The sequence below is a fragment of the Mustela erminea genome, chromosome 12, assembly GCF_009829155.1.
Source record: "Mustela erminea isolate mMusErm1 chromosome 12, mMusErm1.Pri, whole genome shotgun sequence".
Taxonomy (NCBI): Eukaryota; Metazoa; Chordata; class Mammalia; order Carnivora; family Mustelidae; genus Mustela; species Mustela erminea.
The window spans coordinates 47,622,176-47,737,621 of NC_045625.1; the positions used below are offsets into that span (position 1 = coordinate 47,622,176).

The window sequence follows — 115,446 nt, forward strand, 5'->3', positions numbered from 1 at the left end:
TCCTGCTCCTATCTCCTCTCTGCTCCTGCCACTGTGACATCACTGCAGTGGGGACATTCCCTCAGGTCAACAATAGTCACCAGGAGAAAAAAAACAACAAGGCTTCTTCTAAGCGAGTTTCGAAAAACCTGGAAGTTTCACACAACTTGTGTTCTTCTTTGTGGGTAAGAAGTAAAAGGGCCAGACAGAAACCACAAAGGAAAAGGAAGCAGCTGTGTGAATGGGCAGGAGAGGCTCCTAAGGAGGGAGGGGGGAGGGGAGCTCACAGGAGGTTTCTCCACTGGGGAGAGGGAAACTCTGTGATTGGAGAGTGAAAGGATGGGATCTCGAGGGCGTGGAGGAAGGGGACATGTGCTGTACCAGAACACATCGAGTATGCGGACATAGGCACAGTGTATATGTATACATAATACATTATTGTGTATCTAATTACAGTCAATGGATAGTCACCTGTTTCTAAGGGGTTTTTAATTTTTTTTCACAATGATATTTTGGAGGATGATCATTATTACAACAGCTCTAAGAATATTTCCACCTCACTTTACATCTGGGGAAACTGAGCTGCAGAGAGCTCCAGTGAGGTTCTCATGATCAAACAAGGAGATGGAAGCAGAATTCCAGCTGCAGGGCACAGTCCTATAGCCCGTGGGATAAATTCCTGCCTGAGATTCCTCTTGGAAAATTCTAAATCTTCCCTTCTGCCACACTTCCTGGAGAACATTCTTCCCTGGTGGTGTCCCACCTGCACTGGCTGCCCCATCGCTGTGCCCTTGACAGGCTCCCCTTCTCCTTCTCAGCCTTAAATGTCAAAGATCCTCTGAAGCTTTAGGGCATCTTTTCATACCACTCTCATGTCAGATGGAAGGAGTTTCAGCACCGTGCCTCGATTTCCAAATACGGAAGACACATTGCGATTTAATGTCTCCAGGACATGCATTGTTGGAGAGTCCAGACTCACCTCTGCATCTCCAGTGGGAAGTGTGCTGTCCCCTCTTCCTGACATTCCTCCTGCAGTCTCCTGGTCACAGATCCCTTTGGCCTCTAGCACTGTGGAGACGTAGCCTCAGACTATTCTAGAGTGATTGCTTTCCCCCTCCCTCTGCTCTTCACAGAGGGTGACTAGTGGAGATTCTAAAGGTACAACTCAAAAAACTGTGGGCTCCACCAACTAGGGAGGCCTGGACATTGTAGCTGTCCAGTGGAAGCACACAGAGCCTCGAGCCAGGCTTCCGTAATAGTTCAAGTTCCTAACAGTGCCTTCTCCTGGCTAGTGTGATTGAGAGCTCCTTTCTCTCCTGGTACCAGTGCTGAGACTGGCCCTGGGACCTCAGCTGTTAGTGGATCTGAGAAGAGTTGTTGTTTTCTGTCTTCTTGCATTTGGGAGTTGTTGGTTTGTCTTGTTGCTGCAGCTGTGACGGTAGGAACAACGTTCCAACAGGTTCTGTGTTGATCCAGAAACCAGAGGATCCTGCAATATGTGAACACGTGAACAAATTCAGCTAACTCTGTCCTGAGGACGGAGGCCCTTAGGGACAGTCCTGCCAAAGAGACCTTTTACCCAAAATGTTGAGTAACTTAACTCAACATATTGTATGGCTGAAGCAGAGAGAGGAGGATTTAGAAAGATGGAACTCATGGCTATGTGACTTAGTGTTGTAGGTCAAGAATATCATTTCCAGGTGCCTTTCCTGCTTTCTTCCTTTTATTCATTTCCCTTTCCTTATGTCCTCATTTGAAGAGGAAGATTTGGGTTGGCTGATTTTGACTCAGACTCCTTCCAAGGTAGTCACTCTGTTTCTTCTGTCTCAGATGGAGATGTATTTTCTGGTAGCACATCTTCAAGGCCAGGGCAGGGCCCTCAAATCCATGGGAGGCTCCCCCACTCCCATCGCAGGTACCACGCAGGTTTCCAGTGTTCTGGCTGCCCCAGCAGGGATGGGTTCAGGTGAGGAAGAGTGTGAAGCTCTGCAGCAGCATCTCGTGGAGGACAGACTTGGCATGGACCTCCTGGAACTGGCAGCCACCCACCCTGTCCCAGTGGAGGTGTCCCTGGTTCAGGAGAAGGGACTGATGCTCCTCCCATGTTCAGAAGCAGTGGGTTCCCCTGTGAAGCTTCCCGGGGCCAGGAGGCAGCTCACAGCCCAGAGCTGAGATGCTGCCACGGGGATCCAGGAGGAGCCCAGCCGAGGGGGTGGGCGCTGCACCTGTGGGCTTCTGATGGCCTGGGGCAACAGTGGACGGTGCCCTGTCCCCTCATTCATCTTCAGTTCTTTCTATTCATGAGTCTTCAATAGGACAGCGTGTTTTCATTTGAAGAATGTTCCGATACACTTTTCATACCTTTTCATTTTTGTTTGCTTTTCTTTAGATATGCTTTACATGGCTTAGAAGACATTAGAAGGCATCCCCCATTTCAATTATTTTTTTATTTTTTCATGGAAGTTTAATTAGCCCAAAGAACATAAATCTCTCAGATGTATACTCTATCTATAGTCACTAGCTTCTGTTCTGTTCCTCGCCTTTCCTCTGTCACCAGTATGGTTTCCTGGTGAGTAATTCAGTCAAAACAGCCGATCCCCTTGGTCACAACCCTTCTACTTCCTGGCTTCATGGACCCTTTCCTTACACCCTTTGCTATGACACAACTCCTTGAAGACTATCTCGGCTTTGAAATAGACTCTTATCCAATATTCACTCTAATACTACTGCCTGAGGGACACTCCACCTTTGTTTGCAGTGTGGCTCTTTTCTCCCTCAACCAGGGGAGGTTTGAGGCACCATTCTCATTCTACGCTCTTTTGCCAGGCAACCACTTCCCTTCCTGGGTTTTCTGTGAATGGAATGGCTTGTAATGGCTGGATCAAGGATCCATATTGTTTCTTTTGATTTGTTTATTTTGTTTTGTTTAAAGATTTTATTTATTTATATGACACGAGAGAGAGAGACAGTGAACACAATCAGGGACAGTGTGAGAGGGAGAAGCAGACTCCCAGCTGAACACGGAGCTTGAGGCAGGGCTTGATCCGGGACCCCGGCATCCTGACCTGAGCCTAAGGCAGACACTTAATCTACTGAGCCACTCGGGTGACCCTGAACGATCCATTTGCTAAAGAATATTTGCACTTGGGTGTCTACCGTGTGATATGGAATGTATCTGGTGCTTTTCATTTTATTTCCTGACATGTCTGCTTCCTTTTCTACTTACAAAATTCATGTTTTCCCTTCTTCTCACTCTTCCCTTTAACATAACTGATATTACTTCACTACAATTGTTGTCCCAAGGTTAGTTTTTGTACAAAATCCAAGATACAGACACAGCATTGGACTTGAGAAGTCTGCCTTTCCCGTGACGACAGCATGCAAAGTGACTTCCAGGAAGTCGATGCGATTACTTCTAATGTGAAAACAAAGTAAAGAGTGAGAGAGTGGTACAGTCCATTCTTTCATCAGGTTGTAATCAGACTAGTTTCCTGCTTCAATTAGAAACAAATGCAAGAAGTTTTCTATAGAAACATTTAATGATCAGAAAATAAAGAATTTAATACACGTAAAACATTATACAATTCTCTTAACCACAAAGGGAAGGTACAACTAATATAATACAATAAAAAATAACTAAAATCTTATAAATAGTGAAATAAATAAATAAATAGTTAAATAGGCAGATCCGCATGGTCATCTGAAAGTGACAGGTGTTTGTAACGTTGACTTGCTGTTGCCTAATACTCCTGAACACGTGACAAAGTGATTCAGTTCATGTCATGATGACAGCAGAAATGAGAGTCTTTGACACTACAGGACACATGGGAGTGTGATGGTATTCTTCAGAGAGAACCATTTCGATGTTGAAATGGGTGTCACTTCCCGCTCCTTAGACTCCTTTGCAAGGCTGTTGATGCATACAAGGGTTTCATGATCTCTGCTCGGACCATCTCCCAGGCACAAGGGCTGTATTGCTTCTCTTGCAGATAGAGGGAGATTCTCTGGAAGTAGTTCCTCAGGATGGAGTCCCCATTCATCAGGGGCAGCTCTCCCACCCCCACCTCCTGCAGGGAACAGGCTTCCAGGTGGCCCAGCTGCTCAGAAAGTCCCGAGCACAATTCCTCCAGGAGGGTCGTATTCCAAGGAGCAGGTGAGGACTCTGTGCAGAAGAAGTGGAAGGTCATTTTGGTTCGTCACATGGACGACAGAGAGGACGTAAGCCTTCTGCAGTGACTTGCCGTCAAACGCCTCCTGGGGGAAGCCAAAATCATTTGTGTAGTTGTCACAGGAGCTAGCAGACAGTCTCCTCATTTGTTGCAGGAGCATCAGGGCCCTCCAGTGCAGGTCGTGGTCCTGAGGCAGATCACATCCCAGAGAGCCTAGGGAGTGGCAGCTGAGCACCACCAGGGCCAGCAAGAAGGAGCAGGACAGGGCCATCGGGGATCCTACCGATGCTCTTGGCCTGGCTGGGGTGGGCACGTCTAAGGACCCTGTGGCTCTAGCTCCTCTGAACATCTTCTCTTGTGCGTGAGGCTTAAGTAGGGGACATAGGAGTTTTCAATTTCTGTACGTTTCCCTTACTTTCTACTTCTCTTTTTGATTTCCTTTCTACACTTTCTACTTGGGTTGGAGCATGAGTTTCTCAACCATGTATTATTTTCTTTAAGTATTATCTTTGCCTCCAGAATCTTTTTGGATTTTTTTCTTAATTGCAACTATGAAGAAAACTTAATAGCAGGGAGACACAGTATGTATCGTTATATATTGTATTTTTGTCTGTGCTTTAAGAAAAAAAAAGTGTAACGTTTTTCCAATTCAGGGTCCAGAATGACTAAAAATTTTAAGCTAATAGTTATATTTTAAAGCTATTGATGCTCATGTATACAAGTAAATTTGATGAGTGACTTATAATTTCTGTACATGTATACAGTGAAGTCTATGGAGTACATATGCAAATTAACAATTTCAAATTGGACATAATGAATTCGGTGTACCTGAACATTTACAATCAATCCAGATTGCTAAATGCAAGTGAAAACTGGAATGATTACTTAACATGTGTTTTTTAGTGCACTGAATTTGAATGTTGCCTCATATGACTCATATGACAAAATTATTATTTCAAGATCTTTATTTATTTATTTATTAAGATTTATTATTTATTTATTAAGATTTTTATTCTATTTATTTATTTATTTATTTGACAGAGAGAAAGATACAGAGAGAGTACAAGTAGACAGAGCAACGGGCAGACAGTGAGGGAGAAGCAGGCTCCCAACGAGCAGGGAGCCTGATGCAAGGCTCCATCCCAGCACCCTGGGATCATGACCTGAGCTGAAAGTGGCCGCCCAACTGACTGAGACCCCCAGGCACCAAGACAACTTCATCTTTAACTTCACCTGCTACTACGTACTCTGGAAGGTATTGTCAAAATGGGTTTTTCTGTTTAATACTAGATAATTACTGAGGTGTTGAATGAGTTTTGTAGAGCTAAATCATAAAATTTAATGTATTTGTGTTTTCATTTCCAAAGCCTGCATCACAACAGGCCTCAGATTTCAGCAATGGCCACAAGACACCACTGGCAGCTCACCAGTAAGAAAGATCACCTGTCCAGGTAAGACTCTGAGACCCAGGAAACGATGGAGAAAAACTCCTCCAAACCTAAAGGATTCCTGTTATTCCTAGGTTTGTCACACTGACCTTATAGTTTGTGTCCTCCAAGAATTCTGTGCCATTGCTTCTTATGTAATATCCAAGAAAACCAATGAAAGACAATATATACCAAGGTTTTGTTAGAGCGCTCCAAGGCATTGCAAGTGCCCCCAGCAGGAAGCCTGGTTCTTGTCTGGGAAGAGAAGGTGTCAAGGTTCTAATTCCAGATGACGGGATTTTTCCAGCAGCACCTCACTGACAAGGTAGTTATCATATCTACTAAGCTCTTTCATCTGCAGTGACTGAGTGTCCTCCACCTGGGCTCTCCTGGGCTCACTCCTGAGGACAGGCTCACCATGACCTGAGGACTCTAGATTCCCCTACTGTGCAGGGGCTGGTTTCCTTGTTAGCAAAAAACTTAATGGCCCTACATCCTTGCCCTTGCCCTTGCCCCTGGAGTGTTTGTGTCCGGGACCCTCTCAGTGCTCACCTCCTCCTCTCCTGACCAGGTATCAAAGGTGTCAACAGCACCCAGATGCTGAGGGTCCTCTTTAGTTTTCTCCAAGTAGAGGAAAGACCAATTATAAATCTTTCACCTTGAATAAGGGAATACGTTTATTGTGCCATCACAGCTCCTAATTTTATTTTTTTTTCATTGTTTTAAAGTAAGCTCCACCCACATGTTTTTTTAAAACTAAGAGCAACGTGGGGCTTGAACCCAAAGTCTGACATAGAGCCCTGAACTTAGAGTAAGATTCATATCCTCAACCAACTGAGCCACCCAGGATCTCCCATCGTTCAAATTTTCCTGAAACTAGGGAACACTTGTTACGTCCAAAATTTCTGAGCTGAGCACAGGGATTTCACTCACTGGGTCTCTCAGGAGAATCTTCCAGCACAGAAACTGAAGACTTTCACTAGCTCATTCAGACTGTGTGTGTCCAGTAGGCAGCTTCATCCTGGCCATCTGTCTGGTGCTCAGAATGCGGGGGAGGGGGAGGTCCAGGCTATGGTGTCAGGGACAAACCACCTTGTTGCCTTTCCTTATTCACGGTGTTGCATTTTCAACTTAAGTAACAACAACAAAGAGAATTTGATTTACTTAATATTCCCACATGCTTTACTGGACATACTCTCACTTGCTGGTCCTGATCATGTTCTATGTCATCACGAGGATCACACAGAGGGAAGGAAGAGGAGGGCCAAGGGGCTGCCCCAGGTTTCTCTTTCATTTTTAAAACATCAGTTTTTCTGTTTCTCATGTCACCTTTCCTCGAAAGCAAAACATGACAGCTGTGTGTGGGGGAGGGGGGAAGACACCTGTTCTGTCTGAGTGTGACAAAAGTGAAAGAGTGGCCTGTCCACTGAGAAAATGGCAGAATGTACGTCAGCAAAGTGATGCAGAAACACTGGGGATGAGCAGCTCTGGCAAACAGGAAGAATGAAGGCTGTACTGAGTTATTGCAAGTCAGGAAAGTGACTGCCTCAGCCAGAGGATCCCACAAGACCAACTCTTGGGTCCCCATGAGGCCCTCAGCTCTACAAGACGAGCCACCTCATTTTCCTTTCATTCAATCCACATGTACTTGGCTCTGAGGAGAGATGAGTCACATCAGCTCTGAAGTGATTGGTGACCTGGACTCAGCTGCTCACCCTCTCTGGAAGGAGACAGTATCCTTGCCCTGCTTGAGAGCTCTACCTACCTGATAAACCACTCAGACCTGGAAAAGGTTGCCTGAGAAATCCAATATGAAGACGAGGGGAACTGAAAGATCCTACATGATTCTGCTCTGCACCTGGATTAGAATAATGATGATATTTTAAATCACAACACTAAAGCTGCTTGCATTCTAGTCCTCCTAAGATCCTTGAAACCATTACCTCTGTCTTCTCAATAACCCCATTGGGATTCCGCTTAGTTCTGCAGCTGTTTGGAGAGAAACAGAAACCCAGTGTTAGAATTATTCAGATTGAACCAATATCGAAGGTAGAACACAAAGGAGTAGTGAGATAATGGCTGGTCTGGAAGCAGCTGTTAAAAGATGTGAAGAAAAGAAATGGACAGAGGGTTCAAGAAGCAGGGGAGGCCATGGCGTGAATTCAGTCAGGTGGAGAGGAAGAGAGATCAAGGATTCTAGATCGCACTGTAGATACCAAAGACTTGTTGACTGTGGTTGTGTATGGCAACAGGGGGTGTGGGTGGAGTCAAATGCATGAGTGACTGAAGTTTCTAAGACAAGTTGTCAGGATCCCTTTTAAATACTCATGAGAGTGGGGAGGAGTCAAGATGGCAGAGAAGTAACAGGCTGAGATGACATTAGGTAGCAGGAGATCAGCTAGATAGTCTATGAAATCATTCCGAACAGCTACACTCTAACAGAAGATTGAAGAGAAGAAGAACAAAAATTCTAGAAACAGAAAATCGACCACTTTCTGAAAGGTGGGACCTGTGGAGAAGTGAATCCAAAGTGATGGGAAGATAGACCGCGGGGGGATGGTCTGGCTCCCCGCAAGCAGTGGAGCAATGGAGCACAATATCAGAACTTTTAAAAGGCTGTTCCACTAAGGGACATCACTCCAAAGGGTAATCTGGGGTGAAGCCCATGTGGGAATAGCGTGGTCTCACGTCCTGCGGGGTCACAGAAGGGTCGAGGTTGTTTGAGTGTCACAGAGCTCCCAGGTATTAGAACGAGGAAGCCAGTAACAGAGACTGAGCTGAGGAATGAGCTCTCAACTCAGAGTTACCTTAAGCTGTGATATGTGGCATAGGCAGGACCCTGCTCTGTGAGCAGGGACTCCACAAGATCCTGGAAGACCCCCCTGAAGAACGCAGGGTTCTGCTGGGTTTGGAGACTCCGGGCAGGGCTGTGTGCCAGAGATGCTCGGTCGCAGGCTAGGGGGAGGGAGCTCAAAGTGAGGCTAGGCCAGGGAGATGGGAGTAATTGAGGACTTTTCTCCAAGGGTGCACTGAGGAGTGGGGTCCCGAGCTCTCGGCTCCTCTGGGCCAGAGATTGGGAGGCCATCATTTTCAAGCCATCCTCCAGAACTCTATGGAAAGCATTCAGGGAACAAAAGCTCCAAAGGGGAACCTCAGTGGATTACTTAGCCGAGCCCCTTGTAAGGGCGGTGCAATTCCGCCTTGGGCAAACACACTTGAGAATCACTACAACAGGCCCCTCCCCCAGAAGATCAGCAAGAAATTCAGCCAAGATCAAGTTCACGTACCAAGGAGAACAGCAGAATTCCAGAGGAGCAAGCAAAGCAAGGAATTCGTGGCTTTCTCCCCATGAGTCTTTAGTCTTGTAAAGTTAATTAAGTTTATTTAATTTTATTTTTTTCTTAAGCTAAAATTTTTGTAACCATTACTCTCTCCTCTTTTAACTTTTTAACTAGTTTATCTTAACAATACCTTCATTTTAAAAATCTTTTTGGAAACTTCATCATTATACTCCTATTTTATCCTTCGTTGTATCTATCCTTATTGTTTGTATACACTTAAGGTTTTATCTTTTAAAAAATGTTGGGGTAGAACTTCTTCTAATAGCTCAAAATAAACCCTAAATCTAGCACAGGTCTTTGTTCCAGTCTCTAGCCTGAGCAAATTCTTTCTACTTATCATATCAACTCCTTTTTTAGAAATTTTTTTTAAAAATTTTCATCTTTATAGTTCTATTCGATCACTTCATTGTGTTTACCCTTATTGTGTGTTTGTGTGTGTGTGTATTTTTTTCATTCTTTAAAATTTTGGGAGATAGTTTCTTTTAAGAGACTAAAATACTCCCGAATTAACTAGGTGACTCTATTCTAGTCACCAATCTAATATATATATATATATATATATATATATATATATATATATATATGTGTGTATATATATATATACTTATTTTTAATATTTTTTCTTTATTTAATTTTTTTCTCTGAACTTTTTTTACCCTATTTCTTCCCCCCATGATGTGGGTCTCTTCCTATTTGGTTAGAGCACATTTTCCTGAGGTCCTTGCCATCCTTTTAGTATTTTATTTGCCCCTTCCTATATTCTTATCTGGATAAAAGGAAAGGTGGAAAATTCACTGAAAAAAAAAATAACAAGAGGCAGTACCAAAGCCTAGGGACCTAATCAATACAGACATTGGTAATATGTCAGCTCTAGAGTTCAAAATAATGATTGTCAAGGTGCCAACTGGGCTCAAAAAAGGCATGGAAGATATTAGAGAAACCCTGTCTGGAGAAATAAAAGACCTTTCTGGAGAAATAAAAGAACTAAAATCTAACCAAGTTGAAATTTTAAAAGCTATTAATGAGGTACAATCAAAATAGAGGCTCCTACTGGTAGGATAAATGAGGCAGAAGAGAGAATTAGTGATATAGAACCAAATGACAGAGAAGAAAGAAGCTGAGCAAAAGAGAGACAAACAACGACTGGACCACGAGGGGAGAATTCGAGAGATAAGTGATACCATAAGACAAAACAACATTAGAATACTTGGGACTCCAGAAGGAGAAGAAAGAGAGAGGGGAGCAGAAGGCATATTGGAGAGAATTATTGTAGAGAATTTCCCTAATATGGCAAAGGGTACAAGCACCAAATCCAGGAGGCATGGAGAAGCCCCCTCAAAATCAATAAGAACAGGTCCACACCCCATCAGCTAATAGTAAAATTTACAAGTCTTAGTGACAAAGAGAAAATCCTGAAAGCAGCAAGGGACAGGAAGTCTGTAACATACAATGGTAAAAATATTAGATTGGCAACAGACTTATCCACAGAGACCTGGCAGGCCAGAAAGAACTGGTGTGATATATTCAGAGCACTCAATGAGAATAACGTGCAGCCAAGAATACTATATCCATGTAGGCTATCATTGAAAATAGAAGGAGAGATAAAAAGCTTCCAGGACAAACAAAAACGAATACAATTTGTAAACATCAAAACAACTCTACAAGAAATAGTGAAAGGGGTCCTCGAAACAAAGAGTCAGCCCAAAAGTAGTAGACTAGAAAGGAACAGAGACAATATACACTAAGAATCCCTCTACAGGCAATACAGTGGCACTAAATTCATATCTCTCAATAGTTACCCTGAATGTAAATGGGCAAAATGCCCCAAGCAAAATACACAGGGCATCAGAAAGGATAAAAAAACAAAACCCATCAATATGCTGTCAACAAGAAACTCATTTGAGACCCAAGGACACCTCTAGATTTAAAGTGAGGGGGTGGAAAATAATTTACCATGCTAATGGACATCAAAAGAAAGCTGGGGTGGCAATCCTTATATCAGATCAATTTCAAGCCAAAGACTATAATCAGAGATAAGGAAGAACACTATATCATACTCAAAGTGTCTGTCCAAGAAGAAGATTTAACGAGTGTTAAGTATCTATGCCCCTAACATGGGAGCAGCCAATTATATAAATCAATTGATAACAAAATCAAACAAACACATCGACAAAAGTACAATAATAGTAAGGGACTCAACACTCCCGTCACTGAAATGGACAGATCATCCAAGCAAAAGATCAACAAGGAAATAAAGGCCTTGAGTGACACACTGGACAAGAGAGACATAACAGATAGATTCAGAACACTCCATTGCAAAGCAACAGAATGCACGTTCTTCTCCAATGCACCTGAAACGTTCTCCAGAATAGATCACATCCTGGGTTGTAAATCAGGTCTCAACCGGTATCAAAGGATTGGGGTCATTCCCTGCACACATTCAAACCACAATGCTCTGAAGCTAGAACTCCATCACAAGATGTAATTTGGAAAGAACCCAAATACTTGGAGACTAAAGAGCATCCTTCTAGAGAATGAATGGGTCAACCAGAAATTAAAGAAGAATTGAAAAAATTTATGGAAACAAATGATAATAAAAACACAACAGTTCAAAATCTGTGCGACAGAGCAAAGGCAATCCTGAGAGGAAAATATATAGCGATACAAGCCTTTCTCAAGAAACAAGAAAGGTCTCACATACACGACCTAACCCTACACGTAAAGGAGCTGGAGAAAGAACGACAAGAAAAACCTAAACCCAGCAGGAGAAGAGGAGTAATAAATATCAGAGCAGAAATCAATGAAATAGAAACCAAAAAATCAATAGAACAAACCAATGAAACTAGGAGCTGGTTCTTTGAAAGAATGAATAAGATTGATAACCCCCTGGCCACACTTATAAAAAGAAAACAAAAAGGACCCAAATAAATAAAATCATGAATTAAAAAGGAGAGATCACAACCAACACAAAAGAAATACAAACAATTATAAGAACATATTATGAGCAAATATATGCCAGTAAATTTGACAATCAGGAAGAAATGGATGCATTTCTAGAGACATATAAACTACCACAACTGACCCAAGAAGAAAGAGAAAACCTAAACAGACCCATAACCAGTAAGGAGATTGAAACAGTCATCAAAAACTCTCCAAAGAAACAAGAGCCCAGGACCAGATGGCTTCCCAGAGGAATTCTACCAAACAGTTAAAGAAGAATTAATTCCTATTCTCATGAAATTGTTCCAAAAAATAGAAATGGAGGGAAAACTTCCAAACTCATTTTATGGGGCCAGCATTACCTTGATCACAAAACCAGACAAGGATCCTATCAGAAAAGAGAATTATAGACCAATATCATTGATGAACGCAGATGCAAAAATTCTCACCAAAATACTATCCAAAAGGATCCAACAGTGCATTAAAAGGATGATTCACCACGACCAAGTGGGATTTATTCCAGGGCTTCAGGGCTGGTTCAATATCTGCAAATCAATCAATGTGATACAATACATTACTAAAAGAAAGAACAAGAACCATATGAGACTCTCAATAGATGCTGAAAAAGCATTGGACGAAGTACAGCACCCTTTCCTGTTCAAAACTCTTCAAACTGTAGGGACAGAGGTTACATACCTAAATATCATCAAAGTCCACCATGAAAAATCCACTGCAAACATTCTCAGTGGAGAAAAACTGAGAGTTTTTCCACTAAGGTCAGAGAACATGGCAGGGATGTCTATTACCACTACTGCTATTGAACATAGTAGTAGAAGCCCTAGCCTCAGCAATCAGGCAACAAAAAGAAATTAAAGGCATCCAAATAGCAAAGATGAAGTCAAAACATCACTCTTTGCAGATGATAGGATACTATATGTGGAAAACCCAACAGACACCAGTCCAAATCTGCTAGAAATTGTATAGGAATGCAGTAATGTTGTATTTCTTCACACCAAAACAAGACAGAAGAAAGAGAAATCAAGGAATCAATTCCATTTACAACTGCACCCAAATCCATAAGATACCTAGGAAGAAACCTAACCAGAGCGGCAAAGAATTCATACTCAGAAAAGTATAAAGTACTCATGAAAGAAATTGAGGAAAACACAAAGAAATGGAAAAATGTTCCAAGCTCATGGATTGGATGAACAAATATTGTGGAAATGTCTATGCTACCTAAAGCAATCTACACATATGATGCAATCCCTGTCAAAAGCCCATCCATTTTTTCAAAGAAATGAAACAAAGAATCCTACAATTTATATGGAACCAGAAGAGACCTCGAATAGCCAGAGGAATACTGAACAAGAAAGCCAAAATCGGTGGCATCACAATTCCAGAACTCAAACTCTATTGCAAAGCTGTCATCATCAAGACAGTATGGTACTGGCCCAAAAACAGACACACAGATCCGTGGAACAGAATAGAGAGCCGAGAAACAGACCCTCGATTTTATGGTCAACTAATCTTCGACAAAGCAGGAAAGAATGTCGAATGAAAAAAAGACAGCCTCTTCCACAAATGGTGTTGGGAAAATTGGACAGCCACAAGCAAAGAAATGAAGCTGGACCATTTCCTTACACCACACATGAAAATAGATTAAAATGGATGAAGGACCTCAATGTGAGAAAGGAATCCATCAAAATCCTTGAGGAGAACACAGGCAGCAACCTCTTTGACCTTAGCCGCAGCACCTACTTCCTAGGAACATCACCAAAGGAAAGGGAAGCAAGGGCAAAAAAATGAACTGTTGGGACATCATCAAGATCAAAAGCTTCAGCACAGCAAAGGAAACAGCCAACAAATCCAAAAGACAACTGACAGGATGGGAAAAGATATTTGCAAACTACATATCAGATAAAGGGCTAGTATCCAAAATCTATAAAGAGCTTAGCAAACCCAACACCCAAAGAACAGGTAATCGAATCAAGAAATGGGCAAAGGACATGATCAGGCAATTCCACAAAGAAGACTTCCAGATGGCCAACAGACACATGAAAAAGTGCTCCACATCACTCGGCGTCAGGGAAATACAAATCAAAACCACAATGACATACCAGCTCACACCAGTCAGAATGGCTAAAATTAACAAGTCAGGAAATGACAGATGCGGGGTAGGATGGGGAGAAAGGGGAACCTGCCTACACTGTTGGTGGGAATGCAAGCTGGTGCAACCACCCTGAAAAACAGCATGGAGGTTCCACAAAAAGTTGAAAATAGAGCTGCCGTACACGCCAGCAATTGGACTCCTGGGTATTTACCCTAAAGATAAAATATAGTGATCCGAAGGGGCACGTGCACCCAAATGTTTACAGTAGCAGTGTCCACAAGAGCCAAACTACGGAAAGAACCTAGATGTTATCAACAGATGAATGAATAAAGCAGATGTGGTGTATATATATAAAATAGAATACTATGCAGTCATCAAAAGAAATGAAATCTTGCCATTTGCAATGATGGGATGGAATTAGAGAGATTATGCCCATTGAATGAATTCAATGAGAGAAAGACAATTATCATATAATCTCCCTGATTTGAGGAAGTTGAGAAGCAACATGGGCAGTTTGGGAGTAGGAAAAGAATAAATGAAACAAGATGGGATAGGGAGGGAGACAAACCATTAAAAGACTCTTAATCTCACAAAAGAAACTGAGGGTAGCCGGGGGAAAGGGGGTTAGGGAGACGGAGGTGAGGTTATGGACACTGGGGAGGGTATGTGCTACAGTGAGAGCTGTGAGGTGTGTAAATACAGACCTGTACCCTTGGGGCTAGAATACATTATGTTAATGAAAAAAATAAAAATTAAAAAATTAAATGAGTACTCATGAGACATTAGATTTTTCTGCCAATGAGATAGATGTTTGCAGCTGGCACTAGACTGACCCTTCTCCTTCGAACACGTTGCAGGCTGTTGTCCTGTCAGGGTGACCCACGGTGGGGACACTACCATGGGCCACATCTGCCTAGAAGAATTCTGTGCTCCCAGTGTCCACTTGAACCTTCTCAGTCTCGGGAAGAACACAGAGATACAGTTGACTCAATGCTGCCCTACTGTCCAACTGTTCCACCTCCTGAGGATAAGTGACTAATCCAGTGGACACTTTTCCATTTCTGTTCTCCTTCCAGGTTCCCACACTGCTGCTGACTTTCAACACTTTCATGTTTCCAGACGTCAGTGTGGTTTTCTGAGCAAAGGAATGTCCTACTCCTGGTGTAACAAGAACTTAGGGAGTGCTCCAACACAGGCACAGTTGAGCTCCGGGATTCTTTGCGCAGGAGCCCTGGAATTAGTGTGTTTCTGTGTGGGAACGGATTTCTGGGGGCCTTGAGCTCCACAGCACAGCAATCAGCTGACAGGAGGGTGGAGGGAGGGCAAGTGCACACTCTGGCTTCTGACGCTGCCAGACCTTGGCTGCTTGTGGCCAGTAGTGCAGGGTGAGTCTCCCAGCCTGTCCCTGGACACCCAACCCTGAGCCCTGCCTCCTCTATGTCCCCTGGCAGGCTAAATAGCAATGCCTGGGAATGGAAAGTTGGCAGGGGTCGGGGCGCCTGGCTGGCTCAGTCCTTCAAGCATCTACCTTGAGCTCAGGTCATCATCTCATGGTCCTAGGATAGCGTCCTACATTAGGCTACCTGCTCAGTGGGGAGTGTGCTGCTCCATCTGACCTTCCCTGCTCTCATGCTTTGCCTCTCTGTCTCTCTCAAATAAAGAAATAAAATCTTTTAAAAAATGTTGGCAGGGGTACTCACTCCCCTTGCCCCTGCATTTGGCCTTTGCTGCTTGGTTCTCCAACACTTTCCAGTATTTAATAATCAAGAACATTGGGATTAAAACTGACTATGGCTATAGGGATTATCAGGACAAGTCTTATGCTTTGTCATAGACAGTGTAAGGAAACGGGTTTATGACAGCATTAGAATCTCTGGATGTCCACAAGTAGGCTTTATGTAGCTGGAAGGGACATTCTCAGAAAAGGTCCCATTTTGGTCACCACCCTTGTAGCACTTGGCCACCAGGAGGCGGTCTTCCCGGAGAGGAGCTTCACTAGGCCACCCTTCAACCTGATCCTGCTTTCTGTTTCCTTTCAGCCCCAGCTGCTGTTCCATCATATTGGATGGAAATCCGAGCAAAGCCTCTCAAGCAGGTGCTTCTGCAAAACCTAGAGATTTCAATGCATTTTTTGTTGTCTACTTGCTTTCTTCTGCTGCTCCTTTAAAAAGCTTTAAGCTTAGATGACAGCAGAATAGAAAGCTCTTGTGTGAACAGGCTGAGAGGTCAAGAGAATGAATGCCAAGGGGGCTGTGGGGACTTCTGCCTTGTTGAGGAAGGAACCTGTTAGGACAGGGGAATGTGTTCTGAAATGAGGGTTGGGGGAGGGTAGAGGGCAGTGTGGGTGCCAGAAGGTTAAGGAAATAGCATGTTCTTCTGCACTTCCAACTAGATATTTATTCTCAACTTTCAGATGTTCGTAGAAGCCACCGTCTCATCACTGGTGATAAATAAAAACGTTTCTTGCCAATGGGGGATGAATGGATCAGCCTTTCCTAGAAGTCACAACAGAATTCCAGTTTGGGAGGCGGCTTCCTTTGCAAGTCAGGTACTGAAGTGTAGGACTGCTGTTCCCACGAATTTTGGAGGAGGAGACAAACAATATTCCCATAAATAGCTGCCAGAATTGAGATAAGACGATTGCTACCATATTTATGCCAATCCCTACAGAACATGCACTGCTAGGTTCGTTTCAATGCATGAGTTCAATGAATATTCACGCTCTTCTGTCCTAATTGTTAAACCTGTTTGTACTTCTGAATTACACACAGCTCACTATTGCTCCATGGATTTCCATGATTCATGTATTTTCAGCTCATTCGACCAGTGATTTCTCATTGCTGTAAATATGAGGAGAGAGAATACCTGACCCAGCTTCCCACCCTCATTTTTGAAGAAAATCTGTCAGTCTTTATGTGCAAGAGAATCTCGTGATGTGGCTATCCACCAAACATTGTGGTATTCCGAACATGAGGAAATACTAGCAGTGAGCAACAGAGAAGAATTCTTACATCAAACTCTCTAGAAAAAGCAATGGGATATTATGCCACTTTAGTAAACAGGGTCACAAGGAGGGGTTAAGGAACCTAATTAATGATGCCAAATAATTCCAGGAAACATGATCTTATCCGTGGTAATAGATAATTTGATGAAGGATTGAATGAGTTATCCATTCCTGCCAAGTGAATTCTTAAAGCCGAGCAGCTCGCTGATGTGCAAGGAAGTAAGAACCAAGACACGATAAACCACTGTCAGTAGTTCATTCATGATGAAAAAGAAATACAACACTAACCATATTAACATGATGTGCAGAACATCGAATCCATGAAAAAACTCAGGGAAATAGAAATGACATAAAAGTGCAAACTATGCGCAGAATAACCAACCCCATTATTCCCAGATCCCATGCAATATTCTTCTCTGAGACAGATGCACTGTCTTCTCTTATTCATGCTCCCACTTGCTCCAGGGTCGTTTCTGCTTATGCATTCCACCAAACTGACTCTCAGGAAGGTCAGCAAAGGCTTCTGTGTTTCTGACATCACAGGCAGTTTCAATCCACATCTTCCAGGAATCTGCTGATGGTCTTTGAAACACATTTACTTCCATAAAAACACTCACCAGCATCCTCCCTTACCATGTGCTATGGCCAAGAGTCCACCGTCTCCTTTGTGGCTCTTCTCTCCTGTCCCTTCAATGGTTGAAGAGCCTCAGAATCAAGTTTATGTCTGTTTCTCACATGACACGGTCTCCCTGCGTGACCACCTCTGTTTCTGGCTTTGCCTGCTAGATGTGGACCTCAGCCAAGGTGTTTCTTGTCAACTGCCAGCTCACCTGCCCCCGACACCGGACATACGTGTCTCCATGTCTGCCAGTGACCTGTCGAGGGGTCCACAGCTTTTCTGTGTGCACTTCCTGTGTGCTTATACTTCTCTGCTCATCATCGTCAAAACATTAAATTGGAGGTTTTTAGATCCCATCCCTATAGCAACCATATATATATGTCCCTACAATCAAAGGTGAAGACATCAGGATCTGTATTTTTTATGTCCTATACCCTAAGGTCAACGTGCAAGTTGTCTTAGAGAAAGTGAGTTGTTTCCAGTGTTAATGCAGTGTGACGGTAAATGCATTCTGCTGTCCAGTTTCCAATGGAGTTACACAATCATACCTGGTGTGCCTCCTTGAAAACCCTTTTGTCCTTAAAGTTCCATAAAGAAAGAAAATGATAAACTGATTACATATTAAAAATATATTTTATTATATTCTACTATGTAAAGGTGTACATCATATTATATGAAAAAACTGAATCTTATGGATATTTACATAAATAAATATTTAAATAGATAAATAGGCATATGCAAGGTCATCTGTAAGCAACTACTGCTTGTAGAGTTGACATGCCCTGAAAACACTTGGCAAATTGACTGTGTTCATGTCTTCGCAACCACAGAAATGAGAGTCTCTGAGATGGAGGACTCCAGAATATGTGATGTTATTAGTCAGAGGGAATCATTTCCATGTTGAAACGGGTCTCACTTGCCGCTCCTTAGTCTCTTTCGCAAGGCTGTTGATGCATACAAGGGTTTCATGATCTCTGCTCGGACCATCTCCCAGGCACAAGGGCTGTATTGCTTCTCTTGCAGATAGAGGGAGATTCTCTGGAAGTAGTTCCTCAGGATGGAGTCCCCATTCACCAGGGGCAGCTCTCCCACCCCCGCCTCCTGCAGGGGACAGGCTTCCAGGTGGCCCTGCTGCTCAGAAATTCCCGAGCACAATTCCTCCAGGAGGGTCGTGTTCCAGGGAGCAGGTGAGGCCTCTGTGCAGAAGAGGTGGAAGGTCTTCTGGTTCGTCACATGGATGACAGAGAGGGCTTGAGCCTTCTGCAGCTGCTTGCTGTCGAACACCTCCTGGGGGAAGCCAAAGTCATTTGTGTAGTTGTCACAGGAGCTAGCAGACAGTCTCCTCATTTGTTGCAGAAGCATCAAGGCCCTCCAGTGCAGCAGGCCATGGTCCTGAGGCAGGTCACATCCCAGAGAGCCGAGGGAGTGGCAGCTGAGCACCACCAGGGCCACCAAGAAGGAGCAGGGCAGGGCCATCGGGGATCCTGCAGGTGCTGTTGGCCTGGCTGGGGTGGGCACGTCTGGGACCTGTGGCTCTAGGTTCTCTGAACATCTTCTCTTGTGCGTGTAGCTTAAGTAGGGGACATACGCATTTTCGATTTCTGAACGTTTCCCTTTCTTTCTGCTTCTCTTTTTGATTTCCTTTCTGCACTTTCTCCTTGGGTTTGAGCACGGTTTCCCAACTCCGTATACACATTTTTCATGATTGCCCTTGCCTCCAGAGTCTCCTTTGATGTTTTTAATTGAACTTACAGGAAAGTTAATAGCATGGATACAGTATGTATACAGTTACGTTTTGTACTTATATCTGAGCTTGTACATACAAAAGAAAGTGTGAAGTTTACTCTTTTTATTCTTACCTATGCAGGGTTAAGAATGACTAACAATTTGAAGCTAAAAGTCAAATTTTAAAGCCATTGATGTGTAACGGGTAACTAAATTTGATGAGACCCGCAATTTAAATTCACTTACATAATCTGTCATATATATAATGCACATATGCAAATGAACAATTTCTACAAACATGTAATAATGAATTCAATGTATTTGAATATTTAAAATCATTCCAGTTGTTAACAGCAATTGATACGTAAAATTATTTAGTAGGCAATTGTGTTTAGTGTACTGATTTGTAATGTTGACCTACGTAGGAAAATAATCTTTGACCCCATCTGTGACTAGATAGTCATCAAGTTATTGTTAAAATATTTTTTCCTATTTAGCACTAGATATAATTACTGATGTATTCACTATGGTTTATAGAATTAAATCATAATCGTAACCTATTTATGTTTCAGTCTAAAACATGCACCACATGAAGCTCAGAAGACAGCCAATGGCAGCTCAAGAGTAAGCAAAGACCACCCATCCAAGCATGCCCTTGAGATTCAGGAGAGGTGGAGAGAAAGTCCTCCAATCACAGCAACGTGTCATCCCTATCTCTGCTGCACTCTCTGCAGACATTTCATGTTCCTTCCACAAATTCCTTGTCCATGCTTCTTGTGTGATACCCAAGAAAACCCAGTGACAGAATAAAAATACTAAGGAAGAAGGTTTTGTTAGACTGCTCCAAGATTGAGCTTGGAGAGCCACAGACCATTGTGATATTGAAGACTGGTTCACAGCCCTAAGAACTACCTGTTACACCCTTGGAAGCATTGTAAGAACTCTTCCGTCTGGTGGGGGAATGTTGATTTAAGGGAACACTATGCAAATACAGAACCAGGGAACCTGTGAAAAGTGTTGATATCTTATACTCAGTTTTGCTGTGAAACTCACTGCTCATTTAAAAAGTATGTTTTTCCAGGGACACCTGGGTGGCTCAGTTGGTTAAGCTTATAACTCTCTTGGTTTGGGCTCAGGTCATGATCTCCCAGGTCGTGGGCTCAAGCCCACCTAGAGCTCCACACTCAGCAGGGAGCCTGCTTGAGGATTCTCTCTGTCTGCCACTCTCCCCAAGAATATGCCCTTCTCGATCTCTCCAAAATAAATACATCTTTTTTTTAAATGTATGTTTTCCAAAAATATATAAAAGCTTATTGCATTAACAGGGTTAGTTCTTTCCAGGTAAGATTGGGTTTTTATTCCCCCCATTCTGGAGAAAAATCTGCCAGGGACAGCCTTAGGCAGAGAACACAAGCCAGGTCTCCAGACTTGGTCACAGTCTTAGTCCACCTGGACAGGAGGTGGCACTCTTCCTCAGTAAGTAATTTGACAGGCCACAGATAAAATGATCCTGCTTTCTATTTCGATTTAAGTATAGCAACTGTTGCATCATTGTAACAGGGAAATTCCCTCATAACCAGAAATAGTCACCAGGAGGAAAAGAAGAGAACAAGGCCTCTTCTAGGAGTGTTTCCGAAAGGTCTAGAACTTTCACACAAAGTTGATTTCAGTTTCCGCTTTTGTACTTGGAAGTAAAAGTATCAGACAGATACCCGAAGAGAATTAATTCTTTTCTATTCTATACTTTATTTCCTTGTGACCACTTCCAATCCTGGGCTTTAATTTGATGGAACTGCTTATAAATGGCGGACTCAAATATCTGTTTGCACTCAGATGTCTGCCAGTCAACTGTAGGAGTTATCTACTGCTTTGTTTTTATTTCTGTACATTCTGCTTCCAGAGTCCGCTGAGAGATTTCCATTTTTGCCTTTTCTGATTACACCATTTAACATAACTAAAATTAAATATATGGGATTATTGCTTGGAGGATTTTTTAAAGAACTTATTATTTATTTGAGAGAGGGAGCACAAGCAGGGGGAACAACAGGCAAAGGGAGACGTGGGCTCCTTGCCAAGCAAGGGGTTGGATGGAGGACTCAATCCCAGCACTCTGGGATCATGATCCACATCAAAGGCAGAGCCTTAACCAGCTGAGCCACCAAGGAGTTTGGTTTTTCTACAAAACTCAACAATCAGACCAAGGATTGGACTTGTTCTATTCCCCTCTATCCTGACCACAACATGTACACTGGGTTGGAGAAAGTCTATTTTTACTTAAAATGTGAACAATGTAATAATGAGTAAGTGAGTTGTATAATTCATTTTTCATCAGATGATAATCAGAATTGATACCTCTTACTAAGAAACAGATACAATAGTTGTTCTACAGAAAATTGGATGAAAAACTAAAAAAAAAAAAGGGAATAGGGTTTTTTTTCCTGCTAATCACAAAGTGTTTTAGAGGGCTCAGCAAACTTTCTCTTATCACTTTCTCCTGTACTTGTGGATTGTGAAAGGAGGAAAAAGCCTCTCCATTTCCGCTCTGACAACCTCCCCGGCACAGCAGCTGTGTTTCTTCTCCTTCAGATAGAGATGGATGCTTTGGAAATCCTTCCGGACCACAATCCCCGGACACAGACAGACAGGGTTGTCTTCTTCCCTGGGCTTCCGGTGTCCCAGGCAGCGATGAAGGCTGGAGAGGAGGTCATGGAGGGCGGCGTGGCTCTAGGCAGCCTGGCTGTGGTCTGCGCTGAAGAGGTTGAAGACCTGTGGGAGCATCTGCTGGTGGAAACAGGTGCTTTGTGTCTTCTGGATTTGGGTGATGGTCCGTCTTTCCCAAGGAACTCTGCGGCAAGTGCTGTCCTTCAGGCAGGTGTGAGAGGGGACACTTTTCAGCTGTCTCATAGTATGAGGATGTCGTGCACTCTAGGCTATGGGCTATGGATGCCCAGCGAGGGAGCAGGCAGGGGTGCAGCAGAGCTGGGCTCCTGCCACTAGCCGAGAGAGGTTGGCCATGAAAGAGTTCGGTGATTCTCCAGGAAGCTCGTGGGTGTCATTTTCCTCAGCTGTTAGTGACCCAAGGCTGACTTGGCTGGCAGGCACCACTTCCCTGCGGCTTTCATAGTCCACACAAACCCAGCCTTTCCACCACCATCCTCACTGAGCAGCGTCTGTGGGGCACTTTCACTGGGGACATTTTCAGGAAGGGGTGCATCCTGCACCTTGCAGTTGCTGGGCACGATCCTGAGACTTGCTTTCACGCAGAAACTGCAGCCAGACCATTGTCAGCAAGAATCAGTTTCCTGAAGGGACTTGAGACTTGGAGCGAAAGTGTGTTCAGTGGCCTTTCCAGCTTTGAGGTCGTGTGTGCGCCTGATGCCATGGGCTCAACCGGCTCAGTGTAGGGAGGAGGGCACACAATGGAAAGCTGGGAGGAAGGGAAGATGGAACAATGGGGGTGCAGGGTGATGGAATAAAGGGATGATGAGGGGATAGCAGATGTGGAGATGGGGCAGTGGGGCTTAGGGAAGATAGGATGATGGGACGATGGGACATTGGGGTGACAAGGTGATAGCGCCAGGGATGATGAGGAGACTTGAGGATGGGGCATCTGGAAGATGGGTAGATGGGGTGACAGGTCGAGGGGGTGAATGGACTAAGATAATGGGGATTTGGGACAATGGGGTGTTTTGGGGACCGGGTAACCAGATGTTGAGACAATGGGAGCAATGACATGATGGGGTGGTGGGATGATGGGGTAATGTAGTGACAACATAACGGAGGATGGGGCTACAGGGAGAAAGCACATGGGGACAGGGCCATGGGGCAATGAGAGATGAGGTGATGATGGTCGACAGCATGATGTGGTAACAGGGCAATGAGAGACCAGTTAGCAGGACTCAGCCTGGACTAAAGTGAAGACAGTGGACAGAGCCAGCCACCATCCAGTCTCCTGTGTGTCATCGCTAGAAGTCATGCATCCACATGGCCCTCCCTTGAATTCAAGGCCAATTTGCTGGTGGAATAGCGGGGCAGCCAGTGCATCAAGATTGCAGACTTCAAAGAAGGAACCTGGAGACTGACAGCATCCCAGTCAACTTTGTCCACGTGACATATTTGACAGCACATATTAAATGAAAGTATTGAACATAAAATATCAAAATTTCTCATTTTAAAAATATTCAAGCTTGGGGCACCTGTGTGGCTCAGTGGGTTAAAACCTCTGCCTTCAGCTCAGGTCATGATCCCAGGGTCCTGGGATCAAGCCCATGTCAGGGTCTCTGCTCAGCAGGAAGCCTGCTTCCCTTCCTCTCTCTGCCTGCCTCTCTGTCTACTTGTAATCTCTGTCAAATAAATAAATAAAATCTTTAAAAAATATACTCAAGCTCATGATATTGAGACAATTTCTTCAATGAGGTTGAAGCTTTCTTTTATTTACATCAAAACAATGGACTATAAATTGACTTTTCTACCATTGATGGAAACAAACTCAACAATCTGTAGAAGATTACCTCTTTCCTTTTCACTTGAAAGATCTGTATGTTTGACAATTTCTTGGGTCTCCATGACTATCTTGATTATGTTCTTTTAACTTTTGGGAATTGAAATATCTTTCCTATGACCTCATCTTGACAATATTGTTAGCAAGAAAAGTGTTGTGCACAAGCATCAAGGACATTTAGTAGGTCAGATCGTCTGCACCTGTCCTGCAAACACCACATCTGTCCCCCAATGTGTCATTGTTCCTGTGTGTCCTTTCCACTGAACCAGCCACTCTGCCACAAACTCTCTTATGCTTAACCTTTAAATGTTGAGGTTCTGAATAACCAGATTTAGGTCCTCTTCTCATTGTCCCCTCTACATAGAAGTGACCACATCCACTCCCTTGTGCTCATTTCCAGATGCAGTAAGGAATTTCACATAGGAGGCTAGGTCCAAGATGGTGGAGGTATAGGAGACCTAAATTTCATCCGGTCCCAGAAATTCAGCTAGTTAGCTATCAAACCATTCTGAACACCTAAAACTCAACTGGAGAGAGAAGATAGGAATAGCAAAAACTCTGTGAACAGAAAAACTGCCACTTCTTGGAAGATAGGATGTGTGCAGAAGTGAATCTGAGGCAATATATGGGAAGACAGACTGCAGGGGAGGGAGCCTCCATCAGTCCACTACCACAAGTGGTAGAGCAGAGGACCACAAAATTGGAAGATTTGGGGCACCTGGGTGGTTGACTTGGTGAAGCGTCTTCCTTTGGCCAGGGTCATGGTCTCAGGATCCTGGGATCAAGCTCCACATTGGGCTCCCTGCTTGGTGGGGAACCTGCTTCTCCCTCTCCCTCTATAGTTCCCCCTGTTTGTGCTCTCTCTCTCTCTCACACACACACACACACATACACCCTTTCTCTCAAGTAAATAAAATTAAATTAAAATTTTTTAAAAAAACAAAAATAAAAACATAATTGAAACTTTTAGAAGTCTGTTCTAGTGAAGGGCACACTCTGATGGCTAAGCTGGGGTGGGGGGAACCTTTGCTGAGGGATAGTGGTCTCAGGACCCTTAGGGTCACAGAAAAACTGGGGGTGTCTGAGTGCAATAGAGCTCCCAGGTATTGGAGCAGGGAAGCCAGTTGCAAAGTGAAAGCCCAGATGTGGGCTTTCAGCTCAGGGTTACCATAAACCATTATCTGAGACACAACCATTTAGAGTTGTATGAGCAAGGACTCAAAAAGCAGCAGATCCAGGGAGACTCTGCTTCCACCCTTGGGAAGAGTGACACAGGAGCGGGCCTCAGGAATCTGCTGGGTTTGGAGTCTCCAAATGGGGTGGTGTGCCTATGATAGAAACACTTGGTCACTGGCTGAGGAGTGCAGACAGAAACCAGGCAGATAGGAGTGATTGACTGCTCTTCTCTGAGAGCACACTGAAGAGTGGAGCCCTGAGCTCTTGGCTCTCCCCAGACCAGAGATGGGAGGCCACCATTTTCATTCTACTTTCATCCTCATCCTCTAAAGCTGCACAGAAAGACTTCAGGAAACAAAAGCTATGGATAGCAAACCCAAGCAGACTACTTAGCCTGGCACCTAGCAAAGACAGTGTCACTCCACCTGGGGCAAAGACATTTGATAATCAATGCAACAGGACCCTCCACCAGAAGATCAGCAAGAACATCCAGCCAAGACCAATTTATAGATCAATGAGAACTGCAAAACTCTAGCACTAGGGAATATAGCACATAGAATTCATAGCTTTTCCCCGGGATTCTTTAGTCTTTCAACTTTAATATTTTTAATTTTTTTTTCTTTTCTTTTTTTTAAATTTTTCTTCTTTCCTTTTTCAACCAACTTTTTATCAGTTCCTTTTTAAAAATCTTTTTAAGTATTCATTTTTACAGTCATATTTTATCCCTTAATTGTATTTAACAGTATTTTTTGTATATATATGTTTTTCTTTCTTTAAAATTTGGGGAGGCAATTTCTTCTAACAGACCAAACACACCCAAAAATCTAGTGTATGGCTCTGTTCTATTCAACAACCTGATCATATTCTTTTTTTTTTCTTTTCCCTCTGGTTTCAGGTCTCTTCTGATTTGCTTAGTGTATATTTTTTCTGGGGTCATTGTTATCCTTTTAGTATTTTGTTCTCTCATTCATCTGTTCTTCTCTGGTCAAAAATGACAAAGCAGAAAAACTCACCTCAAGAAAAAGAACAAGAGGCAGCACCAACTGACAGAGACCTAATCATTATGGGCATTAGTAAAATGTTGGAACTGAAGTTCAGAATAATGATTATAAAGATACTAAGTGTGTTTGAAAAAAAGCATGGAAGACACTAAGAATCCCATTGTGAAGAAGTAAAATCTAACCAAGTTGAAATCAAAAAGGCTGTTAATGAGGTGCAATAAAAAATGGAGACTCTAACTGCTAGGATAAATAAGGCAGAGAGAATTAGTGATATATAAGACCAAATGATGAAGTATGAAGAAGCTGAGAAAAAAAGAGATAAAAAACTACTGGATCACAGGGTGGGGCGCGGATCACGAAAGTGTGGTGGAGAATTTAAGAGATAAGTGACACCATAAAGTGAAAAATATTAGAATAATTGGGATCCCAGAAGAAGAAAAAAGGGGGGGGCAGAAGGTTATTGGAGTAAATTATAGTAGAAAACTTCCCTAATTTGGGGAAGGAAACAGGCATCAAAATCCAGGAGGCACAGAGAAACCCCCTCAAAATCAATAAAATAGGTCAGCACCCCAACATCTATTAATAAAACTTACAAATCTCAGAGACAAAGAGAAAACCCAGAAAGCAGCTCACTACAAGAGGTCTGTAAACTACAACAGTAGAAACAATAGATTGGCAGCAGACCCCTATCCACAGAGACCTGCAGGCCAGAAAGAACCAGCATGATATACTTAGGATATTAAACAAGAAAAATATGCAGCCAAGAATACAATATCCAGTTAAGCTGTCATTGAAAATAAGAGTGATACAAAGCTTCCAGGAAAACAGAAACTAAAAGAATTTGCAAACACCAAACCAACCTTACAAGAAATATTGAAAGGAGTCCTCAAAGCAAAGAGAGATCCCAAAAGTAACATAGACCAGAATGGAGCAGAGACAATATACAGTAATAGTCACCTTAATGCAGACAATGGCACTAAATCTGTATCTTTCAGTAATTACCCTGAATGTAAATGGGCTAAATGCCCCCAATCAAAATACACAGGGTATTAGATTGGACAAAAGGCAAGACCCATTGATATGCTGTCTGCAAGAGACTCATTTTAGACCCAGACACCTCCAAATTGAAATTGAGGGGGTGGAATACCATTTATCATGTAAATGGACATCAAAAGAATGCTGGGTGGCAGTCCTCATATCAGACAAATTAGATTTTAAACCAAAGACTATAATAAGAAATGACGAAGGACACTATATCAGACTTAAAGGATCTGTCCAACAAAATCTAACAATTGTAAATATTTATGCCCTTGACATGGGAGTAGCTAATTATATAAGCCAATTAATAATAAAATCAAAGAAACACATCAACAATAATACAATAATAGCAGGGGATTTTAACACCCCCTCACAGAAGTGGACAGATTATCTAAGCAAAAGATCAACAAGCAAATAAGGGCTTTAAATGACACGTTGGACCAGATAGACTTCACAGATATATTCAGAACATTACATCCCCAAACAACAGAATACACATTCTTCTCTAGTGCACATGGAACATTCTCCAAAATAGATCATATCCTGGGTCACAGATCAGGTCTCAACAAGTACCAAAAGATTGAGATCATTCCCTGAATATTTTCAGACTGCAATGCTTTGAAACTGGAACTCAACCATGAGAGGAAGGTGGAAAGAACTCAAACACATGGAGGCTAAAGAGCATCCTACTAAAGAATGAATGAGTCAACCAGGAAATTAAAGAAGAATAAACAATATGTAGAAACAAATGGAAATGAAACATAACTGTTCAAAATCTTTGGGATGCAGCAAAGGCAGTCCTAAGAGAGAAGTATAAAGCAATACAAGCCCTTCTCTAGAAACAAGAAAGGTCTCAAATACACAACCAGCCCTATACCTAAAGGAGCTCGAGGAAGAACAGCAAATAGAGCTTAAGCCCAGCAAGAGAAGAGAAATAATAATCATTAAAGCAGAAATCAGTGAAGTAGAAACCAAAGGAACAGTAGAACAGATCAACAAAACTAGGAGCTGATCCTTTAAAGAATTAATAAGATTGATATACCCCTGGCCAGACTTATTGAAAAGAAAAGAGAAAGAACCCAAATTAATAAAATCATGAATGAAAGAGGAGAGATCATAACCAACACCAAGGAAATATGAACAATTATAAGAACATTTTAGGAGCAACTAACTATATGCCAACAAATTAAACAATCTGGAAGAAATGGATGCATTCCTAGAGACATATACACTACCACAAATGAACCAGGAAGAAATAGAAAACTGGAACAGACCCATAACTAACAAGGAAATTGAAGAAGTCATCAAAAAATCTCCCAAAAACAAGAGCCCAGGGCCACATGGTTTCCCAGGGGAATTCTACCAAACATTTAAAGAAGGATTGCTACCTATTCTTCTGAAGCTTTTTCCAAAAATCAAAATGGAAGAAAAACCTCCAAACTCATTTTATGAGGCCAGCATTACCTTGATCTCAAAACCAGATGAAGACCCCACCAAAAAGGAGAATTAGAGACCAATATCTTTGATGAACATGGATACAAAAATTCTCACCAAAATACTAGCAAATAGGATCCAACAGTATATTAAAAGGATGATTCACCACGACCAAGTGGGATTTATTCCTGGGCTGCAAGGTTGGTTCAACATCCACAAATCAACAAATGTGATACACTACATTAATAAAAGGAAGGACCAGAACTATATGATATTCTCAATAGATGCTGAAAAAGCATTTGACAAGGTATAGCATCCTTTCTTGATCAAAACTCTTCACAGTGGAGGGGCAGAGTGTACCTACTTCAATATCATAAAAGTCATTTATGAGAAAATCACAGTGAATATCATTCTTAATGGAGAAAAAATAAGAATTTTCTCCTAAGGCCAGGAACATGTCAGGGATGTCCATTATCACCATTGCTGTTCCAACGTAGTACTTGAAGTCCAGCCTCAGCAATTGGACAGGAAAAAAAAAAAAAGGCACCCAAATTAGCATAGAAGTCAAATTCTCACTGTTTGCGGATGATGTAATACTGTATGTGGAAAAACCAAAAGACTCCACCCCAAAATTTGTGGAATTCATACAGGAATTCAGTAAAATGGCAGGATATAAAATCAATGCATGGAAATCAGTTGCATTTCCATACAATAAAAATGAGAAAGAAGAAAGAGAAATTACAGAGTTGATCCCATTTACAATTGCACCCAAAATCATAAGATACCTGGGAATAAATTTAACCAAAGAGGCAAAGAATCTTTGTGCAGAAAACTATAGAACACTCATGAAAGAAATTGAGGAAGACACAAAGAAATGGAAAAACATTCCATGTTCATAGACTGAAAGAAAAAAAATATTGTGAAAATGTCTATGGTACCTAAAGAAATTTACACATTCCATGCAAACCCTATCAAAATTCCATCAACCTTTTTCACAGAACCAGAACAAATAATCCTAAAATTTGCATGGAACCAGAAAATACCCCAGATAGCCTGAGGAATGTTGGGGGAAAAAATAAAAAACAAAAAAACAAAGGAGGTAGCATCACAATTCTGGACGTCAAGCTCTATTACAAGCTGGAATCACCAATACAGTATGGTCCTGGCACAAAAACAGACATATAGATCAATGGAATGGAATAGAGCACTCAGAAATGGGCCCTTACCTGTATGGTCAACTAATCATTCAACAAAGAGCAAAGAATATCCAATGGAAAAAAGACTCTCTTCAACAAATGGTGTTGGAAATATTGGCAGCCACATGCAGAAGAATGAAACTGGACCATTTCCTTACATCACACACAAAAATAGACTCAAAATGGATGAAAGACCTCAATGTGAGACAGGAATCATCAAAACCCTTGAGGAGAACACAGGCAGCAACCTCTTCAACCTCAGCTGCAGCAACTTCTTCCTAGAAACATTGCCAAAGGCAAGTGGGTTAAGCAGCTGTCTTCAACTCTGGTCATAATCCCAGATTCTGAGATTGAGCCCCACATCAAGCCCCACATAGAGGCCCACATCAGGCTCCCTGCTCAGCAGACAGCCTGCTTCTCCCTCTCCCTCTGCCTGTTGCTCTGCCTACCTGTACTCTATCTCTTTGTGTCAAATAAATAAAACTTTAAAAAAAAGAAAAAGAAAAAGAAACATTGCCAAAGGCAAGGGAAGCAAGGGCAAAAATGAACTCTTTGGCCTTCATCAAGATAAAAAGGTTTTGCCCAACAAAAGAAACAGTCAACTGAACCAAAAGATAAGTGACAGAATGGGAAAAGATATTTGCAAATGACATATCAGATAAAGGGTTAGTATCCAAAATCTATAAAAAAACTTATCACACTCAACACCCAAAGAATAAATAACCCAGTCAAGAAATAGGCAGAAGACATGAACAGACATTTCTGCAAGGAAAACATCCAAATGGGCAATAGACACATGAAAAAAATGCTCAACATCACTTGGCGTCAGGGAAATACAAATCAAAGGTACAGTGAGATACCACCTCACACCAGTCAGAATGGCTAAAATTAACAAGTCAGTAAAGAACAGGTGTTGGTGAGGATGCAGAGAAAGGGGAACCCTCCTACACTGTTGGTGGGAATGCAAGCTGGTGCAGCCACTCTGGAAAACAGTATGGAGGTTCCTGAAACAGTTGAAAATAGAGCTACCCTATGACCCAGCAATTGCACTACTAAGTATTTACCCTAAAGATACAAATGTAGTGATCTGAAAGGGCACATGCACCCCAATGTTTATAATAGCAATGTCTGCAACAGCCAGACTATGGAAAGAGCCCAGATGTCCATTGATAGATGAATGGATAAAGAAGATAGGATATATGTGTGTGTGTGTGTGTGGTGTGTGTGTGTGTGTATGTATGAACATTATGCAGCTATCAAAAAATGAAATCATGCCATTGGCAAGGAAATGGGTGGAACTAGAGGGTATTAAGCTAACCTAAATAAGTCAATCAGAGAAAGGCGGTTATCATATGATCTCACTGATATACAGAATTTAAGAAACAAGGAAGCAGATCATAGGGGAAGAGAGAAAAAAATTGAAAGAAGACAAAACCAGAGAGGGAGAGAAACCATAAGAGACTCTTAGTCTTAGGGGAAAAAACTGAGAGTTGCTGGGGGGAGGGGAGGTGGGAGGCTGGAGTGACAAGGTGATGGACATTGGGGAAGGGATGTGTTGTAGTGAGTGCTGGGTGTTGTATAGGACTGATGAATCACAGACCTGTACCCTGAAACAAATAAAACATTATATATTAACTTTTTTTTTTAAGGACAGAGCATAAGTTAACAAAATTCAGTGCAGCAGCACTGGGGATGAGCAGCTCTGACAGAGGGTGAGAGTGAAGGCTGTACTGAGTTATCACAAATCAGGAATGTGGCCACCTCAGCCAGAGGCTCACACAAGACCAACTCCTGGGTCCCCATGCAGCTCTCAGCTTTGCAAGACCAGCCACCTGACTTTTCTTTTGTTCAATCCACATGTGCTCAGTTCTGAGGAGAGATGAGAGGAGTCGCACCAACCAGCTCACAAGAGACTGGCGACCAGGACCCCAGCTGCTCACCCTCTCTGGAAGGAAAGAGGATCCTGTGAGTGCTCTATGTAGTCTAGAAATCCACTCAGCCAGGAAAGATGGCCTTGAGAAATCCAATATTAAAACAAAGGGAATCGGACAATCCTAAAAGATTCTAGTCTTCACCTGAATAAGAACAAAGATGATGTTGTTTTATGATGGTAACACCAAAGTCGATTATAAGCCAACTATTCTGAGATCATTGAAATCATTAAATCAATCCTGTCAATATCCCCATTTGGATTATGCTTATTTATGCAGCTGTTTAGAGAGAAATAGAAACCAGAAGGGATGAATTATTCTTATGGTACCAAAGATCCAGGGTCAAACATTAAGGAATTGTGAGATAATGGATTGTCTGGAAGCACCTGTTAAAAGAAGGCTAGAAATGGACAGAGGATTAAGAACCAGGAGAGGCCCCATAGCATGAAATCAGTCAGGAGGGGAAGGTGAGGGATCAAGGATTCCAGATTCCGCTTCAGATGCCACAGGGTTGTTGTCTGTTGTAGTATGACAACTAAGGGTGTGGTTTAAGTCAACTGAGCTGAATTGAAGTTCTTTGGTCTTTTTCAAAGGATGTGTATCTTTTCTTTTTTTTTCTTCAAGTTTTTATTTAAATTCCAGTTAGTCTATGATGCGGGAAACAAAGGCAAAAGAAAAATGAAATTTCCTTACTACCTGTGGCCCATTGACAAGTCCTCCAAACAGGCCAAGTGACATTCTTCTAGGGACTCAGCTGCCTTCCTGTTAATACTTTGCTAAGGGCAAAAGGCAATCTTAGCCCAACCCCCAGCATCCTATAAGTCTATTTTAACAGATAAAATTGCTTTGGAAAATTCTTTTATCTCCACCCCCCCAAGATGTATGTTGTCCATCATTCCCAAAGTGTATGACTCACCGATACACACCTGAAGGGTCTCATGACTGAGTTTCTACTGACCTAAATGACCTTTTACTAACAAGAGATAGCCCCCTCAACATCCTGGAAACTTTGTTTCCAATAGCTGGGAGGCTTGTGGTATCCCTAACTCCTTCATCACTCTAAAGTATATAATTGTCACTCTTTATGACCCCAGTGTATTCTGTCCACAGGTCCTGTCCCTATGCTTTAATAAAACCATGGTTTTGCACAGAAGACATGTCAAGAATTCTCTCTTGGCTCTAGGCTCTGGACCGCAACATCTTTCTTACATGAGCTAACATACAGCACAAGATTCATTTCTGTAGAACTTAATGATTCATCACATACAATACCCAGTGCTCATCACTATAAGTGCCCTCTGTAACCCTCATCCCTATAACTGATCCTCCTGGCCACCTACCCTCCAGTCTCCTTCAGTTTGTTCTCTATAGTTAGAAGCCTACTTTCCAGGTCACAGCTTTCTCTCTTTTTTTTTTAAATGTGTTCATCTGTTTTGTTTCTGAAATTCCATGCATGAGTGAATGAAATCGTAGGGTATTTTTCTTTCTCTGACTTATTTTGCTTAACATAATACTCTCTAGTTCCATGAACTGACTACAGGTTCTAAGTAAAGGTCGAGAAAGTCTATTTCAAAGAGTCACAAGAGAGTAGATTTTTCTCCCAATTGAAATAGATGTTTGTAGCTGACACTGGGTAACCCTCCTCCTTCCAATACCCTGCAGGCTGCTGTCGTGTCAGTGTCACCCATGATGGGGACACTGCTATGGACCATATCTTCCTAGGAGAACTCTGTGCTCCCATCATCCAGTTGAACCTTCTCAGTCTCGGGAAAGACACAGAGATACAGTTGACTTGATGCTGCCCTACTGTCCTACTATTCCACCTCCTGAGGATAAGTCGCTAATCCAGTGGACACTTTCCCATTTCTATTCTCCTTGCAGGTTCCCACACTGCTGCTGACCTTTAACACCTTCACGTTTCCAGATGGGCAGCTGTGGGTCTTTTGAGGAAATGAGCATCCTATGCCCTTGTTAATCAAAACGTAGTGATGTAGGGAAGGTTCAGGTTCAGAGCCAACAGCCAAAAAAGAATTCTTGAGACAACTTTGGTGCAAAAAAAAAAAAATGGTTTTATAAGAACATGGAGACAGGACCTTTGGTCAGAAAGAGCTGCACTGGGATTATAAGGAATAGCTGACTATGTACCTCAGTTGAGGGAGGTAAAGATAAAGGGAAGTTTCCAAAAGGGTGTTCATATGCCAAGGAGGACCCATAGAATCCTGGAAGCCTGGGATTGTCAACTTAAGGTTGTTTTCCCCTCTAGCAAGACACCAACATTAAGGCATTTGGGAGTTTCCTGGGGGCAGTGTTTGTCAATGGGCTGGAGGTTATAGGAAATTTAATTTTATTTACATTTCCTTTTTGTCTTTGTTCCCCACATCAATAGGTACACCCAAAGACTGGCAGAGATGAGCATCTGTGATTGTTTTAGGTTAGACGTGCACACTGAACTCCCTGTATTTAGCATGTTTCTGTGTGGGACTAGACATCTGGGGGCCTTGAGCTCCACACACAGAAATCAGCTGACAGAGAGGGTGGAGGGAGGGCCAGTACGCACTCTGGCTCCTGAAGCTGCCAAACCTTAGCTGCTTGTGGCTGGTACTGCAGGGTGATCTCTCGCAGCCTATCGGTAGGCACCCAATCACCAAGCCCTTCCATCGCCAGCTCACCTGGCAGGTTGACCAGAAGCACTGGGGAAAGGAAAGTTGGCAGGGATGCTCACACCTGTCACCCCTGTCTCTGACCCTGCTGCTCAGCTCTCCAACACTTTCCAGTATTTAATCAATAACACTGGGATTGAATCCAACCTGTGGCTCTAGGGATTTTCAGGACAAGACTTACTCTTTGTCATAGAACAAGGAAACAGGTTAATGACAGCATTAGAATCTCTGGATTTCAACACGTAGTTTTTGTTTTCGTTTTTGTTCTTGTTTGTGTGTGTGTGTGTGTGTGTGTGTGTGTGTGTGTGTGTAGCTCAAAGGACATCCTCAGGAAGAGATCTGATTTCTGCGTAGATCCCAAGCCTGGCCTTCAATCTTGGTCGTCACCCTTGTCGCACTTGGCCACCAGGAGGCGGTCTTCCCGGAGAGGAGCTTCACTAGGCCACCCTTCAACCTGATCCTGCTTCCTGTTTCCTTTCAGCCACAGCTGCTATTCCATCACATTGGATGGAAATTCGAGCAAAGCCTCTCTAGCAGGTGGCTCTGCAAAACCTAGAGATTTCATTTCATTTTTGCCTTCTACTTGCTTTCTTGTGCTGTTGTTTAGGAAACCTTTAAGCTGAGGCCACAACAGAACAGAAAGCTGTTGTGTGAACAGACTCAGAGGTCACAAGTGTAAATGCCAAGGGTGATCTGGGGACTTCTGCTTTGGAGAGGAAGGTAACTGTTAGGACAGGGGAATGTGTTCTGGAATGAGGTGGGGAGGGCAGGGTGGGTGCCAGAAGGTTAAGGAAATAGCATGTTCTTCTGCACTTCCACCTAGATATTTATTCTCCACTCTCAGATGTTCCTAGAAGCCACCATCTCATCACTGGTGATAAATAAAAACCCTTCTTGGCAATGGGGAATGAATTGGTTGGGTTTCTCTAGAATCCACGACAGAATTCTGATTTTAGAGGTTGCCTCCTTTGGAAGCTAGTTTCTGAAGTGTAAGACACCAAGTTTCAAGAATTTTGTAGAAAGAGACAAACAGTATTCTCATAGATAGCTGTCTGAAGAAAAATAAGAGAACACCTACCATATTTTAAGTGGTTTTGATATAGCAAAGATGTTGGGATTCAAAGCCGATGGCCAAGAGAGAATTCTTGAGATGTCTTTGGTGCAAAAAAGTGGTTTTATTAAAGCAAGGGGACAGGACCCATGAGCAGAGAGAGCTGCACTGGGGTCATGAGGAGTGGCTGATTATATACTTTCAAGTTGGGAGGAGGTTACGGATAGCATAAGCCTCTAAGGAATATTGGAAAGAAGGCTTCCAGGACCTTGAGGGGTCCTGGCTGTTGTTGGGAAAAGATCATTTATTACTGTCTATAAAACCTTCGTCGTGAAACCATTCATTGTTGATTGGGGGGTCATATGGTTAGGGGGATGATTTCCAAAGTGTATCTTGGGGGCTGGAGATAAAGGAAGTTTCCAAAGGAATTTTTATCTCTTAAAATAGACTTACAGAATGCTGGGGGTTGGGCTAAGATTGCCTTTTGTCCTTAGCAAAGTTTTATCATGGAGTCAGCTGAGTTCCTAGAGGAATGTCGCTCTACATGTCTGGAGTGCCAACGGGCTGTAGGTAGAAAGGAAATGTAACTTTCCTTTTCCTTTGTTTCCCAAATGAGTTACTCTAGGGAACATGTGATCTTAGTTGCATTTAAAGTTGGGTTAATATTCACCATATTCTGTTATATTTATTAAAACAGGTTTTACTCCTGAAATATACACAACTTGCTCTTACTCCATGGATTTCCATGATTCCTTCCATGATTCGTATTTTCAGCTGATGGTAAGCAATTTTCTCTTCGCCTTAAATATTAAGAGATTTCTTTTGTGAGATTAAAAGTCACTTATGGTTTGTCTCCCTCCCAATCCCATCTTGTTTCATTTATTCTTCTCCTACCCACTTAAGCCCCCATGTTGCATCACCACTTCCTCATATCAGGGAGATCATATGATAGTTGTCTTTCTCTGCTTGACTTATTTGCTGGGGGGAGGGGGTTTGGGAGAAGGGGGTGGGATTATGGACATTGGGGAGGGTATGTGCTTTGGTGAGTGCTGTGAAGTGTGTAAACCTGGTGATTCACAGACCTGTACCCCTGGGGATAGAGTATTATGCCTCCATCAGAAAGGATGAATACCCAACTTTTGTAGCAACATGGACGGGACTGGAAGAGATTATGCTGAGTGAAATAAGTCAAGCAGAGAGAGTCAATTATCATATGGTTTCACTTATTTGTGGAGCATAACAAATAGCATGGAGGACATGGGGACTTAGAGTGGAGAAGGGAGTTGGGGGAAATTGGAAGGGGAGGTGAACCATGAGAGACTATGGACTCTGAAAAACAATCTGAGGGTTTTGAAGGGACGGGCGGTGGGAGGTTGGGGTACCAGGTGGTGGGTATTATAGAGGGCACGGATTGCATGGAGCACGGGGTGTGGTGCAAAAATAATGAATACTGTTATGCTGGAAATAAAAAAAAACAAACAAACAAAAAAAAAGAAAATAAAAAAAAAAAGAGATTTCTTGACCCAGCTACCCACTCAAAGTGTGAAAAAAGCCTGTCAGTCTTTCTGTCCATGATAATTTTGTTATTTTGGAATTCATGGAAGTTTGTGATACCCGTAAAATTAGGGAGAATTCCTGGCAAGTAACATAAAAGAATTCTTATCATAGCAAACTCCCCTAGAAAAAGAAATGCAGTATATAGCTGCTGTAGTAAACTAGTGTCACAATAATGAAAGTTAAGTAGCTTAATTAATAAAACCAATAATTCCAGGAAACATTATTTTATCAGTAGCAATAGACAATTTGATGAAGGATTGAATGAGTTATCTATTCCTAACCTATATAAGGTTATAATAACCAAGACAGGATAACATTATCAATAATGAAGTTATGGTTCAAAAGAAATGCAATATTTAACACATTAACATGATTTGAGAGAACATCAATTCCATAAAATCACTCAGGAAAAAAAATGGCATAACAGGACAAACTATGCACAGAAGAACTAACCCACATTGTTCCCAGATTACATGCTATATTCTTCTCCAAGTCAGACGCACTGACTTCTCTTATTCATGCTCCCACCCGCTCCAGCGTGGTCTCTGCTTATGCATTCCACCAAACGGACTCTCGGGAAGGTCAGCAAAGGCATCTGTGTTTCTGACATCACAGGCAGTTTCAATCCACATCTTCCAGGAATCCGCTGATGGTCTTCGAAGCGCATTTACTTCCTAAAAGACACTCACCAGCATCCTCTCTTACCCTGTGCTGTATGGCCAAGAGTCCACCGTCTTCTTTGTGGCTCTTCTCTCCCCTCCCTTCAATAGTTGAAGAGCCTCAGAATCAAGTTTATGTCTGTTTCTCACATGACACCTTCTCCCTGCATGACCACCTCTGTTTCTGGCTTGCCTGCTAGATATGGACCTCAGCCATGGTGTTTCTTGTCAAATGACAGCTCACCTCCCCCCAACACTGGACATATGTGCCTCTGTGTCTGCCAGTGACCTGTCGAGGGGACCACGGCTTTTCTGTGTGCACTTCCTGTGTGCTTCACCGTCTCTGTTCTAGCAGCAGGTGAGAGAAGTCACATCCTTTCTTTCTTCATTAGAACACTAGGTAAGAGAATTGTTTTTAGATTCCATCCCTATAGCAACTAAAGATACAGACATCAGGATCTGTGTTTATGTCCTATAGCCTAAGGGAAACGTGCAATTTATCTTAGAAGAAGTCTGTTTTTACGTCTGATGTTAAAATAATATCAGGGGTAAATGAATTCTGCCATCCATTCTTCAGTGAAGCTGCACATTTAGACTTAATGTTACTCTTTTATTTTTTTAAGATTTTATTTATTTGACAGAGAGAGAGAGATCACAAGTAGGCAGAGAGAGGGTGAAGCAATCTTCCTGCTGAGCAGAGAACTGGACACAGGGCTTGATCCCAGGACCCTGAGATCATGACCTGAGCCAAATGCAGAGGTGTAACCCACTGAGCCATTCAGGCACCCATAGTGTTACTCTTTTAAAAGAATGCCAGTAGTAAAATTCAATAAAAGATAAAAGTTTATTTTATTATATCCTGCAATGTAAAGGTAAACATCATAGAATATGAAAAAAATTGAATCTTACATATATCTACATAAATAAATATTTAAATAGATAAATAGACATGAGCAAGGTCATCTGTAAGCGACTACTGCTTGTAGACTTGACATGATCTGAAAACACTTGACAAACTGACTGTGTTCGTGTCTTCGCGACAGCAGAAATGAGAGACTCTGACATGGCAGAACTCCGAAAAGAGTGACATTATTAGTTAGTGCAAATCACTTCAATGTTGAAACAGGTCTCAGTTCTTGCTCCTTAATTCCTTTCGCAAGGCTGTTGATGCATACAAGGGTTTCATGATCTCTGCTCGGACCATCTCCCAGGCACAAGGGCTGTATTGCTTCTCTTGCAGATAGAGGGAGATTCTCTGGAAGTAGTTCCTCAGGATGGAGTCCCCATTCACCAGGGGCGTCTCTCCCACCCCCGCCTCCTGCAGGGGACAGGCTTCCAGGTGGCCCTGCTGCTCAGAAATTCCCGAGCACAATTCCTCCAGGAGGGTCGTGTTCCAAGGAGCAGGTGAGGCCTCTGTGCAGAAGAGGTGGAAGGTCTTCTGGTTCGTCACATGGATGACAGAGAGGGCTTGAGCCTTCTGCAGCTGCTTGCCATCGAAGGCCTCCTGGGGGAAGCCAAAGTCGTTTGTATAGTTGTCACAGGAGCTAGCAGACAGTCTCCTCATTTGTCGCAGGAGCATCAGGGCCCTCCAGTGCAGCAGGCCGTGGTCCTGAGGCAGGTCACATCCCAGAGAGCTGAGGGAGTGGCAGCTGAGCACCACCAGGGCCACCAAGAAGGAGCAGGGCAGGGCCATGGGGTATCCTGCAGATGCTGTTGGCCTGGCTGGGGTGGGCAAGTTGGGGAACCGTGGCTCTAGGTTCTCTGAACATCTTGTCTTGTGCGTGTGGTTTAAGTAGGGGACACAGGAGTTTTCAATTTCTGAATGTTTCCCTTACTTTCTACTTCTCTTTTTGCTTTCCTTTCTACACTTTCTCCTGGGTTGTAGAGCGTGGGTTTCTCAACCGTTTCTTTTTCCTATTGCTGCCTCCTGTCACAGTCTTTTGAATATTTATGTATTTGAACCTTCCAACAAAACTTGGTAACATGGATCTACAGTTATACTATATACTACAGTTATAACTATATACTATGTATATAGTTATAGTATGTATGTAGTTATGTATGTATAGCTCTGCTTAATAGATTAGAAAAGAAAGTGTTCATTTTACTCTGTTTATTTAATTCGGTGTTAAGATGGACAAAAATTTCAACTGAGAGCTATAGTTTAAGCTACTTATTCTTTACTGGATATCTAATTATGATGAATGACCTCTAAATTTTTTCTTACTTAAATGGAAATATAAAAGTACAATGCTAATTAAGAATTTGTAGAAAGACATAATAATATCGGTGTCCATAGATATTGATAATCATTCCAAATTGCAAAAAGCCAATGAATTATTCAATTATTTATTGGATTTTTTTTTTGTGTACTGTATTTTAGTATGGCCTCAATTAACTTCTCTTGCGCTAGATACTCATCAAGTTATTCTCATAATATTGAGAATTATTTTGAGAAATAATTAATATAATAATATAATTAATATAATTATATAAATATATAATATAATAATATATACTATATAATATATTATAATAATATAATTATATATAATATATAATATAATAATATTAATATTAAATATAATATAATTAATATAATAATAATAATTCTTTGAGAATTATTGAGAAATATTTTGAGAATAACTCATCAAGTTATTCTCAAAATATTTTTTCTATTTATACCAGATAGAATTCTTGATGCAATGAATAAGTTTTGAATAATTAAATGATTATGTAGAATCTATTTGTATTTCATTTCCAAAGCCCACATCAAAACAAGTTCAAACACCAGCAACGTCCACAAGACAACCCATGGCATGTTGAAGCCTTGTTCTCCCTAGAACTACTTGTTACATTGTGGGAAGCAACTGGACAAGTGTTCCCTCTGGTGGGGGAATGCTGAAATGTGGGAGAGACCTTGAGCTCCAGAGCAAGGCAGATGGGGAATAACTCAGGACTTTCTGCTTGCTTTTACTAGGAACGCATCTGCTCCTTTTAAAAAAAAAAGGGGAGGGGGTATTTTTGTTGAAGTTCATGGCTTATAACACAAGCAGAGTCCATTCATTCCAGGAAAGTTTTTGTTTGTGTTTGCTTGTGTTTCTTTGCTTGCTCTGGGGGAAAATCTCCCACCAGGGGACGGACTTCTACATACAACACGAGCCTGTGTGCACACCTGGTCACTGTGTAGCCCACCTTGCCCCCTCGCTGGCAGCCTCCCCTGTAAGGACTGTGACGGGCCACAGAACAGCAGCCTCCTGCTCCTATCTCCTCTCTGCTCCTGCCACTGTGACATCACTGCAGTGGGGACATTCCCTCAGGTCAACAATAGTCACCAGGAGAAAAGAAAACAACAAGGCTTCTGCTAGGAGAGTTTAGAAACAACCTGGAAATTTCAAACAACTTGTGTTCTTCTTTGTGGCTTTGTAATTGGAAGTAAAAGGGCCAGACAGAAACCACAAAGGAAAAGGAAGCAGCTGTGTGAATGGGCAGGAGAGGCTCCTGAGGGGGGTGCGGGAGGGGAGCTCACAGGAGGTTTCTCCACTGGGGGAGGGAACCTCTGTGATTGGAGAGTGAAAGGATGGGATCTCGGAGGGCGTGGAGGAAGGGGACATGTGCTGTACCAGAACATATGGAGTATGCGGACATAGGCACAGTGTATATGTATACGTATTACATTACTGGGTAACTAATTTCGTTCAGTGGATAGGATACCTGTTGCGAATCGGTATTTTTTATTCACAACGATATTTTGGAGGATCAGGTCTTTGCAGTGAGTCATAGGTAAAAGGCTAAGAGAAGATTACTTTTTGGGGGGAAAACATAAGAATATAATCCCAATCTGTTAAACTCTCACTCAGTGGAAGATACTAGATGCTTTGAAATGTGCCACTTCATAATCACAACAGCTCTAGGAATATTTCCACCTCACTTTACATCTGGGGAAACTGAGCTGCAGAGAGCTCCAGTGAGGTTCTCATGATCAGACAAGGAGATGGAAGCAGAATTCCAGATGCAGGGCACAGTCCTGTAGCCCATGGGATAAATTCCTGCCTGAGGTTCCTCTTGGGAAATTCTGAATCTTCCCTTCTGCCACGCTTCCTGGAGATCATTCTTCCCTGGTGGTGTCCCACCTCCACTGGCTGCCCCATCGCTGTGTCCTTGACAGGCTCCCCTTCTCCTTCTCAGCCTTAAATGTCAAAGATTCTCTGAAGCTTTAGGGCATCTTCTCATTCCACTCTCATGTCAGACGGAAGGACTTTCAGCACCGTGCCTCAATTTCCAAATATGGAAGACACATTGCGATTTAATGTCTCCAGGACATGCATTGTTGGAGAGTCCAGACTCACCTCTGCATCTCCAGCGGGAAGTCAGCTGTCCCCTCTTCCGACTTTCCTCCTGCAGTCTCCTGGTCACAGATCCCTTTGGCCTCTAGCACTGTGAAGGTAGCCTCAGACTATTCTAGAGTGATTGCTTTCCCCCTCCCTCTGGTGGGCAAGCCAGCAGATGTCCCTCTGCTCTTCACAGAGGGTGACTAGTGGAGATTCCGAAGGTACAACTCAAAAATACTGTGGGCTCCACCAACTAGGGAGGCCTGGACATTGTAGCTGTCCAGTGGAAGCACACAGAGCCTCGAGCCAGGCTTCTGTAATAGTTCAAGTTCCTAACAGTGCCTTCTCCTGGCTAGTGTGATTGAGAGCTCCTTTCTCTCCTGGTACCAGCGCTGAGACTGGCCCTGGGACCTCAGCTGTTAGTGGATCTAAGAAGAGTTGTTGTTTTCTGTCTTCTTGCATTTGGGAGTTGTTGGTTTGTCTTGTTGCTGCAGCTGTGACGGTAGGAACAACGTTCCAACAGGTTCTGTGTTGATCCAGAAACCAGAGGATCCTGCAATGTGTGAACACGTGAACAAATTCAGCTAACTCTGTCCTGAGGACGGAGGCCCTTAGGGACAGTCCTGCCAAAGAGACCTTTTACCCAAAATGTTGAGTAACTTAACTCAACATATTGTATGGCTGAAGCAGAGAGAGGAGGATTTAGAAAGATGGAACTCATGGCTATGTGACTTAGTGTTGTAGGTCAAGAATATCATTTCCAGGTGCCTTTCCTGCTTTCTTCCTTTTATTCATTTCCCTTTCCTTATGTCCTCATTTGAAGAGGAAGAGTTGGGTTGCCTGATTTTCACTCAGACTCCTTCCAAGGTAGTCACTCTGTTTCTTCTGTCTCAGATGGAGATGGATTTTCTGGTAGCACATCTTCAAGGCCAGGGCAGGGCCCTCAAATCCATGGGAGGCTCCCCCACTCCCATCGCAGGTACCACGCAGGTTTCCAGTGTTCTGGCTGCCCCAGCAGGGATGGGTTCAGGTGAGGAAGAGTGTGAGCTCAGCAGCAGCATCTCGTGGAGGACAGACTTGGTGTGGACCTCCTGGAACTGGCAGCCACCCACCCTGTCCCAGTAGAGGTGTCCCTGGTTCCGGAGAAGGGACTGATGCTCCTCCTCTGTTCAGAAGCAGTGGGTCCCCCTGAGAAGCTGCCCGGGGCCAGGATGCAGCTCACAGCCCAGAGCTGAGATGCTGCCACGGGGAACGAGTAGGATCCCCACAGAGCGGCTGGGTGCTGCACCTGAGGGCTTCTGATGGCCGGGGGAACAGTGGGCGGTGCCCTGTCCCCTCATTCATCTTCAGTTCTTTCTATTCATGAGTCTTCAATAGGACAGCGTGTTTTCATTTGCAGAATGTTCCGATACACTTTTCATACCTTTTCATTTTTGTTTGCTTCTCTTTAGATATGCTTTACATGGCTTAGAAGACATTAGATAACATCCGCCATTTCAATTATTTTTTCATTTTTTCATGGAAGTTCAATTAGCCCAAGGAAGGTAAATCTCTCAGATGTATACTCTATCTATAGTCACTAGCTTCTGTTCTGTTCCTCGCATTTCCTCTGTCACCAGTATGGTTTCCTGGTGAGTAATTCAGTCAAAACAGCCAGTGCCCTTGGTCACAACCCTTCTACTTCCCGGCTTCATGGACCCTTTCCATGCACCCTTTGCTATGACACAATTCCTTGAAGCCTTTCTTGGCTTTGAAATAGATTCTTATCTAATATTTGCTCTTATACTACTGCCTGAGGGACATTCCACCTTTGTTTGCAGTGTGGCTCTTTTCTCCCTTAACCAGGGGAGGCTTGAGGCACCATATCTCATTCTATGCTCTTTTCCCAGGCAACCTCTTCCCTCACTGGGTTTTCTGTGAATGGAATGGCTTGTAAATGGCAGGATCAAGGATCCATGTTGTTTCTTTTGATTTGTTTATTTTGTTTTGTTTAAAGAAAATTTATTTATTTATATGACACACAGAGAGAGAGACAGTGAACACAATCAGGGACAGTGTGAGAGGGAGAAGCAGACTCCCAGCTGAACACGGAGTTTGAGGCAGGGCTTGATCCGGGACCCTGGCATCCTGACCTGAGCCTAAGGCAGACACTTAATCTACTGAGCCACTCGGGTGACCCTGAATGATCCATTTGCTAAAGAATATTCACACTTCGGTGTCTACTGTGTGATGTGGAATGTATCTGGTGCTTTTCATATTATTTCCTGACATGTCTGCTTCCTTTTCTACTTACAAAATTCATGTTTTCCCTTCTTCTCACTCTTCCCTTTAACATAACTGATATTACACTACAATTGTTGTCCCAAGGTTAGTTTTTGTACAAAATCCAAGACACAGACACAGCATTGGTTTGGGAAGTCTGCCTTTCCCGTGACGACAGCATGCAAAGTGACTTCCAGGAAGTCGTTGCGATTACTTCTAATGTGAAAACAAAGTAATGACTGAGAGAGTGGTACAGTCCATTCTTTCATCAGGTTGTAATAAGACTAGTTTTCTGCTTCAATTAGAAACAAATGCAAGAAAAAAAAATAAAATAAAAAACAACAACAAAAAAAAGAAACAAATGCAAGAAGTTTTCTATAGAAACATTTATTGAACAGAAAATAAAGAATTTAATATACATAAGACATATACAATTCTCTTAACCACAAAGGGAATACAACTAATATAATACAATAAAAAATAACTTAAATCTTATAAATAGTGAAATAAAGAAATAAATAGTTAAATAGGCAGATCAGCATGGTCATCTCAAAGCAACAGGTGTTTGTAACGTTGACTTCATGTTGCCTAATACTCCGGACACATGTGACAAAGTGATTCAGTTCATGTCATGATGACAGCAGAAATGAGAGTCTTTGACACTACAGGACACATGGGAGTGTGATAGTATTCTTCAGAGAGAACCATTTCGATGTTGAAATGGGTGTCACTTCCCACTCCTTAGTCTCCTTTGCAAGGCTGTTGATGCATACAAGGGTTTCATGATCTCTGCTCGGACCATCTCAGAGGCACAAGGACTGTATTGCTTCTCTTGCAGATAGAGGGAGATTCTCTGGAAGTAGTTCCTCAGGATGGAGTCCCCATTCATCAGGGGCAGCTCTCCCACTCCTGCCTCCTGCAGGGGACAGGCTTTCAGGAGGCCCAGGTGCTCAGAAAGTCCTGAGCACAATTCCTCCAAGAGGGTCGTGTTCCAAGGAGCAGGTGAGGCCTCTGTGCACAAGAGGTGGAAGATCTTCTGGTTCGTCACATGGATGACAGAGAGGGTGTGAGCCTTCTGCAGCGCCTTGCCGGTAAACACCTCCTGGGGGAAGCCAAAGTGGTTTGTGTAGTTGTCACAGGAGCTAGCAGACAGTCTCCTCATTTGTCGCAGGAGCGTCAGGGCCCTCCAGTGCAGCAGGCCGTGGTCCTGAGGCAGGTCACAACCCAGAGAGCCAAGGGAGTGGCAGCTGAGCACCACCAGGGCCACCAAGAAGGAGCAGGACAGGGCCATCGGGGATCCTACCGATGCTGTTGGCCTGGCTGGGGTGGGCATGTCTGGGACCTGTGGCTCTAGCTCCTCTGAACATCTTCTCTTTTGTGTAAGGCTTAAGTAGGGGACATAGGAGTTTTCAATTCTGTATGTTTCCCTTATTTTCTAGTTGTCTTTTTGCTTTCCTTTTTACACTTTCTACTTGGATTGGAGCATGGGTTTCTCAACCATGTATTATTTTCTTTAAGTATTATCCTTGCCTCCAGAATCATTTTGGATGTTTTTTTTAATTGCAACTTTGAAGAAAACTTAATAGCAGGGAGACACAGTATATATCGTTATATAGCGTATTTTTGTCTGTGCTTTAATTAAAAAAAAGATTGACCAAAAAAAAAAAAAAAAAGGCGCCTGGGTGGCTCAGTGGGTTAAGCCTCTGCCTTTGGCTCAGGTCATGATCTCAGGGTCCTGGGATCGAGTCCCACATCCGACTCTCTGCTCAGCAGGGAGTCTGCTTCCTCCTCTTCTCTCTCTCCCTACTTCTCTGCCTACTTATGATCTTGCTCTGTCAAATAAATAAATAAAATCTTAAAAAAAAAAAAAGGAGTGACGTTTATCCAAATCAGGGTCGAGAAACCAAAAATTTTAAGCTAATAGTTATATTTTAAAGCTATTGATGCTTATGTATATAAGTAAACTTGATGAGGGACTTATAACTTCTTTACATGTATACAGTGAAGTATATGTAGTACATATGCAAATTAACAATTTCTAAAAGGACATAATGAATTCGGTGTACCTGAACATTTACAATCAATCCAGATTGCTAAATGCAAGTAAAAACTGGAATGATTACTTAATGTGTGTTTTTTAGTTCACTGAATTTGAATGTTGCCTCATATGACAAAATCATTTTTTTTAGATTTTTATTTATTTATTTGACAGAGAGAAAGATACAGAGAGAGTACATGTAGACAGAGCAATGGGCAGACAGTGAGGGAGAAGCAGGCTCCCAACGAATAGGGAGCCTGATGTGAGGCTCCATCCCAGCACCCCGGGATCATGACCTGAGCTGAAAGCGGCCGCCCAACTGACTGAGCTCCCCAGGCACCACGACAACCTCATCTTTAACTTCGCCTGCTCCTACGTACTCTGGAAGGTATTGTCAACATGGTTTTTTCTGTTTAACACTAGATAATTACTGAGGTGTTGAATGAGTTTTGTAGAGCTAAATCATAAAATTTAATGTATTTGTGTTTTCATTTCTAAAGCCTGCATCACAACAAGCCTCAGATTTCAGCAACGGCCACAAGACACCACTGGCACCAGTAAGAAAGATGACCTGTCCACGTAAGTCTCTGAGACCCAGGAAATGATGGAGAGAAACTCCTCCAATCCTAAATGATTCCTGTTATTCCTAGATTTGTCACACTGACCTTACAGACAGTTTGTGTCCTCCAAGAATTCTATGCCATTGCTTCTTATGTAATATTCAAAAAAAAAACCCCAGTGAACGACAATAAATACCAAGGTTTTGTTAGAACCCTCTAAGGCATTGCAAGTGCCCCCAGCAGGAAGCCTGGTTCTTATCTGGGAAGAGGAGGTGTCAAGGTTCTAAATCCAGATGACTGGATTTTCCCAGCAGAACCTCACTGACAAGATAGTTATCACCTCTACTAACCTCATTCCTTTGCAGTGACTGAGTGTCCTCCATCCAGGCTCTCGTGGGCTCACTCCTGAGGACAGGCTCCCCATGTCTGGAGGACTCTAGATTCTGCTACTGTGCAGGGGCTGGTTTCCTCGTTAGCAAAGCACTTCCTGCCCCTAGATCCTTGCCCTTGCCCCTGGAGTCTTTGTACTGGGGACCCTCTCAGTGCTGACCTCCTTCTCTCCTGACCAGAAGAAGGTGTCAACTTCTCAGATGCTGAGGGAAAATGTTTGTTTTCTCCAAGTAGAGGAAAGAATGATTATCATCCTTGCACCTTGAATAACGGAATACATTTATTGTGCCATCCCAGCTCCTAATTTTCCCATTTTTCATTTTTTAAAGTAAGCTCCACACACAGGGTGGACCCTGACATGGGGCTTGAACTCACAGTCTGACATCAAGACCTGAAGTTAGAGTAAGAATCATATCCTCAACCAATTGAGCCACCCAGGATCCCCCATGGTTCAAATTTTCCTGAAACTAGAGAACACTTGTTAGGTTCAAATTTCTCAGCGGAGCACAGGAAGAATTCACTGGGTGTCTCACCAGAAACTTCCATCAAAGAAAGTAATGACTTTCACTAGCTCATTCAGACTCTGTGTTTCCAGTAGGCAGCTTCATCTGGCCATCTGTCTGGTGCTCAGAATGCAGGGGGTGAGGCCCAGGCTATGGTGTCAGGGACACACTTCCTTGTTGCCTTTCCTTATTCATGGTGTTGCATTTTCAACTTAAGTAACAACAACAAAGAGAATGTAAATAACTTAATATTTCCACATACTTTACTGGACATACTCTGACTTGCTGGTCCTGATCATGTTCTATGTCATCGTGAGGATCACACAGAGGGAAGGAAGGAGAGGGCCAAGGGGCTGCCCCGGGTTTCTCTTTCATTTTTAAGACTTCACTTTTTCTGTTTCTCATGTCAACTTTCCTCGAAAGCAAAACATGACAGCTGTGTGTGGGGGAGGGGGAAGACAGCTGTTCTGTCTGAATGTGACAAAAGTGAAAGAGTGGCTTGTCTGCTGAGAAAATGGCAGAGTGTACAGTCAGCCAAATTTGATTAGCAATACTGGGGATGAGCAGCTCCAGCAGACGGGGATAATGAAGGCTGTACTGAATTATTGCAAGTCAGGAAAGTAACTGCCTTGGCCGGAGGATCCCACAAGACCAACTCTTGGGTCCCCATGAGGCCCTCAGCTCTACAAGAGGAGCCACCTCATTTTCCTTTTGTTCAATCCACAGGTACTTGGCTCTGAGGAGAGGTGAGAAGAGTCACACCAACCAGCTCACAAGAGATTGGCGACCAGGACTCAGCTGATCACCCTCTTTGGAAGGAGACAGGATCCTCGCCCTGCCTGAGAGCTCTACCTACCTGTTAAGTCCACTCAGGCCTGGAAAAGGTTGCCTGAGAAATCCAATATGAAGACGAGGGGAACTGAAAGAACCTACATGATTCTGCTCTGCACCTGGATTAGAATAATGATGAGGATCTTTCAAATGACACCACTAAAGCTAACTGCAGTCTAACCCTTCTGAGATCCTTGAAACCATTACCTCTGTCTTCTCATTAACCCCATTTGGATCCCGCTTATTTCTGCAGCTGTTTGGAGAGAAAAAGAAACCTGGATTTAGAATGTTTCAGATCAAACCAATATCCAAGGTGGAACACAAAGGAGTTGTGAGATAACTGCTTGTCTGGAAGCAGCTGTTAAACGATGTGAAGAATAGAGATGGACAGAGGTTTTGAGACCCAGGAGAGGCCATGGCATGAATTCAGTCAGGTGGAGGAGGTGAGGCATCAAGGATTCTAGATCACACTGTAGATGCCAAAGGCTTGTTGACTGTGGCTGTGTATGGCAACAGGAGGTGTGGGAGGAGTCACCTACATGACTTTGGAACTTTGAAGTTCCAAAGACAAGTTCTCAGGATCCCTTTCAAACACTCATGAGAGTGGGGAGGAGTCAAGATGGTGGAGAAGTAGTGGGCTGACTTTACATCAGGTAGCAGGAGATCAGCTAGGTAGTTTATCAAACCAATCTAAACACCTACCAATCCAACAGGAGATTGAAGAGAAGAACAGCAATTCTAGAAACAGAATATTGACCACTTTCTGAAAGGTGGGACCTGCGGAGAAGTGAATCCAATGCAATGGGAAGATAGACCTCATGGGGATGATCTCGCTCCCGGCAAGTAGTGGATCAATGGAGCACAAAATCAGAACTTTCAAAAGTCTGTTCCACTGAGGGACATCACTCCAGATGGTAATCTGGGGTGAAGCCCAGGCGGGGATAGCGTGGTCCCACATGCTTCGGTGTTCAAGAAGGGTCGGGGTTGTTTGAGCGTCACAGAGCTCCCAGGTATTAGAGTCAGGAAGCCGGTTACAGAGACTGAGCTGAGAAATGAGTTCTGAACTCGAAGTTACCTTAAGCTGTGATCCGTGGCATAGGCAGACCCCTTCTCTGTGAGAGCGGACCCTACAAGGTCCTGGGAGATCCCCGGAAGAGCGCAGGGATCTCCTGGGTTTGGAGACTTCAGACGGGGCTGTGTGCCAGAGTCGCTTGGTCACAGGCTGGGGGAGCTCAAAGCGGGGCTATAGGCCAGGGAGATGCAAATGATTGAGCACTTTTCTCCAAGGGTGCACTGAGGAGTAGTGCTCCGAACTCTCAGCTCCTCTGGGCCAGAGATTCGGAGGCCACCATTTTCATGCCATCCTCCAGAACTCTATGGAAAGTGTTCAGGGATCAAAAGCTCCAAAGGGGAACCCCAACGGATTACTTAGCCCGGCCCCTGGTAAGGGCGGTGCAATTCCACCTTGGGCAAACACACTTGAGAATCACTACAACGGGCCCCTCCCCTAGAAGATCAGCAAGAAATTCAGCCAAGACTGAGTTCACTACCAAGAAGAACTGCGGAATTCCAGAGGAGGAGCAAGCAAAGCATGGAATTCATGGCTTTCTCCCCATGATTCTTAGTCTTGTAAAGTTAATTAATTCTTTTGAAATTTATTTTTTTCTTAAGCTAAATCTTTTTTTACCTTTACTCTTTTCTCTTTTAACTTTTAAACCAGTTTATCTCAACAATACCTTACATTAAAAAAAAACTTTTTTGAACCTTCATTATTATAGTCATATTTTATCCTTCATTGTATCTACCTTTATTGTTTGTATACACATACGGATTTTTCTTTTAAAAAATTTTGGGTTACAACTTCTTCTAATAGCTCAAAATATACCCTAAATCTAGCACAGGTCTTTGTTCTACTCTCCAGCCTGAGCAAAGTCTCTTCACTTATCTTATCAAGTCCTTTTTTACAAATTCTTTTTTAAAAGTTTTATCTTTATAGTCATATTCCATACCTACATCATGTTTACTCTTAGTGTGTGTGTGTGTGTGTGTGTATGTGTGTGTGTGTGTGTGTGTGTGTGTGTGTGTATTTTATTCATTCTTTAAAATTTTGGGAGATAGTGTCTTTTAAGAGACTAAAATACTTCCAACATTAAGTGGATGACTCTGTTCTAGTCACCAATCTAATATATATACATATATTTTTCTTTATTTAATTTTTTTTATCTGAACTCTTTGTACCCCATTTCTTCCCCCCATGATTTGTGTTTCTTCTGATTTAGTTAGAGCACATTTTCCTGGGGTCCTTGTCACACTTTTAGTATTTTATTCACTCTTTCATATATTCTTATCTGGATAAAAGGATAAAGTGGGAAAATGCACTGCAAAACAAACAAACAAACAAACAAGAGGCAGTACTGAAGGCTAGGGCCCTAATCAATATGGACTTTCGTAATATGTCAGATCTAGAGTTCAGAATGATGATTGTCAAGGTGACAGCTGGCCTCAAAAAAGACATGGAAGATATTAGAGAAACCCTGTCTGCAGAAATAAAGGCCCTTTCTGAGAAATAAAAGAACTTAAATCTAACCAATTTGAAATGTAAAAAAGCTATTAATGAGGTACAATAAAAACTAGAGGCTCTTACTGCTAGGATAAATGAGTCAGAGGAGAGAATTAGTTATATAGAAGACCAGATGACAGAGAAGAAAGAAGCTGAGCAAAAGAGAGACAAACAATGACTAGACCACAAGGGGAGAATTCGGGAGATAAGTGACACCACAAGATGAAACAACATTAGAATAATTGGTATTCCAGAAGAAGAAGAAAGAGAGAGGGGAGAAGAAGGTATATTGGAGAGAAATATTGTAGAGAATTTCCCTAATATGGCAAAGGGTACAAGCATCAAAATCCCGGAGGCACAGAGAACTTCCCTCAGAATCAATAAGAACAGGTCCACACCCCATCAGCTAATAGTAAAATTTACAAGTCTTAGTGACAAAGAGAAAATCCTGAAAGCAGCAAGGGACAGGAAGTCTGTAACATACAATGGTAAAAATATTAGATTGGCAACAGACTTTTCACAGAGACCTGGCAGGCCAGAAAGAACTGGTGTGATATATTCAGAGCACTCAAGGAGAAGAACATGCAGCCAAGAATGCTATATCCAGCTAGGCTATCATTGAAAATAGAAGGAGAGATAAAAGAAAACTTCCAGGACAAACAAAAAGGAAAACATTTGTAAATACCAAAACAGTTCTACAGGAAATATTGAAAGGGGTCCTCCAAGCAAAGAGAGAGCCCAAAAGTAGTAGACCAGAAAGGAACAGAGACAATATACAGTAAGAGTCACCCTACATGCAATACAGTGGCACTAAATTCATATCTCTCAATAGTTACCCTGAATGTAAATGAGCTAAATGCCCCAAGCAAAAGACAAGGGTATCAGAATGGATTAAAAAAAAAATCAATATGTTGCCTACAAGAAACTCATTTGAGACCCAAAGACACCTCCAGATTTAAAGTGAGGGGGTGGAAAATAATTTACTATGTTAATAGACATCAAAAGAAAACTGGGGTGGCAATCCTTATAACAGATCAATTAGACTTCAAGACAAAGACTCTAATAAGAGATGAGAAAGGACACTATATCATACTCAAAGATCTAACAATTGGATGTATCTATGCCCCTAACATGGGAGCAACCAATTTTATAAATCAATTAATAATAAAATCAAAGAAACACAGCGACAAGAATACAATAATAGTAGGGGTCTTAACACTCCCCCTCACTGAAATGGACAGATCATCCAAGCAAAAGATCAACAAGGAAATAAAGGCCTTAAGTGACACACTGAACCGGAGGGACATAAGAGATATATTCAGAACATTCCATCTCAAAGCAAAAGAAAACACATTCTCCCCCAGTGCACATGGTACATTCTCCAGAATACATCACATCCTGGGTCCTAAATCAGGTCTCAACTGGTATCAAAAGATTGGGATCATTCCCTGGTTACTTTCACACCACAATGCTCTGAAGCTAGAACTCCATCACAAGAAGAAATTCTGAAAGAACCCAAATACATGTAGACTAAAGTGCATCCGTCTTAAGAATGAATGTGTCAACTGGGAAATTAAAAAAGAATTGAAAAAATTAATGGAAACAAATGATGATGAAAACACAATGGTTCAAAATCTGGGGCACACACCAAAGGCAGTCCTGAGAGGAAAATATATAGCGATACAAACCTTTCTCAAGAAACAAGAAAGGTCTCACATACACGACCTAACCCTACACATAAAGGACCTGGAGAAAGAACAACAAGGGAAGCCTAATACAGCAGGAGAAGAGAAGTAATAAAGATCAGAGCAGAAATCAATGAAATAGACACCAAAAAAAAAAAAAAATCAAACAGATCGATGAAACCAGGAGCTGGTTCTTTCAAAGAATGAATAAGATTGATAAACCCCGGGGCCAGACTGATCAAAAAGAAAACAAAAAGGAACCAAATAAATTAAATCACGAATGAAAGAAGAGAACTCACAACCAACATGAAAGAAATACAAACAATTATAAGAACATATTATGAGCAACTATACGCCAGCAGATTTGACAATTTGACAATCTTCCAGTTTTGACAATCTGGAAGAAATGTATACATTCCCAGTGACATATAAACTACCACAACTGCACCAGAAAGAAGGAGAAAACCTGAACAGACCCATAACCAGTAAGGAGATTGAAGCAATCATCAAAAATCTCCAAAAAAACAAAAACCCAGGGCCAGACGGCTTCCCAGGGGAATTCTACAAAACATTTAAAGAAGAACTCATTCCTATTCTCCTGAAACTTCTCCAAAAAATAGAAATGGAAGGAAAACTTCCAAACTCATTTTATGAGGCGAGCATTACCTTGATCCCAAAGCCAGACAAGGATCCCATCAAAAAGAATTATAGACCAATATCCTTGATGAACACAGATGCAAAAATTCTCACCAAAACAATAGCCAATAGGATCCAACAGTACATTAAAAGAATGATTTACCATGACCAAGTGGGATTTAATCCTGAGCTGCAAGGTTGGTTCAACATCCGCAAATCAATCAATGTGATACAATGCATTATGTGATACAATACATTACTAAAAGAAAGAACAAGAACCATATGATACTCTCAATAGATGCTGAAAAAGCATTGGACAAAGTACAGCATCCTTTCCTGTTCAAAATTCTTCAAAGTGTAGGGATAGAAGGTACATACCTCAGTATCATCAAAGCCATCTAATGAAAAACCCACCACAAATATCATTCACAGTGGAGATAAATGGAGAGTTTTTCCAATAAGGTCAGGGAACACAGCAGGGATGTCCATTACCACCACTGCTATTGAACATAGTAGTAGAAGTCCTAGCCTCAGAATCAGGCAACAAAAAGAAATTAAAGGCATCCAAACTGGCAAAGAAGATCTCAAACTATCACTCTTTGCAGATAAGATGATACTATATGTGGAAAACCCAAAAGACACCAGTCCAAATCTGCTAAAATTCATATAGGAATTCAGTAATGTGTCAGGATATAAAATCAATGCACAGAAATCACTTGCATTTCTTTACACCAAAACAAGACAGAAGAAAGAGAAATTAAGGAATCAATCCCGTTTACAATTGCGCCCAAAACCATAAGATACCTAGGAATATACTTAAAGAGGCAAAGAATTCATATTGAAAACTATAAAGTACTCATGAAAGAAATTGAGGAAGACACAAGGAAATGGAAAAATGTTCCACACTCATGGATTGGAAGAACAAATATTGTGAAAATGTCTACGGTACCTAAAGCAATCGACACATTTGATGCAAACCCTATCAAAAGCCCATCCATTTTTTTCAAAGAAATGGAACAAAGAATCTTACAATTTATATGGAACCAGAAAAGACCTGGAATAGCCAGAGGAACACTGAAAAAGAAAGCCAAAGTTGGTGGCATCACAATTACAGACTTCAAAAGACATTAGATTTTTCTGCCAGTGAGATCTATGTTTGCGGCTGGCACTAGACTGACCCTCCTTCTTCGAACACATTGCAGGCTGCTGTCCTGTCAGGGTCACCCGTGGTGGGGACACTACCATGGGCCACATCTGCCTAGAAGAACTCTGTGCTCCCAGCGTCCACTTGAAGCGTCTCAGTCTGGGGAAGGACCCAGAGAGACAGTTGACTCGATGCTGCCCTACTGTCCTACTGTTCCACCTCCTGAGGATAAGTCACTAAACCAGTGGACACTTCCCCATTTCCACTCTCCTTCCAGGTTCCTACACTGCTGCTGACTTCCAACACTTTCATGTTTCCAGAGTCAGCTGTGGTTTTCTGAGCAAAGGAGTGTCCTACTCCTGGTGTAACGAGAACTTAGGCAGTGCTCCAACACAGGCACAGTTGAGCTCTGGGATTCTTTGCTGAGGGGCCCTGGAATTAGCATGTTTCTGTGTGGGACCAGACATCTGGGGGCCTTGAGCTCCACAGCACAGGAATCAGCTGACAGGGAGGGTGAGGGAGGGCAAGTGGGCACTCTGGTTCCTGAAGCTGCCAAACCTTGGCTGTGTGTGGCCAGTAGTGCAGGGCGATGTCTCCCAGCCTGACCTTGGACAACCAACGCTGAGCCCTGCCTCATCTACCTCCCCTGGCAGGCTGAATAGCAATTCCTGGGGATGGAAAGTTGGTTGGGGTTGGGGCGCCTGGCTGGCTCAGTCCTTTGAGCATCAGCCTTGAGCTCAGGTCATCATCTCATGGTCCTAGGATAGAGTCCTACATTAGGCCATCTGCTTAGTGGGGAGTGTACTGCTCCATCTGACCAACCCCCTCCCAGGCTCTGCCTCTCTGTCTCTCTCAAATAAAGAAATAAAATCTTTAAAAAAATGTTGGCAGGGATGTTCATTCCCCTCGCCCCTGCATTTGGCCTTTGCTGCTTCGTTCCACAACACTTTCCAGTATTTAATAATGAATAACACTGGGATTGAAACCAACTATGGCGATAGGGATTTTCAGGACAAGACTTATTCTTTGTCATAGACAGAGTAAGGAAACGGGTTTATGACAGCATTAGAATCTCTGGGTGTCCACAAGTAGGCTTTTTGCAGCTGGAAGTGACATCCTCAGGAAGGGGTCCCATTTTGGTCACCACCCTTGTCACATTTGGCCACCAGGAGGCTGCCTCCCAAAGAGGGAGCTGCACTAGGCTACCCATCAACCTGTTCTGCTTTCTGTTTCCTTTCAGCCACAGCTGCTATTCCATCACATTGGATGGAAATGGGAGCAAAGCCTCTCCAGCAGGTGGCTCTGCAAAACCTAGAGATTTCAATGCATTTTTGCTTTCTACTTGCTTTCTTGTGCTGCTCCTAGGAAAACCTTTAAGCTGAGATGACAGCAAAACAGAAAGCTGTTGTGTGAACAGGCTGAGAGGTCAAGAGAGTGAATGCCAAGGGGCTGTGGGGACTTCTGCCTTGGCAAGGAAGGTAACTGATAGGACAGGGGAGTGTGTTCTGGAATGAGAATCGGGTGGTGGGTAGAGGGCAGGGTGGGTGCCAGAAGTTAAGGAAATAGCATGTTCTTCTGCACTTCCACTACATATTTATTCTCAACTCTCAGATGTTTGCAGAAGGCACTGGTGAAAAATAAAAACCCTTCTTGGCAATGGGGGATGAAATGGTCAGCCTTTTTGAGAATTCACAACAGAATTGAGTTTGGGAGGCTGCCTCCTTTGCAACTCAGGTACTGTAGTGTAGGCCACACTACCCAAGAATTTTGTAGGAGGAGACAAACAATATTCTCATATATAGCTGTCAGAATTAAGATAAGACCCTCGCTACCATATTTATGCCATTCCGTACGGAAGATGCACTGCTAGGTGCCTTTCAGTGCATGAGTTCAGTGAATATTCATGCTATTTTGTCAAAATTGTTAAACCTGCTTTTACTCCTGAATTATGCACAACTCACTATTGCTCCACGGATTTCCATGATTCATGTATTTTCAGCTGATTGGACCAATGATTTCTCATTGTTCTAAACATTAGGAGAGAAAATGCTTAACCAGGCTTCCCGCCTTTATTTTTGAAGAAAGTCTGTCACTGTTTATGTGCATGAGAATCTCGTGATGTGGATATCCACCAACCATTGTGGTATTCCGAAAATGAGGAAATACTAGCAGCGAGCAACAGAGAAGAATTCTTACCACATCAAACTCTAAAAAACAGCAATGGGGTATTGTGCTGCTGTAGGAAACAGTGTCACAAGGAGGACTTAGGGAACCTAATAATTAAGCTGATAATTCTGGGAAACATGATTTTATCTGTAGTAATAGATAATTTGATGAAGGATTGAATGAGTTATCTATTCCTGCCAAGTGAATTCTTAAAGCCAAGAGGCTCACTGATGTGCAAGGAAGTAAGAACCAAGACAGGATAAACCACCGTCAGTAGTTCAGTCATGATGAAAAATAAATACAACATTAAACATATTAACATGATTTGCAGAACATCGAATCCATGAAATCACTCAGGAAAAAAGAAATGACATAAAAGGGCAAACCATGCCCAGAATAACGAACCCCATTATTCCCAGATTCCACGCAATATTCTTCTCCAAGTCAGATGCACTGACTTCTCTTATTCATGCTCCCACCCGATCCTGGGTGGTCTCTGCTTATGGATTCCACCAAACCGACTCTCAGAAAGGTCAGCAAAGGCTTCTGTGTTTCTGAATCACAGGTAGCTTCAATCCACATCTTCCAGGAATCCGCTGATGGTCTTTGAAGCACATTTACTTCCTTACAGACACTCACCAGCATCCTCCCTTATCCCTGTGCTGTATGGCCAAGAGTCCACTGTCTCCTTTGTGGCTCTTCTCTCCCGTCTTTCACTGGTTGAAGAGCCTCAGAATCACGTTTTGTCTGTTTCTCACATGACACAGTCTCCCTGCGTGACCACCTCTGTTTCTGGCTTTGCTTGCAAGATGTGGACCTCAGCCGTGGTGTTTCTTGTCAACTGCCAGCTCACCTGCCCCCAACACCGGACATACGGGTCTCCATGTCTGCCAGTGACCTGTCGAGGGGTCCGCAGATTTTCTGTGTGCACTTCCTGTGTGCTTCTACCTCTCTGCTCAGGGAGCAGGTGAGAGAAGTCACTTCCTTTCCTTCTTCATTAAAACACTAAAGAGGAGGATGTTTTTAGATCCCGTCCCTACAGCAACCATATATATATATTCCTACAACCAAAGATGTACACATCAGTATCTGTATTTATTATGTCCTGTAGCCTAAGGTCAACATGCAAGTTGTCTTAGAGAAAGTCATTTGTCATTTCCAACGTTAATGCAGTATGACGGTAAATGCATTCTCCTGTCCAATTTCCAACAGAGTTACACAATCAGACTGGTGTGACTCTTTGAAAACACTTTTGTCCTTAAAGTTCCATAAAGAAAAAATGATAAACTGATTATATATTATAAATATATTTTATTATATTCTGCTATATAAAGGTGCACATCATGTTATATGAAAACTGAATCTTATCAATATTTACATAAATAAATATTTAAATAGATAAATAGACACGAGCAAGGTCATCTGTAAGCAACTACTGCTTGTAAAGTTGACATGTTCTGAAAACACGTGACAAATTACTGTGTTCATGTCTTCACGACAGCAGAAATGAGAATCTCTGACACGGCAGAACTCCAGAATGTGTGATGTTATCAGTCAGAAGGAATCATTTCCATGTTGAAAGGGATGTCACTTCCCGCTCCTTAGTCTCTTATGTAAGGCTGTTGATGCATACAAGGGTTTCATGATCTCTGCTCGGACCATCTCCCAGGCACAAGGGCTGTATTGCTTCTCTTGCAGATAGAGGGAGATTCTCTGGAAATAGTTCCTCAGGATGGAGTCCGCATTCACCAGGGGTGGCTCTCCCACCCCCACCTCCAGCAGAGGACAGGCTTCCAGGCGATCCAGCTGTTCAGAAAGTCCCGAGCACAATTCCTCCAGAAGGGTCGTGTTCCAAGGAGCAGGTGAGGCCTCTGTGCAGAAGAGGTGGAAGGTCTTCTGGTTCGTCACATGGACGACAGAGAGGGCGTGAGCCTTCTGTAGCGCCTTGCCATCAAACACCTCCTGGGGGAAGCCAAAGTTGTTTGTGTACCTTTCACAGGAGCTAGCAGATAGTCTCCTCATTTGTCGCAGGAGCATCAGGGCCCTCCAGTGCAGCAGGCCGTGGTCCTGAGGCAGGTCACATCCCAGAGAGCCTAGGGAGTGGCAGCTGAGCACCACCAGGGCCACCAAGAAGGAGCAGAACAGGGCCATCGGGGATCCTACCGATGCTGTTGGCCTGGCTGGAGTGGGCACGTCTGGGAACCGTGGCTCTAGCTCCTCTGAACATCTTCTCCTGTGCGTGTGACTTAAGTACGGGACATAGGAGTTTTCGATTTCTGAATGTTTCCCTTTCTTTCTACTTCTCTTTTTGCTTTCCTTTCTACACTTTCTCCTGGGTTGTAGAGTGTGGGTTTCTCAACCATTTCTTTTTCCTATTGCCACCTCCTGTCACAGTCTTCTGAATATTTATGTTTTTGAACCTTCCAACAAAACTTGGTAACATGGATCTACAGTCTATATAGTTATGTATGTATAGCTCTGCTTAATAGATTAGAAAAGAAAGTGTTCATTTTACTCCATTTATTTAATTCAGTGTTAAGATGGACAAAAATTTCAACTGAGAGCTATATTTTTTTAAATTTATTTATTTATTTTCAGCATAACAGTATTCATTATTCTTTCACCACGCCCAGTGCTCCATGCAATCCGTGCCCTCTGTAATACCCACCACCTGTTTCCCCAACCTCCCACCTCTCCACCACTTCAAACCCCTCAGATTGTTTTTCAGAGTCCATAGTCTGAGAGCTATATTTTAAGCTATTTATTCTTTACTGGATATCTAATATGATGAATGACTTCTCAATTTTTTCTTACTTAAATGGAAATATAAAAGTACAATGCTAATTAAGAATTGGTAGAAAGACATAATAATATCAGTGTCCTTAGATAATGAGAATCATTCCAAATTGCTAATAGCCAATGAATTATTCAATTATTTATTGGATGTTTGTTTTTCATGTACCATATTTTAGTATGGCCTCAATAAGAAAATGATTTTTAACTTTACTTGCTGCTAGATACTCATCAAGTTATTCTCAAAATATTTTTTCTATTTATACCAGATAGAATTCTTGATGCAATGAATAAGTTTTGAATAATTAAATGATTATGTAGAATCTATTTGTATTTATTTCCAAAGCCCACATCAAAATAAGGCTCAAAGACAAGCAACGTCCACAAGACAGCCCATGGCATGTTGAAGCCTTATTCCCAATCCTCATACTACTTGTTACATTGTTGGAAGCAACTGGACAAGTGTTCCCTCTGGTGGGGGCATGCTGAAATATGGGAGAGACCTTGAAGCTCCAGAGCAGGAAGGATGGGGAAAATCTCTGGACCTTCTACTCACTTTTACTAGGAATCTATCTGCTGTTATTGTAAAAAAAAAAAAAAAAAAAAAAAAAAAAGGAAAAGAAAAGAAAAAGGGAAAAAAAAAGGTATTTTTGTTGAAGGTCATGGCTTATAACACTAGCAGAGTCTGTTCATTCCAGGAAAGTTTTTGTTTGTGATTGTTTGTGTTTCTTTGCTTGCTCTGGAAGAAAATCTCCCACCGGGGGACAGACTTCCACATACAACACGAGCCCGTGTTCACACCTGGTCACTGTCTAGCCCACCTTGCCCCCTCGCTGGCAGCCTCCCCTGTATAGACTGTGACGGGCCACAGAACAGCAGCCTCCTGCTCCTATCTCCTCTCTGCTCCTGCCACTGTGACATCACTGCAGTGGGGACATTCCCTCAGGTCAACAATAGTCACCAGGAGAAAAAAAACAACAAGGCTTCTTCTAAGCGAGTTTCGAAAAACCTGGAAGTTTCACACAACTTGTGTTCTTCTTTGTGGATAAGAAGTAAAAGGGCCAGGCAGAAACCACAAAGGAAAAGGAAGCAGCTGTGTGAATGGGCAGGAGAGGCTCCTAAGGAGGGAGGGGAGGGGAGCTCACAGGAGGTTTCTCCACTGGGGAGAGGGAAACTCTGTGATCGGAGAGTGAAAGGATGGGATCTCGGAGGGCGTGGAGGAAGGGGACATGTGCTGTACCAGAACACATCGAGTATGCGGACATAGGCACAGTGTATATGTATACATAATACATTATTGTGTATCTAATTACAGTCAATGGATAGTCACCTGTTTCTAAGGGGTTTTTAATTTTTTTTCACAATGATATTTTGGAGGATGATCATTATGACAACAGCTCTAAGAATATTTCCACCTCACTTTACATCTGGGGAAACTGAGCTGCAGAGAGCTCCAGTGAGGTTCTCATGATCAAACAAGGAGATGGAAGCAGAATTCCAGAGCAGGGCACAGTCCTATAGCCCGTGGGATAAATTCCTGCCTGAGATTCCTCTTGGAAAATTCTAAATCTTCCCTTCTGCCACACTTCCTGGAGATCATTCTTCCCTGGTGGTGTCCCACCTCCACTGGCTGCCCCATCGCTGTGCCCTTGACAGGCTCCCCTTCTCCTTCTCAGCCTTAAATGTCAAAGATTCTCTGAAGCTTTAGGGCATCTTTTCATTCCACTCTCATGTCAGATGGAAGGAGTTTCAGCACCGTGCCTCGATTTCCAAATATGGAAGACACATTGCAGTTTAATGTCTCCAGGACATGCATTGTTGGAGAGTCCAGACTCACCTCTGCATCTCCAGTGGGAAGTCGGCTGTCCCGTCTTCCTGACATTCCTCCTGCAGTCTCCTGGTCACAGATCCCTTTGGCCTCTAGCACTGTGAAGGTAGCCTCAGACTATTCTAGAGTGATTGCTTTCCCCCTCCCTCTGCTCTTCACAGAGGGTGACTAGTGGAGATTCTGAAGGTACAACTCAAAAAACTGTGGGCTCCACCAACTAGGGAGGCCTGGACATTGTAGCTGTCCAGTGGAAGCACACAGAGCCTCGAGCCAGGCTTCCGTAATAGTTCAAGTTCCTAACAATGCCTTCTCCTGGCTAGTGTGATTGAGAGCTCCTTTCTCTCCTGGTACCAGTGCTGAGACTGGCCCTGGGACCTCAGCTGTTAGTGGATCTGAGAAGAGTTGTTGTTTTCTGTCTTCTTGCATTTGGGAGTTGTTGGTTTGTCTTGTTGCTGCAGCTGTGACGGTAGGAACAACGTTCCAACAGGTTCTGTGTTGATCCAGAAACCAGAGGATCCTGCAATATGTGAACACGTGAACAAATTCAGCTAACTCTGTCCTGAGGACGGAGGCCCTTAGGGACAGTCCTGCCAAAGAGACCTTTTACCCAAAATGTTGAGTAACTTAACTCAACATATTGTATGGCTGAAGCAGAGAGAGGAGGATTTAGAAAGATGGAACTCATGGCTATGTGACTTAGTGTTGTAGGTCAAGAATAGCATTTCCAGGTGCCTTTCCTGCTTTCTTCCTTTTATTCATTTCCCTTTCCTTATGTCCTCATTTGAAGAGGAAGATTTGGGTTGGCTGATTTTGACTCAGACTCCTTCCAAGGTAGTCACTCTGTTTCTTCTGTCTCAGATGGAGATGTATTTTCTGGTAGCACATCTTCAAGGCCAGGGCAGGGCCCTCAAATCCATGGGAGGCTCCCCCACTCCCATCGCAGGTACCACGCAGGTTTCCAGTGTTCTGGCTGCCCCAGCAGGGATGGGTTCAGGTGAGGAAGAGTGTGAAGCTCTGCAGCAGCATCTCGTGGAGGACAGACTTGGCATGGACCTCCTGGAACTGGCAGCCACCCACCCTGTCCCAGTGGAGGTGTCCCTGGTTCAGGAGAAGGGACTGATGCTCCTCCCATGTTCAGAAGCACTGGGTCCCCCTGTGAAGCTGCCCGGGGCCAGGAGGCAGCTCACAGCCCAGAGCTGAGATGCTGCCACGGGGATCCAGGAGGAGCCCAGCCGAGGGGGTGGGCGCTGCACCTGTGGGCTTCTGATGGCCTGGGGGAACAGTGGGCGGTGCCCTGTCCCCTCATTCATCTCCAGTTCTTTCTATTCATGAGTCTTCAATAGGACAGCGTGTTTTCATTTGCAGAATGTTCCGATACACTTTTCATACCTTTTCATTTTTGTTTGCTTTTCTTTAGATATGCTTTACATGGCTTAGAAGACATTAGAAGGCATCCGCCATTTCAATTATTTTTTCATTTTTTCATGGAAGTTTAATTAGCCCAAAGAACATAAATCTCTCAGATGTATACTCTATCTATAGTCACTAGCTTCTGTTCTGTTCCTCGCCTTTCCTCTGTCACCAGTATGGTTTCCTGGTGAGTAATTCAGTCAAAACAGCCGGTCCCCTTGGTCACAACCCTTCTACTTCCTGGCTTCATGGACCCTTTCCTTACACCCTTTGCTATGACACAATTCCTTGAAGACTATCTCGGCTTTGAAATAGACTCTTATCCAATATTCACTCTAATACTACTGCCTGAGGGACACTCCACCTTTGTTTGCAGTGTGGCTCTTTTCTCCCTCAACCAGGGGAGGTTTGAGGCACCATTCTCATTCTACGCTCTTTTGCCAGGCAACCACTTCCCTTCCTGGGTTTTCTGTGAATGGAATGGCTTGTAATGGCTGGATCAAGGATCCATATTGTTTCTTTTGATTTGTTTATTTTGTTTTGTTTAAAGATTTTATTTATTTATATGACACAAGAGAGAGAGAGACAGTGAACACAATCAGGGACAGTGTGAGAGGGAGAAGCAGACTCCCAGCTGAACACGGAGCTTGAGGCAGGGCTTGATCCGGGACCCCGGCATCCTGACCTGAGCCTAAGGCAGACACTTAATCTACTGAGCCACTCGGGTGACCCTGAACGATCCATTTGCTAAAGAATATTTGCACTTGGGTGTCTACCGTGTGATATGGAATGTATCTGGTGCTTTTCATTTTATTTCCTGACATGTCTGCTTCCTTTTCTACTTACAAAATTCATGTTTTCCCTTCTTCTCCCTCTTCCCTTTAACATAACTGATATTACTTCACTACAATTGTTGTCCCAAGGTTAGTTTTTGTACAAAATCCAAGATACAGACACAGCATTGGACTTGAGAAGTCTGCCTTTCCCGTGACGACAGCATGCAAAGTGACTTCCAGGAAGTCGATGCGATTACTTCTAATGTGAAAACAAAGTAAAGAGTGAGAGAGTGGTACAGTCCATTCTTTCATCAGGTTGTAATCAGACTAGTTTCCTGCTTCAATTAGAAATAAACGCAAGAAGTTTTCTATAGAAACATTTAATGATCAGAAAATAAAGAATTTAATACACGTAAAACATTATACAATTCTCTTAACCACAAAGGGAAGGTACAACTAATATAATACAATAAAAAATAACTAAAATCTTATAAATAGTGAAATAAATAAATAAATAGTTAAATAGGCAGATCCGCATGGTCATCTGAAAGTGACAGGTGTTTGTAACGTTGACTTGCTGTTGCCTAATACTCCTGAACACGTGACAAAGTGATTCAGTTCATGTCATGATGACAGCAGAAATGAGAGTCTTTGACACTACAGGACACATGGGAGTGTGATGGTATTCTTCAGAGAGAACCATTTCGATGTTGAAATGGGTGTCACTTCCCGCTCCTTAGACTCCTTTGCAAGGCTGTTGATGCATACAAGGGTTTCATGATCTCTGCTCGGACCATCTCCCAGGCACAAGGGCTGTATTGCTTCTCTTGCAGATAGAGGGAGATTCTCTGGAAGTAGTTCCTCAGGATGGAGTCCCCATTCATCAGGGGCAGCTCTCCCACCCCCACCTCCTGCAGGGAACAGGCTTCCAGGTGGCCCAGCTGCTCAGAAAGTCCCGAGCACAATTCCTCCAGGAGGGTCGTATTCCAAGGAGCAGGTGAGGACTCTGTGCAGAAGAAGTGGAAGGTCTTTTGGTTCGTCACATGGACGACAGAGAGGACGTAAGCCTTCTGCAGTGACTTGCCGTCAAACGCCTCCTGGGGGAAGCCAAAATCATTTGTGTAGTTGTCACAGGAGCTAGCAGACAGTCTCCTCATTTGTTGCAGGAGCATCAGGGCCCTCCAGTGCAGGTCGTGGTCCTGAGGCAGATCACATCCCAGAGAGCCTAGGGAGTGGCAGCTGAGCACCACCAGGGCCAGCAAGAAGGAGCAGGACAGGGCCATCGGGGATCCTACCGATGCTGTTGGCCTGGCTGGGGTGGGCACGTCTAAGACCCGTGGCTCTAGCTCCTCTGAACATCTTCTCTTGTGCGTGAGGCTTAAGTAGGGGACATAGGAGTTTTCAATTTCTGTACGTTTCCCTTACTTTCTACTTCTCTTTTTGATTTCCTTTCTACACTTTCTACTTGGGTTGGAGCATGAGTTTCTCAACCATGTATTATTTTCTTTAAGTATTATCTTTGCCTCCAGAATCTTTTTGGATTTTTTTCTTAATTGCAACTATGAAGAAAACTTAATAGCAGGGAGACACAGTATGTATCGTTATATATTGTATTTTTGTCTGTGCTTTAAGAAAAAAAAAGTGTAACGTTTTTCCAATTCAGGGTCCAGAATGACTAAAAATTTTAAGCTAATAGTTATATTTTAAAGCTATTGATGCTCATGTATACAAGTAAATTTGATGAGTGACTTATAATTTCTGTACATGTATACAGTGAAGTCTATGGAGTACATATGCAAATTAACAATTTCAAATTGGACATAATGAATTCGGTGTACCTGAACATTTACAATCAATCCAGATTGCTAAATGCAAGTGAAAACTGGAATGATTACTTAACATGTGTTTTTTAGTGCACTGAATTTGAATGTTGCCTCATATGACTCATATGACAAAATTATTATTTCAAGATCTTTATTTATTTATTTATTAAGATTTATTATTTATTTATTAAGATTTTTATTCTATTTATTTATTTATTTATTTGACAGAGAGAAAGATACAGAGAGAGTACAAGTAGACAGAGCAACGGGCAGACAGTGAGGGAGAAGCAGGCTCCCAACGAGCAGGGAGCCTGATGCAAGGCTCCATCCCAGCACCCTGCGATCATGACCTGAGCTGAAAGTGGCCGCCCAACTGACTGAGACCCCCAGGCACCAAGACAACTTCATCTTTAACTTCACCTGCTACTACGTACTCTGGAAGGTATTGTCAAAATGGGTTTTTCTGTTTAATACTAGATAATTACTGAGGTGTTGAATGAGTTTTGTAGAGCTAAATCATAAAATTTAATGTATTTGTGTTTTCATTTCCAAAGCCTGCATCACAACAGGCCTCAGATTTCAGCAATGGCCACAAGACACCACTGGCAGCTCACCAGTAAGAAAGATCACCTGTCCAGGTAAGACTCTGAAACCCAGGAAACGATGGAAAGAAACTCCTCCAAACCTAAAGGATTCCTGTTATTCCTAGGTTTGTCACACTGACCTTATAGTTTGTGTCCTCCAAGAATTCTGTGCCATTGCTTCTTATGTAATATCCAAGAAAACCAATGAAACACAATATATACCAAGGTTTTGTTAGAGCGCTCCAAGGCATTGCAAGTGCCCCCAGCAGGAAGCCTGGTTCTTGTCTGGGAAGAGAAGGTGTCAAGGTTCTAATTCCAGATGCCGGGATTTTTCCAGCAGCACCTCACTGACAAGGTAGTTATCATATCTACTAAGCTCTTTCATCTGCAGTGACTGAGTGTCCTCCACCTGGGCTCTCCTGGGCTCACTCCTGAGGACAGGCTCACCATGACCTGAGGACTCTAGATTCCCCTACTGTGCAGGGGCTGGTTTCCTTGTTAGCAAAAAACTTAATGGCCCTACATCCTTGCCCTTGCCCTTGCCCCTGGAGTGTTTGTGTCCGGGACCCTCTCAGTGCTCACCTCCTCCTCTCCTGACCAGGTATCAAAGGTGTCAACAGCACCCAGATGCTGAGGGTCCTCTTTAGTTTTCTCCAAGTAGAGGAAAGACCAATTATAAATCTTTCACCTTGAATAAGGGAATACGTTTATTGTGCCATCACAGCTCCTAATTTTATTTTTTTTTCATTGTTTTAAAGTAAGCTCCACCCACATGTTTTTTTAAAACTAAGACCAACGTGGGGCTTGAACCCAAAGTCTGACATAGAGCCCTGAACTTAGAGTAAGATTCATATCCTCAACCAACTGAGCCACCCAGGATCTCCCATCGTTCAAATTTTCCTGAAACTAGGGAACACTTGTTACGTCCAAAATTTCTGAGCTGAGCACAGGGATTTCACTCACTGGGTCTCTCAGGAGAATCTTCCAGCACAGAAACTGAAGACTTTCACTAGCTCATTCAGACTGTGTGTGTCCAGTAGGCAGCTTCATCCTGGCCATCTGTCTGGTGCTCAGAATGCGGGGGAGGGGGAGGTCCAGGCTATGGTGTCAGGGACAAACCACCTTGTTGCCTTTCCTTATTCACGGTGTTGCATTTTCAACTTAAGTAACAACAACAAAGAGAATTTGATTTACTTAATATTCCCACATGCTTTACTGGACATACTCTCACTTGCTGGTCCTGATCATGTTCTATGTCATCATGAGGATCACACAGAGGGAAGGAAGAGGAGGGCCAAGGGGCTGCCCCAGGTTTCTCTTTCATTTTTAAAACATCAGTTTTTCTGTTTCTCATGTCACCTTTCCTCGAAAGCAAAACATGACAGCTGTGTGTGGGGGAGGGGGGAAGACACCTGTTCTGTCTGAATGTGACAAAAGTGAAAGAGTGGCCTGTCCACTGAGAAAATGGCAGAGTGTACGTCAGCAAAGTTGATGCAGAAACACTGGGGATGAGCAGCTCTGGCAGACGGGAAGAATGAAGGCTGTACTGAGTTATTGCAAGTCAGGAAAGTGACTGCCTCGGCCAGAGGATCCCACAAGACCAACTCTTAGGTCCTCATGAGGCCCTCAGCTCTACAAGAGGAGCCACCTCATTTTCCTTTCATTCAATCCACATGTACTTGGCTCTGAGGAGAGATGAGAGGAGTCACATCAACCAGCTCTGAAGTGATTGGTGACCTGGACTCAGCTGCTCACCCTCTCTGGAAGGAGACAGTATCCTTGCCCTGCTTGAGAGCTCTACCTACCTGATAAACCACTCAGACCTGGAAAAGGTTGCCTGAGAAACCCAATATGAAGACGAGGGGAACTGAAAGATCCTACATGATTCTGCTCTGCACCTGGATTAGAATAATGAGGATATTTTAAATCACAACACTAAAGCTGCTTGCATTCTAGTCCTTCTAAGATCCTTGAAACCATTACCTCTGTCTTCTCAATAACCCCATTGGGATGCCGCTTAGTTCTGCAGCTGTTTGGAGAGAAACAGAAACCTGGTGTTAGAATTATTCAGATTGAACCAATATCGAAGGTAGAACACAAAGGAGTTGTGAGATAATGGCTGGTCTGGAAGCAGCTGTTAAAAGATGTGAAGAAAAGAAATGGACAGAGGGTTCAAGAAGCAGGAGAGGCCATGGCGTGAATTCAGTCAGGTGTAGAGGAAGAGGGATCAAGGATTCTAGATCGCACTGTAGATACCAAAAACTTGTTGACTGTGGTTGTGTATGGCAACAGGGGGTGTGGGTGGAGTCAAATGCATGAGTGACTTGAAGTTCCTAAGACAAGTTGTCAGGATCCCTTTTAAATACTCATGAGAGTGGGGAGGAGTCAAGACGGCAGAGAAGTAACAGGCTGAGATGACATTAGGTAGCAGGAGATCAGCTAGATAGTCTATGAAATCATTCCGAACAGCTACACTCTAACAGAAGATTGAAGAGAAGAAGAGCAACAATTCTAGAAACAGAAAATCGACCACTTTCTGAAAGGTGGGACCTGTGGAGAAGTGAATCCAAAGTGATGGGAAGATAGACCGCGGGGGGATGGTCTGGCTCCCCGCAAGCAGTGGAGCAATGGAGCACAATATCAGAACTTTTAAAAGGCTGTTCCACTAAGGGACATCACTCCAAAGGGTAATCTGGGGTGAAGCCCATGTGGGAATAGCGTGGTCTCACGTCCTGCGGGGTCACAGAAGGGTCGAGGTTGTTTGAGTGTCACAGAGCTCCCAGGTATTAGAACGAGGAAGCCAGTAACAGAGACTGAGCTGAGGAATGAGCTCTCAACTCAGAGTTACCTTAAGCTGTGATATGTGGCATAGGCAGGACCCTGCTCTGTGAGCAGGGACTCCACAAGATCCTGGAAGACCCCCCTGAAGAATGCAGGGTTCTGCTGGGTTTGGAGACTCCAGGCAGGGCTGTGTGCCAGAGATGCTCGGTCGCAGGCTGGGGGGAGGGAGCTCAAAGTGAGGCTAGGCCAGGGAGATGGGAGTAATTGAGGACTTTTCTCCAAGGGTGCACTGAGGAGTGGGGTCCCGAGCTCTCGGCTCCTCTGGGCCAGAGATTGGGAGGCCATCATTTTCAAGCCATCCTCCAGAACTCTATGGAAAGCATTCAGGGAACAAAAGCTCCAAAGGGGAACCTCAGTGGATTACTTAGCCGAGCCCCTTGTAAGGGCGGTGCAATTCCGCCTTGGGCAAACACACTTGAGAATCACTACAACAGGCCCCTCCCCCAGAAGATCAGCAAGAAATTCAGCCAAGATCAAGTTCACGTACCAAGGAGAACAGCAGAATTCCAGAGGAGCAAGCAAAGCAAGGAATTCGTGGCTTTCTCCCCATGAGTCTTTAGTCTTGTAAAGTTAATTAAGTTTATTTAATTTTATTTTTTTCTTAAGCTAAAATTTTTGTAACCATTACTCTCTCCTCTTTTAACTTTTTAACTAGTTTATCTTAACAATACCTTCATTTTAAAAATCTTTTTGGAAACTTCATCATTATACTCCTATTTTATCCTTCGTTGTATCTATCCTTATTGCTTGTATACACTTAAGGTTTTATCTTTTAAAAAATGTTGGGGTAGAACTTCTTCTAATAGCTCAAAATAAACCCTAAATCTAGCACAGGTCTTTGTTCCAGTCTCTAGCCTGAGCAAATTCTTTCTACTTATCATATCAACTCCTTTTTTAGAAATTTTTTTTAAAAATTTTCATCTTTATAGTTCTATTCCATCACTTCATTGTGTTTACCCTTATTGTGTGTTTGTGTGTGTGTGTATTTTTTTCATTCTTTAAAATTTTGGGAGATAGTTTCTTTTAAGAGACTAAAATACTCCCGAATTAACTAGGTGACTCTATTCTAGTCACCAATCTAATATATATATATATATATATATATATATATATATATATTATATATATATACTTATTTTTAATACTTTTTCTTTATTTAATTTTTTTCTCTGAACTTTTTTTACCCTATTTCTTCCCCCCATGATGTGGGTCTCTTCCTATTTGGTTAGAGCACATTTTCCTGAGGTCCTTGCCATCCTTTTAGTATTTTATTTGCCCCTTCCTATATTCTTATCTGGATAAAAGGAAAGGTGGAAAATTCACTGAAAAAAAAAAATAACAAGAGGCAGTACCAAAGCCTAGGGACCTAATCAATACAGACATTGGTAATATGTCAGCTCTAGAGTTCAAAATAATGATTGTCAAGGTGCCAACTGGGCTCAAAAAAGGCATGGAAGATATTAGAGAAACCCTGTCTGGAGAAATAAAAGACCTTTCTGGAGAAATAAAAGAACTAAAATCTAACCAAGTTGAAATTTAAAAAGCTATTAATGAGGTACAATCAAAATAGAGGCTCCTACTGGTAGGATAAATGAGGCAGAAGAGAGAATTAGTGATATAGAACCAAATGACAGAGAAGAAAGAAGCTGAGCAAAAGAGAGACAAACAACGACTGGACCACGAGGGGAGAATTCGAGAGATAAGTGATACCATAAGACAAAACAACATTAGAATACTTGGGATTCCAGAAGGAGAAGAAAGAGAGAGGAGAGCAGAAGGCATATTGGAGAGAATTATTGTAGAGAATTTCCCTAATATGGCAAAAGGTACAAGCACCAAATCCAGGAGGCATGGAGAAGCCCCCTCAAAATCAATAAGAACAGGTCCACACCCCATCAGCTAATAGTAAAATTTACAAGTCTTAGTGACAAAGAGAAAATCCTGAAAGCAGCAAGGGACAGGAAGTCTGTAACATACAATGGTAAAAATATTAGATTGGCAACAGACTTATCCACAGAGACCTGGCAGGCCAGAAAGAACTGGTGTGATATATTCAGAGCACTCAATGAGAATAACGTGCAGCCAAGAATACTATATCTATGTAGGCTATCATTGAAAATAGAAGGAGAGATAAAAAGCTTCCAGGACAAACAAAAACGAATACAATTTGTAAACATCAAAACAGCTCTACAAGAAATATTGAAAGGGGTCCTTGAAACAAAGAGACAGCCCAAAAGTAGTAGACTAGAAAGGAACAGAGACAATATACAGTAAGAATCACTCTACAGGCAATACAGTGGCACTAAATTCATATCTCTCAATAGTTACCCTGAATGTAAATGGGCAAAATGCCCCAAGCAAAATACACAGGGCATCAGAATGGATAAAAAAACAAAACCCATCAATATGCTGTCAACAAGAAACTCATTTGATACCCAAGGACACCTCTAGATTTAAAGTGAGGGGGTGGAAAATAATTTACCATGCTAATGGACATCAAAAGAAAGCTGGGGTGGCAATCCTTATATCAGATCAATTTCAAGCCAAAGACTATAATCAGAGATAAGGAAGAACACTATATCATACTCAAAGTGTCTGTCCAAGAAGAAGATTTAACGAGTGTTAAGTATCTATGCCCCTAACATGGGAGCAGCCAATTATATAAATCAATTGATAACAAAATCAAACAAACACATCGACAAAAGTACAATAATAGTAAGGGACTCAACACTCCCGTCACTGAAATGGACAGATCATCCAAGCAAAAGATCAACAAGGAAATAAAGGCCTTGAGTGACACACTGGACAAGAGAGACATAACAGATAGATTCAGAACACTCCATTGCAAAGCAACAGAATACACGTTCTTCTCCAATGCACCTGAAACGTTCTCCAGAATAGATCACATCCTGGGTCGTAAATCAGGTCTCAACCGGTATCAAAGGATTGGGATCATTCCCTGCACACATTCAAACCACAATGCTCTGAAGCTAGAACTCCATCACAAGATGAAATTTGGAAAGAACCCAAATACTTGGAGACTAAAGAGCATCCTTCTAAAGAATGAATGGGTCAACCGGAAATTAAAGAAGAATTGAAAAAATTTATGGAAACAAATGATAATAAAAACACAACAGTTCAAAATCTGTGCGACAGAGCAAAGGCAATCCTGAGAGGAAAATATATAGCGATACAAGCCTTTCTCAAGAAACAAGAAAGGTCTCACATACACGACCTAACCCTACACGTAAAGGAGCTGGAGAAAGAACGACAAGAAAAACCTAAACCCAGCAGGAGAAGAGGAGTAATAAATATCAGAGCAGAAATCAATGAAATGGAAACCAAAAAATCAATAGAACAAACCAATGAAACTAGGAGCTGGTTCTTTGAAAGAATGAATAAGATTGATAACCCCCTGGCCACACTTATAAAAAAAAAAAAAAAGGACCCAAATAAATAAAATCATGAATTAAAAAGGAGAGATTACAACCAACACAATAGAAATACAAACAATTATAAGAACATATTATGAGCAAATATATGCCAGTAAATTTGACAATCAGGAAGAAATGGATGCATTTCTAGAGACATATAAACTACCACAACTGACCCAAGAAGAAAGAGAAAACCTAAACAGACCCATAACCAGTAAGGAGATTGAAACAGTCATCAAAAACTCTCCAAAGAAACAAGAGCCCAGGACCAGATGGCTTCCCAGAGGAATTCTACCAAACAGTTAAAGAAGAATTAATTCCTATTCTCATGAAATTGTTCCAAAAAATAGAAATGGAGGGAAAACTTCCAAACTCATTTTATGAGGCCACATTACCTTGATCAGAAAACCAGACAAGGATCCTATCAGAAAAGAGAATTATAGACCAATATCATTGATGAACGCAGATGCAAAAATTCTCACCAAAATACTATCCAAAAGGATCCAACAGTGCATTAAAAGGATGATTCACCACGACCAAGTGGGATTTATTCCAGGGCTTCAGGGCTGGTTCAATATCTGCAAATCAATCAATGTGATACAATACATTACTAAAAGAAAGAACAAGAACCATATGAGACTCTCAATAGATGCTGAAAAAGCATTGGACGAAGTACAGCACCCTTTCCTGTTCAAAACTCTTCAAAGTGTAGGGACAGAGGGTACATACCTAAATATCATCAAAGTCCACCATGAAAAATCCACTGCAAACATATTCAGTGGAGAAAAACTGAGAGTTTTTCCACTAAGGTCAGGGAACATGGCAGGGATGTCTATTACCACTACTGCTATTGAACATAGTAGTAGAAGCCCTAGCCTGAGCAATCAGGCAACAAAAAGAAATTAAAGGCATCCAAATAGCAAAGAAGAAGTCAAACTATCACTCTTTGCAGATGATATGATACTATATGTGGAAAACCCAACAGACACCAGTCCAAATCTGCTAGAAATTGTATAGGAATGCAGTAATATTGTATTTCTTCACACCAAAACAAGACAGAAGAAAGAGAAATCAAGGAATCAATTCCATTTACAACTGCACCCAAATCCATAAGATACCTAGGAAGAAACCTAACCAGAGCGGCAAAGAATTCATACTCAGAAAACTATAAAGTACTCATGAAAGAAATTGAGGAAAACACAAAGAAATGGAAAAATGTTCCAAGCTCATGGATTGGATGAACAAATATTGTGGAAATGTCTATGCTACCTAAAGCAATCTACACATATGATGCAATCCCTGTCAAAAGCCCATCCATTTTTTCAAAGAAATGAAACAAAGAATCCTACAATTTATATGGAACCAGAAGAGACCTCGAATAGCCAGAGGAATACTGAACAAGAAAGCCAAAATCGGTGGCATCACAATTCCAGAACTCAAACTCTATTGCAAAGCTGTCATCATCAAGACAGTATGGTACTGGCCCAAAAACAGACACACAGATCAGTGGAACAGAATAGAGAGCCGAGAAACAGACCCTCGATTTTATGGTCAACTAATCTTCGACAAAGCAGGAAAGAACGTCCAATGGAAAAAAGACAGCCTCTTCCACAAATGGTGTTGGGAAAATTGGACAGCCACAAGCAAAGAAATGAAGCTGGACCATTTCCTTACACCACACATTAAAATAGATGAAAATGGATGAAGTACCTCAATGTGAGAAAGGAATCCATCAAAATCCTTGAGGAGAACACAGGTAGCAACCTCTTTGACCTTAGCCGCAGCAACTACTTCCTAGGAACATCACCAAAGGAAAGGGAAGCAAGGGCAAAAAAATGAACTGTTGGGACATCATCAAGATCAAAAGCTTCAGCACAGCAAAGGAAACAGCTAACAAATCCAAAAGACAACTGACAGAATGGGAAAAGATATTTGCAAACGACATAACAGATAAAGGGCTAGTATCCAAAATCTATAAAGAGCTTAGCAAACCCAACACCCAAAGAACAGGTAATCGAATCAAGAAATGGGCAAAGGACATGATCAGGCAATTCCACAAAGAAGACTTCCAGATGGCCAACAGACACATGAAAAAGTGCTCCACATACTCGGCGTCAGGGAAATACAAATCAAAACCACAATGAGATACCAGCTCACACCAGTCAGAATGGCTAAAATTAACAAGTCAGGAAATGACAGATGCAGGGTAGGATGGGGAGAAAGGGGAACCTGCCTACACTGTTGGTGGGAATGCAAGCTGGTGCAACCACCCTGGAAAACAGCATGGAGATTGCTCATAAAGTTGAAAATAGAGCTGCCGTACACCCCAGCAATTGGACTCCTGGGTATTTACCCTAAAGATATAAATGTAGTGATCCGAAGGGGCACGTGCACCCGAATGTTTACAGTAGCAGTGTCCACAAGAGCCAAACTACGGAAAGAACCTAGATGTTATCAACAGATGAATGAATAAAGCAGATGTGGTGTATATATATAAAATGGAATACTATGCACTCATCAAAAGAAATGAAATCTTGCCATTTGCAACGATGGGATGGAATTAGAGAGGTTATGCCTATTGAATGAATTCAATGAGAGAAAGACAATTATCATATAATCTCCCTGATTTGAGGAAGTTGAGAAGCAACGTGGGCGGTTTGGGAGTAGGAAACGAATAAATGAAACAAGATGGGATAGGGAGGGAGACAAACCATTAAGAAACTCTTAATCTCACAAAAGAAACTGAGGGTTGCTGGGGGAAAGGGGGTTAGGGAGATGGAGGTGAGGTTATGAACATTGGGGAGGGTATGTGCTACAGTGAGTGCTGTGAAGTGTGAAACCTGGGGATTCACAGAACTGTACCCCGGGGCTAGAATACATTATGTTAATAAAAAAATAAAAATTAAAAAATTAAATGAATACTCATGAGACATTAGATTTTTCTGCCAATGAGATAGATGTTTGCAGCTGGCACTAGACTGACCCTTCTCCTTCCAACACATTGCAGGCTGTTGTCCTGTCAGGGTCACCCACGGTGGGGACACTACCATGGGCCACATCCGCCTAGAAGAATTCTGTGCTCCCAGTGTCCACTTGAACCTTCTCAGTCTCGGGAAGGACACAGAGATACAGTTGACTCAATGCTGCCCTATTGTCCAACTGTTCCTCCTCCTGAGGATAAGTGACTAATCCAGTGGACACTTTCCCATTTCTGTTCTCCTACCAGGTACCCACACTGCTGCTGACTTTCAACACTTTCATATTTCCAGACGTCAGTGTGGTTTTCTGAGCAAAGGAATGTCCTACTCCTGGTGTAACAAGAACTTAGGGAGTGCTCCAACACAGACACAGTTGAGCTCTGGGATTCTTTGCGCAGGAACCCTGGAATTACCGTGTTTCTGTGTGGCACCGGATTTCTGGGGGCCTTGAGCTCCACAGCACAGCAATCAGCTGAGGGTGAGGGAGGGCAAGTACACACTCTGGCTTCTGACGCTGCCAGACCTTGGCTGCTTGTGGCCAATAGTGCAGGGTGAGTCTCCCAGCCTGTCCCTGGGAACCCAACCCTGAGCCCTGCCTCCTCTTCGTCCCCTGGCAAACTGAATAGCAATGCCTGGGAATGGAAAGTTAGTGGGGGTCGGGGCACCCGGCTGGCTCAGTCCTTCAAGCATCTGCCTTGAGCTCAGGTCATCATCTCATGGTCCTAGGATAGAGTCCTACCTTAGGCCACCTGCTCAGTGGGGAGTGTGCTGCTCCATCTGACCTTCTCCCCTCTCATGCTCTGCCTCTCTGTCTCTCTCAAATAAAGAAATAAAATCTTTTAAAAAATGTTGGCAGGGGTACTCACTCCCCTTGCCCCTGCATTTGGCCTTTGCTGCTTGGTTCTCCAACACTTTCCAGTATTTAATAATCAAGAACATTGGGATTAAAACTGACTATGGCTATAGGGATTATCAGGAAAAGTCTCACGCTTTGTTATAGACAGAGTAAGGAAACGGGTTTATGACAGCATTAGAATCTCTGGATGTCCACAAGTAGGCTTTATGTAGCTGGAAGGGACATTCTCAGAAAAGGTCCCATTTTGGTCACCACCCTTGTCGCACTTGGCCACCAGGAGGCGGTCTTCCCGGAGAGGAGCTTCACTAGGCCACCCTTCAACCTGATCCTGCTTTCTGTTTCCTTTCAGCCCCAGCTGCTGTTCCATCATATTGGATGGAAATCCGAGCAAAGCCTCTCTAGCAGGTGCTTCTGCAAAACCTAGAGATTTCAATGCATTTTTTGTTGTCTACTTGCTTTCTTCTGCTGCTCCTTTAAAAAGCTTTAAGCTTAGATGACAGCAGAATAGAAAGCTGTTGTGTGAACAGGCTGAGAGGTCAAGAGAGTGAATGCCAAGGGACTGTGGGGACTTCTGCCTTGTTGAGGAAGGAACCTGTTAGGACAGGGGAATGTGTTCTGGAATGAGGGTTGGGGGAGGGTAGAGGGCAGCGTGGGTGCCAGAAGGTTAAGGAAATAGCATGTTCTTCTGCACTTCCAACTAGATATTTATTCTCAACTTTCAGATGTTCGTAGAAGCCACCGTCTCATCACTGGTGATAAATAAAAACGTTTCTTGCCAATGGGGATGAATGCGTCAGCCTTTCCTAGAAGTCACAACAGAATTCCAGTTTGGGAGGCAAGTCAGGTACTGAAGTGTAGGACCACTGTTCCCACGAATTTTGGAGGAGGAGACAAACAATATTCCCATATATAGCTGTCAGAATTAAGATAAGACGATTGCTACCATATTTATGCCATTCCCTACAGAAGATGCACTGCTAGGTTCCTTTCAGTGCATGAGTTCAGTGAATATTCATGCTCTTCTGTCCTAATTGTTAAACCTGTTTGTACTCCTGAATTACACACAGCTCACTATTGCTCCATGGATTTCCATGATTCATGTATTTTCAGCTCATTCGACCAATGATTTCTCATTGCTGTAAATATGAGGAGAGAGAATACCTGACCCAGCTTCCCACCCTCATTTTTGAAGAAAGTCTGTCAGTCTTTATGTGCAAGAGAATCTCGTGATGTGGCTATCCACCAAACATTGTGTTATTCCGAACATGAGGAAATACTAGCAGTGAGCAACAGAGAAGAATTCTTACATCAAACTCTTTAGAAAAAGCAATGGGATATTATGCCACTTTAGTAAACAGGGTCACAAGGAGGGGTTAAGGAACCTAATTAATGATGCCAAATAATTCCAGGAAACATGATCTTATCCGTGGTAATAGATAATTTGATGTAGTATTGAATGAGTTATCCATTCCTGCCAAGTGAATTCTTAAAGCCGAGCAGCTCGCTGATGTGCAAGGAAGTAAGAACCAAGGCACGATAAATCACGGTCAGCAATTCAGTCATGATGAAAAAGAAATACAACACTAACCATATTAACATGATGTGCAGAACATCGAATCCATGAAACCGCTCAGGGAAAAAGAAATGACATAAAGTGCAAACTATGTGCAGAATAACAAACCCCACTATTCCCAGATCCCATGCAATATTCTTCTCCAAGACAGATGCACTGACTTCTCTTATTCATGCTCCCACTTGTTCCAGGGTGGTCTCTGCTTATGCATTCCACCAAACCGACTCTCAGGAAGGTCAGCAAAGGCTTCTGTGTTTCTGACATCACAGACAGTTTCAATCCACATCTTCCAGGAATCTGCTGATGGTCTTTGAAACACATTTACTTCCATAAAAAAACTCACCAGCATCCTCCCTTACCATGTGGCCAAGAGTCCACCATCTCCTTTGTGGCTCTTCTCTCCTTTCCCTTCAATGGTTGAAGAGCCTCAGAATCAAGTTTATGTCTGTTTCTCACATGACACCGTCTCCCTGCGTGACCACCTCTGTTTCTGGCTTTGCCTGCTAGATGTGGACCTCGCCGTGGCGTTTCTTGTCAACTGCCAGCTCACCTGCCCCCGACACCGGACATACGTGTCTCCATGTCTGCCAGTGACCTGTTGAGGGGTCCACAGATTTTCTGTGTGCACTTCCTGTGTGTTTCTACCTCTCTGCTCAGGGAGCAGGTGAGAGAAGTCACTTCCTTTCCTTCATCGTCAAAACATTAAATTGGAGGTTTTTAGATCCCATCCCTATAGCAACCATATTTATATGTCCCTACAACCAAAGATGTAGACATCAGGATCTATATTTTTTATGTCCTATAGCCTAAAGTCAACGTGCAAGTTGTCTTAGAGAAAGTGAGTTGTTATTTCCAGTGTTAATGCAGTATGACAGTAAATGATTTCTGCTGTCCAATTTCCAATGGAGTTACACAATCAGACCTGGTATACCTCCTTGAAAACACTTTTGTCCTTAAAATTCCATAAAGAAAAAAATCATAAACTGATTACATATTAAAAATATATTTTATTATATTCTATGATGTAAAGGTGTACATCATATTATATGAAAAAACTGAATCTTATAGATATTTACATAAATAAATATTTAAATAGATAAATAGGCATAGGCAAGGTCATCTGTAAGCAACTACAGCTTGTAGAGTTGACATATCCTGAAAACTCTTGACAAATTGACTGTGTTCATGTCTTCACAACCACAGAAATGAGAGTCTCTGAGATGGCAGGACTCCGGAATGTGTGATGTTATTAGTCAGAGGGAATCATTTCCATGTTGAAACGGGTCTCACTTGCCACTCCTTAGTCTCTTATGCAAGGCTGTTGATGCATACAAGGGTTTCATGATCTCTGCTCGGACCATCTCCCAGGCACAAGGGCTGTATTGCTTCTCTTGCAGATAGAGGGAGATTCTCTGGAAGTAGTTCCTCAGGATGGAGTCCCCATTCACCAGGGGCAGCTCTCCCACCCCTGCCTCCTGCAGGGGACAGGCTTCCAGGTGGCCCAGGTGCTCAGAAAGTCCCGAGCACAATTCCTCCAGGAGGGTCGTGTTCCAGGGAGCAGGTGAGGCCTCTGTGCAGAAGAGGTGGAAGGTCTTCTGGTTCGTCACATGGACGACAGAGAGGGCTTGAGCCTTCTGCAGCGCCTTGCCATCAAACACCTCCTGGGGGAAGCCAAAGTTGTTTGTGTACCTTTCACAGGAGCTAGCAGACAGTCTCCTCATTTGTTGCAGGAGCATCAGGGTCCTCCAGTGCAGCAGGCCGTGATACTGAGGCAGGTCACATCCCAGAGAGCCGAGGGAGTGGCAGCTAAGCACCACCAGGGCCACCAAGAAGGAGCAGGGCAGGGCCATTGGGGATCCTGTAGGTGCTGTTGGCCTGGCTGGGGTGGGCACGTCTGGGACCCGTGGCTCTAGCTTCTCTGAACATCTTGTCTTGTGCATGTGGCTTAAGTAGGGGACATAGGAGTTTTCAATTTCTGAACTTTTCCCTTCCTTTTCTACTTCTCTTTTTGCTTTCCTTTCTACACTTTCTTCTGGGGTTTAGAGCGTGGGTTTCTCAACTGTTTCTTTTTCCTATTGCCGCCTCCTGTCACAGTCTTTCGAATATTTCTGTGATTGAACCTTCCAAAAAAACGTGGTAACAGAGATCTAAAGTCTATATTGTTATGTATTTATAGATAAGACAGAGTTCATTTTAGTCTGTTTAATTCAGAATTAAGATGGACGAAAATTTTCAACTGAAAGCTATATTTTAAACCTAATTACTCTTTACTGGATATCTGAATATGATGTGTGACTTCTACATTTTTCTTACTTAAATGGAAATATTAAAGTACAATGCAAATTAAGTATTTCTAGAAAGACAATACTATCAGTGTCCCTAGATTCTGAGAAACATTCCAAATTGCTAACAGCCAATGAATTTTTCAAACATTTATTGGATGTTTGTTTTTACTGTACTGTATTTTAGTATGGCCTCAATGAGAAAATGATTTTTAACTTCACTTGATGCTAGATACTCAACAATTTATTCTAAAAATATTTTCTCTATTTAGAACCAGATAGAATTCCCGATTCAATGAATACATATTGAATAATTAAATGATTATGTAGAATCTATATTTATTTCCAAAGCCCACATCAAAACAAGGCTCAAACACCAGCAACTTCGACAAGACAGCCCATGGCATGTTGAAGCCTTGTTCCAAACCCTAGAACTGCTTGTTTTATTGTTGGAAATAATTGGAACAAGTGTTCCCTCTGGTGGGGTGATGCTGAAATGTGGGAGAGACCATGAAGCTCCAGAGCAGGAAGGATGGGGAAAATCTCTGGACCTTCTGCTCACTTTTACTAGGAATCTATCTGCTGTTTTTGTAAAGAAAAAAAAAAAGATAGAAAGAAAGAAAAAGAAAAAAAAGGTATTTTTGCTGAAGGTCATGGCTTATAACACTAGCAGAGTCTGTTCATTCCAGGGAAGATTTTGTTTGTGTTTGCTTGTGTTTCTTTGCTTGCTCTGGAAGAAAATCTCCCACCAGGGGACAGACTTCTACATACAACACAAGCCCATGTGCAGACCTGGTCACTGTCTAGCCCACCTTGCCCCCTCGCTGGCAGCCTCCCCTGTAAAGACTGTGATGGGCCACAGAACAGCAGCTGTGTGAATGGGCAGGAGAGGCTCCTGAGGAGGGAGGGTAGGGGAGCTCACAGGAGGTTTCTCCACTGGGGGAGAGGGAAACTCTGTGACTGGAGAGTGAAAGGATGGGATCTCGGAGGGCGTGGAGGAAGGGGACTTGTGCTGTACCAGAACATATGGAGTATGCGGACATAGGCACAGTATATATGTATACGTATTACATTACTGTGTAACTAATTACATTCAATGGATAGGACACCCATTCCCAATGGGTATTTTTTTTTTCACAACAGTATTTTGGAGGATCCGCCCTTTGTAGTCAGATACAGGGGAAAGGCTATGAAAAGATCAATATTCAGGGAAAACATAAGATAATAGTTCTCATCTGTTAAGATGAGACTTTCACTCAGTAGAAGATACTAGATGCTTTGAAATGTGCCACTTGATTATGACAACAGCTCTAGGAATATTTCCACCTCACTTTACATCTGAGCTATAGACTGTCCAAGTGAGGTTTTCATGATCAAACAACGAGTTGGAAGCAGAATCCAGATGCAGGGCACAGTCCTGTAGCCCATGTCACAAATTCCTGCCTGAGGTTCTTCTTGGAAAATTCTGAAACTTCCCTTCTTCGAAACTTCCTGGAGATCATTCTTCCCTGGTTGTGTCCCACCTGCTCTGGCTGCTCCATCGCTGTGCCCCTGACAGGCCCCCTTCTCCTTCTCAACCTTAAATGTTCCAGATTCTCTTAAGCTTTAGGGCATCTTCTCATTTCACTCATGTGAGACAGAAGGACTTTCAGTACAGTGCCTCGATTTCCAAATACGCAAAGGAAATTGCGATTTAATGTCTCCATGACATGACTCACCCTTGCATCTCCAGTGGGAAGTCTGCTGTCCCCTCTTCCTGACTTTCCTCCTTCAGGCTCCTGGTCACAGATCCCCCTGGCCTCTAGCACTGTGAAGAGGTAGCCTCAGACTACTCTAGAATGATTGCTTTCCCTCTCCCTCTGCTGGCAAAGCCAGCAAATTTCCCTCTGCTCTTCACAGGGGCAGCCTAGTGGTCATTCCAAAGGTACAACTCACAAACCAGTGGGCTGCACCAACTAGGGAGGACTGGACATTGTAACTACCCAGTGGAAACACACAGAGCCTCGAACCATGCTTCCGTAACAGCTCAAGTTCCTACCATTGCCTGCTCCTGGAGAGTGTGATTGTCTGCGTGCTCCTTTTTCTCCTGGTACCAGCGCTGACACTAGCCCTGGGACCTCAGCTGTGAGTGGATCTAAGAAGAGTTGTTTTCCGACTTCTTGTAATTGGTGGTTGTTGGTTTTGTTCTTGTATTGCAGCTGTGAGGTCAGGAAAACTGTTCCAAATGGTTCAGTGTTGATCCAGAAACCAGAGGATCCTGCAATACGTGAACACATGAACTACTTCAGGCTAGCTCTGTCCTGTGATGGAGACCCTTAGGGACAGTCCTGTCACAGACACATCTTAACCACAATGCTGAGTAACTTAACTCAACACATTGTATGGCTGAAGCAGAAAGAGGAGTCGTTAGAAAGATGGAACTCATGGCTATGTGACTTAGTGTTGTAGGTCAAGAATATCATTTGCAGGTCCCTTTCTTGCTTTCTTCCTTTTTATCATTTCCCTTTCCATATGTCTTCATTTGAATATGAAGAGATGGGTCTCCGGATTTTGACTCAGACGCCTTCCCAGGTAGTCACTCTGTTTCTTCTGTCTCTGATGGAGATGGATTCTCTGGAAGCACGTCTTCAAGGCTAGGGCAGGGCCCTCAAACCCAGGGGCAGCTCCCCCACTCCCATCGCAGGTACCACACAGGTTCCCAGGGTTCTGGCTGCCCCAGCAGGGACGGGTTCAGGCAGCAAACGGCGGGGCCCAGTGAGGAAGAGGGTGAAGGTCAGCTGAAGCATCTCAAGGAGGACAGACTTGGTGTGGACCTCCTGGAAGTGGCCGCCACGCACCTTGTCCCAGTGGAGGAGGTGTCCCTGGTTCAGAAGAAGGGACTGATGCTCCTCCTCTGTTCAGAAGCAGCAGGTCCACCTGTGAAGCTGCCTGGGGCCAGGAGGCAGCTCACAGCCCAGAGCTGAGATGCTGCCACGGGGATCCAGGAGGGGCCCAGCTCCTCCTGGGTGCTGCACCTGAGGGCTTCTGATGGAATGGCGGACCAGTGGGCGGTGCCCTGTCCCCTCATTCATCTCCAGTTCTTTCTATTCATGAGTCTTCAATAGAACAGGGTAGTTTTCATTTGCAGAATGTTCCCGTACACTTTTCATACCTTTTTATTTTTCTTTGCTTTTTTTATATATGCTTTACATGACTTAGAAGACATTTGAAGACATCGCCCATTTCAATTATTAGTTTATTTTTTCATGGAAGTTTAATTAGCCCAAAGAAGGTAAATCTCCCAGATCTATATTCTATCTATAGTCACTAGCTTCTGTTCTGTTCCTCGCCTTTCCTCTGCCGCCAGTATGGTTTCTGGTGAGTAATTCCGTCAAAACAGATGGTCCCCGTGGTCACAACCCTTCTACTTCCTGGCTTCACGGACCCTTTCCATGCACCCTTTGCTATGATGCAATTCCTTGAAGCGTTTCTCCGCTTTGAAATAGACTCTTAACCAATATTCGCTCTTATGCTACTGCCTTAGGGCCATTCCACCTTTGTTTGCAGTGTAGCTCTTTTCTCCCTTAACTAGGGGAGGCTTGAGGCACCATTTCTCATTCTACGCTCTCTTCCCAGTCAACCACTTCCTTCCCTGGGCTTTATGTGAATGGAATGGCTTGTAAATGGCAGGATCAAGGATCCATTTGTTTTTGGTTTTTTTGTTTTGTTTTGCTTTGTTTTGTGTTTTTTAAAGATTTTATTGATTTATATGACACACAGAGAGACAGGGAACACAAGCAGGGGTAGTATGAAAGGGAGAAGCAGACTCCCAGCTGAACAGGGAGCTCGACACAGGGCTTGATCCCATGCCCCAGCATCATGACTGAAGCCTAAGGCAGACACTTAACCAACTCAACCACGGGTGCCCCTGAACAGTCCAATTGTAAAGAATATTCATACTTGGGGGTCTACCAGTGTGATGTAGAACATATCCGGTGCTTTTCATTTTTTTCCTCACAGGTCTTCTTCCTTTTCTACTTACAGAATTCATATTATCTCTTCTTCTCACTCTTCTCTTTAACATAACTGATATTAGTTCACTAAAATTATTATTCTAAAGTTAGTTTTTCTACAAAATCCAAGATACCAACACAGCATTGGACTCGTGAAGTCTGCCTTTCCCGTGACGACAGCATGCAAAGTGACTTCCAGGAAGTCGATACGATTACTTCTAATGTGAAAATGAAATCCCGAGTGAGAGAGTGGTACAATCCGTTCTTTCATCAGGGTGTAAACAGACTTGTTTCCTGCTTCAAAAAGAAACAAACGCAAGAAGTTTTCTATAGAAACATTTAATGAATAGAAAATAAAGAATTTAATATACGTAAAACATATACAATTCTCTTAATCACAAAGGGTAGGTACAACTAATATAATACCATAAAAAATAACAAATCTTATAAATAGTGAAATAAATAAATAGCTAAATAGGCAGATCAGCATGGTCATCTGAAGGCAACAGGTGTTTGTAACGTTGACTTCAAGTTGCTTAATACTCCTGAATACATGTGACAAATTGATTCAGTTCATGTCATGATGACAGCAGAAATGAGAGTCTTTAACACTACAGGACGCATGGGAGTGTGATAGTATTCTTCAGAGAGAACCATTTCCATCGTGAAAGGGGTGTCACTTCCTGCTCCACAATCTCTTATGCAAGACTGTCGATGCATACAAGGGTTTCATGATCTCTGCTCGGACTGTCTCCCAGGCACAAGGGCTGTATTGTTTCTCTTGCAAATAGAGGGAGATTCTCTGGAAGTAGCTCCTCAGGATGGAGTCCCCATTCACCAGGGGCGGCTCTCCCACCCCCGCCTCCTGCAGGGGACAGGCTGCCAGGTGGCCCAGCTGCTCAGAAAGTCCCGAGCACAATTCCTCCAGGAGGGTCGTGTTCCAGGGAGCAGGTGAGGCCTCTGTGCAGAAGAGGTGGAAGGTCTTCTGGTTCGTCACATGGACGACAGGGAGGGCTTGAGCCTTCTGCAGCTGCTTGCCATCAAACACCTCCTGGGGGAAGCCAAAGTCGTTTGTATAGTTGTCACAGGAGCTAGCAGACAGTCTCCTCATTTGTCGCAGGAGCATCAGGGCCCTCCAGTGCAGCAGGCCGTGGTCCTGAGGCAGGTCACATCCCAGAGAGCCTAGGGAGTGGCAGCTGAGCACCATCAGGGCCACCAACAAGGAGCAGGACAGGGCCATCGGGGATCCTACAGATGCTGTTGGCCTGGCTGGGGTGGGCACGTCTGGGACCCGTGGCTCTAGCTCCTCTGAACATCTTCTCTTGTGCGTGTGACTTAAGTAGGGGACATAGGAGTTTTCGATTTCTGAACGTTTCCCTTTCTACTTCTCTTTTTGCTTTCCTTTCTACACTTTCTCCTGGGTTGTAGAGCGTGGGTTTCTCAACCGTTTCTTTTTCCTATTGCCACCTCCTGTCACAGTCTTCTGAATATTTATGTATTTGAACCTTCCAACAAACCTTGGTAACATGGATCTACAGTCTATATAGTTATGTATGTATAGCTCTGCTTAATAGATTAGAAAAGAAAGTGTTCATTTTACTATTTATTTAATTCAGTGTTAAGATGGACAAAAATTTCAACTGAGAGCTATAGTTTAAGCTAATTATTCTTTACTGGATATCTAAATATGATGAATGACTTCTCAGTTTTTTCTTACTTAAATGGAAGTATATAAGTACAATGCTAATTAAGAATTTGTAGAAAGACATAATAATATCAGTGTCCCTAGATACTGAGAATCATTCCAAATTGCTAACAGCCAATGAATTATTCAATTATTTATTGGATGTTTGTTTTTTGTGTACTGTATTTTAGTATGGCCCCAATGAAAAAATGATTTTTAACTTCACTTGCTGCTAGATACTCATCAAGTTATTCTCAAAATATTTTTCTATTTAGTACCAGATAATATTCCTGATACAATGAATTAGTTTTGAAGAATTAATTGATTATGTAGAATCTATTCGTATTTCATTTCCAAAGTCCACATCAAAACAAGGCTCAAACACCAGCAAGGTCCACAAGCCAGCCCATGGCATGTTGAAGCCTTGTTCCCAACCCTAGAACCACTGGTTACATTGTTGGAAGCAACTGGACAAGTGTTCCCTCTGGTGGGGGGATGCCGTTATGTGGGAAAGACTAGGCAGCTACAGAGCAGGGTGGACAGGAAATAGCTCACGATCATGGCAGACCTGAAACAACTCAGGACCTTCTGCTCACTTTTACTAGGAATATATCTGCTTTATTTTTTTTAAGGGTATTTTTGTTGAAGTTCATGGCTTATAACGCTAGCAGAGTCTGTTCATTCCAGGAAAGCTTTTGTTTGTGTTTGTTTGGTGTTTCTTTGCTTGCTCTGGAGAAAAATCTCCCACCAGGGGACAGACTTCTGCATACAACATGAACCTGTGTGCACACCTGGTCACTGTCTAGCCCACCTTGCCCCCTCGCTGGCAGCCTCCCCTGTAAAGACTGTGACGGGCCACAGAACAGCAGCCTCCTTCTCCTATCTCCTCTCTGCTCCTGCCACTGTGACATCACTGCAGTGGGGACATTCCCTCAGGTCAACAATAGTCACCAGGAGAAAAGAAAACAACAAGGCTTCTGCTAGGAGAGTTTCAAAAAAGCCTGGAAGTTTCACACAACTTGTGTTCTTCTTTGTGGCTTTGTAATTGGAAGTAAAAGGGCCAGACAGAAACCACAAAGGAAAAGGAAGCAGCTGTGTGAATGGGCAGGAGAGGCTCCTGAGGAGGGAGGGGGGAGGGGAGCTCACAGGAGGTTTCTCCACTGGGGGAGAGAGAAACTCTGTGATCGGAGAGTGACAGGATGGGATCTCGGAGGGCGTGGAGGAAGGGGACATGTGCTGTACCAGAACATATGGAGTATGCGGACATAGGCACAGTGTATATGTATACATATAACATTACTGTGTAACTAATTTCATTCAGTGGATAGGACACCTGTTGGGAATGGGTATTTTTTTTTTTCACAACGATATTTTGGAGGATCAGCCCTTTGCAGTCAGTCATATGTAAAAGGCTAAGAGAAGATCACTTTTTTGGGGAAAACATAAGAATATAATCCCCATCTGTTAAACTCTCACTCAGTGGAAGATACTAGATGCTACTAGCATCTATACTAGATGAAATGTGCCACTTCATAATCAAAACAGCTCTAGGAATATTTCCACCTCATTTTACATCTGGGGAAACTGAGCTGCAGAGAGCTCCAGTGAGGTTCTCATGATCAAACAAGGAGATGGAAGCAGAATTCCAGATGCAGGGCACAGTCCTGTAGCCCATGGTGCACCATGTCCCAGAGGAGCTGTCCCTGGGTCAGGGAAGGAACAGATGCTCCTTCTTGTGTCTGAAGCAGCAGGTCTTCCTGTGAAGCTGCCCGGGGCCAGGAGGCAGCTCACAGCCCAGAGCTGAGATGCTGCCGGGGAAACCAGCAGGATCCCCACAGAGGGGCTGGGCGCTGCACCTGAGGGCTTCTGGTGCCCTGGAGAAACAGTGGGGGGCGCCCTGGCCCCCAATTCATCTTCAGTTCTTTCTATTCATGAGTCTTCAATAGAACAGGGTAGTTTGATTTACAGAATGTTCCTGTACACTTTTTATCCCCTTTCATTTTTGTTTGCTTTTCTTTATATGCTTTACATGGCTTAGAAGACATCACCCATTTCAATTATTTTTTTCATTTTTTTATCAAGTTTAAATTTGTCCGAAGAAGGTAAATCTCTCAAAACTATTTTGTTTCTATAATCACTAACTTCTCTTCTGTTCTTCACCCTTCCTCCTCCTCCAGTATGGTTTCTGGTGAGTAATTCAGTCAAAACAGCTCATACCCGGGGACACAAACCGGCTACTTCCTGGCTTTATGGACCCTCTCCATGCACCCTTTGCAATGATGCAATTCCTTGAAGCCTTTCTTGGCTTTGAAAGAGACTCTTAACCAATATTTGCTCTTATCCTACTGCCTTAGGACCATTCCACCTTTGTTTGCAGTGTGGCTCTTTGCTACCCTGACCAGTGGTGGTTTGAGGCATCACTTTTAAATCCTTCTCTCATTTTACACTCTTTTCCCAGGCGACCATTTCCCTTGCTGGGCTTTAAGTGAATGGAATTGTTTGTAAATGGCAGATTCAAAGATTCATTTTGTAAAGGATATTGGCACTTGGATGGCTACCAGCGTGATGTGGAAGGTGGCTAGTGCTTTTGATTCTATTTCCTGACCTGTCTGCTTCGTTTTCTACTTTCAGAATTCCCATATTCTTTTCTTCTCCTTCTACCCTTTAGTATAACTGGTATTAATTCACTATGATTACTGCTTGGAGGTTGTTTTTTCTACAAAACTAAACTATACAGATGGGGATTGGATTTGTTACATCTGTCTTTATCCTGAGGACAACATACAAACTGACTTCCAGGAAGTGTGTGGTATTATTTCTAATGTGAATCATGAAATACTGAGTGAGTTGTACCATCTGTTCTTTCGTCACATTGTAATCACACTTGTTTCCTCTTTCTTTTTTTATGATTTTCTTTATTTATATGAGAGGAGGAGAGAGTGCACCCAAGTGAGAGCACAAGAGAAGGAGGAGGGAGAAGCAGACTCTGAACTGAGCCAGGAGGCTGAGCAGATCTAATCTGAGGCTGGTGGGATCGTGACCTGAGCAGAAGGCAGCCACTTAACCAATTGAACCACCCAGGTTCCCCTTCTCTTTCAATAAGAAACAAGTACAAATAAAAGAAATTTTCTACAGAAACATTTAAGGAACAAAAATTTAATAGATGTATAGCATGTATATTTGTATTGCCACAAAGTGAAAATGTGCCTGTATTATACAGAGAAAAATAATTTGAATCTTATAGTGAAATAGTTAAATAGGCAGGTCAGCATGATCATCTGAAAGTCACAGGAGCTTGTACCGTTCACTTGATGTTGCTTAGTACTCCTGAGATAATGTGACAAATTGATTCCACTCATGCCATGACAACAGCAGAAATGAGTGTCTTTGACACTCCGGACAGCAGAACTGTGGAAAGTCTGATATTATTAGTTAGAGGGAATCATTTCCATGTTGAACTGGGTCTCCTTGCTTGCTCTTTAATCTTTCTTGCAAGATCATTGATGCATACAAGGGTTTCATGATCTCTGCTCGGACCATCTCCCAGGCACAAGGGCTGTATTGCTTCTCTTGCAGATAGAGGGAGATTCTCTGGAAGTAGTCCCTCAGGATGGAGTCCCCATTCACCAGGGGCGTCTCTCCCACCCCCGCCTCCTGCAGGGGACAGGCTTGTAGGTCATTCACCTGCTGATAAATTCCTGAGCACAATTCCTCCAGGAGGGTCTTGTTCCAGGGAGCAGGTGAGGCCTCTGTGCAGAAGAGGTGGAAGATATTCTGCTTCGTCACATGGACGACAGAGAGGGCTTGAGCCTTCTGCAGCTGCTTGCTGTGAAATACCTTCTTGGGAAAGGCAAAGTAATTTATGTACTTGTCACAAAAGATAAGGGAGATTCTCTTCATTTGTTGCAGGAGCATCAAGGCCATCCAGTTCAGCAAGCTGTGGTCCCGAGGCAGGTCACATCCCAGAGAGCCTAGGGAGTGGCAGCTGAGCACCATCAGGGCTACCAAGAAGGAGCAGGGCAGGACCATGGGAGATCCTACAGATGCTGTTGGCCTGGCTGGGGTGGGCACGTCTGGGAACCGTGGTTCTAGCTTCTCTGAACATCTTCTCTTGTGCAGGTGGCTTAAGTAGGGGACACAGGAGTTTTCAATTTCTGAACGTTTCCCTTACTTTCTACTTCTCTTTTGGCTATCCTTTCTTCACCTTCTACTGGTTTAGAGCACTGTTTCCTAACTCTATGTACATATTTTTCATGATTTCCCTTGCCTCCAGAGTCTCCTCTGATATTTTTTAATTGAACCTTCCAGAGAAATTAATAATATAGTATTAATTAATGGGTACAGTATTAATGGATACATATTTATACAGTTATGTACGGTACTTATATCTGAGCTTTGTATATACAAAAGAAAGTATCAAGTTACTCTTTTTATTCTTAACTCAATGCAGGGTTAAGAATGACTAATAATTTTAAGCTTAGAGTCAAATTTTAAAGCTATTGATGTTTAACAGTATAATTAAATTTGATGAGTGACCTATAATATATTTACTTATATAATTTGTAATTTACATAGCACACATGCAAGTTAACAATTTCTACAAAGACATAATAATTAATTCATATATTTAAATCTTTAAACCATTCCAAGTTCCTAACAACATTTGAAAACTTAAATTATTTAGTTACACATTTTTAGTGTACTGAATTTGAATGTTCCCTCAGCTGAGAAAATAAATTATAACTTCACATGCTACTAGTTACTTATCAAGGTATTTTCAAAATATATTTTCTGTTTAGCTCTATCTATAATTACTGATGTACTGAATACATTTAGTAGAATTCAGTAATAAATTGTAATCAATTTTTATTTAATTCCAAAAGACCACATCACATCAAGGCTCAGACAGAAAAAAACATCCGCAAGACAGCCAATGGCAGCTCACGAGTAAGCAAAGACCACCTGTCCCAGGGTGCCCTTGAGATCCAGAGAAAGTCCTCCAGTCAGAGCAACATGTTAGCCCCAGGTCTGTTGCACTCTCTGCAGACATTTCATGTATCTTCCACAAATTCCATGTCCATGCTTCTTGTGTGATACCCAAGAAAACCCAATGAGAGGATAAAAATACTAAGGAAGCAGGTTTTGTTAGACTGTTCCAACTTTGAGCTTTGAGAGCCACAGACCACTGTGATATTGAAGATTTGTTCACAGCCCTAAGAACTATCTGTTACACCCTTGGAAGAACTGTTCTGTCTAGTGGGGGAATGTTGATTTCAAGGAACACTATGCAAATACAGAACCAGGGAACCTGCGAAAAGTTTTGATACTTATACTCAGTTTTGCTGTGAAACTAACTGCTCTTTAGAAAATATCCCTCTTGTAGGGATGCCTGGGTGGTCAGTCGATGAAGCTTACATCTCCTGGTTTAGGCTCAGGTCAGGATCTTCTGGCTCAAAGGATCCAGCCCTGCCTGGAGTCCCAAGTGGGGTTCCACACTCAGTAGGGGGTCAGCTTGAAAATCCCTTTCCTCTGCTTCTCTCCTCTATACCACATGCTCTCTTTGTCTCTCTAAAATAACTCAATTGGGGGCACCTGGGTGTCTCAGCTGATGACACGTCTGCCTTCGGCTTGGGTCATGATCCCAGGGTCCTGGGATAGAGTTCCACATCCAGCTCCCTGCTCACTGGGGAGTCTGCTTCTCCCTCTCCCTCTACCCGTCCTCCAGGCTCTTGTTCTCTCTCTCTCTCTCTCTCTCTCTCAGTCTCTATCACTCTCTCCCTCTCAAATAAATAAATAAATAAATAAATAAAATCTTTTAAAAAACAAAACCACTTGTTTAAGAAAATAAAATAATTAAATCTTATTTTTTTTAAAAAAAAAACTATGTTTTCTAAAAAACATAAAAGCTAGTGAAAGTGGCTTATTACACTAACAGAGTCAGTTCTTTCCTTGTTAGAGCATTTTTGTTTGATTATTTTTCACCTCTGGAGGAAAATGACCTTCCAGGGATAGTTATATGCAGAGAGCACAAGCAGGTCTCCAGACTTGGTCACTGTCTTAGTCCATCTTGGGTAGGAGGTAACACTCTTCCTTTGCAAATAATTTGACAGGCCACAGAATAAAATACTCCTGCTTTCTATTTTGATTTAACTATAGCCACTGTTACATCACTGTATCAGGGACATTCCCTCATATCCAGAAATAGTCACCAGGAGAAAAAGAAGAGAACAAGGCCTCTTCTAGAACAGTTTTCAAAAAGTCTAGAACTTTCACACAAGTCTTGGTTTTAGTTGGTGGCTTTGTACTTGGGAGTAAAAGTATCAGACAGAAACCACAAGAGAATCTATTTATTTTAAGATTTTGTTTACTTACTTGACAGAGGGAGAGAGAAAGAGGACACAAAAAGGGAGGGTGGCAAAGGGAGAAACAGTCTCCATGCTGAGAAGGAGTCAGACCCCAGGCTCAATCCCAGAACCCTGGGGTCATGAGCTGAGCCAAAGGCAGATGCTAAAACAACTGAGCTACGCAGGTGCCCCAAGAGAATCAATTTTAAATTCTTTTCTATCCCATACTCTCTTCCCTTGTGACCACTTACAATCCTGGGCTTTAATTTGATAGACTTGCTCGCAAATGGCAAGCAATATATTTTATATATTCTAAGGAATATATATATATATATATATATATATATATATTCTAAAGAATATTTTTTCTAAGTATATTTTCTAAAGAATATTGGCATCAGATGTCTACCAGTCAACTGTGGGAGATATCTACTGCTTTTGTTTTTCCAGAGTCCGCTGAGAGATTCCATTTCCTCCCTTTTGTCCTTACCCCATTTAAAATAACTAATGTTAAATGAGATTATTGCTTGGAAGTTGGTTTTTCTACAGAACTCAACAATACAGGCAAAGGATTGGATTTGTTATATCTCCCTCTGCTCTGACCACAATATGTACAGTGGCTTGGAGAAAGTCTATTTTTTTTACTTAAAATGTGAATAATGTAATAATGAGTGTGTTGTACAATTCATTTTTCATCAGATGATCATCAAAATTGATTCCTCTTTCACTAAGAAACAGATATAATACTCGTTCTACAGAAAATGTAATGAAAAACTAAAAAACGAAATATAGCAGTTTTTTCTGCTCTATTTCACAAAGTGTTTTAGAGGGCTCAGCAAACAATACCACTGATTAGAGAGAGTCCTGATTATCACTTTCTCCTGTACTTGTGGATTGTGAAAGGAGGAAAAAGCCCTCTCCATTTCTGCTCTGACAACCTCCCCGGCACAGCAGCTGTGTTTCTTCTCCTTCAGATAGAGATGGATGCTTTGGAAGTCCTTCCGGACCATGATCCCCAGACACAGACAGACAGGGTTGTCTTCTTCCCTGGGTTTCCTGTGTCCCAGGCAGCGGTGAAGGCTGGAGAGGAGGTCATGGAGGGCGGCGTGGCTCCAGGCAACCTGGCCGTGGTCTGCGCTGAAGAGGTTGAAGACCTGTGGGAGCATCTGGTGGTGGAAACAGGTGCTTTGCGTCTTTGGATTTGGGTGATGGTCCGTCTTTCCCAAGGAACTCTGAGGTAAGTTCTGTCCTTCAGGCAGGTGTGAGAGGGGACACTTTTCAGCTGTCTCATAGTATGAGGATGTCGTGCACTCTGGGCTATGGGCTATGGATGCGCAGTGAGGGAGCAGGCAGGGGTGCAGCAGAGCTGGGCTCTTGCCACTAGCCGAGACAGGTGGGCCATGGAGGAGTTCGGTGATTGTCCAGGAGGCCACGAGGAGGTGCGCGGGGTCAGTTCCCGCCCCTGTTGGTGGCCCAGGGCTGACTTAGCCGTCAGACACCAGCTCCCTGCCGCTTTCATAGTCCGCATAAACCCGGCCTTTCCGCCGCCCTTCTGGCTGAGCGGCTGTGGAGCGCTTTCGCTTCGGGCATTTTCAGCCAGGAGGGCGTCCTGCACCTTGCAGTTAATGGGCGCGGCCCTGAGACCTGGGCTCTGCTTCTGCGCAGAAACTGCAGCCAGATCATTAGCACCAAAAACCTGTTTCCTAAAGGATTTGAGACTCAGAACGGGGGCGTGTTCAGTGGCATTTGCAGCTTCGGGGTGTGTGTGTGTGCCGGACGCTGTGGCCGCGACCTGCTCCTAGCAGGACGGGAGGCAGGACACAGGGCAGGACGATGGGAGGGTGGGGCGATGGGGCGTTGGGGCAATGGAACGATGGTGTAGGGAGGACAGTGTGACCGGACGATGATTCTGTTGGGCGATGATGGCCATAGGATGTGGGTGAGGGAGCAGATGGGCCAATGGGAGGATGGGGCGATGGGGCGATGAGGGGTGGGGGAGATGGGGTGATAAGGTAATGGGTTGATGGGGCTTTGAAAAGTAGGATGACAGGACGATGTGACGTTAGGATGATGGGAAGAGGGCACACGGGGTGATGGGACGGACTATGGGGCGAAGGGGCAACAGTGTGACAGGGACACTTGATGACAGGGCGACTTGTCGACAGGTGGATGGGTCAGTTGGACGCTGAGATGACAGGACAGCAAGGGGGCGAATGGCTGATGGGGCTTTGGAATGATGGGGCCCTGAGGTAGCTGGGTGGCAATATGATGGGATGAGGGAGTGATGGCGGAACAAGACGACAGCATAATGAGATGATGGGGCCATTAGGCAATGTGATGATGGGGCAAAGGGATGAGAGCACAGGACGCTTTGGGACTTTGGGCCCATGCAAGGAAGCAGTGTTGGGAGGCAGGACATGGGACAATGGGGCGACTGGGGGAAGGGAAGACAGGACAGTGGGATTATGGGGCAATGAGATGATGCCCAGATGGGATGATGGGGTGAGGGGATGATGGGATGGGAGCTAGGAAAATGAGAAGATGGTGCAGAGGGATAGAGGGGAGACGGGTCAATGGCATGATGGGGCGATGGTCATGGTGGAGGGAGAATGGTGGAGGAGAAGGCTGGATGATGAGCACTGGGGGGATGGGGCATTGCCACCACGGGAGGATGGCGCAATCTGCTGACGGGATGATGAGACAATGTGACCATGGGATGATGGGACTCTGGGAAGATTGGATTGGGGTGATGGGACTAAGGAACAATGGGGCAAAGGGACAGGGGGCAATGTGTGATGGGATATGGCACAAATGGGTGACAGGATGATGGGACAATGGGACGGTGGGACAGTGGGAAGATGGGATGATGGGGAGAAGAAATGATGGCTCCTCTGGGCGATGGGGAAATAGGGCAACAGGACAATGGAGACAATGGGAGGTTGGGTCAGTGGAAGGATAGGATGCACCTGGACCACAGGGAGGACACATTCCACAGAGCCAGTCGCCTGCCACCATCGTCTAGAAGGAAGTCATGTGCCCACAATGCGCTATCCTGACTTGTAGACCGATTTGTCTGAGGGACAGTAGGGCAGCCAGGGGAACAGGATTGCAGCCTGCAAATGAGGAATATCAACACTCATATAGCATTGCAGTCCACTTGATCAGCATGAAATATTTCACAATATATATTAGATTAAAATGTTAGACAAAATATTAAAATATTTTCATATTAAAAATATTACAACTCAGAATATTTTTGACACCTTTTTCAATGGAAGTGAAACATTTTATTTACACCAAAACAACAATAGAATAACTTTGCTTTCCTACATTTGATGAAAGTTAAGTCAATCATGCATTCCATATTTCTCCCTTACTTGTTTGCAGTGGACAGGACTACAGGTTGGACAATTTCTTGCCACTCTATGACAATCTAAAATATAATTGGAATTAAACTTCTGGTTACTGAGCAGTCTTTCACATTCAAAATATTCAAATTAAAAATTCATACAAATACACACCAATTATAGTAAAGGAAGAACATCCTTATACATCTTTCACAATGGCTAAAAATAATTGGAAATTTAAATCATTTCCTTAACATGTCTACTTAGATCTTAACTTTCCATTTTGCTTCATCTCAGAAAATAGTTTTAAACTTCACTAGCTGCTAGACATTCACCTAGCTAGTGTCAACATTTTTTTCCATTTCAGCAGTTAACATAATTATAGTGGGCTGAGTCACTTTATCTCCAAAAATAATAAAATGGAAACCATTTGCATTTAACTCCTAAAGCCCAGGTGACACATAAGCAACATCCACAGACAACCAATGGCAGGTCAACGGGGCAATGAAGGGACAGGACAATAGGCAGTGGGAAGATGGGAAGCTGGCATGATTGGGGAATGTGGAGGGACAATGGGAGGATCAGATACAGGGTGGGAAATGGGACCCCGGGGAGGTGGGGGCATGGGGCGACAGGTAATGGGACACTGGAGCAACAGAATGATGGGATGATGGGACATTGGAGTGATGGGGCACCAGGGCATGGGTGATGAGGAGACTTGATGATGAGGCAACTGGAAGGTGGGTCCACGGGGAAAGGGACAGCAGGATGATGGGGATTTGAGACAGTGGGGCGTTGTGGGGACTGGCTGACAAAATGACAGGACAATGGGGCTATGACACAATGGGGTGATGGGACGATGGGGTGATGAGGCAACACCATACCAGGAGGATGGGGCGACAGGGCCAAGGCATAAGGGTCGATGGGAGAATGAGGAGTTGAGGGGATGATGGCCAATGGGTTGATGTGGTGACAGGGCGAAGAGAGACCGGATGACAGGCCTCGCCTGGACAACAGGGAGGACACAGTGGACAGAGCCATGCACAGCCAGCCTAGCCTCCTGCGCGTCGTCGCTGAAAGGAAGTTGTGTATCCACCCCACACTGAGGCCAGTTTGCTGGCGAGACAGTGGGGGACCCGGCAGGACAGGATTGCAGACTGCAGAGGAGGAACCTGAAGACTCCAACAGCGTTCCAGTCAACGTGGTCCACGTGACATATTAGACAGAAGATATTAAGTGAAAATGTAAAACATAAAACCTCAAAACTTCTCATATTGAAAATATTCAAGCTCATAGTAGTGTAGTCAACTACTTCAATTGAATTGAAGGTCTGTTTTATTTACATCGAAACAACAGTTGAGGGACAGCTCAGTGACTGTCTGTTGAGCGTCTGCCTTCAGCTCAGGTCAGGATCCCAGGGTCCTGGGATGGAACCCCACATAGGGCTCCCTTCTCAGTGGGGAGCCTGCTTCTCCCTCTCCCCCTGCCACTTTGTGCTCTGCTTGTGCTTTCTCTCTCTCTCTCTCTCTCTCTCTCTCTAACAAACAACAGAAATCGTGAAAAAATAACAATCATTGAATATGACTTTTCTACCATTGATGAAAATGAACTCGATGGTCTCTTGAAGATTACTTCTTTCCTTCTTTTCAGTTGAATGATCTGTATCTTTGACAATGCTTGGGTCTCCGTGACAATGTTAAACAATATTTATTTAACTTCTGGTTAAATAGTTCTGAACTAGTTGGGACGTTGAGTCTGTATATGCAGAGAGGAGTGTGGCACCTAGTAAAGAATTTTGAGGAACATCAAAATGCCCCCAATGTGAGAAAGAGTATCATTAAAAGAAAGGAGGAGCAGCAGAAAAGCAGAAGGTAGTTGGAGGTCAGCCTTGGACATGGACAATGTGCTCAGAAGGGTCAGATGTTTATGAAATATCAGCCAAGGGGACTGACAGCTATCTCTGACCTCATTATGGTGTAGTTTCTTAGAAACCTTGGCTGAGCAGTTTCAGGAGAACTGGGAGCCTGAAGCCACATTCTGGTGAATGCATGAAGACCTGATGTGAAGTAGGAACAGACATGACAGAGAACGTCAAAACGTTTGGTTATGAACAGAATGACAGAAGCAAGATAAAGCCTATGGTGGTTGTAGGACTGAGGATAAAGAAGATTGAGAATTTAGCACATTTGATGTTCAGTTCTTTTGAAGGGAATAAGAAAATGTGGGACTAAAGAGAGACAGTCCCTGATTAGTCCTAAGCATCTTGCTAGAATCTTCTGTACTTATGCATCAAGGGAATCTCTCCCCAAAGCTAAGTCTTCTGGAATGGTCCCTCTCTTTGGTGTCACAGAGGTTTTGCACCAGGGGGCAGTGCACCAGAAGTCTGGGATTAGGAAGAGGGATGCTCTTTCACAAAGAGATGGAAGGTGTACATGTGAGTAAGGAAGTAGGAATGCACACGGGCCGAACTTCCATTTCTCAGGCAGATCAGCTTTATGGAAGCACTTTCGTCAGTGTTGAAGATGTTAAAAATTGGCTGCATGCACAGTTTAAATAAACTTTGAACCCTTCTTAAAAGTACCGAAATGGATCATCTTATGAATATTTTAAAAATACAGCTGTTTGGCATGGGGAAAACAGAATTTTCCCAGTCATGTCAATAAGGACTTTTGTGTAATTGGGGGCTAGGAGTTCATATTTATCGCATGAATTAGTAAAGTCCGACAGCAAATTAGGATATATTTTTCCTTGATACCTATCACAGTGACATGTTGAGTAAGTCTTTATATGCATAAACATTTATAATAATTGTAAACATAAAGAAACACCTTGTGCTAAAAAATAGATCTTTAGATCAGCATCTAAAAATCAAAAAGTATAAAGTGTAAAATCATAAAACGTTTAAACTTTTAATGAGTCTGGATTCACCAGTAAATCCTTTCTTTCTGAGCTGATACATTCACTGTGGATTTACTAAAAAACCATGCAAAATAGGGGCGCCTGGGTGGCTCAGTGGGTTAAAGCCTCTGCCTTCAGCTCAGGTCATGATCCCAGGGTCCTGGGATCCAGCACCGCATTGGGCTCTCTGCTCAGCGGGGAGCCTGCTTCCTCCCCTCTCTCTGCTTGCCTCTCTGCCTACTTGTAATCTGTCTGTCAAATAAGTAAATAAATAAATAAATCTTTAAAGGAAAAAGAAAGAAAGAAAGAAACAATGCAAAATAGCCTACTGCTTTGAGAATATTTTCCAATGGGCAGATAACATTGAAAAGAAATCATATCCTCCTGCTGCCCTTTCAAGAAGAGCAGGAAAATAAATAAAATAATTTTGGCCCTGGAATCAAGTCAGTTTTTCTTCTTCTTTAGCAAGTTGACAGGAAAATTCAGGAATTAGGGCAAAGGTTTTTGACCCTGGAGATACTGAAAGTCATTGATGGTCCCTGGTACATGATATCCAGCAAGTGGCTAATTTCACTGCTCTCCTTCTTACTGGTTAATGAATAAAGGAATGGTTGGTGCAAATATTTAGAGCAGGCCATGGTTAGTGAACAACTGGTATGGCCTCCAACATTTTTTCAAAACCTGAAGAATAAAAATTATTTTAAAGTTGTATTTGAGACGATCTGCTTAGGGCGGGGTGGGGAGCCAAACACCAGCATCCAGCATTAACTTCTGGTTCCTGAGCAGACTTCCTGGCAGCCTACTTTTTGCTGTTTCCTTTCTCATTATTCCCATTCTCATTATTACTCAAACCTTTTAGACTGGGCCATCATTCCCCTTCTTTCTTGGATTCAGCATCTACATTTTCCCCTGTGAGCACAGATATCAGGTCTTTTTTAAATGAAAGTTAAATAGTTATACATGAGTGCTTCATCTCTGTCAGTATGATTTGAACTAGAAATATGTAGGCTCAATCTCAACTAGTATGTTGGCAGTGCTAAGTGAGTGATGCCCCCAGTCTTAGTGCAGGCTGCTTAACTACCAAAGACTGTGTCTTAGAAACAACAAAAATGTATTTGTCAGGATCCTGGAGGCTGGCAGTCTAAGATCAGGGTGTCAGCTTGTTCAGCTCTGGGTTGCAGATGGTTAACTTCTCTTTGTAGCCTCACCTGGTAGAGAGCAGACAGAGGAAGCAAACTATCTTGCGACTCATAAAGGCATTTATTGCATTCAGGAGACCTCCTCCCTATACACTTACCTAATCCCAATTATCTCCCCAATATTACATCTCCTCGTATCATTTCACGGAGGAGTAGGGTTTCAACATGAATTTTGGGTACACACATTCAGTCCAGAACACCCTGATAAGAAGATCCCCAAATATCGTGGGTATGACAAAGTTTTATTAGAATCGTTTTTTAGTTTCCACATTCACTTGGAATGAAAAATGCATTTTTTGAGGCTTACTTCATTTGTTTATGGCATGTTAATCCTAATTGTTGACTCATTATATGTTACCATGCTACTCTTTGATGATGATCCTAAAGGAGCTACCAAATTCCATAGAGTTTATCAAAGACTTTATCAAGACTGATGTTGTTGATGATGATGAGCAACTACAAATACTTTGCCCTTGTAAGGGACCCATTCAATCCTTTCAATGTAGTTGTGAATACTATTGTGTCCAAACAGCACTTCCTAAGAGTTTAGATAAAATAGAACAACCTAATAAGCCAATGCCAAATCCAGGTTTAAAAACCTGCTGTCTCAGATTCCAAACTCCATCTCCTCATCCACAGCATTAGATGCCTGTGCAAACTGCATGTAGTGAATTACATGTATTTTCTCGAAAGCCTAGGCTTCTTACACATCGGTGTTCCTTTATTGTCTCCTACCTCACTGATTACAAATTCTCTGTGTCGTCATTAATTCGTCTTCAACCTCTGAATGTGTTCATGCATAGACCAAATGACAAAGTAATTTCATTATTTTGCATAAGCCAAATGAAATGATCAATTGGCAATTATTTCTGAGAACCTAAAATGTGCCAGCAAAAGTAATAACTTTATTAATAATTTTAAAATAACCATATTTAATATATCCCAGATGGCTCATTGAGATTGCTTCATTAATTCTAACCATAAATTTTTGAGAATCTGGGACACAAGACCCATGAGAGTTCCAGCCCCTGCACCAGGGAGGGACTGAATTACAAACATTTCAGTGACTCTAGTGTAGAGAACACTGAGTTACTGGTTCTTATGGATTAAAAAGAAAAATTACTGATGTTGCAAATTTAGGTGAATATGAGAAATAATTGGAGAAGTACAAGATGACATATAGTAAGAGGTATAAAGTGTGGGAAATGGAGCAGAGCATCACCACGGCCATCAGCAGAACAACTGGGGAGTCAGAAATCGAGGCTTCCCCTGGACCACCGCGAAACTCTGCACGCAAGGCTCCGTCGCTGCACCGAATAGCCAGCAGGCGGCGCCCGAACTCACCAAAATGGCCCAGTGGGCCCCAGCCACCAACGGGAACCTCTTGGCCTCCCAGAGCTGCGTTGGTGGGAGAACCGCAGCTTGGCAGGCAGCAGGAGAGCAAACTCTCTCTTGTCGAACGTGACCGTCGAGGGATGCTGTGCGTTGCCTTGGACGGAGCTGGTCCTGTTCTGGGTCGGCCCCTCGGTGGATCTTCTCCTTTGTTGCGTAGTATTTTAGACGGAGTGACGTACCAGGGTCATGGTTTCCTCGCGACGCACGGCCTGAACTGAGAGCGTGCTGCGTGGGTTATGTTTGCAGATCCACTATTGTTTCTGGGGAGAAAGACGTGAATTCAGGAAAAGGGAAATTGTGGAGTCTATATACAAATGATTTCCTTCAAGTTTAAAGGTCAGTTTCTACTACAATGTTCAGGTGGCCCAAAAAAAATTTTTTTTAATGTATGTATTTTTCATCAGAAACTTTGCAGACCAGAAGGCAGTGGCACATTATATGAAAATTGCTGAAAGCAAAAAAGTTTCCAACCAGGAAGACTCTAGCCACAAAGCCATCGTTCAGAAGTGAAGAAGAGTTTTTGCATAATAGCATTATGAGGTAAGCAAGGCACAACTGTGGCATAATCATCTTTGCGGGGGAGGGCAGGAATTAATAGCTTTTATACCTTTGGATACACCTGTCACAGTAACAGCTATCATAGCTGTGTTTAGTATGTCCCTGATGCTTTATGCAATTACTCAATTTTGATAACTTCATGAGTTGTTTTTATTTTTTTTTTTTAATTTATTTGGCAGACAGATCATGAATAGGCAGAGAGGCAGGCAGAGAGAGAGGAAAGAAAGCAGGCTCCCTGCTGAGCAGAGAGCCGGATGTGGAGCTTGATTCCAGAATCCTGGGATCATGACCTGAGCCGAAAGCAGAGGTTTTAACCCCCTGAGCCACCCAGGCGCCCTTCATGAGTAGTTTTATTCTCACTATTTAGGGACTAGAACATGGCATGGTATATTGAGTGGAATATTGTATTCCCATTATTCTTATTTCGAAGCTGAGAAACTTATACTATAGGACAATGAAAACAATTGCCCCAATCATGCAGCAAATTGAGGGAAAGATTCAGAAATGCCTCATTAGTGATGTATAGGTGACCTGAGAAGACCAAAGTAACTCACCAGAAAAGATGGAATAGGACAGAAGTTTTCACACTTTTACTGGCACAACTTTTGGTTTTTTAAGAGAGAGAGAGAATAGGGGAGCAGGATGTGGGGAAGAGGGAGAGGGAGAGAATCTTAAGGAAGCTCTGCAATCAGCTGGAGACCTCCTGGGGCTTGCTCTCATCACTGTGAGATTGTGACTGGAGACGATACGAAATCAAGAGTTGGTGACTTAACTGACTGAGCTCCTCCCTGGCACAACTATTTTGAACTTATTACATTTGCCACTTCTATTAACCACCCTTAGAACCTACAATATCCCTAACATTGTGCAGAACACTGGGTAGGAGTAAGAGATGTAGAAGTGTTGGGTCCGTTATCAAAGGAACGAGACTGAGACAAAGTTACGCAAAGCCTTATTCTGTGCCAAGCATTAGAAGTCAGACTGACTGGCCAGGGCCGCCTCCGAAGAGAGCAACGCCCCTTGGTCTTACAGGCTAGTTTTTATTGGGCACAATCGCAGACATCTGCATATGTGGCTTTGGCTGATTGGATGTCTCCTACCTGTGTGTTTTAGTAACGGTTACCAATGGCCTTGTTTTAGGTATGTGTTTTAGTAATAGTTACCTGGAACTGGCCTTGTTTTAGGTGTGTATTTTAGTAATAATTACCTGGAACTGGTCTTGTTATAGGTGTGTGTTTTAGTAACAGTTACCTTGTCTTATTTTTTTTTTAAAGATTTTATTTATTTATTTGACAGAGAGAGATCACAGTAGACAGAGAGGCAGGCAGAGAGAGAGAGAGGGAAGCAGACTCCCTGCTGAGCAGAGAGCCCGATGCGGGACTCAATCCCAGGACCCTGAGATCATGACCTGAGCCGAAGGCAGCGGCTTAACCCACTGAGCCACCCAGGTGCCCCAGTTACCTTGTTTTAGGTGTTGTGTTTTAGTAACAGTTACCTGGAACTGAGAGCAGTAACTTTTCTAGACAACAAAATGTCTACCTAGGCAACATGGAGTCACTATGGCTAAGTAGGCCCAGGCAGGCCCAGGGGGTTAACATGTTTTAACGTGGAATCAACCCCAACAGAAGTGCTTCGGTTCTGGGGCATCAATTAATCACAAACATTTCAGTAACTCTCAATTATGAGGACCCATGTGGGGGAAGGGGAGATAAGAGTAAAGGACAAGACCTTGACCTAAAGATGTGCAGGACCATAGGAAATTATTAGAATATTGAAAGTAGAAATATATTAAATGAAATGTATAAACTTTTGGTAGGAGCTTTGAGGTCAGTTTTTCTTTAAGATTTTATTTATTTATTTGAGGAAGAGAGAGAATGGGCAGAGGGGAGAGGCAGAGGGAGAGGGAGAAGCAGACTCCCCACTGAGCAGGGAGCCGGATGTGGGACTCGATCCCAGGACCCTGGGATCCTGACCTGAGCTGAAGGCAGACACTTAACAGATTGCGCCACCCAGATGCTCCTCAAGTATTTTTTAAAAGATTAAATAAGAAACTCAGATTTTAAAAAAAATTATCAATGTATAATGAGTAAAATATCAGTAAAATCAGAAGCCATGTTAATAATTCATAAATCTTAATCAAGCAGAGTTTATGTAGTAATTCAAGGAGGCTTGCGCCATAGCTATTAATATAATTCAGTTGATTTTAGAAGTCTTGTGCTTAAAAGGCAGAGCTTTATCAAGTTCAGGGATAAAAACCCTCAGTGGTGTAAAACCTCGATGACAATTAAACTCAATACATGATTGGCAAAGAAGAGGAGTTGAGAATGGTTTCTTGTGTTTTACCTGAGCACTTGAAAATATGGAGTTGTCATTAACTGAATGGTAAACAGTAAGAAAGGAGGATGAGTTGTGTTTGCTTTTATTTGGTTTCCAGGTTTTTAAAGGAGATTTCCATTTTGAGTAACGTAAAGTTGAGATGCTTATTAGATACCAACTACCAAGTAGGCTGTTGGGTACATGATTCCAGAACTTCAGAATACCTCAGCGACCGGGTTGTGCTTCAAACCCTGAAGACTAGGTGGGGTCAGGACCTAGTTCATGAATTTAACTCAAAAGAATTCTAGGCACTGAACACAGGAAAACCACAAATTTAGATGTCACCAGTGAAACTCGGAATGGGCAGCCAGAAAGGCAGAGCAGCACATCCGGGATCTAACCAAAGGGGTGTGTGTGTGTGTGTGTGTGTGTGTGTGTGTGTGTGTATGCGCGCATGTGTGTGTGTCTGCTCCACAGTGTGTGTTGTCTAAAGACTTTGTATAAGAAAAATGAATAATGAATTTCTTTAAATAATTCAGAAAAAAGACAATGCAAAAGCAACAAATGCATTGTCTGTGGGTAGGAAACCCAGAAGAAATATGAGTTTCCAATGACTATGGAAGCAAACTGCTCTTAAAGTTAAAGTTAGCTCCAAATAGATTCATCTCAACTCTGCTTTCTGATGCTGGGGGCTCTCACTCCTTTGCTGTATTTCTGCTTTGCTAGTAGATTTGTTTTTCTTTTGAAATTACTCCACTCCAATTTCAGGAGAGGGACTGGAAAGCTAGAAGTGGGCTTTGTTTTCCTGATTGCACTCTGGTCCCGGCTACCACGGGGACCTTTGGAAAAGGACAAAGGACAACTCATGGTTACTAGGAGATGTTATTTGTCACCCATCAGATTGGCAAAAACTGAAAAAGAAAAAAAAAAGATAAGATCTTGTGTTTGTCAGTGTATGGGAACCTAAGGATTTAGACACTCTTGAATACAGATTAATGTGGCCATTTTTTGAGAACAATTGGCAACACCTATTTGCAATGTGTATGTATTGTAACTGATACATTTTACTTCATGGCACCTTCCTTAGAGAGACTCCCACTTGGGTGTAAGACACTTGCGTGACACTAACATTGACATTGTCTCAACTTAAGAAACTTAAGAACCAAGAAATTGTCAGATAGTCAGTGTGGGCAAGAGTTAGGGAAGGAGAAGGGGAAACCGATAGAAGCAGAGCTAGTGTAAGGGATCCTTCCTGTGGTGTGGCCCCACCCCCAAATTTTGGAAAATCTATTAGTAGCGCTTTGTGAGTACACATCTTGTCTGATTACCCTATCCCATGTGTGTATCTGGAGAAAAGTACAGATCTGGAAGCCAGATGTGACTTGTTGTGGGATCTACCACCAGTCCCTCAGAATGTGAAACCACTACCTCTCTTCAGATGAGTCGTGTTTGCCCTTGGGAGCAAGAGAGTCACTGTCCTGAGGGTCACCTCCTCTGAGTTCTTTAACCCTGAATTTTCTACCTATGTGGTTACTCATCCTGTCTGAAACTCAACTTAGGGGACACCTGGGTGGCTCAGCGGGTTAAGCGTCTGCCTTCAGCTGGGGTCACGATCACAGGGTCTTGGGGTCGAGTCCTGCGTTGGATTCTAAGGAGCCTGCTTCTCCCTCTGCCCATTGCTCTCCCTCTCTCTCTGACAAATAAATAAACAAAATATTAAAAAAAGAAAGAAACTCAATTTAGGAGAATCCATTTTTTATGTAGGCTCCACACCTTGGAGCCCAACACAGGGCTTGAACTCATGACCCTGAGATCAAGATCTGAGCCGAGATCAAGAGTCAGAAGCTCAACGGAATGAGCCACCCTGGCACCCAAAGAGAATCAAATTTTTTTTTAATTAAGTCCAGTATTACTAATTATGTAACAAAAAGCAGACATTCATCTTCCCAGGCTTGAATTGCTGTGTAAGGGTACACCTGCCTGTAGGAGATAAGGGTTGCTTCTCCATGTGGATATGGGAGCCCAGATGGGTGAAGAGACTGGAGGCAAGCCTGGATGAGCGACATTGACCCCACCCTCTTCTCTCCTCCAAGTGGAAATGGCACGACAGGTGGCTGCAGTGGCTCTTCTCTCTATTTCATGGGAACTCCTCCTTTTTAGTGACTCCGCTGTTCTGTGACTCTTCTTTTCAGCAGTCACTCCACTCAGCGCTTTCGTGGCTTTGATCCCGATCACATGGAGGTGGAGGACTATGGAGAATCCTTCAGCCAGTTTGGCCACGTTGGCTTCAGGGGGCTGAATAGTTGTCCCAGGTGAGCCCAGGAAAACTGCACCCTGGTCACAACCACCCACCTGTGGTGCAGGCACTGTGTGTGTCCTGAAGAAAATAGCCCGTGACCCTACCGAGTATATGACAATCACAGAGGACTCCTCAGGCCTGATAGGCCAACCGTTGGCTTAGAGTACGAGATCCTGCACGATGTCATAAAGATTGGCTGTTGGGGCGCCAGGGTGGTTCGGTCAGTTGAGTGTCTGCCTTCAGCTCAGGTCATGATCCCAGGGTCCTGGGATCAATCCTGCATTATCAGGCTCCCTGCTCTCTGTCTCTTGCTCCCTTGCTCTTGCAAAAATAAATAAATAAAATCTTGGGGGAAAAAAAAAAAGAATAAAGAATAAAGAATGGCTGTAAAAATGGCACTTAACCAAAAAGGAGTTTGGCAGACATTGTTTTTGTGCACAAAGACACCTTTCCCCCAACCTGCTATACACACACACACACACACACACACACACACACACACTCTTGCCAAAATGGCACCAGGGCTACGTCACCTCTCAGTGTTCCAGTCAGTCGCCGGCAGGTGACGCCCGAGTCAGGTTGTGGGGCGGAAGAGCAACAGTGGGAGAGGCCTGATTAGTGACGATGGGGACATTCTCGGTTCTTCCCATCCAGGGGTCCTTCGGTTCCTCTTCATCTGTTTCTCTCCTTTTCACTCACTCAATGCCTGACCTTTCCTCACTCTCTCCTCACTCTCCTACAGGTGCCGTGTGTCTGCAGTGTGAACATTCTCGTCCCTGAAGACTGGGTGACCCCTTTGCCCTGCATTGATGCTACAGAACAGGCAGCATCTCAGTGAGGAGGGGGTTTCCTTGCCCAGGGTGACCAGCCAGCAGGGAGAGTTCATTCTGAGTTCGAAGCTTATGTCAAAACAGGTGGATGTCACAGATATTGCCCATCTCTAAGTAGCACTGACCATAGTCTCAGGCCTTAGCACATCTGTGTCAGGACCTAGCTTAGCAATACCTCCTCCCCAACCCCCCTGCCCGCCTCCACCCCCACCCCTCCAGTTCTGTGGCCCCTATACCGTAGCTGCCTCTCTAACATCTGAAAAAGCCAAATTTTAAAGAAAGGTTTTCCAGTCTCTGAACCCCTTCAGACCTGGGCTGCCTAGTGGTCATGGCTCTCTTTTCACGTTCCTTGCTTTGAATCCAGTTCCCTTCCAGTGGCTAGAGAGTGACACAAGTGTTACTGGAAGATATGCGGCCACTTCTTCCCCAAGGCTGCGGGCAGTATTTTCTCCTTTCCCTCGCAGCTTTCCTAACCCTTCCATCGGCCTCCCTTCCTTTAGCCACCTCCTGTCAAGAGGACACAACGGAAAACCACCCTGCTTTAGCAAGCCCAGCCCACCCCTGGTCCACAGTACCTGACAGAGCTCCACCGCCACCAGCACTTACGGAATCAGAGCCATGAGTCCTGTGTCCCCTCCTGGTCCAGAGCATGTCCCGTGACAGGGATGAGAGGAGACGAGGGAATCAGCTGTGTGTTTTCATCGAGGCTGAGAAATGAGCAACCGTGCCCAACTTTCCAGCTTTGGGCGTGGGATCTCGGGTGCAGATGTACGCAGTGCCCTATCACAGTCATCATTTTTGTTTTGTTGTTTTGTTTTGTTTTGTTTTCCCTTCACCCTCTGAGCTCAGAGCTTTCACGACTTCAAAATTCTGGGTTCCACTTTGGGAAGCACACAAATGCAATCCCATCAGAGGGGTTGAAGAACCACACGCTCCCACATAGCACCTGGTAGATGGTTTCATGCTATTCTTTGAGTTACATCCTCTTTCTTGCAACTCAAGAAAGCTGTGCAGAGGCATGGGGCTCAAGGAGGGAGGGGACATGCCCAAAGGCTACCATTGGTAAGGAGCAGCGTCCTTTTAGAGCACAAGACAGGACAGGTCGGGGATCTCTATTTTCTTCTCCATTCCACGGATGACAGGAGATAGCTGAGGCCAGGTGGGCTGTGTGACTTAAGAGTCCCTTCTCTCCAGTGGGGCCAGCTCACCGCCTTTGCAAGTGCTTGGTGCTAAACCTTTATGAAGCCCTAGACTGGCCTCATCTCTGTCCTGAATATGTGGGTGCTACTTGAACTCTCAGATTCCTGGAGGGAGCCCTAGATTTTTTTTTTAAGAAGATGTATGTATTTTTAAAAAAATTAGTTGTATGTATGTATTTTTTTACAGCACGAGCCAGAGGGGCAGAGGGGCAGAGGGAGAGAGAATGTCAAGCAGACTCTGCACTGAGCACAGAGCCCTACACAGGGCTCAATCTCACGATCCCATGATCAGGACCTGAGCAGAGACCAAGAGTTGATCCCTTAACAGACTGCACTGGGAGCCCTAGATCTTGACTGCACTTGTGCTGGTGATAGGAGATTTGCTAACTACCTAGGCAGATAATGTAGGAAGATGAGAATTGAGGTGGGGTTGGGGAGCAAGGCACAAGGGAAGCAGGGCAGGGGCTCCCTGTGAGCCCAGGATCTAGAAGGGATGACTTTTGGGCACTGGACCTGTCCTGAAAGCCCACAGCCACCTTGGGAGACATTTACTGTGACATTTACTCAGTGCTGTGAGTTCACGGTCTCTCACAATTTAGCTCCCCCAGGTACACTTAACGTGTCCAAAAAAGTGTATGTATATAACTCTTGTGCTGTTTCCTGTGACCAAAACAGCAATTGTCAACTTTTAACACATATGTGGAATCCCAGAGAATGTCCACCTGTGTCTTTAAGGTGGAGTACCCAGGGTTATGGAGATACAGGTACTTGATATTCACCTTCTACCCTTCTCAGAAAAAATGCTGAGCACAGAACCCCAATGTTTATTTTTATTTATAATACAGACTACAGTTATAAAATACTCTGCACATTATAAGGTATATGTAGTGGGAATTTTAAAATGGATAAGTAAATCTATGATAAAACATTTTTATATTTTTATTATTGGGGCACCTGGGTTGCTCAGTCGATTAAGTGACTGCCTTCAGCTCAGGTCATGATCCCAGGGTTCTGGGATTGAGTCCCACCTTGGGCTCAAGCCTGCTTCCTCTGCCTGCCACTTCCCCTGCTTGTGCTCTCTCTTTCTCTGCCAAATAAATAAAATCTTTTTTAAAATGTGCTGTAATCAATATCATGATATTTCATAAAATCCAAGTAAAGGTTAAGCAGTATAGACTGAGAAGTGGTAAGGACTACATAAACTCTAACAAACTCAGAACACTCTTACTAAGGTAACTTAGCCCCTAAGTCTCAGGTTCTGCCTTTCCTGAAACAAATTCTTGAGAACAGCTATCTGATTGTCTCACCCTATCTGATTTTATCAGCCATTGGTAGCATGATATAACTTGTTGATCCTGATGTCATGGCTGGAGGGCAGATCTAGAAGGGCTGTGAGAACAGATGATGCATCCTACTCCTTTTCACCCATGGCTTCCCATTCACACTATTTCAGAGGTGCCCAATTGCATGATTTCATTTGCAACAGTCATGCCCCCAGTCAGAGACAACAAATGTCACATCCATAAACTGCTTCTAATAAATATCATATACGTTGTCCAGCACAGTCCTGTTGTGCCTTTTTGCAACTTATAGACCAAGTTGAAAATTTGAGTAAGACCAAATCCATCCAAAAGAAGCAAATGGAAGAGAAAAAATTTTATAAAAAGGAATAATAAAGTTTTTCAAATTTTTAACAACCCGAGAAGAAAGAACAAATATCTAGAGAGAGCAGAGCTAATTTCTGCAAGTGGTGACAAGGCAGTAATTGGAAGATAAGATATTCTTTTTCTCCCCCCGACACATTCTCTTCACTTATTTGGCTTCTCAGTTGACCATGTTAATGCAGTCATATTTCTTGAGTTTTTTCTCCAGTTCATAGAGGGACCTGAGTAATAAGACTTGAAAAGATGGTGTTGTTTTTTTGCAAATGACTTAGAAATTTGGAGACAGAAAGACGTCTATAGAGAAATACTACAGATCATTCTAGGGAACCGGGAACCCTCCTGTCCAACTGCTGTGGCATCTTCTCAAGGAAGCTGACCAGGCGTCAAATATGTTTAGTTGACAAATACAACTCTAGTCATATTATTTCCAGGATTCAGTTGTTTCCAAAATCCTATGAGTACAATCCAACACTTTAGCATTTATAATAGACATCTGATAAACAATTCAAATCTCCCTTTAAGACCTAAGGACCTACTCCGTCTGGCTACTGATAGGGCTGCGAACTGACAGCCCTCCTACATAGGCCCTCTCTGGAAACTCCTCTTGTTAGCCCAAAGTTCTTTCCCCCTCCTGGGGGTAGCCTGTATCCAATTACTGGTCCAGGTCGGGTAGAAAGGCCTGGCACCCACACTCTTCCTCTAAAGGGTCATCTCAGCTTCACAGCTCCCTTGGGATCAGCTAACACCCTGAGAGGACTGCACTGCAGCTCAATTTCTCTGCCCCAGTTGTTGGCCAGTGCACATCCCAATAAACCCCTTGCAGGTAATAATCTCTCATCTCAGGGTCTGCTTGGGTGTCTGACCTCCAACATCACAATATACAAGATCATCCATTTGGGGCCTCCGGAAACCCAAGCTGGCATGATATTCTCCCAGACAGGTATATACGCTCTTATGTGTGCCACTTTCTCTTTCTTGTTCTTCATGACTCATTTAAGACTGTTGCTTTCACTGGAAAGCCCTGATAGTCTGAGTCTACTAATCTCTCAGAGCACAACTCCTATCATGTGGCATATGGCATTAAAATGTAACAGATCGGGGCGCCTGGGTGGCTCAGTGGGTTAAAGCCTCTGCCTTTGGCTCAGGTCATGATCTCAGGGTCCTGGGATGGAGCCCCACTCGGGCTCTCTGCTCAGTAAGGAGCCTGCTTCCTCCTCCTCTCTCTCTCTCTCTCTCTGCCTGCTTCTCTGCCTACTTGTGATGTCTGTCTGTCAAATAAATAAATAAAATCTTAAAAAAAATGCAACAGATCATGTTTCTTTCTTCCAATTAGACTAGGAGCTAATCCATGGTGAGGATGTGACTCTTGATCTCTTTACCTACATTGTATAATACAATCTTTCACACATAACAACACATTCTGAATCTTGACTGAATAGAAAAATATAAAAACAATGTAGTTTTAAAGGAAAGGAGGGATAAATGGATACCACATTGTCCTGACCCTCTGGGGCATGTGAGCAGAATCTCTGTCTCGAGCGAGAGGAGGGAAGCCTGATTCCAGTTTGCCTTACCAAGACATTCAAAACAATGAGACAGCTCTGCTTCCCCGGTTCTGCTAAGGGATTATATCTTTTTTTTTTTTTTTTTTTTTTAGCCCTTTCACTCTTTCTAGATGGACCATTTGAATTAGCTATTTTCTTGGAGTCAAAAATGAATATCTCTCTTTCTCTGATAAAAAGTTAATTTATATCATTAGAGTAAGGGCACAGTAACATAGTAACATAATGACCTCAGATATAGGTCAGAAGACTGTGGAGTTTCTCTTCTAATGGGCTATGTTTGGGTCTATGCAGATGGTCATTTCTGAATACTGTGTACTCTGTTTGCTGGAGGTCCCATTAAGGCTGATGGAGGTTCAGGGTCTAATTCTACAAACCTATGAGGAGGATTAGAGGGCCCCCTCTCACAGCCACCTGACTTTCCTTTGCCACAGGTGATGGAGCAGGGCAAGAGCAATCCAGTTTGGGGACTGAATCTCTTCTCTCTGACCTGTGTGGGGGATCCTTCCAAGGGGCTCTGCAATCTTGGCCGTGGAGTTTGTTCTTGAAACATAGATAACTGAGGAGGGAAAGGAGAAGTTGGGAAGTGTACTTCCTCCTCAAGCAAGGAGGAAGTACTGAAAGACAGAATGGGGGAGCAGGTTCTAGTACCTGCATGCTCCGTGTGTTGAAAGTAAAAGGTCAGTGGTGGGGAACATGATCCTTGGATGTTATGGGATCCAGTGATAAAAATGGATTTGGAGGTGGTGATAAAATGGAAAGTGAGGGGTAAAATGGCCCAGCAGGTAGGGAAAGGTTGGAGGTAAAGAGGTCAGAATGAGTGATGACCCAGTGGATCCCAAAGATAACAGAGCACAGTCTTCCCCAGGCACCTCACCCGCACCCCCCTGCCCCAGAAAAGAATGAGTGCTCCCAGAGTTGCTTAGCTGCTCCAGAAAGATACCCTCAAAAAGGAGCACATCCCCTGTAGGAGACAGAAGGTTCAGAGCGCTTCCGGAAGCAGACCGGGGGCAGGTCAGTGTGCCACATAGCCCTTTACCAGGAAGGCTCTGCGTGTCTGGACTTTCCTCAGTTTCCATACTTTGGCAGAATTAACATTTCTGATGGGAGGAGAGAGTGATAGATGAACTCTCTGGCCAATCGGCCACACTCACTCCAAGGAGTGTTTAGATATTATTTATTTACATCGACAAAGATAACCCAGTCATCGGATGCCGTCAGTGTGATTGGAAACCCACTTTCCATAACTGTTTCATGGTCTTGGTATATTCTTTAGCCACTGGACTCTGCATGCCTTCCGGGTGTTTTATCTTAATCACAAGGTTCCGTGTTTCACTCAAATTAATGTACTTTTAATTTGGGAAATCTACTGAGAAAAACAAACAAACAAACAAACCCAAATGCTATGCAAGGATGACCAGAAGGTCTCAGTGTGTTTTAATTAGGGGCTATCATCATGAAAAGCAGGCAACCGCTCTTAGAAACTTTCATTAACACCTATTCTGTGACGAATCAGGTGACATCCTCTCCTTCCAGGAGTTCTCCTCTTCTGGGAACAGAACAGAACAGAACAGGAACATAGATAAGGTAATTAGTGCCGAAAAAGAAAAAAGAAAAAAGAAACTACAGGGCAGCTCTAGGCATTCCGCATTGTTAAGAACTCTGCCAAGGAATTAGCATTCAATGGAGATGTGATAATTAGCTGGGTTTTTCACAAGGGGTGATTGGGAAATTTCCAGACAGACGAGGAGCAAGACTGCTCTCTTTTATTCCTGCGTGGGCATTAGAAAGGATGTTGCAATCCTGATGCAAAATTTGGATGAACCTATTTTCCTAATTATAAAAATGAAGAGATCTGATATAAAAAAAATGAAATTGTGAAACTGGGAATTTACTATTAGCAGGGAAATGTAATGCACCATGAAATATGAGCTTGTGCTCAAAATATCTTTGCAGTTTTTAACCCTCAGATTGTTAGGCTATATCCACCTCCTAGCCAGTCATTGATCAGGATCCATGAGTTTGCACAACAAGTTTGAGAAAGGAAACATTTTGGTCTTTTTCTCTCACCATAGCTGCCCTAGGCCCAAAGGTGCCATGTGGTACCTAAACATGAAGACTCATTCTTTGTATGGACGACTATAGTATGAGGCTGATTCCAATATGAGGGTCCATTCCTGCTAGGAGGGAGCCCTTTACCAGCGTGGGAAGAAAATTCCCCCAAAGGAGCACATCTACACACACCGGAAGCCTGCCTTCCACAGACTTGGTCTCTAGCCCCATCACCTTAGTCACCTTTCATTAGCCCACCTCGGGCTCTGTTATTAGCCCACAGTTACTGCACCTGCTTTCTGCTTCCTTGGAACGATGTTGCCTGCTGCCCTGAGGCTTCAGAAGTATTCAGCCTAAAAAAGGGAGACTTCTCTTCCATGTGTTTCTTACAAAATCTGGAAATCTCATTCAACTATTTATTTGTGTTAACCTGGGAAAACTTTTAGCCAGAAACCACAACAGGACTGGGAGCAAGCAGGTGTCCTGAAAGGGCAGCATAAGGAGAGGGAGGGAGGGAGGAGAGAGGGGAACTCCCTGGTAATTGGTGGCTGAAGAAGAAGAAAACTAGTGAAGGAACAGATCCAAGAGAGCAGCATGTCTTTCCCATTCCCATTCCATCCCATTCCAGTCTAGGAGGTTCCTCCCCGGTTCAGATACGGATGCCAGCCGCTATGCTGACTGAACAGAAATCAAACATGGCTTTGATGGAAGGCATCCCCGTTTTCTTCAGGTTTATGGCTAGAATTCAGCTGACTTCTGTCAGGCAGTGATCAAGAGCGAGATGGCACAGTTTCCAGCCAGTTTATAGAAGACATGTAATGGAGAAAATGAAGAAAATAGCACTTATTAAGTGGTGACTCCAGGGAAGAGGATGTCCTAAGGGATCTTAAATGTACTAATATAAGTACATTCTCATAAGTACTGATATAACTGATAGAAGTACTCCATTTTGGGGCGCCTGGGTGGCTCAGTGGGTTAAAGCCTCTGCCTTCGGCTCAGATCATGATCCCAGAGCCCTGAGATCGAGCCCCGCATCCAGCTCTTTGCTCAGCAGGGAGCCTGCTTCCTCCTCTCTCTCTCTCTCTGACTGCCTCTCTGCCTACTTGTGATCTCTGTCTGTCAAATGAATAAATAGAATCTTAATTTTTAAAAAAAAGTAGTCAATTTTTCTGAAAACTTTGTCTTGGGAAGTTGAGCAGACTTTGAACAAAACCGGAGTTCCATGTGGAATGCCACATAAAATCAGCAAGCAGAATCTTCCATAGTGAGTTATGGGTGATTCTTTAGGTCGGATTTCTGTTTGATTGATTGACTGATTGAATGAAGATTTCATTTTTTTATTTGAGAGAGAGCGTGAGAGAGCACAAGCAGGAGGAGCAGCAGAGGGAGAGGGAAGGAAGCAGACTTCCTGCTGAGCAGGGAGCCCAGCATAGAACTTGATCTCAGGATCCTGGGATCATGACCTGAGCCGAAGGCAGTTGCTTAACCGACTTGGCCACCAGGTGCTCTGGATTTCTGGTTTTTTAATTTTTTATTTTAACTTCTTCCTCTCTTTACCCTGGGCTTCAATTTTTGGCAGCTACATTTGTACTTTCTGATTACTTTCATCTATTTTTTGTTCCTTACCTTAGATTTTTGCGAAAGAGAAATTCTCTGATACAACTTTTTCTATCTGATGAAGAAGTTTCTCAGAATTTAATATTCATTGCAGTATGGTTATATCTGAGCCCACAAATTCTCATGATTTTTATAAAGCCAATGCTAACCTCTGTAGGACAGTTTAAAAGTTAATCAGGAAAGATCACTAAGCAAAAATATCCAAGAATAGAACAAGAAAATTTTTTTACAGATCTAGCTTTACCAGAAAATGAACTGGATTGTAATGCAGCAACAGCATAAATATGGGGCCAGTAAGGAAACATAGGTGGCCAGAATAATTAAGAAAATAATCCCAGAAATTGTTGTATTATCGTAGTAATTAAGTTTGGAATTAAAGGTATCTTAGATATTAATGCAGAAGGAAAGAACTTTCATTAAGTGGTAACGTAATAAATGCCTGGCGATCCAGACTCAAATCAATTTAGATTCTCATCTCAAGTCATAGATGAAAATAAAATCCTAATGAGATATAGAAAAACATGTGAAAGATTTAAAACATAAACAGGAACTGGCAGTTCATAAGCTCTATAGCAGAATGAGAATGGAACAGTATTGGTTCTACATGTTCAACATACTGGAACTCAAAGAAAATGGGAGAAAGAGGTACGTCATAGGACTGTAGCCACCGTCTACATGAGAGGTTTAT

At 43.1% G+C, this 115,446-nt stretch overlaps 8 protein-coding genes, 1 long non-coding RNA gene and 1 pseudogene across 11 annotated transcripts; 1 reads left to right on the forward strand and 9 right to left on the reverse strand.

Annotated features, from left to right (window-relative positions):
- Positions 1-3,820: 3,820 nt before the first annotated feature.
- On the reverse strand, positions 3,821-4,419 carry LOC116570228 (annotated as a pseudogene).
- Positions 4,420-5,328: 909 nt separating this feature from the next.
- LOC116570240 lies at positions 5,329-57,562 on the forward strand. 2 transcript variants are annotated; one of them, XR_004277341.1, is made up of 3 exons: positions 5,329-5,403; positions 5,516-5,599; positions 57,434-57,562. It is a non-coding gene; the product is annotated as an uncharacterized LOC116570240 (long non-coding RNA). The 2 variants fall into 2 exon arrangements; XR_004277342.1 differs by lacking the exon at positions 57,434-57,562 and adding an exon at positions 55,824-55,899.
- Positions 18,479-100,664, reverse strand: LOC116570229 (interferon alpha-1/2-like). The gene is made up of 2 exons (XM_032306999.1): positions 100,611-100,664; positions 18,479-19,337 (listed from the first exon to the last, which is right to left on the reverse strand). The coding sequence occupies exon 2, from the start codon at positions 19,063-19,065 to the stop codon at positions 18,502-18,504; it is 564 nt and encodes a 187-aa protein (XP_032162890.1). The 5' UTR covers positions 19,066-19,337; positions 100,611-100,664; the 3' UTR covers positions 18,479-18,501.
- On the reverse strand, positions 38,585-39,263 carry LOC116570225 (interferon alpha-1/2-like). The gene has a single exon (XM_032306995.1). The coding sequence runs from the start codon at positions 39,209-39,211 to the stop codon at positions 38,648-38,650; it is 564 nt and encodes a 187-aa protein (XP_032162886.1). The 5' UTR covers positions 39,212-39,263; the 3' UTR covers positions 38,585-38,647.
- Positions 44,641-45,444, reverse strand: LOC116570221 (interferon alpha-1/2-like). The gene has a single exon (XM_032306990.1). It carries the CDS (start codon positions 45,442-45,444, stop codon positions 44,839-44,841), a length of 606 nt encoding a protein of 201 aa, XP_032162881.1. The 3' UTR covers positions 44,641-44,838.
- Positions 58,041-58,826, reverse strand: LOC116570227 (interferon alpha-1/2-like). The gene has a single exon (XM_032306997.1). It carries the CDS (start codon positions 58,773-58,775, stop codon positions 58,212-58,214), a length of 564 nt encoding a protein of 187 aa, XP_032162888.1. The 5' UTR covers positions 58,776-58,826; the 3' UTR covers positions 58,041-58,211.
- LOC116570237 (interferon alpha-1/2-like) lies at positions 64,117-64,750 on the reverse strand. Its single transcript, XM_032307006.1, has one exon. The coding sequence runs from the start codon at positions 64,712-64,714 to the stop codon at positions 64,154-64,156; it is 561 nt and encodes a 186-aa protein (XP_032162897.1). The 5' UTR covers positions 64,715-64,750; the 3' UTR covers positions 64,117-64,153.
- Positions 78,652-79,469, reverse strand: LOC116570216 (interferon alpha-1/2-like). Its single transcript, XM_032306987.1, has one exon. It carries the CDS (start codon positions 79,458-79,460, stop codon positions 78,807-78,809), a length of 654 nt encoding a protein of 217 aa, XP_032162878.1. The 5' UTR covers positions 79,461-79,469; the 3' UTR covers positions 78,652-78,806.
- On the reverse strand, positions 84,471-85,129 carry LOC116570232 (interferon alpha-1/2-like). Its single transcript, XM_032307002.1, has one exon. It carries the CDS (start codon positions 85,032-85,034, stop codon positions 84,471-84,473), a length of 564 nt encoding a protein of 187 aa, XP_032162893.1. The 5' UTR covers positions 85,035-85,129.
- LOC116570223 (interferon alpha-1/2-like) lies at positions 88,634-100,687 on the reverse strand. 2 transcript variants are annotated; one of them, XM_032306993.1, is made up of 3 exons: positions 100,611-100,686; positions 94,789-94,935; positions 88,634-89,601 (listed from the first exon to the last, which is right to left on the reverse strand). In XM_032306993.1, exon 3 carries the CDS (start codon positions 89,505-89,507, stop codon positions 88,911-88,913), a length of 597 nt encoding a protein of 198 aa, XP_032162884.1. In that variant the 5' UTR covers positions 89,508-89,601; positions 94,789-94,935; positions 100,611-100,686; the 3' UTR covers positions 88,634-88,910. The 2 variants fall into 2 exon arrangements, with proteins under 2 accessions (XP_032162884.1, XP_032162883.1); XM_032306992.1 differs by lacking the exon at positions 94,789-94,935 and having other exon boundaries at positions 88,634-89,779; positions 100,611-100,687.
- Between the last annotated feature and the right edge of the window lie 14,759 nt (positions 100,688-115,446).

Bases quoted from the DNA above. Each gene is read 5' to 3' on its own strand.
- LOC116570229 (XM_032306999.1), bottom strand. From the start codon at position 19,065: ATGGCCCTGCCCTGCTCCTTCTTGGTGGCCCTGGTGGTGCTCAGCTGC.
- LOC116570225 (XM_032306995.1), bottom strand. From the start codon at position 39,211: ATGGCCCTGCCCTGCTCCTTCTTGGTGGCCCTGGTGGTGCTCAGCTGC.
- LOC116570221 (XM_032306990.1), bottom strand. From the start codon at position 45,444: ATGCCCACCCCAGCCAGGCCAACAGCATCGGTAGGATCCCCGATGGCC.
- LOC116570227 (XM_032306997.1), bottom strand. From the start codon at position 58,775: ATGGCCCTGTTCTGCTCCTTCTTGGTGGCCCTGGTGGTGCTCAGCTGC.
- LOC116570237 (XM_032307006.1), bottom strand. From the start codon at position 64,714: ATGGCCCTGTCCTGCTCCTTCTTGCTGGCCCTGGTGGTGCTCAGCTGC.
- LOC116570216 (XM_032306987.1), bottom strand. From the start codon at position 79,460: ATGCACAAGACAAGATGTTCAGAGAAGCTAGAGCCACGGGTCCCAGAC.
- LOC116570232 (XM_032307002.1), bottom strand. From the start codon at position 85,034: ATGGCCCTGTCCTGCTCCTTGTTGGTGGCCCTGATGGTGCTCAGCTGC.
- LOC116570223 (XM_032306992.1), bottom strand. From the start codon at position 89,507: ATGGTCCTGCCCTGCTCCTTCTTGGTAGCCCTGATGGTGCTCAGCTGC.